Here is a 143,687-nt window from a genome sequence, read left to right as displayed (position 1 = left end):
TAAGTTAGGCTAAGGCTAACTTAGGCTAACTTAATAGCTTACGGCTAACTTAGGCTAAGGCTAACTTAATAGCCTTAGCCTAATTTAATTAACTCTTTTGTTTAGTTCCTATATTTACACATCACAACTATTAAGTTAGGCTAAGGCTGTAAAACTACCTGGTAAGGGTTTGGAAAAGATCGTGGTTTGGGCAAAACATTAATATAATGTGTATTTATGTGAAAAATACTTGTTTGCTATGGATCAAGCCTTACAAAGCCTTACTCGGATCACTTTTGGATTGGATAAGATCAATTCAAATCTGGGAAATGTGTTGATTCCTGCATGCACAGCTGTGTTTTGAGCTAAATGCTAACATCACAGTATGCTTAGCTATTTAACAGTTAACTAGGCTGCAGCTGATCTGAAAATGGCACTAGATGTAATGTAAAATGATAATCAAAGCTGTAAGATTATGCATTATCGACTCTTTGGGAATAATTAGATTCTAGTTTGCCCTCCAGATGTTTGTGAAATTGGCTCTCTCTGTTAAAAGAACATGTTAAGTGGATAATTTTCAGCTACAAACCTAATCAGAGAAACACTTTGTTTGATACTGTATTAGCTGCCTCCTGCCCTGAAGAGAATTGTCTATAATCTTCTTACGCTTTGACATTTGCAAGCACTCGCGCACAAGCTGGCTATCATTTGTGAATGAGCGCATTTACCTGTCACCCTTCAGATGAGATGCTTACTGCTGCAATCTGCTACATCATCTCTTACCACCCTGATCATTTATGGATCAAGCAAATCCTTTCCACTGAGACTTAATGTTTATCATGCAACTTAATACAAATATCAGAGAAGCAACTCACATATGAGCAACAATTTTCACGTCATAATTTCCTTTTTCTTTTTTGAAAACGGTGGGTTCTTTTCTGGGAAACTGTGAGAAAGAAGTCTGAAAAACTGTAGCGTGGAGGAGAAATAACACATCGAAACAAACCACTAAGTTGCCGTCCAACTGAAAGCATAAACATGACTTGAACTGACTTGACTTGAAGATACACTCCAGTGGAATCCTGCACAGTCAGAGGTTGTGGAAGGGAGCTTTCCATCCATCGTGGCCTTCACACACAGGAATCTAAACAACTGAAGCTTTTCCTACAGGAATAAGCCCAGCCAGAAGCTTGAAATATGGACTTGTTTTAGGTTTCAGTCATAAAAGTCTCCACTTTTTTTCCATCATGGCTTTTAAAAAGTGGGAGAGACACCCAGTTCTGGTTGTTGTCCAGCGATTTAATATAAGCTGAGCTTTAAACAGTGGTGCTTGAAAGTATTTAAGCTCTGGAGTCTTTTTGTATTTCTTTGGAAATATGACCTGAAGCATCACTAGACTTTCACAAAACTCCTGAAAGTAGACTCATCTATTCTAATTAGTATCAGGCGTGTTCCCTATGTGTAGCAATCACTGCAAATAAATGTTCCTGGAAACTGTTGACCAACCCTTCCCATTAGCTTAGAGGAATATTAGCCCATTCTGCCAGCCTGAGCTCTGAAAAGTTAGTTGGTTTCCTGAAATTAATTCCACACTTCAGGTTCTTCCGTAACATTTCTGTTGGATTAATCTCTGTTATTGTAATGCATTCACTTTATTTTTCTTAAACATTCTTTGGTTGAACAACTTAAGTGCATAGAATTCTTGTCTCGCTTCATGACCCACTTGACAATGTTTAATTTCACGGAGACAAATGCTGACTCTTTCCTTTAGATTTTGCTCACATAATGCAGAATGAATGTGGCCAAGACAAGCCCCCAAAGCATGACACTACCACCACCATGTCTCGCAGATAGGATAATGTGCGAATGTTGCAGACATTTGCGTTCTCACACGACACTGCTCTGGAGCATTTCAGGAACGCACTGTGTGTGAAAGCAGTACAGGTTACAGCAGACACACCACAACGTTCCGCTTGTTAAGCACTGCCTTTCTTCTCTCGGCCGTGGCGCGCAGCTCCATTGTTTTTCAGTGTTCTACTGAAAAAAGTGGACGATAACATTGCTCATTGTGTGAGAAGCCTTGAGTCACTTGGAAGTTGTCCTGGGTTCCTTTATGTCGTCGTGGAATATTACAAGCTTTTGCTCGAGGAGTGATCTTTGTTGGTCCGTCACTCCTGGGGATTGGTAACAATGATCTAGTTGTTTTTTTCCATCATTTGTGCACAGTCAGCCTTGCCTCCTGTGAGTTGGTGGAGTACAAACTCTTTCAAAAGTTATGCAACATATTCCAGCTTGATGCGCATCAACAACTCTTTTTCTGAGGCCCTTTATTCTTACCACAATACACTTTTTGAAAACATGTGGTCTTAGATTCCCACTTTGATAGATTTCATGTTATTAAAATAAGACAGGTTCACATCTGGATGTCATCCGACTGACTGTAAACAACCTGATTGATTTCATCTTCAAATCAACTGCTCATCCCAGAGGTGCACAATCTTTTGCTGTCCACAGCTATGTCATATTGGATCATTTTCCTCAGTGAAAATATTATTTTTATAGGGTTTCATTCGTAAAATCTACCTTCATGTTGGCTTGATGTCAGATTTCTTGTTTTTTTTTTGGTCTTACTATAATTCATCACTGACAACGAGAATATTCTTTAAGCTGTGTAACCTCGATTTGGGGAAGCAGGGGAAGTGTAAAGCAGAGCTACACAACGATCACCAACAATAGTCATTATGCTAGAACAATAAACACTTCAGACACACTCTGAAGGCAATACTGTCTCAGTGTTCCCAGCTCATATCACGACTTTCTTGTTTTGTTTGCAGCACAATAACTCAGCATTAATAATAGGACCTCTCGATATGTACGGAGATAAACAAGGGCGGGTCTCAGCATCGCTCAACACCTCTTTTCTTTGGGCACTGTGGAGCTCAAGATGGATTCTCCAAAGCCTTGAGCCAAAGATTACGGCGAGATTCAACTTGTCTCGAGAGAATAAAGCAAAATGTGCACGATATATAAATGAACAACCTTAAATAAGAGAAAGAGCAAATTATATAACCAGCAAAATTCTTTTCAGTTGAGTAATTGCAGTGACAATAAAGCAACATCAGCATTCCTTTAGAGTCATTCTTCAGGCCACGGGATGAAAGTGAGCTAACTGCCCTCCAGCTGTTCAGTGCAGCCCATGCACTGGGGGTTTTCCCTGAAAATGACCTGCGTGGCTGGAAACGGGGGTGGATGAGGGTGATAAGACTTGAGATAAACAATGAAACCGCAGGCTGCAAAACCAAAGCAGTTGGCTTAAAGATCCCATGTTAGGCTTCAAACAAAGCAGATAGTAAAAACAGCCTCCTGATGCTTGAACTCTGAGAGGCTCCATCCAGCAAATTTGGTTGCTCTCCGAAAAATCCAACAAACGGCAATTTAACAGATTAACTGCTGTTAGCATGATACAGCTATGACTGCAACTGAGCTGCATGTGGTGACAATGCACTGTGGCTAATCTATATTTCTGTTCTTCCCAGGGGCGATTATAGGATCTGGTCTTTAGGGGGGCCCAGCCCCCAGTGCTCACAGAGGCACATTATTTCTCACTAATTGAGGCGAACTAGTACATTTATAAATTTTGGAGCCGTATTAGTTTTGCTTTGAGTAGTGTTTTCCCCTACAACATTAAATTTTGACCTCTTCGTTTCAAAAGACTGTGGCTTGACAGGGATAACAGAGAGCCTGAGACAAATATTGAAGATAACTCAACATTTATTTTGGGAGTAAAGAGTTAAAACAAAAACAAATGCTAGAAAATAAATAAAATGGTCACTAAAATAAGGGCTGGTGTGGTGGTTAGCACTATCGCCTCACAGCAAAAAGGTTCCAGGTTCAACTCCTGGCTGGGGTCTTTCTGTGTGGAGTTTGCATGTTCTCCCTGGTATGCGTGGGTTCTCTCCAGGTACTCCGGCTTCCTCCCACTGTCCAAAAACATGCATGTTATGTTAATTGGTGTCTCTAAACTTGTCCTTAGGAGTGGTTGTTTGTCTCTGTGTGGCCCTGTGATGGACTGGCAGCCTGTCCAGGGTGTACCCTGCCTCTCGCCCATTGACCGCTGGGATAGGCTCCAGCCCCCCCGCGACCCGACCGACGGATTCAGCGGTACAGAAAATGGATGGATGGACTAAAATAATGCATCCTTGAGCAAAAAAAAAAGTGTTTTTGCATAATATAGTATTTTAAAAATGTGCTGAGCCAGGGGGTGCCGAGCTATCTCACAGTGGTGCCTTGGCACCACTAAAAATACCCTAGCCTCGCCCCTGGTTCTTCCCATGCATGCTTGGGTTCTCTCCAGGTACTCTGGCCTCCTCCCATAGTCCAAAAACATGCATGTCAGGTTGATTGGTGATTCCAAAAGATTGTGACATGTCAGGGGTGTACTATGCCTTCCCCCTGATGGCAGCGAGGAGAAGCTCCAGGCCCCCTGCTACCCTGAGCGGGATGAAGGGGGATATGAAAAGCAAATGAATGAAAGAAGGGTACGAGGCAAGATTTTGGAACTTGAAGTTTCTGTTTGTCCTCGGAACAGTTTGAACAATCAAATCCGTGCATGCTCTGACAGCATTACATAAACATTAAGAGGGGATATTAACAACCTGTTGACTGTTAGTTTGGACACTTATTAGGATCATGGCTTTTCTGAGGTAATTTGTTGACATGACATTTTTTTGTTAGTGTGAGTCTGACCACAGTGTGAGAGGCGAGCTAGCAATAGAAAGATGTGACCACCGAAGCCAAAAAATGACTATTTGTAGATCGACTGTGTTTATTGCAAAGCCCTGACTTCTGCCATGATAATATTCAGTCTCACTCTTGAATTTACAATGTGTCTGGATGCTGTCTTTTTTCCTTTTGTGGTCAAGTTGCAGCCCCCACTCAGTTAATCCACAAGGACAGCTGTGAAGCTTCACTGAAGTCTGTGTCTCCTGCACATAAAAACTGTCATGAAGTGAAAGGCAAATATCCGCAGGCTGCTATAGTCTGAATCAGCCCTAACGTCACATATTTCCTGTTCTTCCTTTTTTGGAGTGTCATCATAACATAACAGTCTGGGCGAGATTTGGATCAGCGTAACGACAAGCCCTGAAAGACCTCAAAATACCCAACTGCAGCTCTGCAAATAGTGTGTGTGACCTGTCAGTCCGTGGCTGAATGATCCCCAACCTTTACTCCACATAGTGTGTGTATACATGAACACCACACTGCATGCAACTTTTAGAGGGAGCTTTGGAAAAATAAACATGGTGATGAGGGGCTGTCAACTGAACTAACAATGTGTTCACTGGCATAATAGCAGCCTCACCAGCATCAGCTCTACCTCTAAGATTCTGTCACGGCTCAGACAGACGACCAGAAGACCACAATTGTGTCACACAAGAAGGTTTATTAAACTTCAGGGGAAAGGGAAGTTGGGCAGATGAAAAGGCAGAAGTGCAGTTCAAGGAGAATCCAAAATCGTAGTGCAAAGGCAGAAGGCTGGTCAGAATTACCGGGGCAGAAGAGTAGTCAGCAGTTGTCAAGGCAGAAGGCAGGTCTGGTTTTCCAGGGCAGAAGAGTTGTCAGGAATCAGGCGGGTCCGAGATGACAGAACAGGAGCCAACGAGAGTCACAAGCAAACTGGTTCCGGGTGTGAGCTTTGCAGACGATCTGACAACATGTGGCTGAAAAACAGGGCTTTAAATACAGAGCATGATGAGCTGGAGATGACGTGCAGCTGGCAGGTTAATGAGTGGAGCAGAGCAGAGACAGGTGGAGGTAATCAACAGAGCAGGGAGCAGAGTGACAGATAATTGAAACCAATCAGTGGTTGTTACCAGGCAGATAGAGAGAGCCCATGACGTGACAGATTCAGGAATATCCCAAGACATTATTGAATAGATTGCTATATAATCAATGTTTGACATTCACAGGAAGAATTCCACTGACTCTGGGAATTGACTTTGTGCCATTATGATTTGACCACATTAAACACACACACATGCTCAGTCGCACGCTGGCTGCAAACGCTCAGAAATATTTTCTCACCCACAGAACTGGAGATCTTATCAAGTGCCTGGGTGAAAAATCATGCAGAAGACTGTCGTGAATGTTACGGACATTTGCTTTTTTCACACGCCACTGGTCTTGAACATCTCTGGAACATTTCAGCCTCCTGAACATTTGTGCCATTGGCAACATAAAGACAGGACTAAACTCTTGTTGTCTATTGAGAATAAACAACTATGTTGAGAATAAGCGTGTGAACGTTGCCCGGTTACTCAACATAACAGTGTGTAGACACCCGCTTATTCTCCGTAAAATGTCCAAACATTACACCATCAGTTGCCAATAAGAGCTACGGTCCCGTCCACTTTACTCTTACTGTTCTATCTGCAGTCTCTGTCTGCCTGTGTGGTCTGAGAGCTGCATAGAGTGGCGCTGGAGTCCAAAATATATTCATCTGGGTGAAACACATAATGCTGCATTCCCAATATTCCCTCTGTGTCCTTGTCAGGGCTCCAAACTCATCCATTTTATATGCCAGTGATTTTACGTTCCCTTTATCATCAAGGGAAGAAATGTTTGAAATTTCCTCCTTGTTCCTTTATGTCCTGCTCCTGTCCTACATCTTCTAGATTTCTTTGAGATTTCCAGTTTTGGGGTCTGATTCCAGGCATTAGTTGGGTTTTGGCTTTGGGTCTAGGCAACTTTCCCGCTGCCTGGTTACCCAACATAAGAGGTGTTAAAAAGTGCAAAAAAGCACCAGTAGAAATCAGCAGCAAAACAAGCAGAGGGTGTTTTGAAAAAGTTCTTATTAAAAAAAAGGGGGAAAGAAAATTGAATATCGAATATTGATATTGTTTGAATATCTGAGGAAGACTCAAAGAAAATGTAAATGTACGACCAGAGCTACTGCTCATATTAGCACTTGGCTCAAAGCGACATTTTGCAGCACAGTCTCACAAAGACATAACATAGATATAGACTTCCAGTAGTACTTACTTCTGAAACTCAGATTTATCAGACTAAATTTATCAATGAAATACACATGGCTTCTAAATGAAAAAAGCCGCTACTGCATTTTTTTTGTGTTTTTTCGCAGTAGAGATATAACTGGCAACCGGTGTCGTTCATGAACATTTTAACATGAGTGTGTACATGAGTGGAATTCATATTTTTCCATGAATTTTGAACTGAACAAGTTCAGTTTTTAACTGAGTGACTGTGAAATGAGCTCATAACTCACTTCTCACAACTTTTCATGATGCATTGTGTCTGAATGCACTCTGCAGGCGCATGTTTCAGCAGGAGCCACATACCTTGCAATGATTTCTGCACCTTTCGCAGGCATAATACTGTATATAGGGGAGGATTGGGTAAGGATGAGCCAGAGGACAAAATGACCCACCCTTCGTATCTTGGCAAACATGCACTTTTGCTATCACGTGACCATTCATTTTGGAAGCACCCACTGTTTCTGCTAGACTTTAAAAAGAGGAAGCATGTGGGAGTGATAAGCAGCCATTTTCTTTATAAATTGCTTTTGTCTCGTCAAAGTAAAATATTGACATATCAGATGTAATGGCTGCTACAAGAAAGCCAGTTTAGGCCAGGTCTGACAAAATTTATGTAGTAAGTTGGTGATTTGTCCATGTAAAAAGAAAAAGAATGCAAATCATTCAGCTAATAATTTTCCAAAATTGCTGAGTTGTTAGTTTTTTTTTTTTTAAATACTTTCTTTGGGATAAAGGGAGATAAATACTGTGGGGTAAACTGAGCCAGGACTGAGGTTGAAGGAGCTGCAAGGGGGAAGCAACAATTCATATCCTCCTGCCGTCTTGGAGGAGGAGAATGATGAACAGCCATTTGCCTTCATTTATTCATCCTACTTCCTATTAACTTTTTTGTTTTAATTTTAAATTTTTCAAACAAATATTTTCACGTCATTTGGTTGGCTTTACGGGTTTTGGTTTGCCTTATAACTGAATTAGGGGGAAATTACATTTAAAATCTCACTTTTAATTCAGATTTAATCAGCTGTTCGGTTTCAGATTTAATCAGACGTTCAGTTTACTCGCAGATGGTGCAACATACCCAGTGATTTGATGATAGTAAACATCCTGAAATTTGGTTGGATTCTGTATTATTTTCTCCCATATTGGGGACCACATAAGTATAAAAAAAAAGTGAAAAAAGAATGTGGCTTTGAAGCTGAATCTGAGGAATGTCACCGTCAACTCTGGACAGCAGAAAGCCAGAGGAAAGGACCTGTAAGTTAAATTTTTATTTTGTCTTTGATGCAAACAACTTTGCTTTCATCAACTTTCTCTCAGTCTGTTTCTGTTACAAAGCATGATCTTATCTGCTGTCTTGTTCCCACACTATATTTTGTCCCACAGGGTCAGATCTGTTCACTTAGTTTCTTTTCGTATTTCAGCGCGTCGTTGCTGGTTGTTTTTGAAAATGATCCAAAAAGTAGCAATGTAAACTAAAACCAGGGTCCTTCCTTTTATCACAGTTTGATTTGGAATACTCTGATAGTTAGTATTGACACTGATAACTGCAGAGATGTGCATATATACCCATGTTTCAGTACTTCATAGCACTTCACAGTATTGTGTCCCCGACCAGGAGGATAGCTCAGAGGTCATGAAAAGTGAGAAATGTATGTGAAACTCTTTATTTTGAACTACGAACTAAACTTTATGTGGACTGTGAACAAGCACAGCACTGCTGGCAACACAGTTGACTTGATATTTATTTGAGGTTTCAAAGTGTCTTTCTCATTGACGAGTTTAATGAATGATTTATGGTATGGCCCAAAAAGCAAATTCTGCTGTCAGCATGTGAATAATTGTTTTAGGATCAAATTAAATTTGTTGTTGTTGTATATGTATATATTACAGTAAGCACACATTTGACCGACCTTTCAGCAATACTTCCCGGTATATAGCAAAGTCAAAGAACAGGAAATGGCTATGAAAGAGCTCTGTGGTATTTTGCCATTTAAAAAAAAAAAAACTAAATGTAAACAACCCCAAAATATACTTCGACATCTGTAGCATCTCTTCTGACACAGCTGTTGTTCTTATTCTTTTCCTTCCTCTGGGTTTAGAATCGAACAGCCCCGTTCAAAGTCACATTCGCGATGCACACTGCGTCTCTCACTGAGACGTCGAAAAACATCCATTCCGGGGTCATTAGTTTACATAATCTGTTATTCCCGGCAGTTCACACAATCTTGCCTCTGTTCAGCCCTTCTGCTCTGGGAGGAGACACCCCAGGTCGGCAGCGGCAAGAGGACTAAACACTGTGCATGCTTAAAAAAAAGTTTAATTAAAAAAAAACAAGCATTTTGCTCTACCTTCTGCCATACTGCTTTTGAAAACAGACAAAGTATTTTTAAATCTCTTTTCATCTCAAGACATCCTGTCTCCAAAATCTATGTCAGAGCTACCCAAATTAAAATCAAACATCCTTTTGCTTAAGGAAGCGCTGGTTTGATCCTCCCTTCCTGCCTACAGGTTAGTGAGGTCAATATGTGGCAACAAAAAAAAAACGAGCTCCTAAAGAGGCTGAACTGTCAGTTTTTGGAGGCCGAGGGGAGCCACGGTACGGGAAGGGGAGTTAAGAGTGTCGGGGAGCATGACTCACCACTCTCACTGACAAAACACACAAACATTTGGAAGCTGGAATCCCATCTAAATAAGGTTAGATCAAACAGTATTAAATCAGGCAGACATGATGTCAACATCCCGATAAGATCTTGATGAAGATGATGAAGATGAAAAGTGTTTTTTTTACGCCTGGATGTCTTTGGGAAAGTTGGCTCGAAAAGAACACGATCACACACACACCAACAGAAGTAATTCCAACACAATGAGTAAACAGTCAGTCACACTCAATAATGACCTGCATCAAGGCTTTTAATGAACCCAATCATGTGGTGCCGAGACGGACGTGATTACATCATTAGAAAATTAAACAGGCACTTCTGGCAGTGTCAGAGAAGCAGGATCCATTAATTCCGTCTGTGTACAGTTCTTGTCTCGATCCATGTTTAAAAAAGCTGGATGTCGTGCCAGCATCCAGAAACGCTCCGACAGTCTCCAGCACCTGCGCTTTCACGAAGAGCAGAACATTCTGAATAATTGTGCCAATTGACCACATGTATTCCCCCTATAAAAACAAATATTGGCCACAGATGACCTGAAAACCCTTAAGCCATAAAGAATTCTGCTTGTAATAAATGTGCATCATAAGAAATGGAGCCCATGAGTGAATAGAGAAGTATGTGGAAGGGAAAACTATTACATACCCTATTTACAGAAGAAGATCGGAAGTTTTTCGAAAACGCAATCTGAATCTGTAATTTCATTGGAACCTTTTTTTCACAGAGACAAGCATGAGTAAATGTTTTCAGTGTCCTAACGAACCAAAATTGTATTTAGAAAATGTAATCAAATCTAGAACTTGATGCCAGTGGCACACTAAAAAAAAGTGAATAAAAAAGGCAAAGAAATAAAGAAAAACTGAATAACTTCTGTAGGAAACCGTCACCAGTTAATCAACTAACCGCAGGTTAATTGGTGGCAGGTGAGGGTGTCAGGATTGGGTATAAAAGGAGCATCCACCACAGGGTGAATCACTCAAAGCGAGGATGAGTCGTGGCTCACTGCTTTCTGCTTACAAACTGCATTAGAGGATTGTTCATCAATTGAAAAGGAATTATTTGTCAATGCAACATTGCACAGAACTTGGATATTTTAACATCAACATTATATGATGCTATGAAAAGATTCAGAGAGTCTGACGAATCTCAGTGCATAAAGGCCCAGACTGGAAATCACATTGGATACGTGGGACCTTAAAGCCCTCAGGGAGCATTGCATGCGAAACCATCTCGACACCATGATTGATATAACCACATGGGCTCTGGAGTTCCTTTCAAAACCATTATCGCGCAATCTACCGCTGCATCCAGAAACTTAAACTTCACCGAACAAGTAGGAGACCATTTATCAATGCTGTGCAGAAATGCAGCCGAGTTGTCGACACAAGCTTGTCCCAGATGGACAGGAAGACGATGGACTTTCTATTTGCGGAAGATGAGAAAGACCATCTGGGCCGTTCTGAGAAAAAAGGTGCAAAAGTCAGTATCTGTGATGACATGGCACTGCTTCAGTGATCATGAAACAGCTCACTTGTATATGAGTGAACTGAACTTACAATGATACATATATACATGTTAGTTTAACCAAAATTGTAACCCACATATGTTTTGGTTTCCTTTTTCACACAGCTAAAGAAATCATAACTTATTACCAAATTAAATTAAGACTAAATATTAACTTGCGGTGGCTTAAAGCATTTCCAGACTGTTGCTCTGCTCTAATAAAATCTATTTTATACCCCAGCCGAGGTTTGCGCAGTGAATTGGGCTACACTTACACCAGCCGCGGCTATTCAGAGACAACACGGGAAGCCGGACAGCCTCTCCCATTCTCTGGCGAAATTGCTACATCTTCAATGTTAAATTGACGATAAAACAGTTATTCACAAAACACAAGATATGCCCAATACTGCATTTACTTTCATAACTACAACATGTTGTCCTGTAGCTTAATGAAGTGATTTGTTATGAAATCGCCGCCGTTCACTGAGGAAATCATGTTATGAAGCCGCCACTAACAGCCAGGCTTCCGAGCCGAGGGCTGCCCGGCTTCGAGGAGGGGGCGGGAGAGTCAAGTTTTTTTCTACAATTCTAGGTCATCATTGGCTAAATCGACAAAAACTCATCACTTCCGAGGCTGCCCGGCGTCTCTGGGGGTAGATTAGACGTGGGCGTGTCAAAATGAGGGGCTGTGTCGTGATGATTGTGTTTGTCCATCATGAGAGAGAAAAAATGCTCCAAAGATTCTGATCCAGCCACAGATCCAGCCATTTACAGGCCTTAGATTCGATCATACTTGATTTTGGCCTTGCTGTGTGAATTTTTAAAGTCTATACCTTCTTTCTGTGTATTTGCTGGGCATACTTGTCATACTAGACACAGCTATGTTATAACTAATTCTTTTTAACTTTGCTATCTTCTGCTTTGGGATGGCACGAGCCACTACAACCCTGAACGCGTAATATGGGCTTCCCCTGTTTTAAAAGTCAGCAGCCGCCACTGACTTACACATACCACAATCTCCCACAGAGCAAGTTAGAAGCAGCAGAAGGTCTTCTCACACAGTCCACACTATACAGATATAAAATCTGATTGTTATTAATTTCCATTCATAACCCTGTTTATCTACTTTAGTGTGGCTTAATTTTTTGCTGTCGTGTTGATATGTTGAGTAATCATGTTTATATGTAAATGACGCTATAATTGCATCAGTTCCTCAGTTATTAGAGGCCAATCCAAACATGGTTAGAGCAGCAGTAGCACGATTATTCACACAGTTTTTTTTTCAGCATAATATCTTTCATCATTCACTCTATTTATCGGAAAATCAATGACTCTTCCTTGCTACCTTCTGGTGGCTTTCATTGCATTTTGCTTTTCATCCCTGGAGTGGCTGTGTGAGCACTCATCATCCTTAATGCATCCCCAGACTTCAGAGAGCATCCAAACAGATCAATACTGGCTGGAAGGGATGAAAGCATATTTTTTTAGCCTCAGGCCTTTAAATAATACGGAAATATCTCCCACTCATTTCAACCAACCAATTTGAAAGGAGATGGTCTCTCATTTGTCACGGTAAAAATGGCCCAGCCTCAGGCTTATAAGATCTTGTGATGCTTTTGAGTATTTTGGTAGAAAACAACCCATCGGTTGGTTTGAAGAATAATGAGTTTCATCCTTCCAGAGAATGTCTCTAATTCCAGGAGCGAAGGATGAGCATCACCCATCACTGGATGACATTGGTATGGTGCCTTATTTTGGTCATCTCTTTGTATGGATATTACCAAACCCTTTTGTCAAAAGCACTTTATACAGTATATTATCAAGCCTGTGGGTCCCAGACAAAAAAAAATGAAGTATTAGACAGAAATAGACACACTCTGCTACCTCTGTCAGGCTGAGTTTGTGCAGCAGTAAAGGCTTTAAAAGCAAATACCTCCACTAATAGCGTCCATTAGTACAATCAACAGGGTTTTGGGTTTTTTTTATGCCGAAGAACTATCAAATGCACAATCCCAATGTATGCACCATATCAATCTTTTTTACTTCATTTTATTTTTATATTGACGTATCATATAGTAAATATCATGTTCACAAGTTCAATAGACTAAAACAATAGATGAGTATAAACAATTTAGGCTGTAGTTGTACAGTTAAACCTGAGCTTGTCAAAGAGGTTACAGAGGACGATATTGATCCTCAGAAAATTACCAGCCACATAAAACAGAGCTGTGATTCATGTCATGTAACCAGATGATGATCCCAGCCTCATTTCCATCTGAGCTGAAGACGTCATTACGAGAAAGTCCAGCATCCCTCTATCATCCGTCATCGAGGGAAGCAAAAGGGGCCATTAAAAACACTGATGAGATGCTAAAGTGTTTCCTCATAATCCTGCTCTGGGGATCACAGACTCTTTATAGGTCAATAAGCATTTACCTCTCCAGATGGCGGCTATTACGTCAGCAACCTGGTGCAGGCCTACTGATTGGAACTTAATGGCAACGATTTTTCCATTTAGAATAGAAATAGAAAATAGAAAAATACTTTATTCATCCCCCAATGGGGGAAATTCAAATTAGTCAGGGTAGCTCAAAAAAATTATTAATATTTACAACGATTGTATATTAGCAACAATAATAATACTAATTCTAATAAAAATACTACTACTACTACTACTAATGATAATAATAATAATAAATGACTAAATAAATAAATAAATTTAAAAAAAATCAATCAATCAATTTGAGAAGAACTCAGCAGTCACTGTTAAAAAGCCTTATGGCTGTGGGAAAAAAGAACCTTCTGGACCTCTCAGTCCTGCAGCGCAGAGAGATGAGCCTCTCCGTTTAGCTGCTCCTCTGTCCTGCCAGGATGCCGTGGGGAGGATGTTTATTGTTGTCAAAAACAGAATACAATTTCCTCCTCGTCCGTTGCTCGATCACAGCACTGAGAGGGTCCAGCCTTCTGCCTACAACAGAACTGACCTTTTTCACCAGTTTGTCCAGGCGCCTACAGTTTTTTATAGAACAGTGCACTCTCAATGATAGTGTGATAAAACATGCACATCATATCACTGCAGACAATGAAGGACCTGAGCCGTCTCAGGAAAAAGAGATGGCTCTGGCCCCTCCTGTACACTGCTTCTATGTCGGCAGACTGCTTCAGTTTATTATCCAGCACCACCCACAGGTATTTGCAGGTCTGAACAGTCTCTATCTCCCCTCCATCAATGCAGACTGACTGGTATGGAGTTTTAGATCTCCTGAAGTCCACCACCAGCTCTTTGGTCTTGGTGGTATTCAGGAGCAGACAGTTCTTTTTGGTCCGGTCAGTAAAGGCCTCCACAAGGTCCCTGTACTCCTTCTCCTGTCCACTGCGCACACATGCCACAACAGCCGTATCATCAGAATACTTCTGTATGTGGCAGGACTCTGAGTTGTACCTGAAGTCCGATGTGTACAGAGTGAAAAGAAAAGGAGCCAAAACAGTACCCTGTGGAGCCCCAGTACTGGATTCCAGTGTTCCAGAAACACATTTCCCCATCCTGACATACTGTGGTCTGGCAGACAAATAGTCTATAATCCATGATGTCAGGGAGGGGGCCACATCCACACCTAGAAGCTTGTCTTTCAGTATGGGAGGTCGTATGGTGTTGAAGGCATCTCACATATGAATCAGGCACATCCAGATAAGCATATGCCCGATGCAGCATGTACAGAATCGCGTCTTCCACTCCTATGTGTTTCTGGTAGGCAAACAGGAGGGGATCAAGAGCCTCAGCAACCTACAATCTCATGCGACGAACAAGGAGTCTCTCCAAGGTCTTCATGATATGAGATATCAAAGCCACCGGTCTGTAGTCATTCAGCTCAGAGGTTGTAGCGGAGGGATGGCAACAGGAGTGATGTTGCTATCAATCATAGAGATGGGAGTGGGGGTACAGCATGGCTAATCAAAACGGCTATAGGTGACAAGGTTGGCCACTACGTCTCAAATTTAGGTTGTATATCTATCTAAATCACATTTACAACTTACGTTAGTGTCACTGAAATCCGAGTCGGACAATTGCGAACCGGTGCAAATTGCCAACGTCTCTTCCAAGGTAAACATCCGCGGTCTTTTCGGAGCTGTCATTTTCTTGATCTTGATTTTCTTGAATTGAGTGGCTGAGGTAATCGAGTGATAATGAACGAAGCTGGTAGCTACAAAGTAATACTTGGCACACTGCGAACCAATATCAAACATAACTACAGTAGATAGCACAATTAGCCGACAAGTGAAGCTGCGCCCAAACGCAGAACCTCCGCTCTCATATCAGTCTCAACTGCGGCCAAGAGACATCCCTCAAAAACATGACAATATCTCGAAATAATTGAATACAAACATATATATTTTAATACAACAATCTGTTCATTAAGCTGTTGTGAACTAGTGAAGTGTGTAGTTACAGTTCAGCAACATCATTTTCCCGTAGTAAGACGAGTAGTTTCATGCCGGCTGGCGGCGGCCGCTATGGGGTCGAGAGGGTTAATAGATTAATGTAGCCTATGTGAACCCACTTTGATGATTTATCTATTTCTTTCAAACATGCAAAAAAAAGAAACAATAGAAACAGTCTTAGACAACAGAAAAAGATAAACAAAAGGAATCATTAAAAAAAACTGAAAACAATATTTCCAAATATCCGAAAAGGAGTGGGAGGAAGTACAAACTTGTTTAATCCCTACCCGTCTCCATAAATTATTTAAATTATTCACTTTCCATCAATATAGTTAAAATACACAACATTCAAAACAATACGAAAAAAATCTGTCATTATAAATATGTAACAACAAATACCTGGTGACAGTCAGACATCTTCATTCTCTGTACCTCTTTTTAAACTGGTTTATGTTTGAACATTCCTTAAGTTCCATAGTTTCACTCCACACATAGACACACAGTAACAGAAACTCAGAGTCTTGTAATTAAATGTTCTCCCATAAATTAAAACCCCTTTGGCTTTCAGTGATTCATTTTTGAAGATTTCTTGGCTTTGCTTTAAATATTACTTATGCTGCCTGTAATTTGACTAATTAAGTTGACCTGCAAATACCTGGGAGTGGTGCTGGATAATAAACTGGAGCAGTCTGCCAACATAGAAGCAGTGTACAGGAGGGGCCAGAGCCGTCTCTTCTTCCTGAGACGGCTCAGGTCCTTCAATGTCTGCAGTGATATGATGTGCATGTTTTATCTCACTATCATTGAGAGTGCACTGTTCTATGCTGTTGTCTGCTGGGGGAGTTGCACTACAGACACAAACTGTAGGCGCCTGGACAAACTGGTGAAAAAGGTCAGTTCTGTTGTAGGCAGAAGGCTGGACCCTCTCAGTGCTGTGGTGGAGCAACGGACGAGGAGGAAATTGTATTCTGTTTTTGACAACAATAAACATCCTCTCCACGGCATCCTGGCGGGACAGAGGAGCAGCTAAACTGAGAGGCTCATCTCTCTGCGCTGCAGGACTGAGAGGTTCAGAAGGTCCTTTGTTCCCACAGCCATAAGGCTTTTTAACAGTGACTGCTGAGTTCTTCTCAAATTGATTGATTGATTTTTTTTAATTAATTAATTAATTTAGTCATTTAGTATTATTATTATTATTATTATTAGTTAGTAGTAGTATTTTTTATTAGAATTGATATTAATATTGTTGTTGTTAATATACAATCATTGTAAATATTCATAATTTTTTTAGCTACTTGACTAATTTGAATTTCCCCCATTGGGGGATGAATAAAGTATTTTTCTATTCTATTCTATTCCACAAGATCTTTCAATTTGAATAGTTTTGATTGTAAGAATAATGGGTTTGTATGATCCATGTATCCTGCCCCATGAATGATCCGTATTGCTTTCTTTTGCAGAATAATTAATGGACATATAGGTTGTTTTCTGCAACCATGGCCTTTGTCAAGTCATTCAAACCTAAAGAGAAAAAAATCCAGAGTCCCCACAAACTGATGCCTGCCGTCAGTCTGTGGACCCAAACACTCGGGACGAGCCGACGCTGGAAGATAAAGCAGACTCTGACGCTGACCAGGAACCTGCCTCCTCTTTGGTTCCATCTGTGAGCGGCTGTTCCAGAAAGTAAATATAATAATCATCCCAGAATAAAACTGCTAACCTTGACAAGGCCACAGGGCTGATTTTCATGGGTTTAGATAAACTACTAATAGAGATAGATAGATAAATAACTGAAGAAGACAGATGCTTAAGGAAGTCTGCAGTCCGGCTCCAACAGAGTTGATGTGGGATTTCAAGCATCGCTGATGATAAGAGATCTCATCTGCAAGATTCATCCATCCATTTTCTATACCCGCTGAATCCGACGGTCGGGTCGCAGCCTATCCCAGTGGTCATTGGGCGAGAGGCAGGGTACACCCTGGACAGCCAGTCCATCACAGTGCCATACAGAGACGAACCAGACAAACAACCACACACACTCCTAGGGACAATTTTAGAGACACCAGTTGACCTAACATGCATGTTTTTGGACAGTGGAAGGAAGCCAGAGTACCTGGAGAGAACCCACACATACACAGTAAGAACATGCAAACTCCACACAGAAAGGCCCCAGCTGGGAATTGAACCTGGAACCTTCTTGCTGTGAGGTGACGGTGCTAACCACCACACCACCGTGCAGCCCCATCTGCAAGATCTATAATTTAATAAAACACCAAAAAGGTTAACACCGAGGTGGCAGCGACTGACGAACCAACTCAGAGCTGTTCACTTCAGTCACCAGGAGCTGGTTAGAAAATCAAAAAACATGAGCCAGCACCTGAGAAAGAACAACATTTTACGATGGATTCAGAAAAGAAGACTTTGGAAGAGAGAGCTTCTCCTGCACAACCCCGGCAAGAACAGAAGAATTAATCAAGACCATTTTTAAAAGTCTTTGCAAGCAATCGAGCTGTGCAGCAGACTCTGTGCTGCCTTTGATGAAGTTAGGAGAACCAGAAGTTGACAACATCCTTGTCTCCCAGGAGACAAGGATGTTTCCCTCGGGGGAAACATCCTTGAAAAACACACCCCCTGAAACCCCCCTGAAACCCCAACAAGAAACCTGGCATCACCAAAAGGTTGTTTTTTGTAAAGAACCAGAATCACCAGAAGAAACATTCAAACCAGCTGTGCAGCTGCTTACTGACAGAATAATTCTTCATATGTATGAATTGGACTAATTTGGAATTTAGTTAATTGGATTTGATTGGATTGTGATTGTACTAAAATGAACTGAAATTCGAATGATGGCGCCGGTGAGGTTGGCTGCCGTTGTACCTGCTCCCAACGTTTGTTTATATCTAGTCGTTTTTTATGTGATTCTTAATTTGTTCAGTGCTCCTGTTCTAGGTCGTAACACACACGACAGACAGACCCTACTTCATTTAGGAACACAGTACCCAAACTGTGCTCCTATCAACCTAAAACCGGACCCGACATGGCCCGGCGACATTCAACGGGTCGCCTACGACAACAACAACAACAACAATGGATACACAGACTCTAACTGGTGCCTATTAAAGTGCCTTGAGATGACATTTGTTGTAATTTGGTGCCACATGAATAAAATCTAATTGAATTGGAGGACTTTGTACCTGAGGAGCAGGAACAAAATTCAAAAGAAACACAACTCAGTTGTGCTGAATCATCATTATCAGCAAGTCCTTGAATGAACCAGCTTAATTTTTGGTCATAACAGTACAAATGACCTGTTTCTGGGAAGCTCTCGGTAAGCCCCTCATCCATTTGTTAATACGGGGTTTCACAGCTAAAATCAGTCTGAATCATAAGAAGTGTCCACTGGGGAGCTTCAGCTCTGTAAGACAGTAAGGCAGCAACATCTGCCAACTTCACTTACTTTGCTTATTTCCATAAAGGGTCTGCCGACCTTATTATTATTATTATCTACTGATTCAGTCTCTACCGCCTCACCGTCTTCATCACAAAACACCGGAGGCTTGTGGAGTTCAGTGATGAGATCAATGAAGACGATCTACCAGGACACACCCTGCTCCTCCTGGATTCCCAGCCGGTCACTTCTCTAAAGGTCAACAGTGAGTTCAGAGTTTGACCCTCATGGAGTTCCATGCTCCCCTGGGGGGTCCTCCTCTTCCTCGCGCCTGAGGGAATCTTTGATGAAGTTGTCTCTGGATACCTTTAGGAGTTATTGAGGAGCAGACATTGATCCAGGAACTTGAAATCAGGAGCAAATATGGAAGATTAGGGTCATCGGATTTTCTGCCCCAGTAGCCTTGGTGGGTGTGTTCATGAACACAGCTGTAAGTACAAACAAAGAGGCAGAGGTCAAATTCTTCAGCAATGCTGTCATAAATAGGGTTGTCAGAGAAAATAGACTCTGAGATACTTATCAATAAAGACCAATTAGATATCTGTTTCAACAATATCGATACCGTCAGAGCCGTCTTTGCCTCCTGCAGGAGACACGACTTAAAACAACTCCCCTGACGAGCTGTGTGTTTAAAACACTGAACTGGCTGCTGTCCCAGCACAGAACTGACATCATTTTTATTGTTCTGAAAGCTTCCGACCATTTCGTCCTTAGCATGACAGTATTGTAGATACAGGCACACCAGAGACACATTTTAATCATCATCACATATCTTATAAAACCCAGGAAGGGGCAGGAATCTACCTGCGTCTGCTCAGTACTGTCCAGTACTTTCACCGAGCTGTGGAGCATTCTTCTTTTTACCGTCAGCTCCGGAGCAGGCCCCGGCACAGAGTCAGCCTTCTTTAACAGTTTATCTGAGTCTCTGGCTCTGATGCTGCTGCCCCAACAGATGGCTGCACAGCAGACTGCACTCTCCACCTCAGACATGTAGAAAATATTCAACATCCTGGTGCAGATATCGAAAAACCCAAAGTTTCCAGAAGAAATACAGTCTGCTCTGTTCCATCTTGTAGACAGCCTCAGGGTTGCTTTTCCAGTCCAGTCTGTTTTCTAGGTGAACTCTCAGGTATCTGTATTCCCACACCTCCTCCATCTCTTCACCTTGAACAGACACAGTGTTTAGTTTACTCCTGGGGCAGTGGCGGCTCCTGACATTTTTTTAAGGTAATTTCCAGTCTGTGAAAGCTGCATCAGAGTGTGCTGTGCGAAGCTCAACCGATTGCACTGATGCAAACCTGTTATGTTCCCACGCAGGAAATAAAATGTCCAATCATCCAGAAACTCCTTGTCTTCTTTAAATAAACACAACGCAGAGTCGAGGGGTTATTTGGTCTGCCAAATAACCAAAGTGACTCTGCAATTTCCCCCTGTTATGTCCAAAAGTACCATAAAAGTCCATAAGACTGAGGCATATTTGTCTAGGTAGCATAATTTATTGTAATAATTTTGAATAATGTTTTGTTAGTTTTTGCATAATTTGCCAATCAGTTAATATTACACCTTAACCATTATTTATTTATTTTCCTCATGTTGTTCCAGGATTCTATGAAATAAGTAAACACATAAGCTCTTAATAATAAGATTCATTCAATTTTCCTTCTAAATAATGTAATTAAAATGACAGCATATAAATCCAAGTCAAGTGTTTATTGAAGTTTTGGAAAATATGACTTAGAAAATCATAACCAATTGTCAAACATGGTTAAGTGCAGCTTACTTATGTGAGATTTCTCTCTTTTTTAAATATAATACTGCACCATTAACAATGAATGTGTCATTATACATTCTGCTATTATTGTCAACATTATATAAAAGATTTAAATCATTACAAGTCAATGACTGAGCACAAAAGGGTAAGTTATTTAACTACATCAAGTACTACCTGGAAAAATAGCAGGGTTGGTGGAGCCCTGGGTTTCATCTTTGCCTCGCAAGGCTAGCTCGAAAATGCCGCAAAATTCTTCCAAACTTCCTTCTCCGCATTAGTACGACGACTAAATGGTACTTCTTTCAGAAACACTATCTTATTGTTGCACTCGACACTCGCCATCTTCTTCGTAGAATTTATTTTTTTTTCTTTATTGAAAACCACAATGTTACAACAACAACGTAGAACGTTCATGGTCCCGCGCAACAGACATATGACGAAAGCACGTTGTGCGTCGTTTGTGCGAGCACATAAACCCTAATAGAAAATGTATTGGGAGCAGGATTTTTGAAAAAAACTGACGTACCATTCATGTCAATGGGAGCTTCCTGGTGCAAATTCGACCCTGACGGAAGTCGCCCCAAATGGGCGTGGCACAGTAGATCAGTCCCGCCTTAGCAACTAGATTAAAAAAAAACAAAAAAACAAAAAACTCCGTGTTTGGTAGTGCGTCACACAAATCGCCCACAAAGCAGGTTCAACAAACTCTGAGTCTAATGGCGCTTTTCCACTACCTCTACACGGCTCTACACGGCTCGCAAAGGCTCGGTTTGGTTGTGTTTCCATTACACTTCGTGCCTCCTCGACGTGTGCGGGGTCGTCGTAACACGGCTGCGCGTGTTGCTGCTCACCCTGCGGCTTTTTGTCGCACAGAAGGCAAAAGAAGAGAGCCAGAGAAGTCTCCTGGCCGCCAATCAAAACAGTATAGAAAAGTACCGGAGAGTTTTTTTACGAGCTTCAAAAAGACGACGTTTGGAGGTAAGCTAACGGTTGCTAACGCTAGCTTTTATTATCCGCCTTATGACGCTTCCAGTGACGACACTAATCGCCCAATCAGTGGAAGGCAGTCAGCTGACGTCACGTTTTATAACGCTTCAGCCCATTTAAAACCAGGGTTGAGGTAATACGAAAAATCTTGCCGCTTGCAGGTATGGCGTGCTTGTGGAAACACGCAATAGCGCAGAGCCGAGCCGAAGCGAGCTGGTGGAAAAGCGCCATAATCCTGAACTCTGAGTTGATCTACTCTGAGATAGAAAACTCTGAGTTTCCGGTTCCAGAAACGCTGATTTGAGTTAATTTAGTCAACTCTGAGTAGTTTCACCTTGAGTTAAGCGCTTGCACCACAACTATAAAAAGCCAGCATCAAATGGAGCACCGATTCAACGAGTCACCATGGCAACGGGGAAGAGGAGTGGCTACGTTTTTCACCAACCTCGAATTGGAAATCTTAATGCGCTCATACGGCAAGTTTCAACACGTTTTTAGAAAGAAATGCAACACCGCTGCAGCTGCAAAAGAGAGGGAGACGGCGCGGGAGAACATTGCTGCTCGGGTCAATGCGCAAGTTTAAATGTAGTCTCTTGCAATCACAATAATATTACAGGGGAAAACTGCTTGAATTCTAGCTTATTCATTTATTTCATTTAGGTGCATTCCCACAGGGGAGAAGCGCACTTGGCATCAGTTTAAGATGAAATATAAAAACATTGGGCCTCATGCAACAACCGTTCGTACGCACAGATTTGTTCTTAAGTCTTGCATCGGTGCGCCGGCGCGTCTGGCAGCAAGTCTAGTAGCTCCGTGTCTATTGTCTGTTTTTTTTTGTCTTTTTCGTTTTTTTCTTAATTCTTTCTTCACCTTCTGAACACCTGCAAGGTGTCTACATTTATATCCTAAGGATATTAGGGGTGTGACGATACACTCATCTCACGAGACGATACGATACACGATATTGGGTTCACGAGATCGATACGATACGATATTTTAAGAAAACTAAAATGACAAATTATGACTGGATAACAGACTTTTATTTAACTGAGTTGCACATGCATTTATAACTCTTAACAACATGCATGATGTAAGCATGAACTTTGAAACTTCTTCCACTACAAATTGAAATAAAAATAAAAATGTATAAAAGTTAAAATAAAATAAATAAAATAAAATATTTCTCCTTTTTTCAAGTGCAAACAATATCATATGCAAAACAAAAAGTTATTCTCTGTCAATACAGAGTGCAAATAGTGCAAACAGAGCCTGACCAAGTATGTCACTGACTGACAATTTGCAGCAACTACACAGCCATGTTCTTTTTTAAGAATATTAGCATGTCCACATTCTCTGGCTGGATAACAGACTATTATTTAAATGAGTTGCACATGCATGTATAACTTAACAACATTTGTAGTGTAGGCCTAATCAAAGATTTTCTTAGTTTTCACCGTCTCTGGTGTAATGAAAATAAATAAATAAGTGATCAAGCAAAAAATAAAAAATAAAAAATCACGATACAGATTTTTGAAGCGACGAGAAATATCGCGGAGTTTAATATCGCGAGATCTCGTGCCACGAGATCTCGTCACACCCCTAATGGATATGGATAAGTTTGGAAGACGTCCCGACAACGGGAAACTTATTTACTCAAGGAATCAGCTGATCGCTCTATGAACATGGTTGAACAACAACATCCCTAGTGCCGAAGTGGATTTACCCGGATTCAGTACAGTAAGATTGAACCGTGATACAAAACTCGCCGGAAAGAAGAGGGGAGGAGGACTGTTGGTTTATGTCAACAACAGATGGTGTAACCCTGGACATGTGACGGTGAAGGAGACTTTTTGCAGTAAGGACTTGGAACTACTCGCGGTGAGTTTACGCCCATTCTACTTGCCAAGAGAATTCACTCACGCCATTGTTCTCTGTGTGTACATACCACCGCGAGCCCACCCAGACACTGCGTGTGACGTCATCCACACAACAGTGGCAAGGCTCCAGACACAACACACAGACGCCTTTTTTGCAATATCTGGCGATTTTAACCACGTTACACTCAACTCCACCTTGACATCTTTCTATCAGCCTGTGGACTGCAGTACAAGGAAAAACAGGACAATTGATCTACTCTACAACAATGTAAGAGATGCATACAATTCCACCCCCCTCCCACCACTGGGAAACTCTGATCACAACCTAATACACCTACAGCCTGTGTACAAGCCAAGAGTACAATGTCTCCCTGTCACAACACGCACTGTAAGGATGTGGACTCCAGAGGCAGAAGAGGCTCTGAGAGACTGTTTTGAGTCCACTGACTGGAGTGTACTACAGGAAAGCAAAAACCTGGAGGAGATCACTGATTGTACAGCTGACTACCTCAACTTCTGCATGGATGTCGCAGTTCCCACCAAGACCGTGCGCTGCTTCCCAAAACACAAACCCTGGGTGACTGGCAGTGTGAAACAACTCCTGAAAAGGAAGAAGGCGGCCTTTGGGAAGGGTAACATGGAGGAGCTGAGGAACGTGCAGAGGGAGCTGAAGAGTGCACTGAGGGCTGCTAAGGAGGCGTATGGAAGGAAAGTGGAGAAGAAAATGGAAAGCAACACAAGGGAGCTGTGGAAGGGCATCAAGACCGTGACAGGATTCTGTGTCAAGAGTGGAGGGGCTGAAGGCAACCAGGACAGAGCAGATGAACTTAGGCTACGGCTACACGAAAACGTTTTTCACTGTAAACGATACTTTTTCTTATCGTTTGGCTGTCGCGGCCACACGGAGCCGGCGTTCCCACCACCCCAAAACGATAGTTTTTGAGAACGGGTTCCAGAGTGGGAAGATCTGAGAACAGCCTCGAACATACGTCAGTGACCAGAACAAAAAGCAGCTTCCATTCAAAATCCGGAAGAAGAAGACAACACAGCAAGGACAGACAGCGATCATCATGGACCCCACAACATTGATAGCAGCACTGCTGCAGACACTGCTAACTAGAGTTGTTGAAGGAACAACGTGAGCTTCGCGCTGGTAGAAGTAGGGGCGTACACGCATGCGCATTGCTTCTTCTATTGTTCTGGTGTAACCGGTGGGGGTGGCTTACAGCGCACCTAGAGGTGTTTCGTGTGTACTGCATCGTTTTCATCGTTTTCATCGTTTCCATGAGGACACAGAAGCTTCCCCGTGTGGTCGCAATAATTTTCGTACCCGTTTTCAAAAAAAACCTTGTTTCGTTTTCGTGTAGCCATAGCCTTAATGTATTTTACAACTGGTGGGGAATTGAACGACCCATCTGCCTCTGATGACTGTGCTGCTGGCTCCACACCTCCTCCCTTAAGGCTGAGTTATACTTTTTTTAACTGCCCTTGCGCTTGGGTCTTGCTCTTGTGTTAATGAGACGTTTATGCTTCATTTAGCTTTGCTGGCGCTTGCGTGTGCTGCGTGGCGATTCACCGCCAGGACAGTAGGTGGAGTAGCGGGTTTTTTCAATGACAAACCTACTACAATGAAAAGAAATTCACTGCCAGGAGCTCTTTGGCAAGTCTCTCTTCGAGTGGATTCATCATAGACATAATATATCATATATATATTATGTCTATGGGATTCATGCTTCTTCTTCTTCGCTTTCTACCTTGGCGTTTGAAAACAGCGGTCTTTTATTAGGGGATGAAACCGGAAGATCAACACGCCGCCGGATGTGATGTAAATAGTGGCTTGGCACCTGAAATGCCCAATTCTTGCTCTTTGTATATTTATTTATTAGTCTGTCATTCTGTCTTGTCTGCATATGTACGTCTTGTGTGTTTTCTGTATGTGCTGTTTGTGCTATACTGTATGTTGCTTCCAAGTACAAGACAAATTCCCTTTGGGGCAATAAAGGTTTATCTTATCTTGTTTTTTTTTTTTTTAATTGAACGTTTATTACAAATATTTTCATAGAATGAATAACTGTATATCTGTACATGTGCAGATAGGGCTGGGAGATAAAACGATAACGATAGCTATCGATGAATAACTTTTCCTCGATAGAGATATGAAACATGGTCGATATACTTTTCCATAGATTCCATTCGTCCATCTTTTGACAGACAACACGAACAGCCAATGAGAACGAGAGTTGCACCGCGCTGAACCAATCACGTGGCTGGAATAGGGCCATGCTAGCAGCTAGCCGGCTGGACTAGATAGTGGCTTGTGCTCGCGTCCAGAGTGGCTACTCTATAGCTCTGCTCGGGTCTGGCGTCTTGCGTGAAGTTTAGAAAATTGAGGTGACACACGCAAGCACGCAAGGGGGGGCTTCCAACCGCGCAAGGGTTTGCGTTTTGTCTTGCGTTGTGTCTTGCGTTACCGACTATAAACCAAGCTTTACTGAGCCCCCCACCATCCACCGCTGAAGGCACCATGACAACCACACCACCCAAGGTATGTGCAGCTCACACTGCCCACCCTCCCTCCCCCCCTTACTGACAATCAACTGCCAGCACACACACTGGACTTCCCTCCCCCACCTACCTCCTCTGAAGTAACCCCCACTAGCTGCCCCCCACCACTTGAGGACTGTGCAGCACTCAGTAGCGAAGCCAGCAGTTTGCCAGACCTGGACAGCTTCTTCACGGCAAATTTCGATGTGTGCCCCAGGACGTCGCTTGGAAATATAAAACGTTGGGTTCAGTGCAGTTTTTATTGCGAGTAGATGTACGAAGTGCGTGTGTTGTCCTCAGCACCAGCAGCTCACACCACCGGGGCAGAGGAAGCAGAAAGACCTGCGGTCGGACAGGAATCCACCTGGCGGAGAGCGAACACACTCTCCGCCCGGTGGAGAGTGGAAATCAGCCGGCAGAGCGATCATGTCCACGTCGGGGCTCTTGATGATCGCTCTGCCAGCTGATTTCAGGGCAACCATCCCGCGGTGTGTCCGCTCTCCGCCAGGTGGATTCCCCCTGAGTGTCCGCACTGCAGGGAGCTGAACACGGCGGGATGGCTCCGGCTGATTTCACCAGAGAGGAGGCAGGCGGACAGGGAGGCACAGACACAAGTTCCGACCGCAGGTCTCTCTGCTTCCTCTGTCCCCGCAACATTTGAAACTTTTCAGGTGAGAAAGTAGTCGTTTAGATCCCCAACGTGTTGAAAACCTGACAAAATACCGGCTGTTTACCATTTTGTTCCGACGAATTCGGCGCTGCTAAAGCTAACCGCAGTGAGCAACGCACTTCCAGTTATTTTGACAAAATAAAATACCCGTTGCCTTTTATCATAGGGAAAGCCATTACGTGCTGTTGTTTTGAAAACAGGAAGTGAACCTACCCTCGTTGTAGCTAGCTTGAAACTGCGGTTTTGACAGGAAATGCCGGGTTGCCACCGTCCTGCAGTGCTTCTGTCTCGGCTTGTATGGTGTCGCGGGGCAACTGATTTGTCACTCACAAAACAAGTTGAATTGTTGCTAGATTCAGCCAGATTGAGCCCGAAAGTCGCTAGATTATTTTTTTTTGTCGCCAGAGATGGCCAAAAGTCGCTAAATCTAGCTAAATTGACAACACTGAGGCAGCCAGGAAAAACCATGGCACTTGTGACGTCACACGGAAGCCCCGCCCCCAGTCTGGAATTCCAGGAAGGTTTCCTAGCAGCAAATTCAAAATCGCAAATTTCATGCGTTTATGAAATGTTTTGGTGTAGAGTCCAATGATCATTATTGTTCCTCTGTGTATGTATTATCATTATGTATTGGGTGTAGTGTCAGCTTTCTGTAGGCCTTTAAGTACACTTTTAAGGTATCTGCACTTAAATTACTTATTTTTCTGCCTACTTCTGACTTCTACTCATTACATTTTCACACAAGTATCTGTACTTTCTATTCCTTACATTTTCAAAACAAACAGCCTCGTTACTCTTGGCTTCAGTTTTTTTTAGTTTTTTTTTTAACTCTTGGCTTCAGTTTAATGTTTATGTATTTCACGTTATGTGCGCCATCCAATACAGATCAGTGGCGCCATCCACACCTAGTGAGAACGAGTGTAATTGGATGAATCACAAACACTCATCGGTTAGGCTATTCGTCAAATTTGTGCTGACACACAAGGAAATCGTCATTCGTCAGAAGCAAGCAGGTGTTCTACATAATCTTAGTGTGTTTGCAAAATTGTTGCACTCTCCTACTCCGTGCCATTTTCAGACCGTTTTAGGTGCTCTGTATGTAGTGATAAAGAGCTAATTTTCATTTCAGTTTTTGTCTTGTCTTCAGCAATGACAAAGGGGGGAACGTGCGTGTGTATATCTTTTTTCTTTGAATTTTTCAGGCAGTAAGACCTTTTTTTTGTTTTTTTGATGGGACGGACATGAATACCTCACGTGTAATTGAATTCCAATAAAGTTTGAGAAAGAACATGCTCCTTGAGTGACTTTGTCTTTGACAGTAATGGTTTTATGATTGTTGTCTTGGGCCACATGTAGAACTAATCAGTTTTCAAATTAAGCTTTCAATTCATATAGTGGCATCTACCTTTTTGTGTGTGTTTTTTGTTTTTTTTTTAATTTTATTTAAAGGTTACTTTATACTTTTATACTTTAAGTAGGTTTTGGAGCACATACTTTTTCACTTTTACTTGAGTAAAGAGGTCAAGTTGATACTTCAACTTTTACCAGAGTGTTTTTTAACTGCAATATCTATACTTCTACTTAAGTAACAAATGTGTGTACTTTTGACACCACTGGTTGTTGATGTAAACCAACAGTCCTCCTCCCCTCTTCTTTCCGGCGAGTTTCGTATCACGGTCCAATCTTACTGTACTGAATCCGGGTAAATCCACTTCGGCACTAGGGATGTTGTTGTTCAACCATGTTCGTAGAGCGATCAGCTGATTCCTTGAGTAAATAAGTTTCCCGTTGTCGGGACGTCTTCCAAACTTATCCATATCTATAGGATATAAATGTAGACACCTTGCAGGTGTTCAGAAGGTGAAGAAAGAATTAAGAAAAAAACGAAAAAGACGAAAATAGGGGCGATTTGTGCGACGCACTACCAAAGACGGAGGTTTTTTTTTTGTTTGTTTGTTTTTAATCTAGTTGCTAAGGCGGGACTGATCTACTGTAGGCAAACTGGTTGTATATGTCAATAGCCGCTTTCGGACAGACCGTTCTAAGAAAGTAGTTATCAGAACTACCCTCCTCGAATTTCGTTCTGATAACTATCCTTCCCCAGCGGAACTGTTTCAGTCTGCATTCGCACATGAGTCGGGACCTGATAGGGACTGATGCGCCGCACGCAGCCGTCTGCTTCAGTGACGTGTTAGCCGTTAGCCGTTTAGCACTACATTCAAACACAAAACAAAACGGTAAAAGTAAGGAGAGTAGAAAAAACACCACCAAGAAGCTAATATGGAGAGCGGGGAGGCCACTGTGTTCATGGTCTGCATGATGGTGATATTAATCATGGACAATCACATCAGGCGTCTAATATCGAGGCTGGAAAAGCTCACAGAGAGAGTCAGGAGACGATACTTTTTTATTTCATGAAGGAAGAAAGGAGAGCAGAGCGCTGCAGACAAATGAGACCAGTGTAAGTTTAACTTATTAAACACCCGCCGGTTGTGTCTGTGTCTATGAGGAAACATTTCAGCCGTGATAGCATGACATGGGGCGTAGCTACCGACCACCACACACCTCCTTCAGATCGTTCTATAGAACGATAAAAAGACCCGACCTCGGAGAAGGAGCTAAATAGTTATAGGAACTAAGGGAGAAAGCCCCGAGTTCCTGTATGTCCGAACACGGGAGAAAACGGCCCCGCGGATTAAAAGGTTATTAGAACTACCAAAGGTTCCTACAGTCCGAAAGCGGCTATTGTCCAATCAGATTAAGGTCGCGTCTGGTGTTGCCACGCCCATTTGGGGCGATTTCTGTCAGGGTCGAATTTGCACCAGGAAGCTCCCATTGACATGAATGGTACGTCAGTTTTTTTCAAAAATCCTGCTCCCAATACATTTTCTATTAGGGTTTATGTGCTCGCACAAACGACGCACAACGTGCTTTCGTCATATGTCTGTTGCGCGGGACCATGAACGTTCTACGTTGTTGTTGTAACATTGTGGTTTTCAATAAAGAAAAAAAAAAAAATTCTACGAAGAAGATGGCGAGTGTCGAGTGCAACAATACGGTAGTGTTTCTGAAAGAAGTACCCTTTAGTCGTCGTACTAATGCGGAGAAGGAAGTTTGGAAGAATTTTGTGGGATTTTCGAGCTAGCCTTGCGAGGCAAAGATGAAACCCAGGGCTCCACCAACCCTGGTATTTTTCCAGGTAGTATTTGATGTAGCTAAATAACTTACCCTTTTGTGCTCAGTCATTGACTTGTAATGATTTAAATCTTTTATATAATGTTGACAATAATAGCAGAATGTATAATGACACATTCATTGTTAATGGTGCAGTATTATATTTAAAAAAGAGAGAAATCTCACATAAGTAAGCTGCACTTAACCATGTTTGACAATTGGTTATGATTTTCTAAGTCATATTTTCCAAAACTTCAATAAACACTTGACTTGGATTTATATGCTGTCATTTTAATTACATTCTTTAGAAGGAAAATTGAATGAATCTTATTATTAAGAGCTTATGTGTTTACTTATTTCATAGAATCCTGGAACAATATGAGGAAAATAAATAAATAATGGTTAAGGTGTAATATTAACTGATTGGCAAATTATGCAAAAAATAACAAAAAAATATTCAAAATTATTACAATAAATTATGCTACCTAGACAAATATACCTCAGTCTTATGGACTTTTATGGTACTTATGGACATAACGGGGGGAAATTGCAGAGTCACTTTGGTTATTTGGCAGACCAAATAACCCCTCGACTCTGCGTTGTGTTTATTTAAGGAAGACAAGGAGTTTCTGGACGATTGGACATTTTATTTCCTGCGTGGGAACACCTGGACAACAGACTGGACTGGAAAAGCAACCCTGAGGCTGTCTACAAGATGGGACAGAGCAGACTGTATTTCTTCTGGAAACTTTGGGTTTTTCGATATCTGCACCAGGATGTTGAATATTTTCTACATGTCTGAGGTGGAGAGTGCAGTCTGCTGTGCAGCCATCTGTTGGGGCAGCAGCATCAGAGCCAGAGACTCTGAGAAACTGTTAAAGAAGGCTGGCTCTGTGCCGGGGCCTGCTCCGGAGCTGACGGTAAAAAGAAGAATGCTCCACAGCTCGGTGAACGTACTGGACAGTACTGAGCAGACGCAGGTAGATTCCTGCCCCTTCCTGGGTTTTATAAGATATGTGATGATGATTAAAATGTGTCTCTGGTGTGCCTGTATCTACAATACTGTCATGCTAAGGACGAAATGGTCGGAAGCTTTCAGAACAATAAAAATGATGTCAGTTCTGTGCTGGGACAGCAGTCAGTTCAGTGTTTTAAACACACAGCTCGTCAGGGGAGTTGTTTTAAGTCGTGTCTCCTGCAGGAGGCAAAGACGGCTCTGACGGTATCGATATTGTTGAAACAGATATCTAATTGGTCTTTATTGATAAGTATCTCAGAGTCTATTTTCTCTGACAACCCTATTTATGACAGCATTGCTGAAGAATTTGACCTCTGCCTCTTTGTTTGTACTTACAGCTGTGTTCATGAACACACCCACCAAGGCTACTGGGGCAGAAAATCCGATGACCCTAATCTTCCATATTTGCTCCTGACTTCAAGTTCCTGGATCAATGTCTGCTCCTCAATAACTCCTAAAGGTATCCAGAGACAACTTCATCAAAGATTCCCTCAGGCGCGAGGAAGAGGAGGACCCCCCCAGGGGAGCATGGAACTCCATGAGGGTCAAACTCTGAACTCACTGTTGACCTTTGGAGAAGTGACCGGCTGGGAATCCAGGAGGAGCAGGGTGTGTCCTGGTAGATCGTCTTCATTGATCTCATCACTGAACTCCACAAGCCTCCGGTGTTTTGTGATGAAGACGGTGAGGCGGTAGAGACTGAATCAGTAGATAATAATAATAATAAGGTCGGCAGACCCTTTATGGAAATAATTAAAGTAAGTGAAGTTGGCAGATGTCACTGCCTTACTGTCTTACTGATTCAGCACAACTGAGTTGTGTTTCTTTTGAATTTTGTTCCTGTTCCTCAGGTACAAAGTCCTCCAATTCAATCAGATTTTATTCATGTGGCACCAAATCACAACAAATGTCATCTCAAGGCACTTTAATAGGCACCAGTTAGAATCCAGTTCATTGTAGTGCAATCACAATCCAATCAAATCCAATTAATTAAATTCCAAATTAGTCCAATTCATACATACAAAGTATTCTGGCCCTGAGTTCGTCGAGCTTGTTTTCCAGTGACTGAACATTGGCGAGGAGAATGCTGGGCAGAGGCGAATGGTGTGCTCTGCGTCTCAGTCTGTTCATAACGCCGGCTCGTTTCCCTCGGGGCCTCCTCCATGACCAGCGGTCTGTGTATCCATTGTTGTTGTTGTTGTTGTCGTGGGCGACCCGTTGAATGTCACCGGGCCATGTCGGGTCCGGTTTTAGGTTGATAGGAGCACAGTTTGGGTACTGTGTTCCTAAATGAAGTAGGGTCTGTCTGTCGTGTGTGTTACGACCTAGAACAGGAGCACTGAACAAATTAAGAATCACATAAAAAACGACTAGATATAAACAAACGTTGGGTACAACGGCAGCCAACCTCACCGGCGCCATCGTTCGAATTTCATTCGAATTTCAGTTCATTTTAGTACAATCACAATCCAATCAAATCCAATTAATTAAATTCCAAATTAGTCAAATTCAAACATATGAAGAATTATTCTGTCAATAAGTAGCTGCACAGCTGGTTTGAATGTTTCTTCTGGTGATTCTGGTTCTTTACAAAAAACAACCTTTTGGTGATGCCAGGTTTCTTGTTGGGGTTTCAGGAGGTGTTTTTTTTTTTTTTAAATGGGAGAAAAGGATGTTGTCAACTTCTGGTTCTCCTAACTTCATCAAAGGCAGCACAGAGTCTGCTGCACAGCTCGATTGCTTGCAAAGACTTTTAAAAATGGTCTTGATTAATTCTTCTGTTCTTGCCGGGGTTGTGCAGGAGAAGCTCTCTCTTCCAAAGTCTTCTTTTCTGAATCCATCGTAAAATGTTGTTCTTTCTCAGGTGCTGGCTCATGTTTTTTGATTTTCTAACCAGCTCCTGGTGACTGAAGTGAACAGCTCTGAGTTGGTTCATCAGTCGCTGCCACCTCGGTGTTATAACCTCCATGGTCCTTTCCAGAGGAGGAGGAACGCTGGATGTCTTGTTTATATTCAAGATGAGGTGATTGTTCCCACACCAGGCCACAAAGTAGTCGACCAGTTCCCTGTGCTCAGCCTCTTGTCCATCACTATTAAACTCAACAAGGTCTGAGGGGTACAAAGTGAAGACAAATGGTGAGAGTGCAGTGCCCTGTGGGGCTCCAGCGCTGCTGACAACCTTCTCAGACACACAACCCTTCAATCTCACAAACAAAAGTCTTTATGTTAGGCACCAAACTATTCAGGCGGTTGTGAAGGCATCCACATACATTTTCTGCAGCTTCATCCATAACAGCACAGATTAAACTGTATTAAAAGCACTGGGAAAATGTACAAAAGACCATGATCTTTACCACGATCCCTGCTTCTTTCAGATGAGTGGAGGCCTGCTTAAGTAGGTAGAGGATGGTCTTCAAAAGTGATCCCAGGATGAAAAGTAAACTGTAATGATTCCTGAAAGGTGTTCAACTTCCCAATCCAGGACTTTGAAAATGTGGGATGTTAGGTTAACTGGTCTGTAGTCACTGAGGGTTTGTTGATTTTGTAAATTGTCTGTTTTATGACTAAATCATTTATTTGGCAGTTATGCAGCCAACATGAAAACACAACATGAAGGTGTTGCATTAAAGTGGATTTAAATGGCATTTCTTCTTTTGACTATGAGTTTAAATGCTGCAAAAAAAACAAAAACTAAACCTCTTAATGTGTCATTTCCCCCTCCGTGGTATTGAAAACAGTATCAATATTTAACTCTACTATCATGTAAACCTTATTCTCAACATATCCAGAGAACACAGAAATGATAAATGTTGAATGTAAACAGATGAAGGATTGAAACATGGTCAAAATACCCAATATGAATGGCCAAAATTTTGTTTTTGGTCATCAATAACATAATAGCTACATATTGATCAGTAAAACAACACTGACAAGAAGTAGGCCTATGTTCTTATTGGGCTATTGTAACCTCCTGCTTTCTTTACTAAATCACACTTAAGGAAAAATATATATATATTAAAAAAAAACAGATTTGTGATAACTAATTAACTAACGGCTCATTTAATACCTTCTGTGTGGTCACACATTCACAAATTATAAGATTTACCTCTTTCTCAACCTAGTAACAGGCAACATTTGGAAAAAATAAATACATTACAGAATACAAATGTTTAAAAGGGCTCTTGCAGTATTTCAGCCGAAATAATAATCCATAAACTCACTAAACAAGCGGCCATTAGATACTCTGGCATTCCAGTTGTACTTTGAACGTAACCAAACGATTAGCAGCATATTTATATAAAATATAAATACAACTGTTTTTAATCCTTATTTATTACCCTCAACAGTTGCTGGCGCATTTTGTGGGCGTGGTTAAATTTCGCGCCCTTTTTTTTTGTGGTGACATAGACTAATAAATTCTGTTTTCCTTGGACACAAACATTCGAGTTCGTGAGAGACAGACGTTTATTTTTCCCAAAGCACAACTAGTAAAAGTTTATTAACCGTAACTACTTTCAACAATCACCATGAATAGAACAACCAGTTCACAGATAGAAATCGCCAACACAGTTCGATCATTGATTGAGTCACTTCTCAGCAAATTGACACACAACAGAATGGTATGTTTGTCAAGAGGCAATACTGACAAATACACCAGAGAGTTTCTGGCAGAAACTTTAAATACCATGATAGATCTTATTGTAGATTCTATTAGAAATAAATCACAAAATCAAAATTTTACTTCTGCAGATGTGGAGGCCACTGTTGGTGACACGGTGCCCAAAACCTTTGCAGAGGTTCTGGGTGTATCACAGGAAGTCTCCTGTGAAAGCTCAGAAAAATTTAACAATTTACTGATCAAAGAGCTGATGGAGAGATTAAATTTACAGATCATAGAGGTGGCCCTTTCCTCTGGAAAGGACCAAGGAGATCTTAAAAATTGTGGACATAGTAAATCTGGCTCCTGCAGAGATTTAGCATTGCAAGCATCACTAATGAAAGATCTCATCTGCAGGATTTATAATTTTAAAAACACCGAAAAGGTTAACACTGAAGTTTACTGCAAGTTTAGTACCAGCAGCACAGTCCCCACCCATCCCAGAGGTAAACAAACCTGTAATAATAACTCCAGTGGCTACCACTGGATCACAAGACAGTTGTAAAATCACCAAATCACCAGAGGAAACATTGAAACCAGCTTTACAACTACTTATCTATAGAATCATGGTAAAGATGGTTGGGCACCCAGAGATCAGCTGCTGGCCTCCAGAAGTTTTTGATGTCGCATGTGACCGGATGTTCGGTAAGCTTTGGGCTGAAGTTGAGGGAGATATTCTAAATATCGACAAAGTCCAAATTCCAAACCTGGACAGGGCCATTTTCAAGGACCTATGTGAAAAGTGCCACAGTACAGACACTGTGCCGATTATCATGAGTTTTGATGCACCCCTGTTTGACCAAATAATGGACCAAATACGTAAATGCTCTTATGAAGAAATCTTACATCACAGAGATGTTTGTCTTGTGCTTTGGAGCACCTCCATCGTGCCCTGGATGATGTAGATATTGTGATGAAATCCAACCTCCGGAGAGAAGAAGAAGCCAATTCTGGATTTCTTTCTTTCTCCAATTGGATGTTACTTGCATTGCTACCATCAATCACAACATTCCCATCCAACAAAGAAACAGTTTTATCTGTTACTATAAATTACAAATGAATGATACAACAACGTAAATACAAAACAACTTAAACATTTTTTTTAAAAATCAATAAAAATATAAAAAAATATATTCGATTTCTGCATTTTATTTTCTATCAGAATTTATGAAATTATCCAGCTAAGACTGAGTTTTTATTCACTGCTTTTCATTTGAGTTCAACTAAATTTTTACATCAAATAAATAAAAAAGATAAATTAACAATTAAAACATCTCTTGAAATATTTCATTTTAATCATCTTAAACAGTCAGAGACTAACTTGAGTTATTTCCTCATGTCCATATTAGAGTATACAGAAGTGAAGGTAATCATACTTAATCTGAATAATTATACTTTAAGATGTCTTTTAGATGATACAAGGAGACATTTTGGAGTGAAAAAGTATTCAGCAGGTATTAGGCTAAATATTTATTTGTTCAACTGGTTTGTTTTTGAACTTAAAAAGAGTTCAATTTGTAAAGGTGAACAAAACTCTGACTTCAGCCATTGTGATTTCTGTTGGAGCTGTGTGAGATCAGCTGTGCTTTTTACTCTTTACACTGATGATTATCGTACAGATACCCCAAGTCAATGTATTCGGAAGTATTTGGATGATAGGTCTTCGATAGCTTTAAGTTAAGAGTCTCCAGCAGCACCAACATGGTGGGAATTAAATATTTGAATAAATTTGATCTGGTTCACCACTGTGCACTTATGAAGTCCGTGTTGTTATTCATGATGACAAAATCAGGCATTTTCATGTAATTTGTTTGGGTTATCCTAGAGCAGGGATGTCCCTGCGGTCGTCGAGGGCTGCTGTCCTGCAGCCTTTCGATGTTTCTCTGCTTCAGATAAAATAGATCTTTTCAAAAGATTGTTAAGTTCTGCAGGACAGCAGCCTTCGATGACCGGATGTGGACATCGCTGTCCTGGAGAGATCATTTTAAAACTATCTGCAAGAAGACAAAACAATGAATTTTTTTACTATGCTGGTTTTTCGGGCACATCCAACTGGGAGGCAGACCCCGAACTTGCTGGAGCTATTACATCTGGCCTGGGAACGCCTCTGGATCCCCCAGGAGCAGCTGGAGAGAGTGATGTCTGGGCTTCCCTCCTGGACCTGTTGCCTCGGCAACCCGACCTCGCATAAGCGGAAGATAATGGATGGATGGAATATTCTATTATATGGAATAAATATTAAAGATATGCTGTTGTTATAGATACAAAACAAAACATAAAATAAAAATAAGCCGACAAACATGTAGACAGTGTAGCAGAGAGAAGTGTGGTAGAAATCTTCAGAGATCATCATAAATGCAGTTGGTATTTTGTTTTTGTAGCTTGGAAACAAGTTTGCTGGAGAGTACACGCCCAGCGTCGACAGGTAACACAGGTGAACTCTGTCAGGAGACAACATGGACAGAAACTCACGCTCAGTTTTTGAGGGGTGAGTTGTTATAGATGGCAAAAGAATTTGCTCATCCTGCTGCCCCATTCTGAATGGTTTTGTTGCTTTAGCCTGCCTCAGCGAACATTACGCTTCTCCACACTACAAGCAAATGACATTACCACGTATCCCTAGCATGTTTAGTGTTTAAAATATTAAATATGATGAAAGTACATCTTTGTTTTAAGACGTGTACAGATGTGGTACAGTCTTTAAAGCCTCTCCCTCTCTCTCTGCCTGTACTTCTTCAAAGCTTGTGATGTTTGAATGAGATTAAATTGATACTGAATGATGATTTAAAGGGATAGTTCGCCTCTTTTGACATGAAGCTGTATGACATCCCATTAGCAATATCATTTATGAACATTGACTTACCCCCCGCTGCGTCCTGTGAGCCGAGTTCCAGGCGAGTTTTGGCGTTGACGAAGGTAGTCCAGCTAGTTGGCTGGGGCTAAAAAAATAAAGCGTCTTGGTTCTCAAAACAATATGCGTTCAAAAGAGTAATACAATTGCATCACAAAATTGTTCTCCAGGAAAAAGTCAGACCTCACATCGCTTGGCGCTATTTTTGCCTCCCTTGATATCAATGCGTCCAGCCACCTAGCGATAGCCGCACCTGTTACAGTGTTTACTGCTCGGAAACAGAGGACTGCTCGGTCTGCACTTCGGTCTGCACAGTTTACATTGGACATTGGTCAAATCTACAGTCAGAGGGGAGGATCAGGTGGATGTGGGCTTATTTCTTATTTCAAAAATAAAAGATGATGGCAATCAGGATCCATCCATAAGACCTGTGTTGTTTAGCGTGGGTGCCAGCCGAACTTAGCCCCGCCCATAAAAGTTTTGGTCGGGAAGTTCGGTCTGGCTCTGCTCAGTTGGGAAATCATTATGCCCGACCAAGAATTGGCCGACCCAATCAGATTGCCAGGGCGGGCTTTATACGATGATGGACAGATGATCAACAGGGACATTATCGACTACGTCACTAAAGAGCGCTTGGTTTGACTTCGTTTGAAACAAACATGGCTGCCGCTGGAGACCTAGGGTGTGTAGATTCTGCCATCGAGTCTGTTCTACATGATCTCCACATTGCATTCGTTTTGAAAGACAAACAGAGGAACGCGATAAAGGCTTTTATCGACAGAAAAGATGTTTTTGCCGTCCTTCCTACAACAAGTGTGTGTTGCTTAATCTACGTCACATACTACGTTGCTCTGATTGGTTGTAGGTCTATCCAATTGAGCGAAGAGTCATTTTTTCTCCTGGTTCGGTTGAAACCAGTGTTGCCAATTTAGCGACTTTGTCGCTAGATTTAGCGACTTTTGGCCATCTCTGGCGACAAAAAAAATAATCTAGCGACTTAGCGACTTTCGGGCTCAATCTGGCTGAATCTAGCGACAATTTAACTTGTTTTGTGAGTGACAAATCAGTTGCCCCGCGACACCATACAAGCCGAGACAGAAGCACTGCAGGAAGGCGGCAACCCGGCATACCGTCATTTCCTGTCAAAACGGCAGTTTCAAGCTAGCTACAACGAGGGTAGGTTCACTTCCTGTTTTCAAAACAAAAGCACATTTTTATCGTAATGGCTTTCCCTATGATAAAAGGCAACGGGTATTTTATTTTGTCAAAATAACCGGAAGTGCGTTGCTCACTGCGGCTAGCTTTAGTGGCGCAGAATTCGTCGGAACAAAATTGTAAATAGCCGGTATTTTGGCAGGTTTTTAACACATTGGGGATCTAAACGACTACTTTCTGGCCTGAAAAGTTTCAAATGTTGCTAAAGTTTACAGAGTTTAGAGCTGAAATCAGCTTCAGGCCGGCTGATTTCGGCTCGGGTAGGAGCGAAAATATATAATATGGGCGTGGTTACGTCACTTATGACGTCATGACGCAATCTAGCGACTTCTAGCGACTTTTCAGAGAGCCAATAGCGACTTCTTGTGATTTTTTTTTGGCAACACTGGTTGAAACACGCCCCATACTCAAAACTCTATTGAGCGGTATCAGACTCACATCCTGACTAGAATTGTCAGTATGACGTAGTCAGGCTATGTGTTGTTACTATTTCACTATAAATCTGGTGTGTGCGTTTAACACTGTTCACTTATAGATTTAAAACTAATAATAATAATACGTTTTGGGTAGCCAAATGTATGAAATTGGTTTTATTTGCAGCACCGGGACGTCTGACACAGGTGAGCTGTCATTGATGTCTGTACTTTCAATTATTAATGTTACATATGATGCCAGCGTGCAAAAAACGCTCTGTGGAGCGCTCCGCTCCAGCTGGCTGCTGTGACAGGTCACTGACACTGTAGTTCTGCTTAATCTAACATGTTTCAGACTCGCTCGATTTACATTAATACCTGTATTTTGATATTTGAAATGTCAGGGGATTTTGATAATTTATTAGAGTTAGTTTGCGAGGTTGTGGAGTTCCTCTCGAAAAAAAGGCTTTAATCGGCTATTAAAGGAATAGGTCGCTTTCACGTGACGTCACATTGCTGCATCGCGAGAGCGGGAAATTCATATTGAGGGCAGGAAGTGAACTGAGGATCTGCCGTCTGAAAAAAATGCCTGTTTTGTGTGGTTTACGATTGGTCTAAGCGTTCTAAAGGAAAATTTGTTAGTATCGAAGATAGTCGTTCACAAAGGTGAGAAATGTAAAAAGCTCACAGAACAACCCTGTACAAAAAGTGGATTATAAACCTACATCTGCGGTTTGGAGGAGCAGAGACTGCTAATATATGCAGCGAACACAGGTATGTTAGCTCGCTAACTGAAACTGACTCGAAATCCGTACAATACGGACAGAGCTATAGAGTAAATACTCTTTTTACACCACTCTGAATAAGGACTCTCTGCAACGGTTTCCTCCATAGACGTATTCTCCATTTTTACTTCCTGCCCAACTCGCGCCGCCTTCGCGCATCATCACAATCACGTGACTGAAACCCGGCTATTGTCAGAATGGCTGGATGTTTATGAAAAATAAAACATAACGCAATTCCAACAATGGGAGGAAAAAAAGTGTCAGAATGGCGGGATGTTTGATACAAAACTAAGTGTCGCCATTCTGACAATTAGACGCCCATGTCGGAATGGCGGCATGTGACCATGTTAGCATTAGCAAACCTCGTTAGCGCCAAAGCTGCTAGCTTCAGGTTGCAATACACGATGGTCCATTGTAACTGATGTAGAGTACAGCTTCTGTACCATGGGATGATTTTGTTTTACACTTTAAAATATGTTAAACATTACAGTTTAAATTTCAAACAGCAAGACAACATTGCAGAAAAACTAACACAGTAACGTTTGTCTGAGAGAAAACTAGGCTAACGTTAGCAGTCACCTCTTAGCCAAGTAAGGTAGCCCACCATCAGTTTGGTTGACTATGTTGCTTTTAGATCTAATGTTAGTGTAATAGTTTGCTGTGTTATATTTATATACACTGGGGATTTGGAAATTTGCTTTGCCTGTCAGGCTATGCTTTGAAAAAACAAAACATATATAGCCTATATTCAAACGTGACAATGCCATGAATAAATGTTTCATTAAGCTATCCAGCTTTTAACAACAAGTCCTATAGGCAATTTCATATGATTAAGTCTGTATACATTTACATATTCTTATATAACCCTAAACAATATATCTCTTGCCAAAGACATCCCCAAACCATTCCTACATTTGGCCAAAAAGTTTGGCCATAAAAATTGCCAAAACTGTATTGCCAAATACTAGTTTCGTGACAAGATTGATAAAACAGAAATTGATAAAATATCTTGACCAAGACCATTTCATAAAGAGTAGTTCATTTTAGAGATATGGACTCAACCAAAGTACAATAACTGACAACTAAACTCATGAATTACTCCATAGTACACAATGACAAAGATAGTCAATAAATCCGTTAAATTAAGATTAATTCACAACATTGTCGATTCATTCTGAAACTCCGATCTTCAAATACATGTACAATTTTGAATGTATAATGTAAATAAAATGATAAACTTGAAGCTAACAGAAAATATTTACATTTATTTGGTAATACAGCAGTGCAATTATTCCTGGGGAATAAAAAAAATCTAGCTACTTCAGCTCCCCGAGGAAGGAAGCGGATGAATGGAGCTCAAAAGATTCATGCATTCATGCATTCATGCATTCGGTGGTGATTTTGTAGAGTGTTGATGTCCTGTGGGGGTACTGTTTTACAGATGCAGGATTTGAACCGGGGCCAACTGTAGTAAGGACTATAGCCTCTGTATATGGGGTGTCTGCTGTACCCACTACGCCACAGACCACCCCAGTTACTGTTTAAAAGATGAACATCCTTGTGGTTTCAGTCTTGTTTGACCCGGCAACACCTGTGGTTACTGGTGGCAACAACAAGTGACATGACACACATCAATAGAGCAGCTGGTGTATCTGTTTACCTGGCACAAAAACAACGGTGTCCTGACAAAACATTGCAGTAACTCTATACAGCTATGATGCAGGTGTGGGGGCAGATTGTATCAGAGGAGATTATTGGTTAACCTGAGTTTGTGTGTGTGTGCGTGTGTCTGTGTGTGTGTGTATGTACTTGTTTTTCTATCCTCATAAGATCCAAAAACAAGGAGCCCACTTTACTTGGTTCACTTGGGTCCTGTTTTGTCGGGACCAAATGGCGGGGGCCATGCATTTAAAGGGATTTTTCAGGTTCAAAGCTTGGTTAAATGGTTAGTTTCAGATGAGGTTATGGTTGGCTCAATGGTAAGGGTTAGGTTTAAACATTCAGCTGTGATGGTTATGGTTATGGTAAGGGACTAAGGAACACATTAAGCCAGTGGTGAATCACCACAAAGTAGAAAAATGAATTTGTGTGCATGTGTGTTATGACTGTCAGAATCCAACAACACTATTTAAAAACTATCAAGTCTTTTGCAAACAGGCCCACTTCTGGCTCCAAAAACACCACTGTGCGATGGCCAAATGCTGACCAAAACTCATCGCTTTGAAGTAGTAGTTAATAAACCAAGGCGAGATGTCATGGTGGTTACATCTTTGTTTTATGTACTTTCTTATATAGTCTACTGTAAAACTGTATTTATTGAGTTTAGAGATTCTTTTCAATTCTAAGCGGCTGTGGTAGCACTGAAGGTAGAGCAGCTGACTGCCAGACAGGAGGTCTTTGCTTTCACTGCCTTCACCAGCACACATACCAATGTGTTATTGGGTCTGTGGATTGCGGAACATGTAGGAGAAAGGATGAAGGAGTCTTGTACCGCAAAGCACTTTTAGAGCTCAACAAGACGGGAAAAGCACTGTCTGAATTGTTTGGGCAGATGTGATGGGCAGGATTCTTGATTAAAAAAAATAAAAATACCAAAAAGTGAAATTCTATCACACACATGCAATGTTTTAGACATTGTTCCTACAGTATCCACAGTAGAATATATTCCCACTTCAACACAATGCCCAAAAATGGGTAGAAGCTATCATTTATAATTACAGTCATGAAGGCTATTTCCTTCCAGCTGAGAGCTACACGCATGTTTACTCTGTTAATCCTCAGTAGTAGAATTAATCAGAAGTTCACATTAATATGGTTTGACACTATGTTGAGAAAAGTTCAAGTTTTTCCAAGGAAATCAATTTCCTCAATGTGTGTCCTGGGACTCAGTGACGAAACTGGACACCTGCATCCTCATTTCGAACTCTGCACTCCGCATTGCTTGAGGTTGCAGACAAAGCGACTTACAATAAGTGTGTTCAACATCGGTAGGCAAAAGAACTTCAGGTCACAAGAAATCATAAGTGCATTTCCTTCCAAAACGAAACAGCTAAGAGCATAATTAGTGCTAGAGTAGGTGCAATAAGTTAGGTACCTAGACAAAGAGGAAAAAAGACAATTTAGAAAACAAAGACAATTTAGGAAACACATCTGTATGATAGAAAGCTGTAGATGAGAATCAAAGAAGAGACTTAACTGGGATTGTTTTGTCTGGAGGCTGTGTATTGATTGGTTGCCAAAAGTGATAATCTTAGAGGAGTGAATGTAAGTCCATTGTAAGTGACAGAAAGCAGTTGTTTTCACCTGAGGGAGCAATCAGTCTGTATCCAGTAAGGCCACACAGATAGCTGTGGATTCCATACTGACGTGTGTTGGCCAACCCACCCACATAAGCACTAGTGATGAATGACATACTGGAGTCGTGACAAAGACAATGGCTCCCAGACTGCTCTGGCTTTTTCTGCTCAGTGTCTCTTTATCTTGCGAGGCCATAAAATTAAGAGCCGACAAGTCAAGGCGAAAAAAACGAAGACTAAAAATAGCTGTCCGCCCTATTCCCAAATAAAATTTCTTCTGCTTAGTAGCTTCTGTCAGTGTGACGCAAGTTGCATCAGCATCTTATGCAAAGATCAGTGCTGCTTCGCTCAGTGTGAAAGCCACACATTTGTAGCTTTGTAGCTATATTTGCAATGACATAGAGGTCGATTCCTGGTGAAGAAAGCATCCAATAATTCATCACTGTTACATGTTTATATATTTGTGTTTGTATATATATTGAATTGACAAATTATCCTATTTTAAAAGTCCATTTGTTTTGTCCCTTTTTTGGTGGTGACTGACAACCTTTTGACGCTTGTGTTTGAGTGACCAAAAATCCAGGAATCCAGGAAAGACAGACAAGATTTGAAGTTGATGTTTTGCTTTTAGTTTCTTAAAGTTGTTCAAAATTACAAATCAAATGAGGCTCCTTTAGCCATTGAAAATAAAAGAAAAATAAAGACAGACTGGAGATTAAATAAGTACAATGTTCAACAGCGCAGGTGAGTCACAGCAAGCCAAGGTCAAAGACTCTGCGCTCCCAGTCAGCCACACCTCCTCCAGGTAGCCTCCCAATTTATAAGCCTCTTTTGCCTGTAGGGGGCATAGTCTCACAAAAATACAACAATTGCAGGCATTAAGAAATTGCAAAATAAATAAACTGAGGGAATGGCTCCTACATATATATTTATACACACATTTTAGCAGAGCCATACCAACACCTTATTGTCTTTGTGCTTGGCAAACTAGCCCCTAAAAGTAATTCCATTTCCATTTTCTATTCCGCTGAATCCGGCGGTCGGGCCGCGGGGGGGCTGGAGCCTATCCCAGCGGTCAATGGGCGAGAGGCAGGGTACACCCTGGACAGGCCACCAGTCCATCACAGGGCCACACAGAGACAAACGAGACAAACAACCATACACACTCACACTCACTCCTAAGGACCCTAAAAGTAATTAATTTAAGATATTCATCCATCTAACTCTGTGGAAACTCTTCTATTAAAGAAAATCCAATTAAAGAGCACATTTATTTCAAAAGTTATACCGACTTTGGGTCAGATCAAACAGAATTTCTTGCAGAGGAAGTTTCCCAACTAAGTAAAATGACTCTTAGTTATGTAAGTTATGTAAGTGGCAGCCTTAATAAGAGCTATTATCATACTCAAGAAAAGGAGCCTTCGTGTTTCCTTTAGTAGTTTGTTTAGTTTAGGCAACGCTTGGTGGTTCTTCTGCAGCATCCAATAGTTGTTGAGATATTTCAGTCCATACCAAAGTGGTGTCAGACCAGGGCACGAGCATGGCCAGAACCCGTGTAAGTCAAACACCACACTCTCATTTATGTCTCACAAATCTAGTCAATGGAAGTCTTTGCGGGCAAAACCACAAACAGCACTGAGTCACGGGCAAAACAAGATTTGGAGCATGAATGATGGAACTTGACCCACGTCAGAGTACACGGTTTACCCAGCTCACAGGAGGTCCGGGGGGAGGGCTAAGCCGCTCTGAGACACCTCCTCCATCAGCCATCACTTTCATGTCAGGACAAGGCTTCAACTAACACATACAACTGAGGGATTTTCAACAGCTTGGACACATATTGTCAAACAAGTGCAGATTTGTGTCTTTGGTGTTTTCGCTGTGAGCTTATAGCTGCCATGTTTTTCTCTGTTGTAATTGGGATTCTTTGAGTACTATAATTGTCCTATTTACAGTACATTTACTTTGAAAGTTTTTGCCAAACTTTCCAAAATACCGGCGCTTCCTGCTTTTGTTCGACTTTGTGTGCCTTGTTTTGCCACCATGTAACGTTGCAGGATAATAATAGATCCAGTTTGTACATTCAAGTGGCACCTCATGGGTCTAAAGATTCAATGTCCTCATAGAGATAGGGACCTTTCCTGTTTTCTTCCTCAGCTCTCCTCATAGTTTGCCTCTCTGACCTTTCTAGGGGGCAGGCGTCGAGATGCAGGATGCCAAAGTTCATCTTTATCCAGAATAATTTATTGGAATAATTGGATGCATGAGTTTGGACGCTATATCCCATCAGTATGGGTTAGTGGGTGAATGCAAAACAGTTTAAAGGAAAGATAATCTCTCACTCTTGCACCAAAAAAATGAGCATGAAATAAAGAGAGAGGCCAGCTAACAGACGTTGAACTATTCTTTCCATTCTTAGCGTTTGACACTTGACGCAAGTTTCACCGCCTTCGGTCCAGTTTGACCTGAAGAATCGACTCCTCGTTCCAAGGGAAACATTCTCAGTTTTGACACCGTTTTGCACATGTTGCGATTTGAAGACTTTTAAATGACTTTGCAAATAGCAGGAATGTTACCAGCATGTGGGCGATATATCTCACTGAGGCCAGAATAACAAACATGTGAAATGAAAAAAGTGAACATTTTCCTCCACATCATGTGGGAGTCAAACACCGATGTATTATCAAGTTCACATCAACTGTCTCCTGCTTTCTTTTTTGGCTGGGTGAAGTGGGCTTATTACCTCCAGGTGTGTTAAGCGCTCCCTTGTAACAAGGCATCAACTGTACATTTTTCATGGCAAGCAAAGCAAAGATGTTACCACTTAAGCTAATGATTGCTCAGTATGATAGCAATTCCCAGGAAGACATGCTACTGTAGTTAGTCAATATTCACAATATCAAAACCATGTGGCGTGTGATTTACTGGTAAGCCGACCGTCAGCAGTGCTGTGTGTGTGATGGCTGTATCTAAGGATGAGGAAGCAGCTGGACGACTCAGTCTGTCACACGTTGATTAACATCATGATACGCAGGGAGCTAGACATAATCAAAAGATGAATTCCTGGTGGGCATCCGCTGATAAAACTTCAATAATATTCACGACTTTTGTCTCAACTTGTGCCCCAAATCTTTTCTTTTTCCCACGACAACGCGTAAACAACACCACAGCCATGAACTGATGAACCCTGCTGGATTACAGCTGCAGCAACTTCACTCCAGAAACAAACAAAAAAAAGAAAGTTTCTGCTTCCCTCAGCGACCAGTGCTGCCAACTATTTCCAGTAGAACATAGCTAAAGCCAGCTGGAAAAGTTAGTAGACTTTACTAGATGATGAAAGAGTGCAAATTGGCACATCTGTAACGTCCCTGCGTCGGAATTACTTTCTGCAATTTGCTAGCACTCCGTATATGTGTAGGTCTCTCCTAATCTCTGGGCTCTTATGTACAGAGATGGGGCCAAGTCACACATGTGCACGTCTCAAGTAAGTCTCAAGTCTTAGCTTTCAAGTCTCAAGTAAGTCCCAAGTATTTTTTTCTTGGGCAAGTCAAGTCAAAGTCAAGTCACCTTATTATTGCAATTTTACCTGCAGAATCTGATCTTAATAAAGTGAAAAGACAAGATATAAGTAACTGTCAGTAAACATCATTGGCCAATGTGTCCAACCTGTCCACCCCGTATCATATCAAGCTAACGTTATCTAACTACCGACTAGGCTAACAGGATAATATTAGCTAATTTGACTTACTGGTCAGAATGGATCTTCAAATGACAAACAAAGTTCGAAGTTATGCTAGATGCTTAACACTCAAGTCATTCAAGTCATCGTGTCTCAAGTCAAGTCAAGTGCCGAGTCTTTAACTTCCAAGTCCGAGTCGAGTCTCAAGTCTTTTATTTTATGTCAAGTCAAGTCACAAGTCATCAAAACAGCGACTCAAGTCGACTTGAGTCCAAGTCACAGTGACTCGAGTCCCGATCTCTGCTTATGTACTATACTGTACTAAAGCTGAATTCCCAACAAAGCTACTGACTCACATATCTTTCGGTTATCGTTGTGAGTTAGTGAACCAGTCTGAAATTGTGCCTAAATTTGGCCCATATGGACTATGTGATAACTCCCGCTCACTTAGATACTTCTGCACTCCTCTGATAAAATCCAGATTTTTTTTTTGTTGCCTGATAAAATTGAGCAAAAAAAAAAAAAAAAGTCTGTGACATCAGTGTTGTGACGTGTTAATCATGTGAAAGTTCGAAGCCGCAGAATGTCTAAAAGGAAGAAGAAAAGTTGCCAATTATGCGAACGTTTCATGGACAGAGTGGCTTACACACACCGTTGATGCCTTTTCTGAATGGTAAGAGCTTTGTCAAATGATAAAAGGCTAAAGAAAAGGTCTTTTTCTACGTTTTCTATTTGAAATCATAGCATCAATCCTTTGATTTGCCACCTCCATGTAATGAGATATAGATGCCAAACCCTGAAACACCAGAGCTGAATAAGACAAGTAAAGGCACAGGGAAGGCCTTTTGACTTTAATCAAAAATAGCCAGCGTGGTAGTGCTTTCAGGAAGTAGGTCTGAGCAGGTTTTCGAGGGATGAACCAAGTATTTTTAATCTTATATCTTAAAAAGAGCTTGTTTCACCTGCATTTCCTTTCAAAATACATTTAATATCTTCCTGGATCTTTTTATCCCTGTCAGATATTTGTGCAGCTTTCTTTACATTTGTGGCGATAATTCCTACAGATTTCCCAGAGGTCACAGGCTGAAAGTTGCCGATCAATACCTCGTTAACCCTCTTTGAGCTCCAGTCGGTATCGCAGAAATCGATTTTTGCACTGTTGCAGATGTTGTTGAGATGAAACATTAATTCCTCATTTGATACACTATGTTTTTGCACTTTTGTCTACTGTATCTGTAGGTCTTGTGGGTGGTTCTTCCCACTTCCTCGCATCACCGCGAGGAAAAAACAATGAGATCCACACAGTTGTTCGGAACATGACACAGTTTTTGTCTTTGCTCGTCCAAGTAAAACAATGTAGGAAAGCCCTGCTGGATATTTTTCAGTCGAAAAAAAAAAGATAAATCATCTGCCCACGGTGTTCAGCTAATACGAAACATGTTTAGTAATAAACATCAGTCACTATATGATGCACCAGATTAATGTGAAAGTTGAAAGACGAGGTACAAGAGTTTATTGCCGTTGCCTCAGAGCATACTTTGTGGTAAATCCAAGAGCTCATTAGCCCCATCATTAAACAGACACAGCAATAGAAAACATTAAAATAAAAAAGGTGCTTGTGAGTGCATTGTGAACTTTTTCTAAGATGAGCATCCAGCTTCGGCTGAAAACGATTGCTCCAAGAGCAGTGAGTGCCAACCAGAACCCTGGCCGGTCCCACAATCAAAAGGTGAGCCAGAAGACTCCCATAATGCTCCATAATGCTGCATAGAGCTTTGAGAGCTGCAAACCAAGTTGCTCAACAGTTAAACGTATCATTTACAATACAGAAAAGTGTGACAGTTACTTTCCCTGCAACATGCGGCAAATACAGTGAAATGGTGTGTGTGAAATCAATACGACCGTTTTCACAAAAAGATGCAAAAAGATGGAACATCAGAGCACGCACGGAGCACCGAAGCACATCCGAGTCGAGTATATGTGCAGGTGTGATGCCATCTCCCAACTGCATTATGTGAGCATGTCGGTCCAGCTCGAGAATTTACATTTTGTACGATTCCGGTCGGTGTTTTAACAACCATTTCACAAGTCTGGTTTTGGTCCAACCAACACAATCATTTTCATCTATTTTTTCTGCATCATTTAAACATCCTCAGTTGACTCAAAATGATGATAAATAGGGATAATAGTAGTACACAGTGAGTGCAAAGGAAACTCAGTGGTACAAGACAATATGTAAATGTCAAATCAAGTTCCCGAGCAGCCATTTTCCAAAGGCATCACCAAATGAAATTAGCAATGAAGCAAAAGCTTTTACCTCCCTCTAGTGGTTAAAATCAATTGCATCAAAAGGACACAGAAACTGGAATGAGGGCGTTTTTTTGTGCGTTTTAAATAAATATCTGGGTTTAGACTGTGCGGGAATATAACAAAGAAAGGCAACGAAACATTGTCTGAAATTGAAATCACATTTATTGTTTGTTCTGGAGTTGATTCACTTAAAACTTAACCCTTTGTTTACAGTACAGTTCGATCCTAAACTGCATCCTTTTCCTCTTGATGTCGTTATTGTCATCTGTCAACTGTACTTTTATACACTCATACATACACACACACACTCACACACACACACACACACACGCTCACATAATAGATCAGCCAGTTGCACCAGCTGAGGCTGAGGCTGAGGCTTAGTCAGGGACAGCCTACAGTTCACATCTCATGTCGATGCCGTCTCCAGTGCTATGTGAATGCAGAGAGGGAGGATCTTAGCTCACCTTCCAAAGTGGTCCCCCTAGGAGGGCTGCTTATTTCAGTCTTTTGTTTCAGAATGTGGCCGTCGCATTACAATATTTTCCTCTTGTTCAGTCGCACGCCAGAGCCACACCTGCAACACTCTCACCAGCACCAAAGTTTCAGCTCGGAAAAAAGTAACAGATCAAATAAAAAAAATATGAAAAAAAAAAAATACTAGATTCACCTTGCAGGACTGCAAATACAGAAATGCACAGAGCAATAAAAATACATAGCATCAAATGCCGAAAGCAAATCACAATAAAGTAATTAAGATCACTTATTTTTTTTATTTTTATTTTTTAAACTACCTCGCTAACAGAACTGCTGGAGCTCTATCAGCACCAGCAGTGTAATTATATGTAGTTATATAGTATGTATCTATACTCCATAAAAGGGTCGGGGTATTGTTTGCATTGAACAGTCATGTTTCAAGCATGGGCTTTTAAAAAGGTTGCCTACGTGGACCCTTTATTTTTAGTGCTTCACTTCTAGGTGGATATGAACACACTGACGGAACGAAAACAGAAAAAAGGGGCACAGACTTCATCCTCGGGAGCCCGAGGTCAGATGTGGGGGCTGACAGTTCTCAAGAGCCCTGCTTGAACTGAAGTTTGGTTTGTGTGTAATTGGAATAATCTAACCGTACAATAACAACGTCAGTCCCAAGAGGTCGCTCCAAGAGTCCAAGTCTTTGAAGTTGAGGGAACTCCATAATGGATTCATATCACCGCTGGGTTCACTTCATTGTTCCGCGGTAGCCTCACGGAGTCCCCGTCCCCCCCCACACCCCCAACATCAGGTCCAGTGTAAACAGCTTTTTACAGAGGCAAGACATGGGAGTAAACAGACTCTTTGGCACAACCAAACATGATGACGGATGCATTTGAGTCCTGATTGGACCCACAACAGACAGGCTTACACATGAGTTCATTTTGACCTGAAGAGGCGTCTCTTTATCAAGCAGGTTTAACTCAGACTTTCTCTTAAAAAGAGACAAAAAAAAATGGGAACAAATGCACATTCGCTATGTATGTAGAAAAACATACAAACTGACACACACACACACTCACACCTCTGACCTATTTTCGAACATTCCTAAGTTATACTTCTAAATGACCTAAATTGTCACATTCAGATGCAAAATAATAAATTATTTGGATTACATTGAGAAAAAAAAAAAAAAGGCAGGAAGAAAATGGCAATGCCACGAGTAGAAAAACCTAAATGTGTAACCATGAGCCCCATTTCTCCAATCTCAAAGCTTAAAAAGCAAATGTGCCTTTAACGCAACAAGCAGCTCCAACTGCTGAAACAGCAAAGCGACGTCATGAAATGTAAAACCATCAATGGCATCGTAGTACAGGACATACGTTTTGATTGTGTTGAAATGTGTGCATATAAGGAATGAGTAGGTGCTTCAAGCTACATTCAAGCTAAATGTATATTCCGGGGGACAGTATTACATTATAAACTTAACTCGGGTGACTTTTCCTTCTTGGGTGTGCTTCCACGTCTCGCTCCAATCGGAATTAGTCTGGGTTAATCCATATTAACCCTTTCAAATGGGCTTTTTTCTTCTTCTTCTTTTTTTTTTTTTAAGTGCTGAGTGACAACTTTAAAAGTGCCTTTTTTTTCTTTTAACACTAAGTGTTACTACACATTTTAAGTCTCAACAACAAGACTGGCGTGATTAGAAATGTCATTTTAATCTCAGTCGAGACCTTTTTAATTGAGAGGCTGCAGCCGACGCTACCAGCATGTTGGTAGAAATGGTCAAAGTCTCGCAGTTCTTAGTAATACGCTGTTCATAAGGGAAGAGGTGGGCGAGAGCTGTAGTAGACGGGGGGGGGGGGTTGTTAAGGTTTGATAAAGGGCCGCAATAACCCCCAAATCTCCCAGTGAACGGGAGAGGTACAGTAACGCCTGTACATTCAATATAAACAAGGCAAACACAAAACATTAGTTCATCTCTCCTCATAACCTTGGACAGTTCTCATATTCACCCATCTCCGATCCTAAGATGAGCTGGGAGAGCTTTGTTCCCATGGCAACAGGACTTAGTAACAGTCTAGAGCTGCTTTAAAGGTGCTTGGGGCTCAGAGGGCTCTTTAGAGGGAACGAGCTCCTCCTAAACAACGCTTTGTGAAGGCCAAAAGAAAAAAAACTGGAGGACGAATAGTAACTGCGGGGGAAGGTGGTGTTAGGAGAGTGGATAAGGAAAGTCAAACTTATACCGTCTGGGTGGGGAGAGGAATAGGAGTGGGAATAAGGGCGGGCTGCTCCTCTGAGACCTGTACTATCTCTGTGGCAGTTACGGCAGGAGCACACTCGGTGAGAGGCGTGGGGGAGCGGCTGTTGGGGGCCGTGGAGTGGGTCGGGGTCGAAGTGGTTCTGGAGGTAGAGGTGGAGGCTGGGGCAGAGACCTGGACCAGGGCCGGCTCGTCAGCCGGGGCGCGGGGGTCGGTGGTGGTGGCTGCTTTCGGAGCGGCGGGCTTGTTGTAGTTCATCTTGAGGATGTGCTGTTGGAGGTGTCGGATCCAGTCCTCCTGCACGGACAGCGGGCCGTGGAACTCCACCTCACAGAACCTGAAGAAAACACGAACGGATGCATTTCAGCTCAAAATAGTCCCCGGGAACAGTACTGCCGGCAGATAGCGTAATAACCTGGCAAAGTGTCACACAAAGACAAAAACATTCTGATGCTGTTGAGTCAGCGTCTCCCCCAGGAGAAGTTGAATCCATCAAACATTTGTACAGCAGTGACATCAGAACTTAAGCACTCCTTCGTATCACCGAAAAAACCCCCAAATGGTACAGTTGTCTCAATACAATGCATTAGCGAGTAAAAGTAGAGAATGGCCTCGCAGGCAGTGGAGGACGGGTTTTTATTTAGTTTTTTTATTATTCATTTGATTAGGACAATGCACATTAATCAACATATCAGCAAAGCAACAATGTAAATATGCCAGAGTTAGCACAGTTGCCAAATTTCATCCATTGGCCTAAGGCAGGTATCATAAAAAAAAAAACATACAGACAATACACCATGACAAATGGATATAACATGTAGAAATCTTACATAAAAAAATAAAAAAATCCTAATTCACATCAAAGTTAAGAGTCCATACACAAAATGGAAAAGACGGAGGGGTTACCCATGAGAGCAGGTTAGGGTTGTTTTTCAACCACTGTTTAAGGGTCTTTTTAAAGGTGGTGTAATTGTCACAGTTTCTAACATGAGTTGGCAGTGTGTTCCAAGACTGTGTTCCTCTGATGGACACTACCATTTGGACAAATTTAGTCCAGCGCCACTGTACATCACAGTCTCCTCTAGTCTGTGCTCTGGTGTTTACTCAAGAGGATTTTGTCTTTATGAAATCCTGGTTGTTTATAGAGGATCAGGAGACTATTTAAAACGTAGCCTGACTGTCCTATGATACAGTCTAGAAATTTCAAATGGAAAGAGCCTGGAAAATGGGCCCAAAGGAAAACCCCCGTCCCGCCCCGCCTCGCCCCGGTAACTTACCGGCACTTCAGGGTGTAGAACTTGCCCACCAGTTTGACTAGTGGGTAGGAGGGTGGTTTGGGCACCAGGGCAGGGACGGTGCCTGTGCGTGGGGGCTTTGGAGTGCCACTGTCCCTCTCTGTTCCCTCTGGGAAGGACGGGTGCTTCAAGGGCCGGCGTTCAAAACCTTAGAAGGCATAAAAAAAAAAAAAAAAAAAAAAAGGGCAACAACAGGTGTTGGTCCAAAGTAAAACTACAAAATACTTCTTTATGCTACAAGATCAGTCTGGAGTTGCCGAGTCCATTCAGTCAAATAAAAACTGCCACAGAAAGAGCTGCTAGCATGACACCGTGGCTCTCCTTCTAACATTTTGTTTATTTCCCCTGATAAAAAAAAAAACAAAACACTTCACTCTCAGCATTTCTGTGTCTTTTTTTTTTTTTTTTTTTAACACCACGGTCTCTTATTTGTCGTAAATCTAATGAATCCCGCTGTCGTGCTGCTGCAGTGCGTCACTGACTCGCTGCACCTCAAAAACCACTGAAGCCATTTTCTCATACATGCACTGCATCCCAGAAACACATCCTCGGGAGACTTCCGTTTTATTCCCCAGGTTAAGACATTCAATCGATAATTAAGTGAATTCAATATAAAAAGGGGGCATTACTTTACTGACAAGTTAAACACTTGCTACAAATCTGACAACATACATTTTAGAAGCAACCGACACCAACTTTGTACTTGTTTACATGTTTGCTGTCTTCATTTTGCTTGTTGGCATACACAAAATTGAACTGAGATTAATGGGAAAGCCATTTACCAGTTAAAAAAAAACAACAACAACTAAACAACCTTACCTAAACGAGAACAGAAATACTGAATTCGTATAAACACAGGTACTAATCGGGTCCATATACAGCATATGATGCATCCTGACGTACCTCTGGGCAGGCGGACATTCAGCTCGCTGCGAGCCACCTGTGCTTGAAGTGGGAGGCCGCCGCCAAGCCTCGAGAGGCTGGGGCTCCTTCGACCGGGCCTGATGGGAGCTGCCTGTAAGCTGGTACCAGCTTCATCCTCTGCAGTCTTGGAAGAGCTCTGGCTGACCTCGTGGCTCAGCGGTCGCACTAGGCTCACGGCCAAAGAAGACGACCATTGAGAGGAGGAGGAAGCTGAAGAGTGGGCCTTCTGCAATGAAATTGGAAGGATATGATCCACTGATTCAGAGAGAGAGAGAGAGAGAGAGAGAAAGAGAGAGAGGGACGCTCCTCTTCCAAAAGATGGACAGTGTGTGATCCTATCAGCAGCTTTTTAGACAAAGACTTAACATGTCCAGGTGTAAACACGCTGCCTGAGATTATGCTGCCAACACCAAACGGATTAAATCAAAATGTTGCGCTTTATTTACCCATGCAAAAAAATAAAAAATTAACAGGAAAAATTGTAATCATAATATTTATTGCTGTAGGGGGGGATTATATGTGTTAAACCATAACTGGAACAGGCTACTTGTTCGACTTGCTAATCCGCAGTTAGCCAGACAGCAGCTAGCGTTTTATTCCCACTGGCAGCAAAATGACTATTAAAAAAGGAAAAAATATCGGGGATATTGAAGGTAAATAGAGTGCAAAAGTCAACAGCTTGTTTAAAGTAGCAAGTGAACAGTTTAAACCATATCAATGCTGACCTTCCAAGCACACCTGTAAATTACCAAGTACTAATTAGAAGTCCTATTAAATATTGAGCTCTTAGCGACTAAAAAGACACTGATGTGCCACCTTGTATATTAATGAGCCAACAAAACTAACAGATAGGGCATAAGGGGCTCTTTATACCTTACTTTGGAGCTTTCCACTGCATTGCATGGTCATCATTAGACATTAGGTGGAACATTTATTTGCTAATCATGACCATGACAACTGAAGGCATCACAAAAGGTAAGTGAGTTCAGAAGACATTGAATTCAGAGAGAGATGGCAGGAAAAGCTAGCAGTTTGCCTGGATTTATGTCTCACTCGCCAAATCACATATTTTGAAATATTTTAAGCCAAAGTACAGACACCAGCTGTGAGCCGCTTCGAAACAGCTGCTTTGTGCTTATTGTGTGTTGGAAGTGTGTATTTGTGTTGCTCCTGCTGGCCAAAAAATACTCCCCATAATTGCAGCAAAGCTAAGCTAACTTACTGTTGGCTAAAGCCTTGTTGCAAGTATGTCTGGGCATCACTTTGATTGATTTTTTTTTCTTTTTGTATTAATAAATACAAAACTCACGTCGGTCTAACATAAAAAAATTTTTTTTCAAAAAACACCTCTTCAAATGTTAATTAACTTTTTCAGCTTGAAGCTAAATTATTGTTGTAGTTGGGAGTGCTTATGGGAAAACTGTTTTGGTCAAAAAAAAAAAAAAAAAAAAAAAAAGAAGAGGCCTGGCACACCCAAGCTACATAAAACTGAATGTCTGCTGGGCAAAAAGGCAAAGCAAACACTGCATACTACACTAAATAGCTGTAGATCTCAAGACAGGCACTTAAACACAGACGTTGGAAAGTGACTGGCTTCCACCACAGGATCTTGAGCCTTTGCAGACCTCAAAATCCACCATGATTTAGAAACACAATCTGAAGCTTTTATAGAGGCCTTCACAATCCTCTGGCCCAAATATCGCAGGAAAACCCAAGAATGTCTTAGAATGAAACGATGTGCAAGGAAGAGAAATCATTCAAAGACGGACTGACACTTTACTGGCTAGGAAAATACCATTTAAGTACTCACTTGGCATTGTGCGAAAACTCTTTCATAAACAGCACACATTGTTAAATTGTCTTCTAGTTTTTAAGTTAATGACATTAAAATCAACAATGCGAAAAATATGTTGGAAGGCATATTGGCAAATTTCTGTTTTCTCTAGGGTTTGCATTTACTTCATTTCACCACAGTAATCAAAACACAGGTTAAAGTAACTGCCAACCTTCAGCGTTTCAGCAACAAGTGTGTGTAATACCGGACCAGTTCCAATAATCGCAGTTTTAAGAGCTGCCACACAGCTACGAGATAATATTAAAGGCATGGTTGGTAATCCTGTTCAGAAACACATTTAGTAATACTGGGTGAAATGGTCCGTCTGTCCTGAGAGAAATCTATACAAGATGTATTTAGAAAAAGGGACGAAAATAATCAGACCTCTGTGGCAGCTGCAGGACTGAGAAAAAGCTGACCAATCCGAGATCAGCGTCCCGCTGATCTCGGATTGGAGCGCCTACAAAAACCAATCAGATGCCTCTGCTTTCTGCCTACGCCCCCCTCTGCCGGCTCCCTGCTCCGTGTGCGCATGCGGTTCTACCGGCTTTGGATGAAGCACTGACGGAATGGGGAGGGGGGGGTGGAGCTTAGAGGAGGGGACACTTTCGAATCTTGCTAGCTCTCTTGCTAGCTCTCTAGGATTACCTACCATAGCTTTAATGGTGACAGACTGGAATGTGTTGGTGTTTGTGTTTTACAGTTGTTGTCGTGTGGATGCTAATACTGTTTTTTTCCAAAATACATTATTAAGACTTGGTGGCACTATTACACTACACAATTCCTATTACATGGACATATTATTGTGTGAAAGAATAGTTTATCAGTGAAACATACATAGGTTGGGTTGAGTACTACTCAATAAAAATGAGTGCCTGGAACACACAATCAGCTAGTTGTAAGCTAGCTAACATAGCTAAACTAACGTTTAATTTTACATCAGTGGTCGCCACTCCTTATGAGTGACAAATCTACCCTCAAGAAGACGAGATCAGTCAAGGCAACAACATTCTACACATATTTACAAAAGTAACCAGGAGCTAAGAGGCAAAACTGAAAATGAAGAAAGAAAAGTCAATTTGAGGTTTTCGAATTTACTCCACATAGGAAGCTGAGGATCACTGGCTCTCCTGCTTACATGTGAATTTTATCATTCCTATTAATAGAGAGGCGACATCATACGCTTCCCGGCATAGTTCCAACCAACTTCACCCCGAGCAGATGTCTAATCCGGCTAGAACACAACCACTTGTGAGGCTGCACGGGCCTTTGAGGAATGTGGTTACGGTCAAAGAGCATCTACATGACCTGAAATGATCTTTCAAAATGCATCCCTGTTCCCTTATTTCTTATTTTGTGGCTTTTTTTTTCTGATATACATGCATGCCCACCTTAAACCTAAATATACTACACCTGACCGTAAACTTCTGATTGGGTTTGTCAATTAAATAAATGGTCTATTAAGGACAATCCAAAGGTCTAATAAGCATTTCAGTAATTGCTTAATCTGTCACATAATGTAGCCAGTAATAAATAACGACAGTCATTTTTTTGCTTCTGTCCATGTAGACTAATTGGGGTTCACAGCAAACAAGGATAATGAAGATAAACTCTTTTTGTTTTTACCTCAGTTTTTAAATCCCAAATGATTAAATTGAATTATTGTAAGTTAATTAGCTTCAGCCTTTCAGGACACTGGCTCCAGAGTTTTCCTGACCTAAGCGCAGGTATCCACAAAATGCTTTTTTCTGAGTAAGCTGCTAGTAGTGCACAGAGGCTCTCTGGGCTTAATCGTCTCTTTGATTGTTGAACCAAAGGAGTCCCACTTAATATTTTTCCCTCTTTTTCTCTTTCAGCTGCCGCCTGTAGGACTCGCCACGACTTGAAATGTTTCCTTAACAAACCGAAACTTAAAATAGGGCCCAAATCAGGCGATTTCTAAAAGTGGTTCCTACAAGCCAATGGCAATCACAATGATTTTCACTGGACTGATTTCTCTGACAGATTGCATCACATACTGACCTCTACCTTCAGCACAGCTGTCAGACTGAGTTGAGACAAGCGCATTCGGTTGTCTGTATGGGGGCAAGTGTCCTCCATTTGCCACTCATGATGAAATAATCAATGTTGAACAAAACGAATTTGGGCAAATACTTTCCTAATAGATATTAAAAATTTAAAAAATTGTTTTTTAAATGTTGCTACGTCAGACCGCTTTCTTGTTTGAAATGCCAGCAGCAAGCCCTTCCAAGTGCCCTGCCAGTGATTTTCTACCAGAGACGAGCGCTATGTATGCTATTCCTTTAGCACGGCTAGCCCTGAAGGAGCTAACTGTGCTATGGGAGCTAGCTTCCCTGCCTGGGTACATTTTGTGCAGGTGAAGAGATGGGCCTTTACTGTTGGGGGTGGGGGAGACTAGGCACTGGACATCTTATCATTTTTTTAATCAAGTAGTTAGTCTTTCATTTCTATATTGATTTATCCTCCAGCTCCAGCTATGACATTTTTGCATCAAACACAGCTTGTGTTGTTTTACAGTGTACAGTATAATAATACCCTTCCAACTAATCCTTTGGTATTAGTTTTTTTTTTTCCGTGTCCTGTTTATTATTTCAGGAATAAAACAGAGTTTTTGTTACACTCCATATATCTGATGGCAAGCTTTACCGTGCAGCTAAAGTATACATTTAGCAGCCGTTAGCTTAAATTGGCAACAGCAGCTCAGTTAGCTGGTTGTCATCACAGCACAAATTACTGTCTGTCTCGTGGCTGTAATTATTTCGGCTCTTTTTGCTTTCTTGGTCTAATTGATGCCTGTCAAGCTCGTAATTCCGTGGCTGTGGTCTGCCATCTCTCCAGCGTCAAAAGTCCTGTGTGAATCCAGATTTCTTATAATTAATCTCGACCTTGCTTCAGTGCTCTGCCTCACGCTACATCACTGCAGAGCAGTTTCTTTTAAGGTAGAGCAAACACCGATACCGAAACTGCCCTAAATTTCATTATAGTGCATATTGACAATTTTTTTCATTAATCTAGAATTTAGGGGTTATAAACCTGACAGTCGCACTTTAATGCAGAACAAACTGAGCTTACTGTCCCACAAGACAGGTACTTTCCACTGAGAAAATGGAACAAAGAGATGTTGAAAAATCTTGATTAATAATTCATCATAATAGTTAATTATCTAATGTAAGCCATTATCCACAGCTTAGGTGGGTTTACTTCCCCAGGATGAAGGAATCTTTGTAATACAAGGACGTTTAAAAGGTAATCTCCTCTGTATGTGTGTCACACCACAGCTCGGGGAAAAGGTGTGACAGTGACGCAAATGCGCCAGAAACTAATTCAGGAGGAGAAAAAAAAAGAAGGAAAAAAGAAAAAGGGGGGAAAAAAACAACATACATTTTCTGCCATCAACAGCTTGTCATAATTTATCTCGAGATGAAACAAAAGCTGCCAGGCACCCTGGTTACTATGGCAACTATCAAGTCAATAGCTTAGTTGCTCTGGCATCTGTCTTCACAGTGATTTTTTACTGAGTGCAAAGACACAGGAATATACAGTAAGGCACGAAGCTGCTAGACAACACGTCTGAAGCTTTCCAAGACACAAAATGTCTGTCATGCCACCAGCTGAGGCCTGTTAGATCTCAAAGCATGACGCCTATTCAAAGACATTGTGAAGAGAGCGAGTGTGTCAAACAGGTAGCACAGTGGGCTGTGATGGTTTTTCTGTTAAGTTGTTTAGCCTGTACTGGAGGCATAGGTTCTGTCGCTGATAGTTCCAATTTGTTTCTGTTTTGGGGAGGAAAAACAAACATTCACAGTTGTAAAAGAATTGTTAAAGAGTCAGTGACCGAAAAGCTTCACAAAGCTCCATAAGTTCATAAAAAAAAAAAAACACTCTCACTGACTTGAGTTATTACTGTGTAAGTGCATTTTTCCAGCTATTGACAGACTCTCCTCACCTTCTTGAAGGCGGAGCGGTTACCCTGCATGTAGCTACGGTGCATCTCCAGCACTTTCTGTGGCCTGCTGCGCATCCAAGCGCTAAGCGTCTCGATAGGCGATCCATTTACACACCACTCAGTCACACCAAACTGCCTCAGGTGGGCTCGCGCGTGGCTAGCTAAAGCCTTTCGATTCTCAAAGTAGAAGCCGCACAGCTCACAACTGGGGTCTGAAAAATACAGGGTAGAAGTAAAGGGAGGATCTTTTTTTTTTTTTTTAAAGATTAAAGATTAAGATGAGAGGGGATTCAGCAGGAAAAAAATAAATAAATCACTGCAACTCACCCTGGTGTCCGTGCTTGTCTGGGGAGGGTTTCCTTTTGAAGGAGAAGTCCTGCGGAAGGGGTGAGAAAGTCTTAAGCTGATGTGGTGATGAGTGGGCGGTCTCCACAGATGGGGCCTCCTCTGATAAAGGTCTTTTCCCCAACGGGGACATCCTGAAAAACCTCCCGGCGGGTGTGCTACCAGAGGAGCCCACAGATCCCAGGCCCTGTTTATGGTACCTCGATCCCGACTGCAGCAAACTAAGAGGAGATTTACGGAATTTGGAGGACTGGTAGCCCGAAACACCCAAACTCTCTGAACTGCTGGCACAGCTGGCACTTTCCCACGAGGGACTGTTGGCTCCTTGGCTGGCCTCCTTCTTCACTCCCGGGTCTGAGTGAGAGGAGCCACCTGTCCCTCTCTTGTGCATGACTTCCCTCAGGGTGTCAATGGGCGAGCCATTGACAGACCACTCCGTGATGCCCATTTGCCGCAGGTGGGAGCGAGCGTGGCTTGAAAGACCTTTACGATTCTCAAAATATTCCCCGCAGAACTCGCATCGAATATCCCTCGTGGGCTCCACCTCATGGGCCATGGCTAAGGAGAGACCAGGATATACAGACACTGCATTATGGCACACATTGGACAATTACTCAGATAATCAACTTTCCATGTTTTTTTGTTTTGTTTAATTTCACAGACATAATCTAACTTTAAATAAGAGTATTTGTTCGCCAATAACTGAAAGCAAAAGAATATTTCAGTTACCCAAGTTGAGGGGGAACACATTGTCAGAGCTGCTCCAGCCAGAATTAAGAGACTCCGCTGAAAAACCTCCAGATCGCCCCACGGCTGCAGGTGCGGTGACCTCCAGCTGAACCGGCTCGGGCTTCGGCTTGAGAGCCAAGCCGCTCGAAGACGTCTGAGGAGCCGCGCCGGACTTGGATGCCGCCGACTGAGGAGGACTGGAGGGGCGGGTGAAGGCGAAGGGTAGACGGCCGAGGAGCGTCGCCGAGGGAGACGAGGACGCCGACAGAGGCGAACGAGGGGGTCCTGGAGAGGATGGCGGTGGGGTTTTGAGAGGTTTTAGAGGAAGGGCGCAAGGCAGGCCCCGCCTCGTGATGATCTCCCGCAGCGTGTCGATGGGGGAACCGTTGACGGACCACTCGGTAATGCCCATTTGGCGCAGGTGAGAGCGGGCGTGGCTGGAGAGCCCCTTACGGTTTTCAAAGTACTCCCCGCAGTATTCACAGCCTATTTCTTTTAGAGGTTCACCTAAGGGAATCAAAGGATTGTGACTTTTCTTTTTTTTTTTTTTTTTTAGAAATTGCGCTCAACACAACATAAATACACTTAAATTATCCAATTCTCAGGAAATCTCACATCTAGTTTTATGCAAAGCATTCATCGTGCGTCACTCACTGTGCGGAAGGGCCATAAGCTCGCCACTACTGAGACGGAAGACCTGCATGGAAGAGGCCTTGAGACGTTTGGCAGGTGGGCCGGGTAAAGACGAGGCAGAGGAAGAGGTAGCTTTGGATGCCGAGCCCCCCCCAGCCGTGGTCACCTTGTACATGAGAGACGAGGAGGAAGAGGAAGAGGAGGAGAGCGTCAGCAGCGACTGCTTTGGGGAGGAGAGCGTGGCGGCGAGGCCCCGGGGTTCAGGGTGGCTGTCGAGCTGCAGCGTACTGGCTTTGTGCTTGAAGTCGTCAGTGTCGATGAGCTGGTTCAGGAGGTCGATGGGGGAGCCCTTGGACTCGGAGTACTCCACGCCAAAGTGCCGCAGGTGGGCCCGCGCATGGCTGGATAAGCCTTTGCGGGTCTCGAACCAGGCGCCACAAAGCTGGCAAACAATGTCCTTGTTGGGGTCCACCTCCAGTGCTGCAAATGGAGAGAGAGAAGACAGAAAAAAAGAGTTTCACTGACACTCAGTTAGCAGATATGACTCAACTCAGAGCTGCGACACTTACTGAGGTTGAGGGGAGCGTCGTTCTCCTGAGGTGCCCAGAGGGGTTTGGCTGCTGAGATGGTGGATGTGGCTGAAAGGCTGGAAGTCAAGCTTTTCATTCCCCCAGCCTTGTGCTCCGGGGAGCGCAAGGGGGAAGACACGGGCAGTAGAGAGGAAATGGGGGCTTTCTTCACTACTGAGGAAGGGGAGCCAGAGAGAGCTGGAGTGGGAGAGGCACCAGGAGAAGGTGTGGGCGTGGGTGAGGGGGAGGGCAGCGGCGGCCCTGCTTTGGCCAGGATGGAGAGAGGGATGGGCTTCTCGTCCACGTCCATGTCCTCTAACTCTTCATCTTTCAGGGGGGCAGACGGGGAGCGGCTCCTGGCCGCGAGGGGCTCCAGAAGAGACGGGCTTACTTTGCTGTCTGTGCTGCGCTCCTTGGCAATTTGGTAGAGGAGGTCGATGGGCGCCCCGCTGCTCTCGGAGACGGTGATGCCCAGCTGGCGCAGGTGAGAGCGGGCGTGGCTGGAGAGTCCACGCCTGCTCTCAAACTGGGAGTCGCACACCTCGCACTTCAAGTTGTGGACTGCAAAACAGGAAGAAAAAAAATAAATAAAAAATACTCTCAGAAAACTTGATAACAAGTCTCACCTTTCAAACGCCACGGACACATCTAACGGTTAAAGACACTCTTAAAGCATCCATCTGTCCCTGTGGAAGCAACAGCAGGTGGTGCAGGTTCTTTCCGAGGCCACAGATATCCCAGAAGTCCCCTAACTTCACCCTGTGGACCACATCCTCGCCAAGTCTGCAGTAACACTGACACAGTGCTGGAGGTGCTCTCATTAAACTCTGAACAAATTTGTCTACCTCTTTGGATTTCCCTCCGCACACTTTGGTGTAGCTGCACCACCTCTCTGCACTGACCCGAGGTCAGTTTCCCACTTTTCCCTCCGGGGTGTCAGCATTCCCATATTTCTCCCTCACCTTTGGTGTCTGCATCCTCCTCGGGAGACAGGCTGTCGGTGTTCCCGCTCGAGTTCAGAGCATCCGGGGCAGAGAGCTGCAGGTCGTCCTCATCCTCTTCCTCGGCTGCTTCCCTGTCATCACCTTAAATAGCAGGTTAAACACATAAATGCAGGAAACTCCGTGTTAGTTACAGATTAGCAATCAATCAACCCTAAAAAAAAGAAAGAAAGAAAGAAAGAAAAGAAGGATGCCCAATGAATGAGTTTAAAAGTCAGCCGTCTGAAGCATTCTTTCTCTCGAACAATAAACAAAGATGAAGGCGATGGGATGGAAAATCAACTCAGTCCCGTGAGCTCATTGCCTGTGTTTCCTCAGTGCTCGCAGCAGCCGTGCATAGGAACGTCTTCAGTTAGAAAAGCACACAAATAAATAAAAAAAGCCAAATCACGAAACGAACCCCTGCTCAAAAAGGAAAAGAAAAGAAAAGTCACGAGTGTGAAAACAGCGTGAAAGGAACACGGCAGTGTTGGCTCCCTGCGGTCGGGCATTCCCGGGACAAAAGTGCCATTTTCTGCGACAAATCGCTAAATCAAAAGAGAGTCGGAGACAGACAATGCTTTTTGTCTGGTGGGCGGCTCTGCGCTTGTCAGTTCATCTCCTGACTGTAAAAGAGCGGCGATGTGACACCTCGGAGCGCAGCGTTATAACACCGTTTATTATAAGCAAGACAATGCCAACTAATGAGCAGAGTCTGATCTGACAACAACAACAAGAAAAAGCTGAATAATATTTTTTTTTTAATAAAAAAAGGCAGAGTGCTTAAGTATCACCGCTAACTTGACTTTGTGTCCATTCAAGCGGAGAAGCAGCGAGCAAAAGTGATAGCCTACTTCGTTCACACTTCTCCGTTCATCCAGATTAGTTGGGAGCAGATTTCCCGACGGCTACCACTTTCTGTCCCCAAAGTTCCCGGTGCCTCCCGGGCGCCGTGTCGGTGGCTTTATTTTCAAACGCGAGTACATGCTTCTTCCACTTCAGAGCACAGCGTGTCCTCTATCAAAAATCAAAGCAAAGGAAAATGGCGAGGATTGGGCAACTGTAGGTGATTCCACAGCTCCTGCAGCGGTGGGAGCGCTGGACGCCACCAAAAGCTCACGCGCTGTAACAACTGTTTCACAACTGCAAAAATCACAACACTTTATCTCCCAGAAAGCCCCCCCGGCTCCCTCCCTCCCTCCCTCCCTCCCTCCTCTACTCTCCTCTCTCCCTCCCCACCCCCAAACAGTAACAATGACCCTCTATGAGCTCTTGACATGCATGTCATGGTGCTACCTGCACGCTCTCTGCGCCACATTCATTTTCCTTTACATGCCCCCGCGCGATAAAGACTTTTTTTCCCTCTCTCTCTTTCCTTCTTTCTTTTCCTTTTTTTTCCCTCTTTTCCTTTAATGGCAGTGGTCTGGCTCCAATGTGACAGAAGATGCGGCGCGAGGCGTGCAGTGCGACGCCGCCGCGCGACCCGATGGCACGCGGTGCACGGGAATCACGGCGCGCGGTACTCACCGGTCCGCAGTGCATCGGACTCCCGGCAGCTGAAGCCAGACAGTTTTTCCGCTATTGTTTGGGTCTGCGGGGAGGTGGAAGCAGCCATTTTGCCCCCATATGCGCCGCGAAGCTAAGGCGTGACCAATCGAGTGGCGGAGGCGGAGGTGGGGATAAATGCACCGAGTGCCACATCAACCGTGGGCATCAGGGACACTCTCCCCGACACACGCGCGCACGCAACCGTACACGCACACACACACACACACACACAAAAACCCGCTTTCACTTTTGCTCAGGCTCATTTTCTCAGCTGCCACCATCCTGATTCCAACACTTCACACACTGCACAACTGCCACTGAGGCCAGGCAACCCCTTTCTTGTTTTATGGGCACATAAAGCAAACCTTTTCTTTATGGTCTCCTGTACTTTTTTGGCATAATTACGCCAAAAAGTACAGGACCATAAAGAAATGCTGAAAAGAGTTCAAACTCCAAATACTGACAGGGTCACTGATTTCCTCTGAAATCCATCACCCAGCAAAACAGCCGATAAGAATGGAGCAATGCTCATCAAACTTACCCTCACAGTCTTCCACCCCTTCCTTCTTCTTCTTCTTCTTCCAGCGTTGACGGGACCCTGAAGCTGGTTCATCCGAAGCACAAGGATTCTCCTCACTCGTCTCCTCCTCAAGTTTTACCTCCAGAATCCCCTCCTCCGACGAGTCTCTCTCCTCGTCGTCCTCGTCCTCCTCTGGAGAGCTGCTGGAACTCCGAGGTGGAGCCGTGGGGATCACCAGGTCGGGCCTGCTGGAGAACAGCTCCCTCAGGATGTGAATCGGCGAGATGGTGACGTCCCAGTTCGTTATGCCGAAATCTCGGAGGTGGGCCCGGGCGTGGCTGGAGAGGCCGGCCCGGGTGTCGAAGCCGGCGCTGCAGAACTCACAGTGCATCACGCTGAATGTGTCCGGATCAAAGTTGGCAACTAAAGGGAGGAGAGGTAATACAAGTGGAAGTTAAGACGGGCGACTCGATGACGCTTTGTGTCAGTTTTGAAACCTTTTTTCTGAACTGCTGAAATTACAGCAGCAGAAAGTTGTGGGCTGTATTAACGCCACAGCTTGCGAACAGATCCTGAGTGTCTGTCCTGAGTGTCGGATTGATTGCCATAAAACATAAAGAGGATGACTCTATTGACCAGAGTAATCTCCTGAACTCCAAGAGGATTCTGACCAAAAAACAAAAGCCCTCATTAAAAACACTATCGGGAGCTGGTAAGAGAATGAAAATACAATTCAGGAGGTTTATCTGACACCCAAACGCTACACGCCCAACAGTAACTCTCATTGGCCCCATTCTCGTCTCATATTCAGTGCTCTAAACATGTTTACACCATTTCTGTCCATTTTCTTTTTTTTTTGTATCCGTTTGCAAAGACTTGCATTTGGCAGAAGAAAATAACAAGGCATCTGTAATTATCTCCAAGTCAAAGTCGGATTCATCTCCATCCTGTTGATAAGCCTCCTTCAGCCCAGCATGTAACCAAACACCGACTACACGCACGCTCACTTTAAAATGTTTATTTCTTATCACCGATTTTGCCCACAGCCTTGGACAACATGAAGAGTTTATCAGGAATACAAGGACTAAACCTGGAGCAAAACCAACAGGCAATCTGTAACCGTAGCCCAGGACACATCTGCTCAAAGAATGTGGACATATGCAGCCCCACATTACCTCCAAATGAGGTCCAAGTGATTGGAACTCCATGCATCCCGGGCCCTTTCACACCTTTACTTAGAGCCGTACATTTGCGAACCCAAGACACGTTTAATGACGGGATTTTTCAAGTCTGGAGTCATCACACTGTGCAACATCACGATCCGGGAAAAGTTGAAAAAGCCTGATTCAACTTCTTCACCCAATGACCTCACTGTTTCTGCTGGAACCCCCCCCGCACAACCTGAGCCGGACTTTTTTTTCCATGTGATATGAATGATTTACACAGCCCTAAAGATTCCCGACTCCCGGGTTGGCAACAGCTGCTTTTATTCAAAGAAACCACTTCGAAATACATGTCACCCTTTGCTTACAAGCAAATGATGCAAAAGATTGAAAAGAATCAGAATTAATTTATTTTATTCTATTTATTTAAGCTCCCCGTTGAGCTGCGTCTTATTTCTGACCTGGGCCTCTTCAAATCTAGGCTAAAAATCTACTTATTTAGGATTGCTTTTAATACCCAGTATTATATATCAAAAATGACACTTTTATCTTATTTTATATTATTCGAGTTTGTTGTATTTTATTGCTTTCACTGTTCTTTTATTGTTTTTACTTATTCTTCTCTTTATTTATTACCTGCTGTAAAGCACTTTGGTACACCGTAAGGATTGTCTGTAAAGGGCTGTATAAATAAAGTACTTTTTTTTTAATTTGCCATATAATGTCAGGTTTTTAAGAGAATTTTGATATAACTAATATAGGTCACAGTGTGACAGCTGTTCTTTTGATCAGAGCCTGATGTTACATGGCCTGCTGCACACCTGAATGGTTATTCGAGGCATGTTTTAACCCAAACACGATAAAAAGACATCAACACAGCCAAAAGACACACATGCAACAATCCGCTGACCTTTTTTTTTCTTCTTCTGATAGGAGAACTTCTTCTCAATGGCATTGACTTCCTCTGGGGATATGAAGTGACGCACATTATAGCTGACGCCCACTCGGTTCAGGTGGCCTCTCACGTGATTGGCAAGCCCGATTCCATTATGAAATCGATCGGGGCAGTAGGGGCATTTCCTCTCCACGCTCTTCAGCGCCTCGGCGTCCTCATCAATCTCGTCTCTGTCTTCATCTAAGATGCCCTCTGACAAGAAACATCGCACGCGTTCCTCATCAATGTCGTCGTCGTCGTCGTCATCGTCGCTGTCAGTTTGTGCAGGAGCAGCACTAACCCTGCTGCTCCTCCGCAAGAAGAAAACCTTTCTTTCTTCCCGTTCTTCCTGCTCGTCTTTGTCCTTTACACCCTTCTTAGCAGGTGGTGATAATGTAGCATTCTGCCGTCTAGAAGGCTCGTCTATCAGAAAAAGAGGAAGGCAAAAAAAAAAAAAAAAAACACTCCTGAAAGAGACGAATAACCATAAAGTCCAACTGTCTAAAACGGTCAGCATACCTCAGATTTCCACTTTCAGCGTTGATTCAACCCATAAAAACTAGTCTCTGTTCTTCAAAATGACACATTCATGCATCTTCTCATTAAACAATCTCTTTGTGCATTATAATTGTTTCCAAAGTGACTCAAAATGTTTACCTCAATTAGTATGTTTGGTGCATTCCTGCAAACACTGTGAAACTACCAGATGGGCAGGTTCGATACGGGGAATAAACGTGTTCCAAACAGAAAACCTTTTCTGGGACTTTTTTTTTGAGGAATACTAGCAACATCTCCCATCCTGTAAGTTAGCTGGATTGGTTCCTCAGGTTTGTAAATGTGGAAACTTCGATTGTTCACGTCTATATTTTTGAGAATGTTAGTGGTACGCAGCGGTTCTATGGAAGAAATGTTAAGTCGTATAATTGACTGCTTACTTGGCTCGTGATTTGCCTTTAACATTTAGAAAACGCCAAATGAGCATTAAAGGGATAGTTCGCCTCTTTTGACATGAAGCTGTATGACATCCCATACTAGCAATATCGTGCATGAACATTTTCTTACCCCCAACTGCGTCCTGTGAGCCGAGTTCCAGCCTTGTTTTGGTGTTGACGAAGGTAGTCCGGCTAGTTAGCTGGGGTTTAAAAAAATAAGTGCGTTTTGCTTCTCAAAACAATATGCGTTCAAAAGAGTAATACATTTACTAGACAAAATCGTTGTCCAGGAAAAAGTCAGACCTCACAATCGCTTGGCGCTATTTTCTCTCCCTTCGTATCACCACGTGCTGCCGCCTGCCAACAGCCGCGTCTGTTTCAAGGTGTAGACCGTGCAGACCGAAGTGCAGACCGAGCAGTCCCCTGCTTCCAAGCAGTAAACACAGTGAAACAGGCGCGGCTGTCGGCAGCACGCAGTGATACGAAAGGAGAGAAAATAGCGCCAAGCGATTGTGAGGTCTGACTTTTTCCTGGACAACGATTTTGTCTAGCAAATGTATTACTCTTTTGAACGTATATTGTTTTGAGAAGCAAAATGCTTTATTTTTTAAACCCCAGCCAACTAGCTGGAAGTTGACACCAAAACACCAAAACGAGGCTGGAACTCAGCTCACAGGACACATTAGGGGGTAAGTCAATGTTCATGCACGATATTGCTAGTATGGGATGTCATGCAGCTTCATGTCAAAAGAGGCGAACTATCCCTTTAAAACATTAAAAGCTTAATTTTGAACATGGGCGGTCTTTAAAGCTAGTGCGAAGCAAATCAAGACATTTGCATGGAAACGTGTCACATGTGCTAGTTGACAGTAGCTTAAAACATGCTAAAAGGTGGAGTACTGCGTTTGGCTGAATTGTGAAGTAACGCTGTGAAACTGTGATTTTCTGTTCTGGAATTTTAGGTCTCGTCTATAAAATCATGTTTCCATAACGCAAGCTGGAGTCAGTGCTCAAGACAAGCAAAAGTGACCTTCCCTCCAACAAAGCAATGTTAAAAATAGACCTATTACAATGCAATAGCCTTGGACTACCTGCCAGCTAGCTAACTGTTCTGCTTTCACCACAGAATTGGGTCGGTCTCCCTAAACTGCAGATTAACAATGAGAACATTTTGTGAGTTAAGCTGACATGCGGCACTACAGCAGACTTAGCAACACACAAGCTCAGCGAAGCAGAGTTGAACTGAAGGGGCCAAGTTGCCAATCTTGCTCAGCAGTTGCTAACGGAGTGTTTGTGCACAGGACTGTACTGGGGTTGCTACACACCACACTGTCGTTTCATTTTGTAAAAACTGGGCAGTGAAGCGCAGATGTCCGAGAGCTGCAAACAGCGAGTTAACCCCTCGGGGAATTGATTTTGTGGAGAGCCGCGGTGAGAATCCTCGTCAAACTCCACCACCGTGCACCACCTTTGCTGCAGCCAGACTGAGTGTCTCTCCTGCTGGCATGCTCATGCTGCAACAATGTATCTCTGATGAGTCCCTGGCAGGACATTTCCTCCATCAGAATGAGCGTTGCACAATTCGACAATGTTGCTAACTTTGTCCAAAGCTGGAAGGTGACCAAAGTATTTCACGTCGGACGTGTGCGTTTGTGATTTCACAACTAAGCTATTTTCTTTGGTTAAAACAAGCTCTGTTTGATCCATTAGTGTGGTTCATTTGGGCTGATCTGAAACCCGTCTATCATATCATACGTGTCGTGCAGACACGCCCCCACCGTCTCAGGGCAAAAACACTGCTTATCTTTATGATTTTAACACCTCATTTTATTGACCGTTTTAATCATTTATGTTTGACGTAGTGGTTGATAACACATTTGTCTGTGATGTGAAAAAATGTATCTCTGCTTTACTCCGTCTTTAAATACTTTACATTAAGCTAACATCAATGAAGAGAGAGTTTAAATACACAGACTAAAGTGTTTCATTTCAAAGCCTTCAAAGCTATAATGTCACCAGTTTGGTTTATAAACACCGTTGTAAACAGCAGACAGGTGTTTGTGGATGTTTTTTGTAACACCATTTGGGCGTTTTCAAGTCTTATAAACGCCAGCTGTTGATACTAAAACATCTGACAATGTTTCTAAGTAAAGTTTCAAATTCTGCTGAGAAATGCTGTTGAAAATGGTGATTGTGAATGCTGCTCGACGCAGCACATCGGGCAGCTTTTACAGAGTCTGACTGCTATATATATTATATATATTGTAACATTAAACCTGAGGAAAAATGAGAGGAACAATGAGCTTGTGTTCCTCCACTGCTGCTTCGCCTTTTTTTTTTGTTATAAATTGTTCTTTCTTGACTAGAAGCAGACTAGTTGATTCACTGGCCCTTGATTTTTTTTTTTTTACTTTTTAAACACAGTGGTCCCAGAGTTTTAGTTGGTCTGGTTGGTCTCCATAATCCATCTCTGACATGGTGGTTCTTTGCTCTGGACCAGTAAAAAAAATTAAAAAATTAAAAATAAAAAATTTGTGCTACTGTAGCACCGGTATTCTCGTCTGAAGTCTGAGCTTCTGTGATTGAAACAGAAATAAGCGAATCTAAGCTAGGCTCCGAACCACCACTGGAACCACTTTGGAGAAGAAAAAAAAAAAAGAAATTATTTGAGAAAATAATTCATAGTTTTACCTTAACCAAATCCCAGCACATGATAGAACACACTGTTCAGTTACGTTGAAGACTGTGTTGGTAGTGCATCATCTCCTTAAAGCTGCAGTCTGCAAGTTTTGTTGTTGTCATACGTAAAGTCCTACTTTTTGGCATTTTAAGAGTTTACATGATCTATCAGAACGCTTGAAGTTGAAAACGGTGACCTCCGTAGTCGCAAAATGCAAGAAATACTTATTTTTTAACCGAAAAATAAAAAGTTATTCAACTTCCTGTCCCGCCCCTTCAAAACACGAGAACTCGTGCACGTCTATGTGCACGCCAGATGCGCCTACACGACTCCTCATTCATCAACTCACCTGTCATTTGCGATCATGGAAGACACAGTAAGTAGACAAGCCGTGATGAAGTTCAATAGTCTAGATAAATAAGCGTGGGGACGAGCCTACCTTGTATCGCGCGTGCACAATCGGTGATTGACAGGCAGCAGAGCCCAGCTCGTAAACCTGATTGGTTACCTTTAACCGGTCCAGTCTGCAATTTTGTAAACAAACCTGCTGGCTTTGGAGGGACCTAGCGGGACATATAGGGGACCTAGAGAACTCATTTTTTTTTGTATTGGGGTATTTAATGTACTACTTTCAGAATCCCCGGACAGTTCCAGCCATTATGCTTGAAAAAGAGTTGCAGACTGCAGCTTTAAAATATTTTCAGTGCATAACACATCAACACCTAGTTACCCTTCCTACATCTAGTTTACACACCCACCAGACAAAAGACATTATAAACAGTCCTTTGGAGTGAAAATTTAGCCCACTGAACATCTGGAGGTGAAACTATTTTTGCTCGGTTTTCAGTCTGCACTACCTTCCAAAGAACATATCCGACTGTTTAGAGGCTCCACGCTTAATTGTGTTAACCAGCTGATAACTAACTAGTGTGACGTTTGGTGCTGGGCAGGCAGTTTACAGTGGGGTTGTAAGCTTTTTACAAATCCCCGTGCTGGGGCTTAAAGATTCTAAAACATTCTGTAAAACTGGAGCAACAGCATTGGCAACAACTTTTCCAACACTGTTTACATATAATGTAGTTTTCTGATCCAGTGTTTAACACTTTAGAATGTTTATATGCTTTTTTAACATTACATTCTAAAACAAAATGACTGTAAACTGTGGTGCTCACGATGACATTTTTTTTGGTGTGTGTGTTAATTTTTGTTATCATTTCTCTACCTGGACGCTAACAACTTCCATGTTAAACTAGCAAAAACTAGCTTTACAATGCCTTCTAGTCTCACCAGTGTTGGTTTGTGGCTTCCCTCTCACAGGTGAGTTTGCCTCTTGTGGGGACGGCTCAAAGTCGAGCTCCCTGCTCTGATCGTGGTCCTCCTCTTCCTCTCGACTTCCAGGCAGCCTGCAATCCTCCGCCCCCTCACTGAACTTGGTCAGATCAGTCCAAGTCTTCCCTCTTGTGTTGAATCTCTTGTTTCCTGCACATTTGATGACAACTTGGCTTGTGGGCTGAGGTGAAGCACTTCCTTGTGTTGTGCTGTCCTCAGAGGCAGTGGATCCTTGACGGGTTTTGCCCTGAGTTGCATCGGGCAGGGACTCAGAGAGGTGCTCTAAATATGGGGGGATCTTTGAAATTTGTGCATCCGCATTAGACTTTGAAGACTGGCTAGTCTCATCATCCTGCTCCTCATTGGTGGATACCTGTCCAGGGTGAACAAGGCTCTGGTGTTCCCTAAGGATGGTTTGACTTGAGGTCAAGAAGGCACAGTGACCACAGGCCAAGGAGGTTGATGCCAAGCTCGATGGTGAGCCAGGGGAGGGAGAGGCAGGTTGGAGAATGGGCTTTTTTCTGTTGTGGGTCTTGGAGTGATTAGCCAGTGCCTGCGATGTTCTTGTGCTAAAGTTGCACTTAGTGCAGACAAAGCGGCGTCGGTAGGCAGAGGCAGCTCGGGCCTGACAAGGGGTTCGAACTGGATTCGGAAGATTTGTGTCTGAACCGAGGACTGCCGAGTCCGTGTCTGGTGTTGAAACTGAAGAAGGGGACAGAGGAGGAGATTTGACTGTTTCTACGTCTGACATTTTGCCTGGATTCGAGACCGGGCCTGTATATTGTGTAACGTCTGGGTCAGCACGTGCATGCTTCACCGCTGTCCGACTCTCTTTTGCCTTTTCGTTTTCATTTAGTTTCTCAATCTCCTCCAGGATCTTCAGACGGGACTCTTGGTGCCTCCTGTGGTGGTCTGCCAGCGTGAGGCGGTTCGGCAGGTTCCATCCGCACTCAACGCACCGAAAGCGGCTGCCCTTGCCCGAACGCCTGCCCCCCCCCGCACCACCCTGACTGTGCTCGGTCATGTGCTCCTGCAGGTGGACTTGCTTTTTGAAGTAAATGCTACACTCCACACAAGTGAAAATTTCTTTGCCCGGCTCCATCTCACTTTCTTCTCCCTCTTGGTCTCTTTTCCCAGCTTTATCCCCGACCTTTATTGTCTCTACAGCTGCCTCTCCAGAGCCGACTTCCTCATAATCGTAAACCCCTGCCCCTCGATTCAGCTTTGCATCCTCAGCACTTTTAGACCTTTGAGGATTCGGGCTCGCCAACTTGCCGGTCTCGGGCAACGTGCGCCTCGAGGTGCCAAGTCCAGAGAAGGGCCTGAGCAGCACCCTCTTCTTCCTGCACCGCTGAATAAAAGTGCAGTGAGCCCAAGGAGCAGGAGGGGGACTCTCTGGGTCCGAGTCTCCAGGGAAGGTGTAAACATCTCTCTCAGGCTCCTTGGTCTCCTTTCCCTTGGGCCTTATTTCCCCTTCGCTGTTGGCCTCCTCCTCCTCCACTTGGCAACCTTCCTTTGGTTTTACTTTAGACAGAGATGGCTTGGCTCCCTCGGATGCATTCCAGACTTCGCCGTCCGCCACTGTGAAGAAAGCAGATGTATTCGGAATGAATGGAAAGATAAAAAGGACGACATGAAACGAGCAGGCAGATTTGGTTAGTTTCTTGCGGTATTTACATTCTGTTTGGCCGAGCTGAGATGGGTTTGGCTCCTCTGTCTTTGTGCTCTCGTTGTCGTCACCGTGCCCCTCCACAGGGGCAGATGTGTCAATCTCACTATGGAAGTTCAGTTTCTCAGGTTCTTGGTCATCTTCACTATCAAGCCTGTGGGAAGGGGAAAAAGTCGTGTGGCGACTGTAAAGATCGAAATGGCATCCTGGGAGTTTTGCCGTTTTTAAATTGAGAATAAAGTGGTTATAAATACACGCGTGGCGAGAATGTTTTGTGTCGATACACACATTTGTAGACATTTGTTCGGATTATCCACTCGTTCACCCACTACAGCCAGCTCCAGATTTTCAGACACTACTCGTGCTTGATAATCATAAGCCGAATATTCACAGTTGCTGGCAGCATACGTACATGCCATTTATAATACCGCATCCACCTACATAAGCACAGAAGGTGGGAGGAACATAATAATCTTCAAAACAATAATAAAGAATTTATAGAACTCGTGAAAAGCAATTCCGTATTTAAGAACAGAACAACAGTCGGTTCGAAAAAAAAGGGGAAGGTTTCTGAACCGAGGTGGCCCCACTGTTGTAGCTCACATGCAAATATTCAAACGTTAGCAGTAGCCGGCGCATGCTAGCTTTCCCACACTCCGGCGCAATGCATCACGGTCCGTGTTGAGCGACGTTTGGTACGCTGCTTTTGGCGTACCGTTTGACCAGTTTGTGGTGCATTGTACAGTAAATGAAGGTTGAAATTTCACAAACCGGCACAGAATGGCTAACGGTGAACGAGCGGACAATTCAAACACGGCCCTCATTTTTAAGTTTGACTACTATTAGGTCGATTATAGGTCAAAAGAATAAGCACAACAGTCTGTGTTTGCTTACTGTAATTTCACTCATAGCATCACAGAGGACTTTGGAACCACAGCTGTAATGCTACACACTTATTAAAGAGCACAAATCATGTACATCTATGGGCTCATCGCTTTAGTTTTTGCGGGTCACACTAGAATAGGTTTTCATGTGCTCATGTAAACCAAATAAAAACAAATATACATCATTTACATACATATTTTTTTTTCTCATAGAGCGCTTTGCTGCTGCACATCTTGTTCCTTCAGCCTGAAACGCTCCGTTTTAGCGCTTGTCTCTAAGACAGAGACAAAAAGGCCCGGTGAGATCCAAGATCCGTTAGCTGATGGTAAAAATGGCAGCTGCTTCTTTGTTTTGAGGCGAGGTAAACTAGCCAATTGACAGCTTTTATATATATATATATGTACACAGTATAGATTACTAACAAAAGAAAAGTCTGGACTACAAACGCAGCATTTCAGGCAGTTCGAGAGCAGAGTCGTCTGCAGGGGAGACAGTGTCTCTCTTCAACACCGCAGACCTTTTACGTGTACATTAACAAAACAAAACAAAAAAAACTATGCAACGCGCTGAGGGACAGGGAAATACGCCCAAGAAAAGTGTAATATTCCCTCTTTAAACTGACTTGGCGGTCAAACAACGACACCTTTCCTAATGCACCTTTTGCTCCTCACCTGAGTCCAGAAGAAGGAGTTCCTGGGCTGTGAGCAGCCAGGCCGTGAGGGTTAGAAAAGTTCAGTAGCTCCTCCTCTGACGCATCACAGCACACGAAACACACAACCACAGAAACATCACTTCCACAGTTAAAACAGTTATAACTGCTGTTCATACAGAAAGAGCGAGATGATAGACTTCTGACTAAAAGCAGACTGAGAAACATTTACATCAGCAAGGGGACAGCGATGCATACACCGATCCATTACCCGGCTTATCAGCGGAATAAAAGAATTACTTGAACTACTGAACTACTCCGGAGGCGTGTGCAACAGGTTTTTACAGTATACATTGATCCGTGCATTACCATCTAGTGTCTCTTTCTCAGAGTCTGAGTCCCAGCTTAGGGAGGAAGGAAACGCTGAGGACTTGAATCTCCTCTGTGCGCTCCTCCCGGGCTCTGCACTGTGCTGGGGGCCTTCACTCTGTTCGGAGCCCTCCTCTCCAGCTAGATCCCACGCACATTTTGCCGACATCAGACCGTCTCTCAGATTTGGAGAGCACGGGGACTGGTGGATATATAGTAAGGCACAAAAAAAAAAAGCAAACGGTTATGGATGGATGATGGAAAAGACAGCAGTCAACATGACAGTAAGGAATGTCCTACCTCTAAGGTGCGGTTGAGGAGGGTGGGACTGACAGGATTTTGTGCTGAGCTGAAGGGTGGGGGCCCATAGCTGGTCCCTGGGGTTAGGGGTTGCCCATCTGGCTCCATGATCCCCCAGAGAGCAGTATGGAGACCCGCAGAGGAGCAGCCTGCCTACATTGTGCAGCCTCCTCTTCCTCTGGAAACATTCACACATGCACAGACGTTGAAGTTTTTCACAGAGTAAAACTTTCACACTGCAACTTGCTGCAGTCATATGCATGCATCCCAAACAGCAGCCGGCTGGACGTAAGCATGCAAAACACCCCAGGTATTAATCTAATCTGCAGACTCTGTCAAGCTTTCGCTGTCGCTTTTAAAAAAATTTAAATTTTTATGCCACCTGCAGTTCTCGGACTGTCTGACCTATTTTCCCAACATGTCTGGTCTTTAAGAATGAAATGGGGCGCCCAGATGGTTACATAAAGAAGTGGCCTTTATATTCAGGCCCATGTCCTCTCCTGCTGCCCCTCTTAACAGCAGGAAAATGCCCGGGTGCACCAAGGTGTCCCACGGTTTGGCTTCCGTTGCCTCGGAGGACGTGGCCGACATCGAGCGGGTAGCTGTCAGGTGATTGGAACAGTATCGCATCCACGGACAGTGTCTCCAAAACCCCCTGAAACGCGTTCAAACTGCAGCTTTTTTTTTTCAAACAGAAACAATTACTCACTGAAATCGGCCTGGCTTGCGGATCGCAGTGGAAGGCAGGCTCGCTTAAGCACCGTCCGTCATAGTTTCAGGACGGACCTGAAGCCTCACGCCCCGCGTCGACGCTCGCGGGAGGCTCCGACTGCTGCCATGGAGAAACTCGCTCTTTCAGTCGCGGCTCGGGCTTTTTGCTGGGATCCCAGGGAGATGCCAGGCAGAGGACTCCATGTTATTTAGCTCGCAGGCACGCCACGGCGGCGTACGTAAAACGTCGACGGGGAGGGCGAAGGGAAGAGTTTCGAGTAACCCCACCAGGACGAGTTTAATAAGTTCAACTTTCTACGGCCGCTTTGTTTGTGTGATTTTGATTTGATTTCCCCCCCCCCTTTTAATGTGTGAATTCGTGTGAGAGACTTTTTTTTTGTTCCGAGGGTGCAAAGGGCGACGGTTCGTTTCTCCACGAAACTACACAGTGGGCGGTGGAAGCGTGCCAACGTGCTTCGCATTCTTTACCATCCAAATTATTTTACGTTGAGATATAAAAAAAGGCCAAAATCAGTCACGACCCTCCGAATTCAGCCTGGAATATTCTAACCTGAACGTTTCACTGTAGATGATTACTTGTTGACAGATTATAGCACAGGTTTGGCCCACTGTCACTTTGCGATAATGAAAGTTGTCGCTTTTGTTACTGTTTAACAAAATTCCGTAAATTCTGTTTAAATAGAAGCCTCGCTGGTTGTCAGACGGTCCTTTCGCGCCCCCTGTAGGTCGCCAATGGGATGTGCATGTATTTGAAGCCTTCACGCTTGTGTTTTAAGGTTTTTGAAAGATGGCTTGACTACAAAAAAAATCTGTACATACCTATTAAATAAAACTGTTGATTTCTGAGTAGATTATGTTGTGTCTTTATTTTTTGTTTCCATTTCTGCTGCACCATGAGTCCATTTTAAATGCTTTCTGTACTGCTGGGTAGGTCGTTATTCCCCATAGATCAATGAAAGTACAATCCTGTTCTGTATTTGACCAAATGTCTTGAAGTTAATTACATCTGACCTGAACTGAACACTATGTATTTCTTTATTCATTTAAAAATGGAAAATCCACATGAGTTAAAATGAGTGCCTCAGTCGTTTCATGTAAATGTCAGATTATACAAGTTGGGTTTTTTTTTCGTTGGCGGTCCCTGTACTGTATTAACCCTTAGAATAAATAATTTGCCATCATTATACAGAAGGTAATGTGAAAAATATTTTTTTATGCGCAAAGTGCTTACAGATAATAGTATACTATTTCAGAAATGAAAAGAAATTGACACATTGGGGTACTTTGTGTAGTTTAATGAATGCACTGTAGTAACACAACAGTCACACGGGCAAATTAAGTATATTTGACAAAGTTTTATACCATAAGATTACAATCAGGTGTCTTAAATTAAGTGCAGAAATGTGAAAGTCGTTGTCCCACTTCATAAGAAGCTCTGGTGTCCTGAGGAAAAGGGTGAAAAATGGATCCATCTGATTTTAGGCAAATGATTAAGAAAGATTTTCAAGTTTCCGTGTTTGAAATGATTCGTGTCATCGTAAAACAAAGCACATACAAATAGTCTATCCAGGTAATTTCAGTGATTGATGCAAAACGACGTGTCCAAGAAACAAATTTTCCCGAGAGGATCCTTTAAACGAAACTATGAAGCATGGTGGTGGAAATATTATGATCTGGGGGTGGCTTTGCTGCATCCGGGGACAGACAGCTTGAGGTCCATTCTTGATCGAACCACGGCACCAGCTGCACTAATCTGATGCATTCCCGTTGAACTTGGAGATGAGGAAGCTCGGTCCCTTCGTATTTGATGTGGAGCTGAATCTCAAAGCAGATTTTCCCTGTGCGTGGAATATTAATCCGTAAAGTGACCGCAGGAGTCGAATAAAAGTGCCGGAGAGTAAATAGCACAAACCCTACCAGAAATAAATTACACTTACACTGATGAAGTGGGCAAGTTCGGCGCTTTATGTTGTCGGAGATATACACTCAAGATTTCATACAACTCGGGTCATCACGTCAGAAGGAAACGAACATAGAAACACACAAAGGACAAATATCTATTGTGTGACGTTTTGGTTCTTCCACGACTCTTCCTGTTGCCGCGGTGATCCTTTTCAATTTCTGACCTCCTGTAAGAAAAGAGATCAAGCATGAAAGGAAATAAAGGGGGAAAAAAACATTTAAAGCGAGGGTACAAATACTATTTTCTTCTATAGAACAATGCAAAAATGCTGTTACAAAATGAAAGTCACGGCTCGACTCTTGCCTGGAATGCAAAGATTTGCCAATCTCATAAACTATTTTATTTTTCTATTCATAATAAACCATAGAGCACATGTTAAATACTCAAAGAGAGACTTTTTACTATTTCATTAAATATATTAACTCCTCTTAAATTTGATAGCAGCAGCCCGTCTCAAAAAAGTTGTGACTGGGACAGTAGGTGGTGCTGAAAGAGAGCGAGAGGTACGTGTTGCAACTAATTCAGGTAATCGGCAACAGGTCAGTAACGTGATTGGGTATTTCTCTGAGCACCTTAGAGAGGCAGAGCCTCTCAGAAGAAATGATGGGCAGGGGCTCGGTAATTTCAAATATTTGCATTTACAAGTCGTGGCAGAATTTTAGGATAATGTTAGAAGTGAAGACTTTAAATATTCCATCATCTGCGGTACATAAAATCATCAGAAGATTACGAGAATCTGAAGACATGTCCGTGCTGAAAGAGCACAGCTGAAAATCTGAAAATATTCTTCAGGCTTTCAGGAGACAAAACAGGCATGATTCTGTCGTGGAAATCACCGCACGGGCTCAGGAACGCTCCCAGAAATCGTTGTCATCCGCAAATGCAGGTCAAAGCTCAATCATGCGAAGAAGAAGCCACAGGTGAACACGAAACAGAATCACTGCCGTCTTCTCTGGGCCACTGCGCTCATTTGAAATGGGCCGAGACAAAGTGGGAAACTGTTCTGTGATCAGATTAATCAAAGTGTAAAAATTTGTTTTGGAAATCCCGTATGTGCTGCGTTCTCTGGACTTAAGAGGAAGGAGACCATCCAGCTTGCTATCATTTCAAAAGCCTGCGGGGCTGCATGGGTGCCTTTGGAAGTGGCAGCTTGCGTATCTGGAAAGGCTCCATCAACGCTGAAAGGTACATACAGATTTTAGGGCAACATATGCTCCCATGCAGATGACGTCTTTTTCAAAACCTAGCATCTTTCAGCAAGACATTGCTATCTTATGATAGATCATTCTTCTTTTGTGTCCACTTGTGTTTGTTTTGCTATTTCTCCTAAAACCAAAGTATTCCTCGTGAGATACAGAGATTTTTAACCGAATAAAGCCGTTATTTACAGAGTTGTCGGGTTTATCATGTAGGTTTCTCTTATTGTTGATTTATTTAATTAATCTCTTTGTCTGATAAGCATTTATATCCTCTCGTAACTTTTTCAGCTGCTTCCAAAGAAAGAAGCAGGTCCAAATACACAAGTTCTGATTCCTTGATCAGTTCATCCTTTTCTCCACGTTTGTTTCTAGATAACACCCCCCTGCACGCCAGCGTTCCTACACACCTTAAAGTGTTCCCAGCTTTTGATCTCCTCGTAGAGGGCGTCTCCGGGACAAGTGGTGCTCACCACCTGTCTGTGCCCGTGCAGCACGAAGGACGGCACCAGTCGCCCACCACCTACTGCGCAGGATGCCAACTGATCCCTCACCAGCCCCATGGAGTGCTCAGATGGCAGACGGGCGACATAGTCCCCTATGAAGGAGACGCCGTAGCCTTTGGCGTTTTGTCCCAGGGTGTGGGCTCCTTGCCAGTGCCACCCTCTGCCCTCATAGATGTTTCCGTCACCACCAGCGACAAAGCTTCGGGAGCACAGGGGATCTTGAGTATTCTGAACTGTGTATTTTTGGTACGTTCAAGAGACTTTACAGGCTGCTTTTTACCTGTATCCAATGTCATCCCAGCCTCTGTCTTCTTGGTGGAAGCGCTGCATGGAGCGCATGTCTGCAGAGCATTGCTGGAGGGTCAGACAGGGCTGGCTGGGTGTGTGCGTGTGGTGGATGAACATGAAGGACAGCGGTAGAGACAGGTTGGTGGGCGTCCCCCTGTACGGCTCTGCACCCCACACACACCGAGGGATGATAGGTGGACAATCTGAAACACATTAACAACGTTACCTTATAACACCAAGCTGTTCTTTTTCTGGTCTAATTTTGATGGACAGTGACTTTTTTTTTTTTTTTGGTATAGACTATTCTCAGACCACAAGTGCTTTGTGAATTCTTTCACTTCTCCTGTGGTTTGGCCTCATGCTCACCCATGTACACATGGACGAACTCTTTCATTTCCTCCTTCATCGCAGCCATCAGCTGCTTCTTCTTCTTCTTCTTCACCTCCATCTTTGAGCGTCCTGCCAGTCTCTGCTGCAGCTCCATCGACCTCACCACCTGCCTTGCCAGCACCGGGGGGGCGGCCATCCCTCTGAAGTTCTCCCTGCGACGTCGGCTGATGAGGCGCGGGGCATCATCCAGTCCTTTGCTCCCCAGCTGGTGGCAGTAATACTCCGTCAGCAGACTGCTGAGCTTAAGAGGACGCCTGGATTCGTCAGAAACCTCCATCCCCAGCACCACGCCATCCATGCCTCCATTGACCTGAGCCGTGGTGAGCGGGGATGGTCTGCCTGAGAGGGTGAAGACTTGAGGAGAGGTTAAGCTGTCCCAGCAGCCGTCGGGTCCGAGACGCTGTGTGTCCGGAGACCTCTGCCTTAAAGAAAGACTGAGATCTTTGGCCAGAGTGAGTTGGTAGAGGCCTCGAACACGCTCTTGACTCTTGGAGAGGAGACCGGCCTCGATGCCCAGGAGGAGCGGTCCGAGGGCAACAGTGGTACCATCAGGGGTCAGAACCACACCTCCTTCTATGGCATCTTCCAGCACTCTGTGATGCGCAGCCTTTCTAATGTAATCTGTAAGGTTAGCATCCAGTTCAGGACCACCGGAGTTGGCGTCTGCCAGGAAGTACTTAATGAATGCATCATTAAGGCCAGCTGCCCTGCGCAGCCTCTTCAACACAGCTACTGGCTCTGACCCAGGGTCCTCATCTTCCACCTGCTTTACCGCCTTAATGAAGTCCTCCATGTGGCAGGAAAACGAGGCTGGAGACAAAATAAGCAACAAAAAAAAAAACATGAATATTTTAGTCATTCAGTTGAAGACCCTTTTATAAGACTGAAGGGGAACAGTGGAGCTAAGAGAGCAGAGCTCTCAAAGAGACTGTTACTCAGGGAAACGTGTTTTTGCTAGCTGCGGCTCCAAATAGTTCAGTATTGTTATGTAACGTGGTCGCAGTCGTTTCTGAGGTATTCTTATGCTATTTCTGCAGTCAAGTCAGGTCAAAGGTTTTTTTTTTTTTCTATAGCACATTTAACACAACCACGGTTAACCTAAGTGCTGTACAAGCTGAACAAATATCAATATAATCAACAATCTTTAAGACAGCAAAAAAAATATGACTTAACAATAAAATATCAAATAGATGAGTAAGATAGAATTGAATAAAAACTAATAATTCTTATCGTCTACAGAACATTATAATGATCAAAAAAGAAGACAGTTGTGGAGCGGAAATCACTGCAGGAGCACAGAAACACTTCTGAAAAGCAGTCAGTGGGGACAAATGTCAAGTAAAATCTTTCAAAATAATAAGAAAAAAAAGATACAAACTGAGGCTTTTCGCCTAATTGATCAAAATTAGAACTTCTTGAAAACCATGGATGCAGTGTCCTCCGGGTTTATCCGTTTGCAGTTCAAAAGCCAGCATCCATGATGGTATGGGGGTGCATTAATGCACGCAGCATTGGTTAACGTACATGGTTAACATGGCCTCCGCCTATGCTGGCCCATATGAACAGGTTTTGAAGCAACATATGCTGACATCCAGACCAAAACACATTCTTTACCTATTACAACAGCGTGGCAATGTTGTATGAGTCTGGCTGCTAAACTGGCATGCCTAAAGTCCATATGTGTCACCCAGTGTTTTCATTGGGGCTAAAACGCATGGGCATGCACGATGAAACAAAAACAAAAATACAACAAATGAGGCGTGAAATACATTAGCCAAAGGGCACGCCGTAAACTTCTATTATTCTGAGTGTCGGTCAAGCAGAAAAAAGACTAAACGCGTGCCAAAGTCAATACGGTTCCCTGATCTGACTGCACATATTACTGTAACCCATGGGCATCTCGTGAAAATGACCAGAGGATAAACAAGCGTGATTACCTTCTGCACATGTGCTGACCAACAGCACCAGAATGACCAGGGTTGGTTTCCAGTGGCCTTTACCCATCCTGACTCACGGACACTTTCAACTCCCGGCGTCAGATGTGTGCGTCTTGTTGTCTCCTTCTCTTTTATAGAGGTTCATATACAAAGTAAGTGGGTGGTTGTGCAACAGTTGTGGACATACTGTACATAAGCCACGCCTGTGTTTAATCAGTCCGTGCGCCCCGGCCTGAGCGATTTGGGAAACAGGCAGCTGTAACGTGGCCACAGTGTTGTCCTTCCCGCTCAAGGTCTTCCTTTGTGACCAACTTGGACATTTTCGAGAAATTCAGAAGTTCTGTAATAAATCCCGCTCAGGTTGCTTGATTGTGAAAGACACCCTTTGGGAATAACCTCACCTTGGAGCAAACTGTTCACTGCTATACAAATTAGTGGCACTCCTCTCTGAGGCAATCTATTGCGCTTGTTAATTGTCATAAATGCAAAGCTAAGCTGCAAAACTGAGGAAGTCCCTAAACCATGAATAATATCTGTTCCTTTGGCAGTGACAGAAATATACATGCACACTGAGGCAATCCTCGTATTGATGAGGAACACATCACTGACAGATTTTTACAGAATGCTGTTCCCACATTCGGAGTCATGTGTACACAGTGTCCGAAAGTCAGCACATACGTGATGAGAAGAATAGGAAGTAAACGCAGCCCAGGGGACAGAAAATTCCACTCAGTAGGCCTGGGATGCAGACAGCAAAGATCAAATATGTGACAACTGTAATTTATCATAATGACCTTTTTATGAGGAAGAACCACAGAAAAAGGGATGTTTGTGAGAGTAAACACATGTCTCTTGAAATGTGAGGCAAAACTAAAATTGGCATGCTGGCCTCTTAGGAACAGGTATAACTCATGACATTGACAGGGTGGTTGCTGGATGGGTGGTAAGTTAAAGGGATATTTTGCCTCTTTTGACATGAAGCTGTATGACATCCCATATTAGCAATATAATTTATTAAATTTGACTTACGCCCACAAAAATAAAGCGTTTTGCTTCTCAAAACAATATGCGTTTTGCATCACACGATCTTTCAACAGAAAAAGTCAGACCTCACAATCGCTTGGCACTATTTTCTTTCCCTTCATGTCAATGCTTTAGCCACCTGCCGACAGCCCCTGTTACGGTGTTTACTGCTCGGAAGCAGGGGACTGCTCGGTCTGCACGGCAGCGCGCAGTGATACGAAGGGAGAGAAAATAGCGCCAAGCGATTGTGAGGTCTGACTTTTTCCTGAATAACGATTTTGTGATGCAAACGTATTACTCTTTTGAACGCATATTGTTTTGAGAAGCAAAACGCTTTATTTTTTTGACCCCAGCAAACTAGCTCACAGGACGCAGTAGGAGGTAAGTCAAATTTAATAAATGATATTGCTAAAATGGGATGTCATACAGCTTCATGTCAAAAGAGGCGAACTATCCCTTTAAGTTAAGGTGGAGATGAGTTTCAGCAGATTGAAATGACTGCTTTGGAAATGTCCGGTGTTGTGCCGAGAAGTGCATGCCTGCCGAGAAATGCATCCCCCATTCGCGGGAGCGCGCGTAAACAGTTTCAGGCGTGTGGATTATTACATTTTTCTAATAAAGTTACAGTGCTGATATTGAGCTGACAATGTTTTTTCATTCGTTCATCTTTTTTCTTCATGTAGATGAATAATACATGTACAGTACACTTATGATAATCCCACAATTGTACAGTTTAGAGCATCCCTTACACCTATTATTATATTATTGTACAAATATTACAAAGTAAGGGCCGTGACTAACACTTTTGCAGTAAGCCAGAAAGCCGGTTGGAGACATTTTCTATGAATATCAATCTTTACTCAGTGTAGCCCAGATAAAATAATCCAAAAATGAACCTAGAACTATGAAATTTGACTATTTTTAAATTTAATTTTAGAGACAATTTTGGACTTGTTGAAATTCACATCTGTTAATTTAATCGGGTAAACAAATTCTAATGTAGTTATTCCATTCCAGACTCTCTTTAAAGCAGGGGACCAGCAGAGGATGCATTTCTCAGCAGGCATACACTTTTCGGCATAACACCGGTCGGACCGATTCTTACATAAAGACGAATCCCAAATGAAGATGACATGGAAAAAAACAGCACAAAAAAACAGCTAAGTGTGCGGCACAGGCTCCGGTACACTAGGTGGCGGAATGCAATTTAAATGCTGTTAACGAAGAAGAAGAAGCAGGGGTAATAAAGGCTACACCGTCGCTGTTTTAGCCTCCAACAAGGTGCGTCTATGTAAAGATTCCACATTGAGAAAATTGATTAATGGACACAAAATGTTGTTTAGTCTCTATTGCATATGTTTCTACTCGCATACAGACATCTTTAACGGAAGCACCGAGCTAACATTTGTAGCTACATGCTAACAGCTATTTGCAATCAGCTGTTCGCTCGGTTTGAAACTGAACTTAGGTTAAAAAAACAAAAGGGGGCTCAGTCGGTCCAGTGTATTTCCTCAAACTTGCCGAAGATTAAACGTGTGTAAGCGTGAAACTACGCTAAATTTCAGTATTTTTTGACGCAGTTGGTGGCAGCGGAGTGGAGCCCGTTCATAACAATTAGCTACAAATTTGTTTCGATTATTTTTGTGTTGTGACTCGTTAATAACACGAATACTGCTTTATTAACAGTTTTGGGTACATTAGATCATCATCTCCAACTTCTACGTATGCTTTCTGTTTTTAATGTTATCTAATCGAGCAAATTGAGTTTTTTTTTTTTTTTTTTTTTAGTTGCCAAATAGATTTTATTTGTTGCACTCTCACGCCCATTATTTCTTGTCCCGGAAAACATTTCACATACAAATGGAAAGGGCCAAAAAAAGTGAAGCATATAGGCAGAAAAAACTTTATGTCAGAGTCTGTGACAAATGGCTGATCCTTTAAACTGCTTAAACCACTTACCCATGATTCACAGCTGACCGCTTTGACTTGGGAGTTTGAAGTCATTTGCACTCTCAAGTCTCAGCAACAGTAAACCAACAACGCCACTAAATTCTCTGTGACGCTCATTTATGTGCGCCCGATGTCGGCCCCCAACAGAAAATGGACACGCGGTTCACTCGAGGGAAATCCACCATCTTGGAGCGACCCCTGACCCGACCCAAGACCGAAGTGAGTCTGAGCGCCTTCGCCCTCCTCTTCTCGGAGATGGTGCAGTACTGCCAGAGCCGCGTGTACTCTGTGTCCGAGCTGCAGACGCGCCTGGCGGACATGGGTCAGAGCGTGGGAGCCAGCATGCTGGACGTGCTGGTGCTGAGGGAGAAGAACGGCAAGAGGGAGACCAAACTGCTCAACATGCTGCTCTTCATCAAGGTGCGCAAAGGGAAAGGAGGCGACTGGGATTGATTGACTTGGTGACAAAGCTAACGGCCGTCTCTTTCTTTCAGGTGAACGTGTGGAAGTCCCTGTTTGGTAAGGAGGCTGACAAGCTGGAGCAGGCCAACGACGACGACAAGACGTACTACATCATAGAGAAAGATCCGCTGATCAACGCGTACATCTCCGTCCCCAAGGAGAACAGCAGCTTGAACTGCGCCGCCTTCACCGCCGGCATCGTGGAGGCCGTCCTCACACACAGCGGCTTCCCCGCTAAGGTCACCGCTCACTGGCACAAAGGCACCACGCTGATGATAAAGTTTAACGAGTCGGTCATAGCCAGAGACAAGGCTTTGGATGGCCGGTAAGACCTGCCGAGGGTGAGTGGATACATGAATCGATGGGAGATGAGGAGAAATCGTCCAGGTTCGGGCTAGTGTTTGTTCCTCGTGTGCGGATGACTGTGACTGAATATCCTTCTGATAACTGACGGGACCGGACGGCTTTGCTGCACCGAGCCACGAGTAGAGCAGAAACGGTGCGGCCTGTGGATCGTCTCTGTCCCGTCGAACCTCCCGAAGTGGCCCGAAATCGTTTTAGTTTCCAACACTCACTAACATTTACTCACAGTTCCTAAAAGATAAATGTGTCCGATAAGAACACTACCTGGCCAAAACACGAGTCGCCCCCTCTAAATACTCTGCTGGACCACTTCTGATCTAATTTCAATAAACTGATGCAGTGTCACAAAGTGTGTTTCCGTCCGGAGTTGAATTAGTTTTGAGCACGTCTCTTCTCCAGCACATCGCAAAGATTCTGACGGCATTTCCTTCCTGGGTGATGATGTTTCACCCCCACCCCGGCCAGGTTTTGATAATCAGTTTGAGTGGTCTCCGTAATCTCCTCAGCTGCTAAGTTTGATGGATTCAGAGCTAATCATTTCTCTACCGGAGTAGCATTTTCTATACGGCCCCAGGATGTGTCCTCAGACGTGGTCGCTGAGTGACTGAGAAGCTCCTCACTGCATCAGTTGGAGTTGCCAGCTGAAACATAATCACTGCAGTCCTTTTGCAGTCAGCCTGCTTAAATCCAGGTGACTGCTTACTTCTTTGTTTGGCCAGGTAGTGTGATTTTTCTGACTTTCAACGGGTCACCGTGCTGTAAATAAATGCTGTAACTTTTTTGGCTATTTTGCACCCTTTTTCGATGCGTTATGAAATGAAACAATGAATCCAATGGCTTGATAGTGAAAATTAAATGAGCGCAGAGGCTCGGCTGATTAACAATCTCACACATTATGGCCCAGATGTTATTTTGCTTCATTCCAGTTCAACTTACTTTACAGGCCGCTCTCCCGCCTGTAAAGTAGACTGATGATGTGGGCTGTAGCTAACACTGAGATCATGGCATGCAGTATAAATACCTGATTACTGTGTGTCATTTATTGGGAGTGTATGCAAATGTGAGGCATTTGTTTTCGTGTGGGAGTATACAAATAAAGAAGAAAAAAAAGCTATGAAATGGTTGTTTTTTTTGGTTGTAGGTGAGACCTACTTTCGAGTGATGAAAATGATCTGCCAACAATGAAACCTGCCAACAACCTCCTCTGAAACGCAGTGAATAACACTGCTGAAGGACACCCACAGGAAATACTAACATGGTTTAGTTAAAGAAAGATAATCACCTGTTCATACTATAATTAGGCTATTATTTCTTATGCGTTCATGTGAAAGCTGAATTTTTTTTTTTTTATTGATCTGGGGCTGATTTTGAACGTAAAGTGATTATTTTCCCTAAGGACTAATTAGCTGATTTATTTTCAATTCATTTTTTTATTTATATAGCGCCAAATACAACAAATGTCATCTCAAGCCACTTAGATAGTAAGTCCAATTCAAGCCAATTGGAATTCAATTAATTAATAATAATCATAATTCATAAAATAATCCAATTCGTTCATATAGAGCCAATTCAAAAACAATTTCCTAGCTAAGAAAACCAACAGATTGCACTGAAAACTTTTTGTTTTTCGGTCCAATCTCCCGGCCTGAGGCGACTGTGGAGAGAAACGACTCCCTTTTAACAGGAAGAAACCTCTGGCAGAACCAGACTCAGGAAGGGTGGCCATCCGCCTCGACCAGCTGGGGTTTGAGAAGACAGAAAGGGGGGGGGGGGGGCGGCGGCACTGTAACACCATTCAAAGGATATCTGTTGGAACAGGGAAACACGAGTTAATGACCACAATAATGTCACATATACATAAAGAGAGTAAAGTGAGGAAAGGTGTGACAGATGAGGCCCCCAGCAGTCTAGGCCTATAGCAGCTTAACTATGGGATGTTTCAGGATTACCTGAGCCATCCCTATTCAAGGTAAACACAAGAAACTTGTGCTAACGAAAATAAATAAAGGACCAGACTCAGTGAGTAATTCCCTATACTCCCTATATAGATCCATATATAGAACCATCTTTTACAGCCACAAGCTACCTCAGCCTCTCACCAAATGCACAGCAGTCACAGCGGGGTGGGGATGCAAACCCTGGTTCGGGTAGGGGGAGAAATAAAAGAGGTAAGATAAGCGGGAATGGGATTCAAACCCTGGTTCGGGTAGGGGGTAATGAAAGTATAGAGGGTGCCAGAGGTGGAGGCAGGACAAGACACACTAGCAGATTCAGCAGACAAACTCACCTAAACAGTCCTATAATCACTAAAAATACCAGCAAAAACAAAGCCATACAACTCACTCTCACCAACTGCACACCAGTCACAGCGGGGTGGGGATGCAAACCCTGGTTCGGGTAGAGGGAGAAATAAAAGAGGTAAGATAGGCAGGAATGGGATTCAAACCCTGGTTCGGGTAGGGGGTAATGAAAGTATAGAGGGTGTATATCTCCCATCAATTATTTGTTTGGTTTTTAAAAATTCTAAAATTGGTGAATAATATTGTCGAAAGTGCTACAATACTATATAAATGCTTGCTGTTATCTGTCGATTGGACTTTATGATAAACGGACCAATCAGTTCGGCCAAACTGTTTGGTTTCTTAACTCTTAAAAAGGTTTCGGTTTTCTAAATTCTTTAGATGTTTCTAGGGCAAATGTATTAGTGAAGTAATTAGCGACTACAGGCCACCAGACAAATGGAATGACTTCCAATTTATTGTATTTCCGTTTCCGATACGATGGATTTGAAGAAGCGGACATAAGGACTCACTCATTTGTGCTTTAGTACAATTAAAAGTCCTTAATTATCTTCCATCACAGTCAAAGTGAGAAAGTGGCCTATTGTGTTTAAATCCAGGACAAAAGAGAGTCTTGAGTTCATAGCCAGGTGAAGCTTTGCTCTGCTGCACTCGTCAGCTAAATGAAGTCTCACATTCTTTATTCTTCCATCTGTCATTGTCAGATAAATGGAGTGATTTCCCAACGCTTGCTTTAATCTTTCTGACATAAATCAGTGGCCTCGGCTGCACTGGCAACCCAACATAGATCAACCCAGTAAATGCTACAGAATGACCACTACTGTCTGTGAGAATGAACCAAAATAATCAGACGTTAATCATTCTCTGAAGTTAAATTGAACTCTTGGTGATGTTTTAATTTTGTTACAAATTGGTGCGTTTTAAGGCAGGTGTGCCCTTTTTGTCCCCAAGGTGTCACAATCTCCTGAGGTCTCAGTGAAGTGGCTGCGGCACGCTTGAGTCTAAATACGACGGACACGTTACAACACTTCGGTTTTATACCATGAGTTCACAGCACTTTTCGTGGCAACTGGTTTTATGGCGTGGGCTGATCAGCTCAACACACTCTTTCATGGGTGTCTTTATTGAAACGTGCCCTCAAGCGTCGGGGTACCCTGAAAATTTCTATTTGGAACCGAAGTAAATATACGATAAAAAGCCCAATGATGTGATCAGACCAAATGAAAAATGAGTTTGCGTCAGCTCGAGTAAAATAAAGCTTACAACTTGAGCGAACAATTTCCTAGAGAGAACCAGCAATGGATATGACGGACTACCAGGTAAGTCACAGAAGTATAAATTTGTTACTTGGTTTCAGTTGTTGCTGCAAGCTGCAAAAATACTCCCAAACTTGTGCAAGTAACACAAAGCGTGCATGCCTTTTATGTTTGGCCTGAATACACCATGAGAGCTCACACCAGCGCACCCTGCAAACAGGAGCTCAGACTACCACACACCAAACGGATAGAAAAAACATTGACAGGCAGCTTTACCCTGAAAAACTTTCCTTTCCCTGACCAAGAACAGCTGCTATGACGTGTCTTTTAGGAGCAATCTTGTCGTGAGTCCTGTTGAACTGTTCCGGGTTGTTAAAACCAAACACCACTCGTACAAAGGCTGAAGTCCTGTGCAGACTGGCAGCTTTATTCAGCAGTTACATTCAGGTCATAATTCAGCCGCTCCCGCTCATATGTGAAACATTCATCCAAAGTTTGTTTGGTTGCTGCTGATGGTGCACTCAGTTAAAAACTGGAAATTGTCATTTCCAACTTTCTGACAAGGGTGGAGGGGGTTGAAGAACGCCTGTTAAAAGTCAGATCTGTCAGTACTCCGTAAAACAGTATTACCAGTTTCTATGTCTTCAGTTATGAGAGGTACGTAACTGCTGTTGAGAATTGGATCTTCATAAAAAAAGCAAAAAGCTAGAGCAAAGGAGTTTGTGCCATAAGATATATATTATAAATGTTTGCTCTCAACCACAGGAAAATGATAGATTCAATTTATTCTATCAAATATGTCCCCCTCTAACATCTAAATGGATATCTTTTAATGATGCATTGTAAGAAAAAAATGCGTAATTAATGTCAATAATGCATAATTACAACACATTTCACTTGCTAAGTAATCTATTTACGGGAGATTTAAACTATTTGAATAACCCCATGTATCAAAGTGTCGACCGAGAGGTCCACGAGCTCAGCGGATCTAAAATCTTGGCAGCAGCCCTGCTGATAATGTGCTTATCTTCTAATCCTCAGCACCGTGTGTTCATCTGTCTTCATCATAAATGATAGAAACGCTCTCTGGAGCGCTCTTCCCGGCAGGGCTCTCGTTTTTCCCGGCAGCAGCGCGCATCCCGTCTGTCACGTGGTGGCGTCGTCACGTGGCCATCAGGAAACTGCGATGTGTTTACCTATGTGTCATCCATCCACTGCGACACCGAGCGTCCCGCATCTGCGAGGAGAGCCGACGCGCTGTCATCAGATGAATCCGGTGTCTTCGTGCTGCTGAGGCCAACCCCACCCGCCCCTCTCCATCACCCCCAGCATGGCGTCCTCCAGTCACACCTGCATCCAAGACAACGCCACAGGTTCGTCAGTGCATCGTCTTCTTGACGGCGTTGACGAGCCGGTGTGTGTTTGTTTCTCTGCGCCAGAAACATTTGGCGTGATTCTCCATGCGCTTCGGGATTTTACGCAAAATCCCCCAGAGAACGTTGCCGGCCTCTTATTTTTTTCTTTCTCTGCATCGCTGCTCATTGTCCGGTTTGCGTGTGCAGGTGTTTTTTATTTTTTATTTTTTATCTTACTGCTGTATTCTGTAATCTGACAATGTGGGCTCGATGCGCGTGGAATCTACAACCTCCTGATCCATGGCGTAAAAACGCAAGCGGCTAGAAATTGAATTAAGATTGTTTTGTTGTGAAAACACTGCCTCTTGCATGATGGGAAGTGCAGGATTGAGAGCTTTTAGAGTGGTGCGCGCAGACTCAGCTGCTTTGATTGCGATCATGTGATGTCCTTTCTGAAAGTGCCCGAGTGCCCCCTATCGCCAACACTCCCCCACCCCCACCCAAAACAAATCACTGAATTTCTTTGTATTTCTTAGAGAAGGACAAGCTGCTCTCCTCCGTTTCCAGTTATGGGTCCCAGGATGTGCTGGGAGGTGGGAGCCCCCGTCCCCCTTGCCTGGTGGGCTCTGAGCTCCCCCTGCACCTTGAAGAAGAAGAGGAGGCCCTGCGAAGGAAACTGAAGTACTTCTTCATGAGCCCTTGTGATAAGTATCACGCTAAGGGACGCAAGCCGTTCAAACTGGGCCTGCAGCTGCTTAAAATCATCATCGTGACTGTTCAGGTGAGTGTGGCAACCTATACGACTCACATGTTCGTTTGTGTCCCAGCTAATCGTACTTCATTTGGCTTGTTTTGTGTGTGCCTCTGCCTCTCAGTTGGTGCTTTTTGGACTCAGCAACCAGATGGTTGTGACATTCAAAGAGGAAAACACAGCAGCATTCAAGCACCTCTTCCTCAAGGGTTACCAGGACAACGCTGCTCAGGCTGTCCACACGCAGGCGGAGCTGTACAGCCGAATTCACTTTGCAATACAGCAGGTAGCCTTTGGATTATTAAAAAGAGAGCGAAGTATGTTTCATTTGAAGAATTTAAAGCAATTTAACACAATTTTGTGTGAAAGTCACCCCTGATGTCTTTATATTTTGCCTCCAAGCAGCCAGGCTTTTTGTTTTTAATCTTTCAAAGTGGTCGTCAGCAACAGCTCTCCAGGCTTTTTGAAGGTCTTTCGAAGTTTTTCTGTGGACATTGGCCGCTTTTTCACACGTTTTCAGTCCAGTCCTTGCACCTGATCGTTTTCAGAGGAATCAGTTTGTTTTTACTAGTTAAACCACCAGGTCCCGCACTCAAGGGGTTGCAAAAAACTATGATAAATAGTATCTTCAGGCACTTTGTTACAGGCAGCCTCTCGGAAAATTTGAGTAATTTATTCCTATATATTCAGCTGCATCTGCAAAAAAAAGGGCCAAAGATAACACAGTTTTCCAGATGGAAAATAGTCATTTGGCACCAACGAGGTGATTCCCAAAGAGCCATTAGCTGAAAACCTGGCCTATCTCAGCAGGGTGCGCAGTGTGTCTTTGAAGTGTCAGATTGAGAAAAAAACTATCTGAAGCATGATGAACAGTATCTGAAGGCAATGTCCTTAAGAAAGAGGGAAAAAAACAGCGTAGACCTGACACAGGACCTGAGAGATGCAGCTGGACCTTCAGCTGATCCATCTGCTGTTATCTGAGCCCTCATCAGAAATGGGCTCCATGGAAGGGTGGCTGTCAAGAAGCCGTTCTTAAAGGGATAGTTCGCCTCTTTTGACATGAAGCTGTATGACATCCCATACTAGCAATATTATTTATGAACATTTTCTTACCTCCTGCTGTGTACTATGAGTTCCAGCCTTGTTTTGGCGTTGATGAAGGTTGTCCGGCTAGTTGGCTGGGGCCACAAAAATAAAGCGTTTTGCTTCTCAAAACAATATGCGTTCAAAAGAGTAATACATTTGCAATCAGAAAATAGGGCCAAGCGATTGTGAGGTCTGACTCTTTCCTGCACAACGATTTTGTGATGTAAATAATTTTGTGACGCATATTGTTTTGAGAAGCAAAACGCTTAATTTTGTGGCCCCAGCCAACTAGCCGGACTACCTTCGTCAACACCAAAACTCGGCTGGAACTCGGCTCACAGTACGCAGCGGGGGGTAAGTCAACGTTCAGAAATAATATTGCTCGTATGGGATGTCATACAGCTTCATGTCAAAAGAGGCAAACTATCCCTTTAAGGAAGGGAAACGGGGAGAAAAGGCTGAGGGATGCCAAATGACACAACATTAAAACCTCAACATTACTAAAGCAGTGTAGGATGAACTTGACAGAGAACAGAACAAAAATGCAGTCGACATCCAAAGAAGAGCTTTGGGATGTCCTTCATGAAGCCTGGAGAACTATTCCTGAAGACTACTTAAAGAAATGACAAGAAAGCTTGTCTAAGAGTTGCTGCCAAGAGTTAAGTTCAGGCTGTGTTGAAGAATAAAGGTGCTCATATTTCCCATTTTCCTGGCAAAATATACAGAAATGAGGGTTGGTTTCAGACTTTTGGGCAATGCTTTTAAGAACTTTTCCTTTTTGCTGCGCTGCTCTTTTTCTCTGCAGTATTTGTCTCTGCCTGAGATCGCGCTTGGCCGATACGCGTACGTGATGGGCGTTGGTGTCGATGGAAGTGCACTCTCCCTCTGCCAGAGGTACTTCAGGAACGGCACCATCGACCCCGTCAATGACACGTTTGACATCGACCCCCGTGTGGTCACAGGTGGGAACGGCTTTCTTTTCTTTGATTCAAAGCCCGGCGTTATTCCCATCCTACCGGGGTTTTCTGAGGCTGTTTCCATGCTCCCGGTGTCGAGAGCTGCTCTGAAACCGCGTCCTATACTTTGAACCACTTTGAATATGTGCTGTCAGTGGAAACACAGTTTACCCCCTTTTTTTTTTTTTTTTTCCTCTAACGGCAACAAACTGGATGTTTTCTTGGGAAAGGACTTGTTTGCGTACATCTGCTGATTTGCCAGAGGCTGTTATTAGTGCACGATAAGTGGTTAAAATAAGAGAAAGCTGATAAAAGCCTTAATGCTCAGCTCCATGAGGCCGGTTCTGCATTTAGATGCTATGAGGAAGTGTGGGAACGTGATGTGGAAAATTACTCGTATGGGCTTTGAAACATCACTTCCTTGTGTGGTACATTTCGGTTCCTTCACGGCTATTTTCTGATTTCATTTTCCAGTTTGCGTCGGGCTGAATCCTCCCTCGTACACTTCTGCTCCAGGAAACAGTGACTACAAGAATTTCACTCTGGAGTTTTATAGGTTAGATGTTTTGTCTTATTGTCGCTTTAATTGCCCTCTCCAGGTTTGGCTGTGTACGCTGAAATCTCAGCGAATCTATTTGTTGTGTACTTTGTCTCCAGGCTGATCAATGTAACGATTGACTTCCAGCTGAAGGCTATCAACATCCAGACCATAATAAACAATGAAATCCCGGACTGCTACACCTTTGCCATCACGGTGAGCTTGCTCTTCATGATTGCATCCCAGTGCAGTGCAAAGCAGATTGTGTTCTTATTTGTCTGCACACACAATCCCACGACTGTGTCGTTTCCTTATAGAGCAGCTCACCTACCTAGTTCATGTCTGGGGTTGCCTTGAACAGTTCACCTGAAAACGTATATTCATTCAATCCTTCAAAATAATAAAGCACTGCGCCAAATAGTTTTTTTTATTTATATATTCACAACAAATGTCATCTTAGATTAAAAAATTGAATGACAACTCCAAATAAATACGGTCCAATCCATTTCTGATCCAATATTGTCATTGTCGTTATTTGAATCCATTAAAGCTAATGGATTATAATACTGTTCAGTCCAATTCATTCCAATCTAGTTCAGTTTAAATTCATCATAATCTGATTCAAACCAATTCATTCTGAATAAAAGATCTAAACAAATTGACCAAAAACGAACTTAAACAATTCATTGCAATTCAATTGAGTCCAATTTATTATAAGCCAATTGAATCCAACACATTATAATCAAGTTCAAACCAGTTAGTTCAGTTCCAATCAGATCCAGTTCATCATAATCCAATTCATTACTATCCTATATGGATATTATTATTGTACTAAGTTTAAACCAGTTCATTATAATCAAGTTTAAACATATTCAGTGTAATCCAGAATGGTCCAATTCATTACAGTCCAATTCACCATTGTCCAGTTCAATCTGATTCATTATGATCAAGGTCAAACCAGTTCATTACAGTCCACATGATCCATTTCATTATAATCCAATTCTGTACGGTTCATTATTTTCCCATTTAAGTAACATCAATAATCAAGTTCAAACCAATTTCATTATAATTTAATTTGATTCATTTTTAAACTAATTAATCACAATTACAATAGAAACCATAATTCCTTTTTGGGAGTGTTGATAATCAAAATACCTTTGAAAATTAGATTTTATCTGGTCAAACTTTGAGTTCTTAAATAAAGATTTAAAAAGGCTGCGACTTAATAGAAGTAAGTTGAAAAGGTAATTAAGACATTAACATTTAGCAAAGATAATATTTGTATTCAAGACAATGCCGTTGACTTAACATTTTCATACCCGGTTGTTGATCTGTTTTTGTATGTGCTCTCAGATCGTCATGGACAACAGGGCGCACAGCGGCAAAGTCCGGATCAGTCTGCTGAACCAGGCCTCCATAAAAGAGTGCAAAGACCCCAACGTGTCCGGACATGGTGAGTGACTGGTGGAGGAGTGGGTGACTCGTTCATTAGTCCTCACTTGATTGCCTTAATCGTCTGTGATCCCTCCTGTTTCTGTCCTCATCTGTCAGCGGAGAACTACGCGCGAGAGCTTTTTGATGTGTTGGTGGCGATCGTCTGCCTGTTGTCTCTGTTGCTCTGCGGCCGCTCCATCCTCCGAGGAATCCTCCTGCAGCACGTAAGGACGACAGAACACTTCCACTCGATGTCAGATTGTTGTTTTGTCCATGTGAATGCATGGGAACCAAAGCTCCTCTGTTGGCATTTTAGTTTAAACGGAAATGCCACCGTTACATGAGTGGATATTATGTGAAACATTTGGCTGTAATGTGTGTATTATGTTATCTGCGTGTTTGTGCTCAAGGGCCTGGTTCCGCTGCTAGTGGTCGAAATCTCCACAGTGTAACGTTTATCTGGAAAGTTGTGAATGGATTTTAAAGCAACACTGGATGCCTTTTTTTTTTTTTACCCTTAACACTATGCGCTTCTTACTCATTTCGAAGTAATTCGAGGTCTCCCAGGTGGTAGCATCATGCTACATTGTCTCTTGAAAGCTTTGGTGGTCTCTGGAGGTGTCTTTGTCAGTCTCCTCAGCACGACAAAACAAATTCATGTGTGTAGCTGTGCATAAGGAGGGCTCAGATTACATCGCACAGCTGTAGGGGGATCCCCTGGTGATGATTTCATCAGAATGTCAGCTGATCGTGTTTCCCCCCCACCCCTTCCCCAGGAGTACGTGCAGTTTTTTAAACACAAACTTGGCCGCAGTGTGAGCTGGGGAGACAGAATGGAGTTCATCAACGGCTGGTACATCCTTCTCGTTGTCAGCGACATGTTCACCATCATCGGCAGCTTCATCAAAATTGGGATCGAGTCCAAGGTGAGCATGGCGCGCTGTCTGTAAGGTTCCTTGCGACTCCTGACACCGTGTTAGAACTTGGAGCAGCAGAATACTCTGTTTATTGCCTGATTATTGCCGTCTCTCCGGTGATGTAGAACCTGTCATCCTATGACGTGTGTGGTATCCTGCTGGGAACGTCCACTCTGCTGGTGTGGGTGGGAGTCATCCGCTACCTCAGCTTCTTTCAGAAATACAATGTGCGTGAGGCCCTCTCGCCAAAATACCTTTTTATTTCATCCCACGTGCGTGACTATAATCTGCTTTTTGCTGACTTGGCCTCCTCTTTTACCCGCAGATCTTGATTGTGACTCTAAGAGCTGCTTTTCCGAATGTTATCCGCTTCTGTTGCTGTGCGGCTGCTATTTATTTGGGATACTGCTTCTGTGGATGGATTGTCCTGGGGCCCTATCACACCAAGGTAGCGCACACACTCTGCATTGCCTGTAACCGGGTGTGAGTCATTCAGACTAAAAGTACAGTTCTATGAAGAAGAAAAAAACACAGTCAAATATAAACTACAGAATCAAGAGGGTTACTTAGTTGGTGTACAATGTCTGTGCATTTTGGCTCAGTTTTTTTGTCAAAGAACTGATGCCACAGTGTAATAAGTGTAATATGTTATGTGCTGTTGTTTCATCTGAGGTTGTATTTACCTCATTTTTCTTGTCGTTTTGTTGCTGTGTAACTATTGAGAGAAGAAAACCGATTAGGTATGAATCGCGACGACGCTCTGTTTACAGTTTTTTTTGCCCTTTCCAACCTAAATTCCCCTCGCCTTCACAGTTTCGCTCCCTGTCCACGGTGTCAGAGTGCCTGTTTTCTCTGATCAACGGGGACGACATGTTCGTAACATTCTCCGAGATGGAACAGAGCGGCACGCTCGTGTGGATCTTCAGCCAGGTCTATCTTTACACCTTCATCTCGCTCTTCATCTACATGGTGCTGTCCCTCTTCATCGCACTCATCACCGGAGCCTACGACACCATCATGGTAAAGTGACTGCTTTTGGGTTGATTTTGTTCAGCACTCGTTTGTGTGATTTTTTTTTTTTTTTTTTCGCCACGCTAGTGGCTTGAAGGGTGGTGGTGTCGGCCCGTTTGTCAGTCCGATCACCACTTTACTCCCGACTGAAGTATCTCAACAACGTCCCATCAGTCTTAGTTGTACTGTGTGTTTTCAGCTGGTTTATGTAATGTTTTACATTTTGAGACAATTAAAGACCGTCTGGTCCCTCGCGGGTCTTAACTTTAGGTAAATACAACTTAAGTATGAACATTACCCGACAATTACACACAAAAACAAAATACAGAAGCAGTGAGGGAAAAACTCCATTGTTCAGGAGATGAAGTATCAAGTTAAGTTGCAATAACCTGAAGTCATTTAAGTACAAAGTAATAGTACAGGTCCCCTCCTCTTTACGTTGCTGAACGTTGCTTCAGTTCCTTCAGCTCATTGAGGTTTGCACCTTGATTCTTTTCTTTTTCAGACATTCTGTTGTAGGTTTGCTGCTGTGTTTTGGATCATTGTTCTGTTGGTGACGCAGTTTCAGCCTAAGCTTTAGCTGTCAGACAGATGGCCTCACATTTGACTCTAGAATGCTTTGGTATACAGAGGACTTCACGATGGACCGATGTGCTGCGTTCGGTGTTCTCCAAACGTGCTGCTGTGCATTATCACCAAACAGCTCCACTTTGGGCTCGTTTGTCCAAAGGACATCGTTCCAGAAGTCTTCAGATGTAACTTTACAAACCGAAGCTGTGCCGCCATGTTCTTTTTAGAGAGAAGAGGCTTTCCAAACCAGCCATACTTGTTCAGTCTTTTTTCTTACTCTACTGTCATGAACTTTAACATTCAACATGCTAACTGAGGCCTGTAGAGTCTGAGATGTAGCTCTCGGGTTTTTGGCAGTTCCTCTGAGCGTTGCACAGTCTGACCTTGCTGGGACGTTCACTCATGGAAAGACTTTTGAATAATCTTACCCATTGTAGAATAATGACCTTATAACCTTTCCCAGATTGATGGGCAGCAACAATTGCTTCTCTAAGATAATTGCTGATGTCTTTCCTCCTTGGCATTGCATTAACACACACCTGAATGCTCCAGACTGCAAATGTCTGCTTTTATGGAGGCGCTCACACTTACTGATGATCAGTTAATCAAGTGCGTTTGATTAGCTGCACCTGGCTGCTACTTGGCATCTTAATTCTTAACCAGTAAGGATGTACGTAGTTATTTTTCCACACTGCTTCTTCATTATGACTCTGTGTTGTTGAAATGAATAACGACGTCACAGTGTTATGTATTGTTGTTCATCTGATTTTGTTTTGTTCCAATCTATTGTGTCACACTGCTATACGGAAAATCTTTAGCTCTCTTTTCTTCCCACAGGCTCAAACACAGGACCAGGTTCGCATCACTGATTTGCACGCATTCATCGCACAGTGCACAGACACGCCCAGTTCTGGCAAGTTCCGTGGCCCTGAGGGGTCTTCCTGCTCCTTCCTGTGCTGCTGTGAGTGGTGAGGAGGAGGAGGAGGACGGGATGAATGCACAGGAGCAGCAACCAGCATGTGTGTGAAAGAGCAAGAGACTCTTGAATTTTATTTTGTGTGTGTGTTTTTCGCCCTCTATCTTTAAAGCACCACATTTCCACTCCAATGACAGCTGATAGCAATTGCACTCCTTTCTCCAGACGCTCAGCAGGGATGATTAACGCCTGGAGAGTGAACTGACTGACCTTGGACCACTGTGTCCGCTGGAGCCCGTGTTTGAATTTTGCATTTGAATTTGTGCCGGATTGGTAGATTGTACTGCACAGTCACAAGCCCAATAACCTGCCTCGGCTTTTGTACTGTATGAATAATTTATTGCCTCTTTTTCGAAATGTCAGATTATTAGAGCTAAGATGACTAGCCACATAATGCCAGTAAACACTCATTCATCGCTGTGGACTGGACCCAGGGTCCACCAAGTAGCATGAAGGCAACTTTTCACTTGAATGATCCACTTTGTCCAGGGTTTATATCAACATTTAATTGTCTACATTGTTACTTAAGCGACTTTTTTGTGCCTCTTGATTTTGTAAATATAAGCCCGCAACTTGTGGGTCTTGGCTGCGGTCGAACTTGCACAAGAGTCAATCAAGCAAGATGAATAAGAGACCAGCCATTATCTTGACGTTTGAATGCATTAGCTTGTGCAGCGTTTTTTTTTTTCTTTCAAGGCTTTTCCTGCACTCCAGTTTAATTTGCTTGCTCCCCATCCCCTTTGTTCTCATCCTCCTGCGGCTGAAAGGAGATGATGGCTGCATGGTGAAGGACAAGCCCCGGAGCCAACCAGTTAACCATCAATATGTATGAACTGTTTCTGCTATCAGGACCCAAGCGACTGTGGGCTCTTAACGCCCTGTGAGACAGAGCATTTTAATGATATTCCTATTGGAAAATTAGGATTGAAACCAATCTCGAGATGTGTTTTCAGGAAGGTGTGCTGCAGAGGAACGTTTCGGGAGAAGCACATTGTGTTAGGCTGAAATACTTTAAAAAAGCAGAGGAGTTGCTGCTGGAGAGGACGTTTATGTTGATCTATTGATTTTTACAACTGTTACACTTAAATCTAAGAATCCACTTTGATTCTGCTCTAACAGGCACCACATCTTCAAGCTAAATGCATACTTGATTCTTCTTTAGCTTTCTTATCCGTTTTAATCAATCCGTCTGTTTTATTCATCTCAAACCAACCTAAATATATGATTTGAAGGTAACCACAGGAAATCACATCAACTCCACCAGACTGCTACTTTGCTAAGTTAGGCTAAGCTAAGCTAGTTTTCCTTTGGGCTGTTCATCGGTTGTTAGGTTTTTCTACACTGTGATTTAATGCCGACTGTCTTATTTGTGCTTTATGACAAGCTCAGCCACTAAGATGTTGAATATCAAAAAGGACTTTTGTGTTCCAACAGCAGAAAATGCTACCATAGCATTTTAGTAAAAAGCTAATTTATAATCTTACCACCTAGCATTATCTAGCTTACTTTAGTTAGTTAATTTTTTTTGTCTCTGTTTTGTTTTATTTCTTTTTTTAGCTAAATTTTTTGGAATTGTTTATCATGGCATTTAACCTTCGTTATTACGGAGGGCGAGCCCCTTTATGCCTTGAAAAATGCTAATAAACCTCTATAATTACAGCACTTTTCAAGATATGATATTCATGATGGAGAGAGATGTCCAAAAATCTGCTTCATCTAACTCAGTTTTCGGCCAAATCTTTTTTTTTCTTCGTAGGGTTGTGTTGTACGTACTGTAGGCGTTTGTTAGAGTTGTGTCAGTATTTTATATTACATTGTGATGCTATGCGTGAAATGATAATGGCTGGGTAAAGGTACCTCTACAAACCGGCACTCCTCCATTCTTTTAGAAAAGGCTCATTTATGTTAAGTGTACTGTTGTTTTCTCTCTCTTCCTTTGGTTGAGAATGCTTCTTTTTTTTTTTTTACTTAAATGCATTGTTTACCATCCATACCAAGGTAGACAATGGTTTTTTATGTTAATGTATAATTATTTATTCTCAATTAGTACTGTTGTACAGGTTAAACTGATTTGACTGCTGCATGGGAGTCATACTGTACATCGCAGTAGAGAAAAGCACTATAAACGAATGCATCTGCTAATGTTTTTGCCTCACTTATGGGAAGGCTCATTGTTGTTGTAACTGTTATGTAGTTACAGTTAATTCTTCCTCTGTTTGTGCGCTTGCAGTTAATTTTTTTTAAATCATTCTTACCTCACTTTGTGAAGAAACGGGTTATAGTCATATACTCACTGTATGTCAAAACAGTCGTGAAGAAATGTGGTGACATCCAGGTATGGGACTTTTTAGAGAACAGCTCTCCTATGTAAAGAGCCCTAAATTGTTCCTGGATGCATTGTGAAGGGCAATATTGAATATTTACATCAATAAAATCTTTTTTTTCAAATAAACGGTCCTAACTTAAAAGCAAGAATAAACAGGAAGTTGCGCTAACGACGTCCTCAAAAACTCAGATTCAGACGGTCAGGTTTTCACACATTACAAACCTGGAGAACCAATCCCATCAGTCTGTCAGAGTTTCTTGTTCATTGCATTATACAGCTAAAAGCCATATGACACCCCTTACTCTTCAATTTGGTTCAATTGTACCTGTGCCTGGTACTTTTTTGGTGCCACTGGACACCACTAGAGGGGGAAAGTGTGCTCTCTCTGCTGCCACCAGCTGCCCTATCACATAAAATCAATACAAGAGAAAGCAGTGCAGAAATTATAGGAAGGAAAAAAAAACGCAGGCAATTTAACGATGTGGAGTAAAACATTACCTGCATTAAAGACAAATAACGCTGAGCAAGGCACTTGACCTTCAAGTCTAGGAGGAGGCCGGATCAGCTGAAGAAACTCATTGTGCATGTCGTAACAAAGAGAAGCACAGGAGCACACAAAGTTCAAAGTAGACATGTGAAGAGGCACTCGCTACTACACTGGAGTGGTTTTGCTGTGTACCTGCATACATTATTCACTGAAGGACGCCAACAAGGCTGACAGGGCAGCACTTAAAGGGAGAGGAACCAGCCAGCCAGCCTCTGGATCTCATCGGGTTTGGGGCTAAAGGTGATTAAACAGTCCCATACAGAAGGCCCACTGTGGTGCAAGGCATTGCAGTTTGCTTGCACTTTGTGAAGTCCCTCCCCAACAGTTATTAATCCCCCAAAACTCATCTGTGCTCCTCATAATTGTACAATTCAATGTTTTTGACATTAGAAAAAAAAAACTCATCGGTTTAGCAAATACTTTGGGTATGACTTTATTTTTTTCTCATTTAGAGAATGGAGGAATCTAAAATTTGGCCACGCCCACATCCCCACCTGCCAGCATCGGCTAGTGGTTAGTAACCTGGTGGCTATCATCTATTCCCTTAGCCAAGCTCAGTCCCTGCAGGTAGTAACTAAAACCTGTTTGCTTGGCTAATGCGAGTCTAGCCAGCTAGCTAGTTAGTGCCTGCTGACTGAGCTGGTCCGACTACTGACGGCTTTGTGGCTAGCACTCACTGGGCCAAGCAGCTACAAGAGTACAAGCTACAAGAGGAGTGCTTCTCACTTTATTGGTTCCCCACAGTGTACGCAAAATAGGTGTACGAAGCGACTCTTTAAATAGGGAAGATTGACTCCTCCAATTTTCTACGTGGAACAGAGGGGCTGTCTGACCTCGCCTTTCTGAGGCTGTAGGCGGTGCTCTGCAGATGCAAAGCTCCGCCATTGCACTGATTGCTGCTTTTGCTCATGATGTGTGGCCCTATGAATCTGTTGACATGGTTGAAAACTTTTACGATTCAAACCCATCTTTGATTTTGTCAACAGAAGAAAAGCCGAAGGGAATCAGAACCTTGGGAGGCCGATCGATTTCTCATTTTCATTTACATTGAAATAATTACAATATTTTGTGAAGAACAGTTTTCACCCACATACAGCAAAAGAACATGCCCTGATGTACGAATTTGGCCCATTCAAGACGTTCTTGTTGCCTTCCTCGTGCACAAGTTGCTTGTCAAAGAACGAAGAAGCATCCTGCATGTTATTGGCATTCTGTGCTGGCACGCTGTGTTCTTTTGGGAGTCCATGTTGTGCACAGAGAGCACCAGCTGCACCGGCGTGTGCTAACCTGCATCTGCCTGGTATTCATTCACTCACACACCCTGTTTCTGACATTATCATATTCGAGTTATTAGAGTGAAGTGTTACGCATGATGATGATACCTCTTTTGCATTTGGAAGCCACTTGTGATAATCTGCAACAGTGTCTGGTGAGATGGGTGTGTCCCACAGTGCCGGCTCCCAGATATTCAGACCCGTGTGCAATCTGACTCTTCAGGCTGGAATAAATTAAAGGAGAGCAAGCCTGTGTCTGCTGCTGTTTTCGAAGGACTAATGTGTTGTGTAAGAGTTTACGAAAGGTAGCAGACTCCTGACTGCAGGCCAGGTTTTTTGGAGGTTGACCGAGCTCCGGCCCTTTTGTGCTCTGACCCCCCCAGCTGGACTGCGAGCTATGCGGAAAAAAACAATGAGATAAATAACACGGGAACTGTGTGCCGGGGTACACGGCCCTGCCCCTTCCTGTCTCCGCTGCTGCTCGCCTCCGCCTGTGTGAAAAAAAACACCTTCCTCCCTTTGTTGCGCCCGTTTGACCGTGCCAATACGTCCATCAGCCTCAAGTCAGCAGGCACCGAAGGGCCCAGTACACACCCTCACCCTCGTCTCCTTTCATGCCTTTTGTACAGTTGCACACACACCTGCATGCATACTCTTCACACGATTATTCAGACTCAACTACAGTATGTTGGTGTCTCATTTTGACCGCCGTACAGTCTGACCAGCTATATGAAACACTGGATTATTTCAGCAGATATTTCTATAAACCAACCAACATCCTGGTATGATTCAGCTAAACGCATCAAATTGTTTAAAAGCAGATGCCACCTTTCAACAAGAAGAAGATGCTAATTTATTTGCGATGCATCCTTTGCGAGCAACGGGCCGAGTGGTCTGAGGTCAGTCTGCTTCAGACGAACACAAACAAAGATTCCTCTTGGAAATCTGACGAGACATGAAGCGAGACCGAGGGATCAGATGTTGTCTCGATTTTCTGGGATCAGGTGCGCGCCTTGTGTTTGTTTTCAGCTTCGAGCAATACCTTTCGACCATGAGCTCAGACTAAAAGAAAAAACCAAACAAAACCACAAAATCAAATCTCAGCGGTGCAGCATTTGGAAAGAGACGAGTGCGCCACAGGCTCAACATGAAAAGAACACCATCCAAAACAGAGAAGCACACAAAAGCCTGGCTCTTGTAGACAGGGGCGGGCGGCTGCTGGGAGCTGAGCATGCAGCGCAGCAGACAGGCAGACAAGCACACAGCCGGCATGCCCACCCAGACTGTCTCTGATGAAAAGCTCTGTTCTGGAGACGAGCACCGCACAGAGAAACAAAAGCTTTTAGAGCGATGAAACAACGCCCTTCACTATCTTATATCTAATTTCGACTGAGAGAAATACGCAGCTTAAACAAAAGCCATACATACTCTACGGGATGCTCACTGCTGTCTTTATGTCTTGCTGGTGAGCTCCCTTCAATCAGTGAGTATCTGTTCCCTCCGTGGCAGACTGAAGCGGTGGACAGGTGCATATGTTTAATCTGTCGGCCAAAAAATGTGACTTTGAAGAGAATAGATGCAAAAGAATGCAAGAGAAAGCATTTTAATTTGAATATAAGTTCAGTGAACTTGTTATGGCCGAATCAAGCCAATCAACAGGTCTGAAATGGATTGAGGATTTCTGAAGTCTTGATGCAACAGTAACATAGAAGGCGGACAATGTGGGCAACTTGATGCATGTGGTGCACCGTGTGTGTGTGTGTGTGTGTGTGTGCAGTGGAGCATGGAGAATGGAAGAAAAGAGTTTGAACAGTGGGGAGAAAGGGACATAGGGGCCTGGGGGGAGGGCAACAGACAACTGGGAGAAACTTGGACAAGAGAGTAGGGTGACTTGCAAGAGGTGACATCATCTTTAATTTGAATAATCCCCCAGCCTGGAAGGCGATTGGCTGTCCTCACAGAAAGAAGAGTTCCTCTCGCTATTCGTTATTCACCCCTTTCAATTTTGGCATGGCGGGCTGTCTGGTGAACGCTCCGTTCAAGGACTTTTACCAAGCTCAAATTTTTGAGGAAGAAAAGAAACCTGTTGGAGATTTTCCTGTGCCACTGCCCACACGTACATTCAGAGAAAAACGTGTGGTTCGACATGTTCATCGTGTTACAAACGTTTTCTTCCTTTATTTTCCCCTCAGAACATGTAAGTGTGAGGATGTGCTAGATTACGTGTGACTGCACGATAAGGCACAGAGAGCAAATAGGACAATACCTCAGTTACGATTATGCCACATAAAGCAATACTACTGAACAAGATCTAGGTGTACTCCCACCTATGGGTGCAACCTGTCATGGAGTTCCGATGAACCTGTCCAGACAGGATAACACTTCACTGGATATTGTGCTTTGCTATGCATCCAACTGTCCAAAACAAATTTGTAATAAAATAATTATTCCACAGTTTCCCCCCCACAAGATTTCTTATAATGATTAGGGTTTCACTTGGTAAATTCAGCTCTGATGCAGTCATGTGGGTTATTCTAATATCTTTGCCCCTGCTGTTTCAGTATTGATTCTTTTCATCACCTTCTAGTTTGTTTCTTTTCTGGACTCACCCGGTAACTGTTTCAAATGTGTTGATAAAAATCTATCCATACATCTTCTATACCCATTTCATGTAATTCAGGGTCATGAGGGAGATGGACCATATCAGGTATCATTAGACAAGAGGCAGGGCACACCCTTGACACGCCACCTGTCCACCACAGGGCCAATATTTGGATTTTGTTATTTGGATTGTAAAAGTACTTGCTAAATGCTATGTCCAATGTTTTCGTTGCAAACTTTGCTTTAATTTCTTATAGTTGTTTTAAAAAAATGGTAAGTATCATCTGGGGTGACAAGCAGGGGTGGTCCTAGAGGCGGGCCGACCGGGCAGGCGCCCGGGGCGGCATCACGGGGGAAAAAAAAAAAAAAAAAAAAACTATCCAAAAAAAAAACGTAGCACCTGATTGTATTTTAACTGCCTTAACCCCTTAGCATTCCTGGTGATTTGCCTGAAGGAACACCTGAAAACTGCACTTTTTCTTAAACGATCACTGTAGATTTTTCTTCCGTTGCCTATATTAAAAAAAAAAAAAGTACCATGAAACAGGCTTGTAATAGCTAAAAGGCCTTAAAGATGGACTCAAACAGTGCCAACAGGTCCTAGAAATTTTTTATTGCATATTTAATATCTGTATATCAAAATATGAGATTATACACCCTTTTCTGTATGGATATGTCTAGGCGACTTTGTACAGGGCCATTTGGAAAATGATAAAAATAATATTAAAAGTAATAAAAAAAATAATTAAGGGGGGGTTGGGGGCGCCAGCACCGGGTTTCGCCCGGGGCGTAAATCAGTGTCGGACCGCCACTGGTGACAAGTTCCCTGTTAGATGATAGAAAGTATATAAAAGACTGATACTGTCAAGTCACACGGCCTCACCTAAACACATTTAAATGTCAAAATATCTAACAGGAAAAACACAACACTAATACATTTGTATTTTTTTTTTTTGGCTAACTTGGCTTAAACGTGTGACCACATCTAAATACTATGGCGCAGCAAAGTAGGATGAAATATCTATAAAACTGAAGTTCCAGTTGTTTTTATGGTTTATAGAATAAGAATATTCAGAAGAATCCGGTGTTATGTGAGCTCCGTTTAATCACGGGTTTCACGTTGAGCTGTCCTAATTCCGACATCTCCAACAGCACGTGAAGGCAGCGGCAGCTCTCTCCTCCGCCTGTCCATCCATCCGCTCACCGGTCTGCTATCGTGTGTGTCTGTGTGTGGAGTGAAGCTAAGCGTCATTCTCCTCCTTTCTTCCTTCCAGGGTGCGCGCATCACTTGTGAAAAACGGCGCTCGAGATCCAGAAGTTTATCTGTCCTCTCGGCTCGAATCACTCCGAGATTCTCCTCTCTTCTGCCCGGTTTCGTTTTCACCTTCCTCCTCACTTTCTTCTTGTCCTGGGCTCGAGGAACCAGCCGCGGTGGACTGGCTAACACTGGGCGTAGCTGGAGAGGATTTTGCTAGCTCGCCGCTGCGCCAACGGGTAAGGTCGAGATTGTTTTAGCTTTAGCTAGCATGCTAACGTCAGTTAAAACCTCTGCCCGGCTAATTGACGTTAATAAAAAAAAAAAACGGTCTCCTTCGGAATTAATGTCACGTCTGTCGACCGTTACGGCCGCGACAGTCTCTGGTAGCGCTTAAACCGCTACTACTCGTGTTTTCACATTTTAGCACCTAACAACGCTTAGAAAACCCGATTTCTCTCTTGTGTGAATGAAAATTTGCGTTAAACACGTAGTAGGAAATGTATATAAGGTTATGTTCCAGTGTCATTTAATCATTTTGTTGGTGAGCTGCTTGGTTTCAGTGAACGTGATTCCTGTGAAAAGGCGTTGATGGGGCGGTGGCAGGCTGCGTGGTCGCTCCGGTGCTCAACAGACCGGGTAGCTTAAACTAAGACAAACAATTAATTTATCTCAACGTGCGCTCGTTTTTAACTCGGGAGGACGTGTTCCCCCTCGGTGTGGCCATTTTGTCTGCCTTTTTACCCTTAACTTTCTCTTCTTGTTCTTGTCTCCCCTCCTCCATCCTCCACCGCGTATTCCCATTGTTCTGTGATGGGCAAAGTAGTGGGAGAGCTGAGAAATGTTTCAGTCGCCTCGGGAGGAGATTTTTATTTTTTTTTTTTTTGGCGGGGGGGGGGGGGGGTTAAATATGAATATGTTCATTCGGTTTTCATTTCATCTCAGCGAAATGTAACTTTAGGGCATTTGTAGCATGAGAGAGCGACCATAGCCTCAGATGCTGAGGGGGGAAGAGTTTTTAAAAGCTGAGAGTTGTGCACAGCTGGCACAAAATCAGAGCTGATTAATGTCAGCCCCCCCTCGCCCCCCGAAAAAAAAAAAAAAAAGTGATCAACTATTGTGGTTTAAGTCTAAAGAGGTTCCCTTTCTAACTCAATTTGGGGAGTGAATACATGAGGCATTACATTTCTGACAGTAGAACAATGGGAGGAGGGGAGCACAGTTTCCAAAGCCTTACAAAAAAAAAAAGGATACACATTAAACTGCAAACATGCCAGTTCTGAAAGTCTTTATCCTTAAATCACAAGTCTATCCTCTTCCCCCTGAGGTGGCACAGACGGCAACTAAATTGTCTGAAGCCTTGTGGCCCCGGTGGGGAAAGCGTTGGCCAATAACATGCGGTAATCCACCCTGATGTTGATGTCATTCTCGGTAAATGGCATCCCAGGGCAACTAATATGAGCACTTTTAAGGGCCGGCCACGCCGGGGCTTGGAGGCTCTCCAACACTTCTAAGTCAGAAGTGGGCTAAGCCTGCAGCGAGCCCCCCCTTCTCCCAATCCCTCCTGGCGCACGGATGATGAACGAATGGCTGACTCACAGTGTTGGTGGATGAGGCAGGGAAATGACAGACAGGCGGCCTAATGCAATCATGTGAAATCGAATTTAGCTGCCAGTAAAAAGCACACTCTGTTTTAATGAAGTTATTTTAGACGGACTGCGAAAGATTATTCGTCGGAGGATGTGGATTATCAAGCGGAGGCGTCCTGTGACTGGGCAGGAATTGTCAGAAAATAAACCCCGAATAAGCAGCTGATCATTGTCATTTGAAACTCGAAACTAAAATGTGCATACGATTGTATGTGTTTTTATTGTGGCATTTGGAATAACCACAAAAATCCGATGCTCTAATCTCCTTCTCATTCGAATTGGGTCTTTCCTTCATTGTTTCATATGGATGTTTTGTCTTTGTCTTCCGTCTGTGTCAGAAGAGCCTAAATCGAAGGGCGAAGTATTCAGCTACTCGGTGTGCCGAGTATGAGAACGAAGTGCCGGCATCTGACATGGGTTTTTCAATCCGCGGTGGTGCGTACGTTTGGAAATAAAGTTCCCACTTTTGAAGCATTTAAATCAACAAGTTTTCTCACATCGGTTCATTGGTAAACTGGTTAAATTGCTATTAAATCAATAACCAACATTAAAACTCAAGAAAAACATTTGCGTATGAGCTCAAAGATGCCTTTCATTTCTTCATTTTAGCAATTTTAAAGTGACGCTTTGGTCACGTCAGGACACAAATTTAAACTCTGTGGGTGATAAATGAACTCGATTTGATTGGGAGCCTTTGCTCTTTTAATAACTGGCACCTGTTTTGAACCGGCTCATTAAATGTACATTTTAATGACCCATTTTGCCCCAGACTGGCCTCTCGAACCGTGCTTGAGCCCTGAAAAGGAAAAGGAGATTATTGTTGCATTAATAGACCTGTGTGTCAGCTTGCTCTGAACCTAAGGACCGGTGTTGGTGGTTGTGTGACTCAGAATGAAACCCACCCCCCTCCCCATTCTCTCAGCTTCTCAGTGGTGACAAGGGCGAGCCTGTGCCTCTGGTCATCGAGCTTTTTTCGGCCTGCACCCGCGGCCCTCGGCGTCATCAGAAATTACCACCATCCTCTGTAGCTCTCTTTGAATCCGTGGAAAAAACTGCACAATAGTTTCTTGTTTTGAGATTATCAACCAGCAGCAGGAGCGGTGTGTTTGGCTGAATTTCCCCTCTGTCGTCCGGGTGATTGAGGCTTAAGGAAACGGCCACGGGCACCACAGCGAGTTTGCACAAAGAAGATAAAGTGGAGATAAACTCCGCTCTCGTCTGCGCCCTCAGCCTCGATAGCCGCCTCGGTTGGTGGTGTCACAGTTGTCAGCACATGCAGTTGGCAACTGGTGGCGCAGTTTTGAGGCTGCGTTTGCCAGCAGCTGCAGCAATTTGCTGTGTTTAGACAATCTGAATTCCTCTGAGAGGAGGATGGATAATGGATGTGGTTCAGAGCCCTGTTAGTAGGCTTAAAGAACAATTCAAAATAAAAATAAAATATATATATATATATATATATATATTTTTTTTTAAGCATTCTTTTAATGGAGTGTGTCTGCTGGTGGTGCCCAGTTATTGGGTATAGTGCATTGGGTCCCATATTATGGTTTTGGAGCCTTCTTTACATTGATATTGTCTTTGTTTACCCATCAGTAGATGTGGCCAAAATGATGTCAGAGGCCGCCCAGCCTGCCTTTACCACATAGCCGCATGTGGAATGATGGGAATTTGAGCCAGACACCAGTGGTTGGCACAGTTTAATGGATTTGTTTGCTGCTGTCTGATCTGATAAATCTTTTTTTGTTGGTCATTGAAAAAGTGGTAAAAGGGGAGTTTTTAAAGATGTTTATGCAGATGTTTCGTTGTTCTATGGCCAGATGTGTGGTTTTGTGTTGCTTCTTAGAAAGCTGTATTTAATGGGCACTGATCTGGCCACCCATCCGACCTGTCTGCCGTCCTGCGAGAGATCAGATTCCATGTGGAACGTGCCTTGTTCCACTTCAAGGAGCACATAATCCTCTTATGGACTCAGTCGTTGCACTTGTACTCCGTGTGCAAGCGTCCGTAGCCCCCCGAGCACAATCTCGAAAGGGCGCCGTGAACCAGTGGGGTGCGTGTCTGCCGTCCTGTCCAGATGCTTTGGTTGGCCCGCCTCCCCCGTCTCTGTATCTGCTCTATCTGGTGTCATTGATCCAAGCCACCAGCTGGTCCTGGGCCGGCCTGATCTTATTTACCCCCAGAGAGAAGCGTGTTTGTGGGCAGACAGCCCATTATGGAGATGATCCAGCAGCTCTTCAAGTTACAAATTAGCCTTAGATTCTCTGCTGGCTCGTCTGTCATGCTTCCTGTCTATTTTTTTTTTCTGTATTTTATTTAATTTTTTTTCCCTTGCTCTCCTTGTCCTGTTCTTTCTCCATACACCCACCTTTCTTTTGTCCTCTCCTAAAACCTTGTCATTAGCGTCTCCCTTATCCCCCCAGGGGAGAGAGGTAACAGCATCAGAGGGAGCTGACATGCTAATGCACTTCCTCTGTCCGTCTCTTTCTGCCTCGGCCATCTGTAGAGCCGCCTCCTGGCTCGCCACTTTCTCCAGTGCGATCAATATCCAGAGTTGAGCTTTGTGCTGCCCTGCTGGTCGCCGCTGCGGGCGGTGGAGCTCAGCCAGGCTGTAGTAGAGCCATCGCAGTTGCATTGTTTGTGGTTGGGTTCTGTCTCTACCTTTTATTGTTTTGGGGCTGATGGACTCTCAATCCCTGCCTCCCCACAGTATTGTCTAGTTTCTGGGACATGCCGAGGCCTCTGCTACTGCCACATACACCTCCCTTGTTCCCCGTTGTCTTTCTGCCGCATCTCTCTGCCTGTGTGTCTCTGTCCTGTTTGAGGACAGTCGAGGCCGACTGTACAAGATTAGCATCTCTCTTTGTCCAGGGTTAACGAGCTCTGTCATGTGTTAATCTGCGTGTCCCCAGTGGGCCGAGTTTCCTCGAGCCTGGGCACACCGTGGCGTGGTTGTATGTTTGTTGTGCGGATCAGCTTTGACATTTGTCTGAGGAGAGAGGGTTTGAAGCCGTTTTGAGACGGTCATGATAGCCTGTTTGGCCGATGAGTGTTTTTATAAAATAATCCTGGAATTTCTTTATTTCGCATAAGTTACCACTTGAGGATGTTGTAAAGGCTCCAAACCGTCCCTGGGATTAGTGCCAGTCTGTCTGATCACATGTTTCAGTGATCCAGGTGACTGTCCCACAATCTGCTGCTGTCTCTCTCTTAAATGCCAGCAGCCAAGTAAATAAGGAGACAGATAAAGACTTGTTCCTTCCTCTCAGCGGGGACTTTGTTCTGCCGTGCTTTGTCTTTTCCGAGCATCGCAGCAGTCGTCGGCGAGACTGGAAATCAATGGGTAGGAATGACTGTGCTGCGCACCATTAAGGGAGTTCAACTGACAACAAGCCAGAAAGGAGGCAGGTGTTGATGTTTGCAGTGGCCTCGCTCTTTGTTGAGGTAGGTCCGGCCACACTGGTGCATTTTTATCTTTTAGTCGTCTTTCATAAATACGTTTCCACCCCCCTAGTTTTTTGTTGTAATTGTGGATTTTCCACACAACTGATTTGAAATGGGTTTTAAATGGCAAATATTGATTATTTAGACAGCAGGGAGGCTAATGGCTAATGTGATGTCATGTTGTTTTTGTCTTCCTGATGAAATCCAACAATTTAATTACAATTGTTTAACTTAAACATTAATTATATATATATATTGAAGATGCACAGCTGTAATATTTTGGGTCAATACTGATAGTATAAAATTAATTGGTCTAATAGCCAAAGCTGATTTGTCCCTGTTAATGTTATGGGAACGATGAGTTACACTTTATAGAAATAACTGAGCTTTTAGTCTTTGAATCTCACCGTTTTTGAACAAACACATTCATTCATACATATTTGGGGGAACTTTTTTTTTATATAACCTTTCACATTAAAAAAAGGAAAGGAGGAATAAAAAAAAGGAAACCGTCTCTGAAGACTTCTTATCCTGTTAGACCGCTACCGACTTGATGGCTTTGCAACGCTTCCGGGACCCAACAGAATGAAATGAATGTAAACCTCGTCGGTTTCAGGGCGAAATCGATGCAACATAACCAGGACACGCCAGATAACAATTGGCCACTTGCGTATTGGCTGACGTTATCTTATTTGCCCATTGGCCAGTCGCAGTCAGCAAGCTAAATACCAGCCAGTAACGACGTCAGACTGATTATATCTGCGAAATCCTTCAATAAATCCACTGTCTCTGAAGCGTACTTATTTCAAATGAACTGCATCTAAGCGGTTGATGTCTACAAGTGATCAAAAAATGAAATGTTGTCCGAAAAGGAAGGAAGAATGAAGTCTTAAGTGCACAAACAGCATTTATCAGCAGATAGCAGCATCCCCTTCTTTCTGAGACAGGAGAGACTTTTCTAATCAGATCAGCCCAATAAGTGATTAATATTTCCATCCTTAGAGCTGCTGGATATGAGCAAAATCCTAAAGGCTATTACATAATGACTGACATTGTAGAACCTGGCAAGGAGTGAGTTTGGGCCTTTAGGGAAGGCTGATGGTACAACCCCCCCAGAGAGTAGAAATTGAAATTTGCTAAACAGTTCCATCTTACTCTTGGCACAGATTCAACAGTGCCACAGAGTATAAATGCATCATTTGACTTGTTGGAGCAGCAAAAAGGTACCTTGATGTTACTGATGTGTCACAACAATCCGTCTATAAAGCGCCTGGTTGCGTTATTTGTCAGATCTCTGAACTTTCCTTCCAGTGTTGTGGTGGAACTTTGGCTTTTTCTTCTCTGTTCCTGGCTCGCTGCTCGCTCATCCCTCCCATGGTCTGCGGGGAATGCTGCGGAGAGCGAGCGGGCGGGCTTTGTTTTGCAGCTTGCTCGCGTGAAGGACTGAGGCGACTTCCTGACCTCAGCTCGGGGGTGTTTGGGAAATGCGAGAGCAGCGATTAGCATTTAATTGATGGAGGCAGCAGCTCCCAACCTCCAGCTGGATTGAGCTCGGTTGCCGCGTTCCTTCCAGCTCCCGAACGTCATTTCTGTTCCTGCACGGCTGTGCTCCTCTTCTCATCTCGTGGATGGGGGCTCTTGTGTTCTGGCGGGCTCAGCAGGCCAAACTGTCGTGTATTAAAGCTGAAGAGGAGCCGGTTAAATGTAGTGAACAGACATAACTTCCTGTTATAGACGGTCATAATGAGAAAGTATATGGGAACAATATATATCTAAAAATGTGGACATTTCTGTTCTCTGTCCTGTCTTGTTTCTTAATATCTCTGTGTTCATATAATTCTGACTGATGCCTGTAACTGTTGCAGGTGCTTTGCCAAGATTTGGCTGACTATATGAAGCATTCATCAATGGGGTCTCTCTGCTGTATATCTTTACTTTTATTGATAAGTGCCAGCCATCTTGTGCCTACTGTTCTGTGCTGCATGTTCCTGTTCTAGTCTACAACCCATCATCCGTATCACATCTACATTTACAAATATGCCTACCCAGTTAATTCCAAATTCCCAGCCAGCCACAGCCGGTCCCTCGTAAGGGACTCGTATAAATTCCGCAGCTGACATGGCGGTAAGATTTATATGCAAAGATGTGCGGCCTATCAGTGTTTTTTTGGGAGTGGGGATTCATAATTTCATTGTGTTTATGTTGAAACTGGGGCGACTATTTTTAAAAGAAAGTAACCAAAACCCAGATATGACACACATATTTTTATAGTTGTACATTTTGGCTTTGTAAAACCTACTTAAAACCATTTTTTATAGACCTTTTGCAATTATTTTTCAGATCAAGTAGTGGGAAATCACCCTGTGATTGGCATTTCTAAACGAATACCTGCACAAGTCTAAATATGTAAATGAGTCCAGAGTTAAGGGAGCGCTTGCAGAGCCCGTTAAACCCAGCTGACTGACAGGGATAAGGAAAGGATTCTAAAAGAGGGAATTCAGCTCAGAGTGTGGCAAAATATGTTGGTTGGTTGTGTTTCACATTTGAAGCAACTGGTCGACCGAGGAAGACATATGCCTGGAAATATCTTTTAAAAAAAAATCCCAGCAAACAACTGGGCAGAAACCAGCTGAAGGAAAGCCAAACGTAAACCATCACTAAACAGAAGAGAAGAAGGTTCCAGTGGGCTGAAGAGCATCTAAGAGGCGTTGGTACATGATATTTATGTAGATTACATAATGTTTAAAGATCTAAATGTCTGTGTACTCCATCGGCTGAATGTAAACTATGCTGCATCCCACTCAACCGGCAAGGGAAGTCACACGGCAGCCTTCACCAGCAGCCAGAGGAAGGAGGAGTGTTTATTAGCAGTGTTAAAGAGCAAACACCAAAGCTCTGTGTTTTATGTCTGCCCCCTTTTGTAGAGATAAAAAAGCAGCCGATCGCAGGGTCAGAGGCCGTCGCATGCTTGTTAAAAATGCCTTAAAAATCTGATCTGACTCCCCCACAACTTCCTGTCCCCCGCTTAAACCGGCAGGCCTCTCGCAGAGAGAATAATCGCGCCTTGAGAAATTCAGCCAACTTTGGGCCGATTCATGTCGGCGTAAACGGAGGGGTTGCCTTGTCCTCACAAGCTCGCTATCTTTTTCTCTTTGGCCGTCTCCACCACCCCGCCCCGCCCCGCCCCCTCTACCATCAGCACCGCTTCCTTCCCTCACAATCTCTCCCTTATTTAGAGCAGGCCCCGAGGATAGAGGAGGACTCACAGAGCGCGCGTGCACGCAGTTGTTGTGTCGTGAAGGCAGTTGTTTTTCCCCAACAGCAGCTCATACATGCTGTCGGACAGTCGGTTGGCTTGAGTAAGGGAATGAGAGGGGTGCTGTGATGTTTCATCGATGGCGGGACAGAGTTTGATGCGAACACGCATCGCGGCCCTCGAGCAGATTTGACATTAAGCTAACGTTCAGCCCAATTACCCGCACAGCGGATTAGTCATTTGAATTTGCATTATCAATCGCCGCTGCCCTGTATCATTTAGAAGAAAATCTGATTCAGAAATGTGACCGCTGGCCTCTAAGCAGCTCTGACAGTGTCACCTCAAGCTGTATTTTGCTGCCCCCTCCCTGCACACACAGTATCAAATCATACTCAGTACCCCATTCCTGTTTGAATATGCCGAAGACTTGATTATGTCGAGACAGTCGGAAAAGCTTTGAATCCCCAGAAGAGCTGGATGCCTTCCAGTTACTGACAGTGTTGGTCTAAACATTGTAGTATGGCTGAAACACAAGTGTGAGCATCGAGACGTTTATGTTCATGTCTTAGGAAGGGAGGATTCCACGGAGGGTGATCTCACCTTGCAGAGTTGGCTCGTCCATCGTTAACTCACTACTTGAGGCAGAAATCACAGCAGAGGTAAACAACACGGCATTTGCTCAAAAGCAACTGGGGTAGAGAAATTGTTGACAAAGCAGAAACATTCTAGATATAAATGGCGGTCGAGGAAATGGGAAGTATGTGCCGTGTTTATGGCTACACAAATATAGTCTCTGGAAAAGCGATGTCTGCAGCTTAATATGCAGGGTTGGTGGGCGGTGGACAGTTCTGCTTGTAGTGGAAGGGATGGTGTGTAGTCGTGCATCGGCAGCCTTTGCTTGCATGTGAATGGTGTCGTCAATAGACTACAGTCAGCGGGTTCCCAAACTGAGCACGAATGCAAATATATGAACTTTTAACATGTGAACCTACTTGTGAAATGGAGTCTCTGGTGTTTCCTGGCTCTTCTGATCCTCTGCTCTGACAAATGCTTTTTTTTTTCTTTGTGCAGATTAGTGTTTGTAAGGGTTTCCTTTGTTTTCAGTCAACGTGTAGCTCATCGTTGAGGCTTGCAGGGAATTTGGAGTGGGACGCTGCTTGGAAGCGGCATCACAATGACTTGGACAGATTGTGAAGGCCAACAAACACATTTTTGCAGTCGGCTGCATTTACACCACAGAGGGAGGAAATTCCATGTTTACATAGAAAGATCAGCCAGATCTAGATGGTTGAAACAAGCCACCTTTTCCCTACTTTTTTTTTTTCTTCCCCTGTAATGCTTTTGTGATCTTCAGGTTTAATGTTCAGCTGAATGCTCGGATAACACTGTGGACCCTTTCACCAGACTGTAGCTAAGTCCATGACTTCAGCACCTTAACCTGTGGTCGGTAGATGCCTCGGCTTCTGCAGCACTTGTGCGTGGCCGGTCCGAAATGCAACTTCTCTGTGATCTACTAACATTATGCACAGTTATGACCATGGCCAATTGATTTAAATAGTAATTATGACCATTGCGATCTACCAAGAGCTATCAGAAATCATTAGCCACGTCTTTAGTTTATTTAGTTGAAGCTGCTACTCTGGAATTGTTCTTTAGGACTTCTTTTTGACGTCTTGGGGAGCCTCATGCTCATTCGGGCATGCGACTTCTGCTCTCTTTCTACTCTTAAATCAGAGCCAGAGATGCTATTCAATTTCTGCGTAATTTTTTTGAACGGACTGGGGTGTAGCTGCTCACTAGCGAGTCAGGTTTCCCTTCCTTATTCCTTAGCCAAGCAAACCTGAGGCCATCTTTTAAGAAGCGTGAAACGGAGGATAAACTAGGCTGTGTTGGTGGCACCAGAGGTTGGTAGCGAATCAGTAGGAAGAGCAGCTGTCCTAACTGGAAACTCGAGCACTTTTGTTGAGAGGGAAAACCAGAAGATATCTGGATATCTGCAATGAGGAAAAATGGACAGAGCTCCTCTTCAGAAAGTTGCTTTAATTTCTGTGGGTGTTTTGGATCATATAGCATGTCTGGGGTCAGGATGCCAGAACCTTCAAAAAGCTAAAAAACAAAAACCAAATAAGTTTTACCATTTCCATTTCCCTTTTTTCTTAATTCACTTCCTGTCAATGCGAATCAAACCCAGCAGACCAGGCCGCTGTCACCCAGCATCACCGCACATGCTGAATGTGTTCCACACTTGAGTCCTGTTCCTTGTCCCGGTAGCTCGAGAGGTGCAGCGAACGTAATCATTCATGACGTCAGAGGAGTTTTAGATGGCTGACTGCTGTCATTAATATTTACCCGTTCCTTTGTTTTACAGCGGCACTTTTGTGTTCTTAACATTTGGCGCCGGGCCTCCGGTGAAATATGTTTTTAAATGGGACTAATGTGGCTGACGCATCCATCTGTCTCAAATCGCAGCGCGTTATGTCTCAGATCATTAAATACACTCTTGTGGGTTGAAATGCCAGCTCGCTTCTCCCCTCTAAGTCTCAGGCGGAATCTGGGTTTTCCTTTGAGGAGCACTCAAACATTACGACGGTGTGTTTGACTTTGAAGCATTTCTCTTAAGCTCTGAATAGGTGCGGAAGGCTGAACAAACCAAACGTGCTTTCTCTGTACGAGTTGTGCTCATTTTGCCCATTTAAACCGGCGTATTTGTGTTGGATGGGTCCCACTCTGTGAAGAATAAAGAGGGGGGGAAAAAAAGTGGATTGTTGTCCCGGTCTGCAGCCTGTTTTTGCTTACCGCTGATAGATTGTCCCGATGACGTGGGTCAGAGTGTATGAGCCACAGAGCTGGAGAAAAGTGCAATCTCACAGCTGTCTAGAAGCTTGCAGGAGGAAAAGAAATGTTCCTCTGGCTTTGGATACACAGTCAGGATTTATTACTCTCTTTAACACACATATTCCAGCAGTGTTAGGTACTTTGGAGAGGAGCAGACTAATGAATGGTCAGGTCAGACACTGTGGAAGATCAGGACCGAGACGCAGTCTTAAAGAGAGACCGGGGAATTGGGCTTGAGCAGTCTTATTTCCTGGTTCATTTTGTGGTTAAATTAGGTTTTAGTCAGCACATCAGCATGACAATAGAAAAAAAAGATATTGCTATAATGGTTAGGTATTAAGTATCTACACATTTAAACGTGCAAAGTCTTATGAACTCGAGCGTCTCATTCCTGGACAGCCGGATGGAATCGCTGCTGCATGTTTAAGCTCAACTCCACTGAAATGGGGCCTCCTTTCTCTTCCTTTTAATGAAACGAAGGAAAAAGTGTGTTAAGCCAATCTCTTTGCCACCCGTCCATCCACGGCCCTGCCCCCCTTTTCATTACAGCTGTGCCCAGTTTGTAACACGATTAAACCAACTGTCCATAGTTTGTGGGCCGTCCTGGCATTTAAAGCCCCCCTGTGAGCGACGGGTGCAGCCCGAGGCACTTTTAGCAGCTTCCCGTCAGGAAATTTTGGGTAGCAGCCTGTTGCACTAGCTGTGTGTATCTGCTCTTTTGTGGCATTCGGGATCCATGGATCCGTTTTTTTTCCCCCAGTCTCGTTCGTTCGTTCGTTCGTTCGTTCGTTCCCCCTCTGGCCCTGCTCAGCTGCTCCAGCCATCTGTGCAATGGCAAACAGAGAACAGAGGGATGGACGGAAAGCAAGAGCAAAGGGGGGGGAGGAAGGAAATCAGGGGAGGGGGGGTTGGGAGAAAGGGAGGATCGGTTGGGAATGAATGGAGGCCTTTGGAAGTATAAGATTTAGTCTGGAGGATGATTAGAGGATGGTCAAAGAGGGACATAACATGATGAAGTGTATGCAGGAATTGTTTCCACCAAGCCAGCAGCATAAAGATGACGTCTGTCCTCTTCTGCAAACAGGCTGAGGCTGAGCATAAGTTCAGGGCAGTGGAAACTGGGATGACTTGTGATGTCTGGATTTTAAAGTCGGACCGGTAAACAGCAGCCAACAGTGAGCTCATGTTACGTCTTGTTTTCCCCCGTCTCTGTGCTCCCCGTCTCTCCCAGCTTGCCTTTCTGTTCCCATGCTCCACAGGCCAAGCGTCTTCCTCTGGGCTGGCCTCTGCATTGCCTGGGTGTTTGTCTCACCACTTGGCCTTCTGCACAGCCAGCTCCTCACTCTGTTTGTAAACTCTTAACAGGCCAGTTTCCTGCTACCCACCCACTTCCCCTTATGCGCTATATTCAAGCTTCCATATTTAAGGCGCTGGGAAAACAAACTATGACGGATGTGGACAGCGTATGAAGCCTTTTATCGCAGATTTATGAGACTTGTATGTCACATGTCCTGTTTCTAAGCACTCTGACAAACCGTGTTCCTGTCTTTAGCGTTATTGCCTATATTTTACGCATCTTGACCTAGTAGGCAGATGCGTCCGAGTCATTTCCCCACCTCGTGCTGCTTTTCTGTTTATAAACCTGAAGTGGGCTTTATTGACTTTTCTCGGCCATTGAACAGTCGAGGGTGTTAACATTATTACAGATGGCATTTGCATGTGTGCTTGTGAAATCTTTTCTGCTATCCTAGAAAACCGATTCCATTTTGCATCAAGAAAATTCTCCTCAAAGCAGCCACTCAGGCCAAGTGTGTCACAGAAGGGGAGGGGGGGGGGTCTTGCAACTGCAGTGCAGTTGGCATCTATATTAATGTTGGCTATTTGTAGAAGAAGTTGTTTCTGTAGTAGACATGTTGCCCTTCTCCGGCCTCTGAGACCTCACTCAGTGCTCCCACGCTGATATTAAAATGCGTTTTTCTGTTTTTTTTATATAATCGATCCTAAGAATTCCCTCCAGGCATGACTCATAAAGCTGTGAAATAATCTGCTCAGCTGTCACACAGCTGTGTTGGTGTCACAGATCAGTCTTCCATCGGTTTCCAAAAGGGTCGGGAGGCCGTAACCGATGGAAAAGTCTCCACTGAAGAGCGGGACAGAGGTGTCGGATGCGGTGGAAATTGAGAGACGGCGTTGCTTTTTCTGAAACATTTCTGTTTGTTTTTCATGTCTCGTTTGACGTCAGGAATATTCTTTAAAAAAAAAAAAAAACACAGTGTGAACAGAGGCAGTTTACCACTGTGTTGCATCATCTCTTCATTTAGCAACACTCCACCAGTGTCTCGGAGCTGTGGAGACCAGTTGCGGTAGCACTGAAAATGAAATACTACCCCCATCCTTTCCCACCCTTGCATGATTACAGGACTCCGGTTGTCCGTCATAAATTAGCTCGAGCCCAGAGAAGGTGGCTGCAAATCTGAATATTTGGAACTTATTTTGAAACCCATTGCTTGCGTTATATTCATATAACATTTCTTTTAAAGCAATTTTATGTAACTTCTCAAAAAGCCCATTATGGAGCTCCCCCTACAGGCTTGGAGGTAATGTACGGTTACGACACTGTCGTAAATACAACACCCATACAACAGGAAAATAGTTTTCCTCAGTTATAACAAACTAGCGAGTCACTTTCCGAACACAGTGAAACATCAAGCAAGTACAACACAGCACAAAGCATGGCAGCAAATAAGCTACTTACTAATCCAGCAGAAAGGTGGCTAGCTCTGAATCGAACTTGTATCCAAATGTTTCTTTCAGCTCTCGCCAACGAGTAAAAGCTGTTCCGAGAGCAACTGTAGTCCGGTCTCTTGCTTTGTCGGCCTCTCTCTTTCTCTTCCTTGCTTCATCAGTCAACGCTTCTTCTGTTTCTTTGGTGCCTCTTCCATGATGATCGTACTGACAATGTTGCGCTAGCTTAGCCTTATACCTGGGAGCGTGAGAGGGGTCTATTTGTTTTTGCGGTAGGTGTGCCAGAAAGCAAGTCGAAGTACTTCCGCCTCAGCTCCTGGGCCCGTCCAGCAAAGTTACATAGCGCAGTTATTCCAACTCAGACCCCCGAAGGGCATAGGAGACAGGCCAATCGTAATATCAACACTCATTCTAGCCGCACAATTTTTTTCAAGCTGTTATTTTAAGGTAGAAATGTTACATAGTGTTGCTTTAAGCAGGATTGATTGAAAGAACATATTTTTTAATATTTCTGCACACATTCGGTTGATCTCCTAACTCTTTATGGCATGTAAGAAATATTTTTTTCTGGTAACATTGCAAGCAGATGGAAGTTGATCTTTTATCTGATTCCTAAGGCTACCAACATTCCTGGTAGGAGAGACTGAGAGCAGCTTTTCATGCCTGGTCTTGCTGCTGACTGACTGTATCTTTGTGTATTTTCTCTCTTTCCAGACTAACCCTTCGCTGTCTTCTGGAACGCGCTGGAGTTGTGACCATTCTGCGAGAAATCAGTCGGCCCTGCCCTGCAGAGACGGAACACGACCATTCAGGGGAGATGAAGCCGGATGGGGTTGCCACGGCAGCGCTGGAGCCAATGGAAACATTGGAATCCGATCCAGTAAATGAGGCGGCACCGCCCATAGAGCAGGAACCCAACCAGGCAAGCGTTCCAGTTGAGGAGGAGATGCTACAGCAACAGGCCGGTCAAGTGGAGCCACAGCCTAACCTGGCCAAGGAGACCCCAGCTGCCAAGCCCACCAGCAAGAGCTCAGGAGACTCCAAAGCCAAGCCTGCCAACAAGGGCACAGCCAAGACAAAGCTCACCACCACAAGCTCCCCCAAGACCCCACCTGGCCCGCGGTCAAACACATCTATGAGTCGCATCTCTAACGGCAAGCCTCAGACTAATGGCACAGCGAAGAAGACTACACCTGCTGCGGAAAAAAAGAGCGCCCCGACTTCAGCCCCCTCCAAAAAACCAACTGGGACAGCTGGGGCCCCAGCTTCCAAGAGCACCGCTAAAGTGGGTGAGAAGAAAGCGACGGGGACCGGCCCCGCCACCAACGGTGCAAGGCCAACAACCGGAGCACCGGCAGCCAAAAAGACACCATCAACAACCGCTAACGGTGTTAAATCCAACACCTCTGCAGCTGCCGCTAAAAAGCCTGCAGGTCGGTGACATTTTTTCATAGTATTCTCAACTTTTAGACCTTTTTTTGACGATGAGGGTAATTCATAAAGTCTCCTGTTTGAGAAATAGCACAAAGTTATTAGGAAGTAGGACATCTAAAATGAAATGTGTGCTTTGTTGTGACACGAAGATAGCTGCTCACTGAACGAGTTTAGCGTGTATATTAGTCACGCCCGAGTGGCTGCTGCTAAACTGTAAATGCATTTGCCCCAGATCTTTGCATCACTGTACAAAAGACACATCTGCCTGACCTATATAAGTGCAACATGCTACTATATGCTTCCCATTAAAACAATGTTCCCACTGTATTCTCTATTCATTCTCTAGCTTCCAAGCCTTCATCTGCAACTCCCACCAAACCAAGCTCCGTTGCCTCACCCAAACTTGATAAGCCTCCCATTTCCAAGGCAACAAGGTAGGAGTGACATTTCAGCACTACTGAAGCCTCAACATTGATGTGCAAACAACACGCGCATTTTTTTTGTTAATGTTGTAGTTGTTTAATTAGTCTTCTTCTCAGACATGGAAGAATTGTTCAAAGTGGGCGAAAAAAGGGGAAAAAAAACAACCTTTCCAATGACTTGTTGCAACTTAACGAAGTTTCTCCAGAACATTTGCAAATCCGAATAAATGACCAGATAGACGAGACGCCGAGCGATTGCGACATGAACCTGCTCGGTGCCGACTGAAAAGCAGTTGGTTCCAAAGGCTTCGCTTGGCTCGGGGTTCAAAGAGGACGCCGTTAAAAAAGAACACCCCGCAGGAGCGAGGGCACAATGATCCCCCACATAGAGGCTTGCCGAAGCCCGGCGTAAGTAGGCCGGCAACTAGCCAACATCGGAACAAGCCTTAGAGGAATGCCTCACAGGGTTTCATCAGTGCTAGCGTTATCCAGCTTTATTAATAAAACAAGCTTTGGGAGCGCTTTAGAGAGGAGCGGAGGTGCACGGAGAGCAAGAGAACACTCTCAGTGGTGTAGTTCCTTCAGAGCGAACACTTGTTTGCCTTTCTGTCTGTGTGTGTGTGTGTTTTTTTTTTTTTTTGTGTGTGTGTGTGAGATCAGATCAGCTTGTGTTCCTCACCTGAGTCACACTGTGTCCGTGACGTTGGGTCCTGCGGTGACTTGGCTGTACACCAGGAGAGTTGGCTGAAGGAGGCCTTTGTCTGAGACGCTGATGATCCTGATCTCGAAGCCTTTGGGAGTCTCTTGCTTGACTTTGTTTGTTTGTTTGTTTGGGAAAGCAACGGCCTTACTGATATGTCACCATTTTGGCAGGCCCGTGTGTGCACACAGTGTTCAACGGGAGCGTGATCGGATCATTCGCGAAAACAAACATGTGCTGACGTTTAAAGTTAGATTTAAATTTTTTTTGGGTGGTGAAATCTTGATACATTTGAATTCACCACTCAGAAGCTGTTTAGTTGATCCCAACAAGACTGAACATAGCAGGGAACAGTTAAGCTGCCCTCTAAGTTAAGTTAACAAAATGTGCCTACCAGTACCTCTAAAGCTCAATAATAACTTGTTATATCTTATATTATTATCCCTACTAAAAACAAAATGTGTAAAAACAACATCTTGCTTTTTTTCCCTTTTTTTCCCTTTTTTTTTTTTTTTTTTTTTTTTTAAAAGCTGTTTAAAGAAGTTTTTATGTCCTCCGTGAACACAGAAGCTTTGGACAGTTTCCCCACTTTCACCCTCCAGGCTGATCCAAATGACCCGACCTCCTTTCATTGCTTTGTACATAAAGAAAAAAAAAAGTACTATGAGTACTCTAGAGTACTATGACTGATATGTACCTCTAATGTTACACAACAAGTGGCTAATCACAATGAGAGATGTGTTTCAGTTCCCTTCCCCCTCCCTCCACTCTCCTTGTGCCCGGCGTAGCAGCTGGATTGTGGAGATTACACTCAGATTACAGCTTTATACAATGGTTGATGTGCAAACAGCTCATTAAAAAAGAATTATACAAGGTCACGTTGGTAATCGCTCGAGACGTGCCGAACACTCACTCCACAACCTTTATGTCCCGGTGATGTCATTTCCAACTACTGACAAAGTTCACTGTGTTTCCCCAAGTTGTTTCTCCTTCCATCTATCCCCCATTCTGTTGTTTTTTTTGCCTCATACTCGTATCAACAAATGTCTCACTCAATTTATCATCTTGGTACGCAAAGGTAAACAAGCATATATATTTTGCTGCAATAGACCGGATGACGAGGACGCTACGAGCAGCAGTGACGACAGGCCTTCTGACAGCACCGTGTAGCCTGGAAGGCACACTTTGTGTAGTGTGTGCACGTCAACATGTGGATCTGACATGTGCCGTAAATCTCAGCTTTAATTAGGTTTCACCCTTTTTTGCCTCCCTCACTTAGCCGTTAATTGAAGCCCGTTACCAGCCGACTGGGGGAGAGCTGTGTGTCTCTCTGTTTATCTTGTTCCGACGGTTCTTTTGATTCGATTCCATCCAAAGCCGGTTTCAGTTCTCCGACAACTGAAAGTGTCGAGCAAACGCGGGTCCACCGAGGTGGCATCAATCTGCTTTAAAGTGACACAAATGGTTCCCTTATTTTGCCAGAGGTTTTAGCGGAATCGAATTAGGTTTTTATAGTTGCGGCCGCAGGGGGACTCTTTATTAGAAGTCCTCTTTTGTCACGCTGAACCTTTTAACGTTGACAGTATGAAAGCTTCCCTTATATAAATGCAGCCTTTGAAACTGTCCCGATCTACTGATACGGTTCCAACCGGCTCACTTCGCGATCGCAGCACAGAGCAGCGTAGCCGCAAACGAGCTAAATGTGGCCGGCAGTCAGAAGGCTGTCCGGAAACGACGCAAACACAAGCACGTTATCTGTTTAACGTTGTGTGGGAGACCCTGCTTTTAGTATAATAAGGGCATAAAAATGAGCCGAGGTGATTGAATTATTAGCCATTTATCTGTATGACAAATAGTTGTCTACAAAACTTTCAGAATCATGACGGCCTTCAGGAGCAGACGACACACAACAGTGAGGAAGAGTCGTTAAATCATGACGTGTGGCTAAATCACATCATTGTGGTTATATATCACCGCTGGTGGCTGCCCCCCCCCCCCCAACAATCAGGATAATCTGTAAAGAGCTATTACTCCAGAAAATTAAGGCAGCGTGTACAACCCGCAAGTCCGCTGTTGTGCTTTTTTCCTTTTGATAACATTATATTTTCTTTGCACTCTGGCACAAAGCAGGGGAAATGTTGACTGGATTGGACGTTAGTGTATCCGTTCGAACAAAAGAACCCAACAAACCTAAACAAATTGAAGAAGTGTTTTGGCATCACGTGACTCCTTTTGGTTGAGAGATTCCAGGTCATTTCCTCCAGTCAGTCGAGATCAGTGCAACTTGGGAGTTGTTCGTATATAACGAAGGCGTTATATGACATTCTTAATGAATTTATATGAATGGAGTTTTTTTGTTTTTTTTAATTTTTTTTCCCCCTTCACACACCCTGGCTTCCTCAGCCCTGGGTCAGCTGTAGCTCGGAAGGAATCGCTGCCATCTGCCAATTTTCGGCGGTTTGAACGCCGGCTTCTCCAGTTTACGTGGACCTGAGCAAGAAGCTTAATCACACTTTGCCTCCAAAGTATGAGGTTGATGGAGGAAAAGGCATGTAAGATTGTATAGACTAATACGCACTGTGTGTGTGTGTGTGTGTGTGGCTCATAGAGCAAAGGTCCTCTGAGTTGTAAAGAAGAATAGAAAAGCACTTTATAGATTCTGTCCTTTTTGGCCCTGCAACAATCGTAGCTCAGTCCAGCACAAAAATTAAATTTAAAATTAATATTTTTTGGTGGTAACGGTCCAGTCGGCTGTAAATTACAAAAGCTCAGTAAATTCATCACGTCGGTGCGATTCAGTTAAATACCCCCTCCCCCCAGGTCTAATTTTGTGTTCTGAAAAGGAAGCTCCCATAAATACCAATGCAACAGCACCAGGCGCAAAGATTACCGTGTTAACCATCTCGGGTTCTGACTTACCACTGCGCCTAGTTGGCAAATATCGACAGTAGTAAGGGTTTAATCAATGCGTGTCCATGTGTGTATGTATGTATGTGTGGTGCTTCTGCTGTTGGAGGCTGATTGCACACAGCATGCAGCTTGTATCTTCTACACATGCAGCAGTGCTCACATCCAAGCATGAGTGTGAATATCTACCAGTTTTTGGCCTTCACTGGCAGCTGCAAAGAGAATCCCTGTTGCACACTGACAACAGTGATTGTACAGAGACTGTATAATGTGTACGTGTAGTGCTCACGGTTGCCTGCGCTGGAGGAACAGCAGCCAGTTAGAATGCAGAGCACGTGTTCATTTGCTGGTATGATACTCGGTACGATGTGGAGGTAAAGGGTGAGGGAAGCGCATATGCCGGCTCGCTGGACACGTGGTACGTGTGCACGTGAAACGATTCTGATCTCCCGGCCGCCTTTCTATCCGCGGATGCAGAAGAACGGTTGCAGCGGATTATGGAAGCTGCACAGCTGAATAAGTCATGTAGTCCCCGCTGAGCTCCCATCACGGAGGCATTCGGGTTGTTGGTGCAGAGAGGAGAGAAAGACGCAACGAGGTTGGGAAGGGAAGGCGGGTATCAGAGCGGAGGAGTCATTTCCCCGTTTCAGAGGATAGGGAGAGGGTTTCTGGTCGTTAATGGACAAATGTGTTCCCACATTAGTCATGCTGTTTTTCTCAGGGACGGTCCCTCAGGGATGATTTATTTTTATTGGAGTGGATTGAATGCGGCCCTCGTGATCTAACAAATTACAGCTAATGTAAGGGCCCAACGCTGGTGGGTGCACCGCTCAGCGGTCCGTCATGAAGCAGGCGACGTGTTGCACAAGGCCGTAAATCTTCCTTTCCTTTTATGGGTGCGGCAAGCGACTGTGCGATGCAGTCTTCCACTGGCATGATTACATTGGGGTGCAGCTGCAGAGCCAATTACTAAATGGATTTAATAGGAATGAGTTGGAGCGCGGGACAGAAGGCAGTACATCACTGACTGTCAGACAAAGACGTTTTTGGTCTTTTCAGTCATGCTGCAGACGTGGCAGATGGGATGAAATGGAATATTACAGAAAAAAAGCTTTCAGGCTAATAAGGCTTGTATCAGCCCTTCTACTTTCAAAAAGAAACTCAGCATAAAAAAAGTTTGTCCCTATATTAAACCCACATTTAGCTACAAAGTTATTTTTTCAGATTTCAGTGTGAACCGATCCGTTTGCGCAAAAAAAAACAACGACGTCACTAGATACAGGAAACCAAGCTCCTCGCTGGTCTTCCGCTGGCTAACATCTGCGCTCGTGTCCATCGTGTTTAGAAAAGACGGACCAAGACCCGCAGCGCAGAATTGTGACAAACGTTGACCGAGAGTGATGTAGAAGTGGCAGGAATTCCAATTTGACTATACAGACCGAGGTCGTAGTGCCAAAAATCCGACTCGTATTTGATTTGACCAGACGCTGAAGTGGCCCCGGGTCAGAATTGAGTCCAATGCGATTTGTGCCGTTCACACTGTCATGAAAAAAATCAGGTCCGAGTCCCATTTGAGCAAATAAATCAAAGTTGGACCACTTTTTTGGAAGCTTGCTACAACTGTGATGTGGAACATGGCAACAAACAATATCAACATTCAGCTTTGGTGACAGGAAATGTGATCAGGCTCATTTAACAGGCTCACAATCCCGCCTCCATATTTGTGCTGTTTAATTAAAACAGCATCATCTTTAATACGCTGCTCGTCTTTGGCGGAGGCAGCTTCTTTTTTTACCATAATTGGTCGGCTCTGCTGCAGGGAAGATGCCTCCCCTTCGTGCTTTGCTTTTCTCTTACTTCCTCCATTTACCCTTTCCGTGGGTCTCATTATTCAAATTGCAGCCTTTGTCTTGTTGCATCACAAGAAAAGGAGCAGCAGCAGGCAGCCATGTTTAAACTCAGCTATTCCTCCACAGCTCCGGTGACCGCGGACATGCACACCTGCCACAAAGCTCAAAACATCATCACTTTTGAGTATTTTGCCACACGCATCAACACTCCTGTATCTACCAGCTGTCGGAGTCGTCTGATTTTTCAGCTTCGGCGCTTCTCTGGGCGTTCTATTCACCATGGATGTTATCCCCCATTTTTCTCTCAGCAAGTCCTGTGGTGACATGTAAACAATGAACACAGCTTCTCTCCGTTAATAGCCCTTTGACTTAAATGTAGGCCCTGTCATTTAAACGCTGCAATAGATCTGACAGTCCTCTCAGTCATTCAGATGCAGTGAACTTAATTACAGAACGGTGCATTGTTGTCTTCAGGCCTCCACACCCTGGACCAGTTTAGTTGGACTGCTTCTAATCTCAGAGACACAAGGTGTCTTTCTGCTCCGGGCTGGGTCTTTATTGGTACCCAGGAATGGGGCAGATAATGAAGATGACGTGTGCAGTGAGATTATTATCTGCTCCCCTTTTGTCATTATTCAGTTCAGTTGGAAAAAAACGTTGGCATTAATAAACAATAGATTAGGCTAAATTGAGACCAAATGAAAAAGTTTTACAATATTCTTTTGAATGTAAATGTATTTTATTTATATAGCCCTTTACAGACAATCCTTACGATGTACCAAAGTGCTTTACAGCAGGTAATAAATAAAGAGAAGAATAAGTAAAAACAAATAAAAACAATAAAAGAACAGTGAAATCAATAAAATACAACAAAATCAAATAAGTTAAAATAAGATAAGTGTCATCATGAATACTGGTCAAAGCTTAATATACACAATGGAACAACTATTAATGCAGATCTAACGAACAGAATCTCTTTCTTTTCCAACACTCAGATATGGATCTTTCCCACTTGCTTTGTCTCCATCTCCCTCTTGCTTTTTTTTTTCTTTGTCAGTGACCTGATTAATTTCCAGCACTCGTTAAACTCCTCCTGCCCTCTTGGCTTATCCGTATTCCTTTTATCACGCAGATTACTTCAAAATGCTCTCTCCGAACATCCCATTAGCATACTTCATATCTGATGCCAGTCTTTATCGTTCAAATTCCTCTCATTCTCCCTTTTGCTGTAAGTCTCACTGTTTGGCCTTCGACGTAGATGGCCCTAATTCAGAACTCATTTTCACTTTTAGCTCAGAGGCTTCAGATCTCACTCGCTCAGGAAACAAAAAGAAGTATCCTTTCTTGTAAAAATTCCGTGTGTTCTTCTCCATATAAGGCGCTGCAGATCGGCGACAGGTCTGGTTTGCTTTTGTTAAAAAGCAAAACGCAGTTCTTGAGCAAAGTGAATTAAGTCGGTGCATCAGAGATTAGTTCATCAGCGGTTTTGCTTAGCCAGGTTTATTGTGCTAAAATGGCTCTGACTCCATCCCAACAGTCCTGATATCACTGTGTTAAAATGCACCAAAGCTTTTCCTGACTGATATGGATTAACTGTAAAACCTTTCTTAAACCTCTGAAATAACCACACCTCTGTTTTGTTGCTCTCTGACTTTAATCTGATTTCAGTTTATTAACTGTATCCTATTGCATTCGCCAGTTCAAAGAGTATGCTTTTAACACAGCCTTTGTTTCCAACTGAGGTGGGGGGGGGTTCAGTGAGGTTATTTTTGTTCTTGTCTCTGGATTAAAATTTAACATAGTCCCAGCCATCTTCTCTCCTCCTCTTAACTTCCTCCTCCCTGTTCCCTTTCTGCCAGTACTAACTCAATTCTTTATTTAGAAACAGGCAGTTAGTGCAGCGTGGACCCAGGAGACTGCACACCGCAACCTTGTCAGGACTACTAGATGTAGGTTACTTAGCTTAGATGTGACGTGGAATCCAGCTTCTAGGCCAAGACCACTGAAGCGGGCAGGCTGACGCATGCTGCGCCAAGCTGACAGAGAATAGGGGCAGGGTGGTCTCAGGGCGATGATGCAGCCCCTGGGGTCTTTGGTGACTCTGCCCCCGTGCTGCTTCACTTCATATCTCGGGGAGTGTGGCGCGGGGCTGAAGAAGTTAGCCGAGCAATTGGCCTGTTAAGTGTTTCAGATGCAGAGCGTAAGACGATAAGATGGGCACAAGAAAAAGGAACAGAAAATAAGCCAATAAAGTTACTGAATGTATATGGTCTCTAGTTTTATTCTTGCCATCGTGCTTGCTTGTGGTTTTCCAACTACTTCATAATCTCTGGTAATAGAAGTGACTGATGGTGACATGTTGAAGTCTTGCTAACAGTCACAGCCATTATGAGGCGCCTCCAGCAAGGCTTGTGAGGGTGAGATGGTCTGTCTTGGAAACTCAGAACACTTTAGTCATCTTGGATTAATCATCATGTTCTCTGTTACAAGAACAATGACCGTCCCATTAAATGATTGCAAAGTGGTCTTGGACTTGATTAGGTCACGGCTCTATGGAGGACTCTTTCTAACCACCTTCTTTGCTGTGTTTCTTCAGGACCACAACCGGCACTTCAGCATCGTCTCGGCCTACCACTGGCTCATCTCAGTCAGTCGGCGCAGCCAAGACCTCCACAGCTACATCCAAACCTGCCACTCCTAAAACTGCCTCCACCACTGCCAGGGCTGCTACTCCCAAATCAACCTCCACTACACCCTCTGGTGGCAAACCTCCAGTATCACTGACATCCAGAAACACAACTCCTGTGAAGAGAGGTAAACGGGGATCAGTTGAGCAAAGACGTATTTAAGACAGTAAAAGAAGTTGATAAAGCATAGTCTGTCTGAGTAAAATGATTTCAAAGAAATTTCCATTGCAATTTAATTTTGTTAATCATTTCATTGTTTAATGGCTCCTTGTGCTGTGTTTTTGTAGATGTGACCAAACCAGCCACTCCAGCAGCCAAAAAGCCTGTGGACTCCCCCCTAAGTCGCCCATCCTCTACAACAAAGTCAGCGAAGCCCGAGACTCCCAAGCCAGCTTCAAAATCAGACGTCACCGCCAAAAAGCCTTCTGCCAGTAAAGCGGCAGAAACAAAGACACCCAGCCGCTCCAAACCAGCCACACTTCCCAAGGATGCTGCCAAGACCCCTGGCACCAAAACAGCTGCAACCAAGACCCCCGTCCCCAAGAAAACGGTGGGAAGTAGCACCCCGACTCCTGTGAAGCGTGGCCCCAAAGCTGTGACGGCGGCGGAACCCGCAAAGGAAATAGCTGCAGCTGTAGCTGCTGCTGCTTCCATCGCTACTGCAGCAGCTGTGATGGCAGAACCGGAAGGGAGTCGGCCTCCTGCAGAAGCAGCCGTGGAGCAAAAAACACTCGATTCCATACCAGAACCAGTCCCCGAAGCAGCGTCGGAGCCCGTGAGGGAGCGGACACCGGAGCCCGTGAGGGAGCGGACACCGGAGCCCGTGAGGGAGCGGACGCCGGAGCCCGTGAGGGAGCGGACGCCGGAGCCCGTTAGGGAGCGGACACCGGAGCCCGTGAGGGAACGGACGCCGGAGCCCCTTCGTGAGCCAACACCGGAACTCATGAGGGAACAGACGCCGGAGCCCGTGTGGCAGCGGACACCAGAGCCCCTTCGTGAGCCAACACTGGAACTCATGAGGGAGCCAACACCGGAGCCTATGCGGGAGCGGACACCGGAGCCCGTGAGGGAGCGGACACCGGAGCCCGTGAGGGAGCCAACACCGGAGCCCATGCGGGAGCGGACACCGGAGCCCGTGAGGGAGCCAACACCGGAGCCCATGCGGGAGCGGACACCGGAGCCCATGTGGCAGCAGACACCGAAATCTATACAAGAACCTGTTCATGACCGAGTACAAGACGCATCTCCTAAACCCGAAGCAGAACTTTCTCAGTCGTCAGCAGATGCAGAGTTGGAAGCTGAACAATTCTCCAGTATAAAGATGTCAACCCAGATGGACCCTTTTAAATTTGAAGATCCTGCTGGAAACTCGGCTCCTTCCCTGGGAACCACCATCATGTCTCCCCCCTGCTCCCCACCAGGCCCCGCCTCTCCTGTCAGAGAACCACAGAACGCCTCCTCTCTGTTGGACATGGATGTCCAGTCTGATGCCTGGGACAGGAACCCCTCTCCTGTTGGTATTGCTTCCCAGAGCCCAGTTGATGCGATGAACTTTCAAACAGATCAGGAACGTCAAAATGACAAAGGGTTTGAAGACCAGCTGTCACAAGAGGAGGAGGAGGCGGATCATCAGGAGAAGCTGTTCATGCCCACCTCCAGAGCTCCAGGGGCCTTTTCTGCTGCTCCGCAGCCTCATCTTTTGGGTGCCTCGCCTCTGGATGATTTCACCGCCAGAGAGCTGATCTCCCCTCATGAAAAGGAGGAGGCAGTGGAAAAGGCTGACGAGGAGATCAATGAGGATATTGACGAGGAGGAGGAGGAGGATGAAGATGAAGAACAGAGGCGGCTCGGCCACCAGCTTTCATCCATGCTCACTGACATGAGCATGTCACAGCCCTCTGACGAGTTCCAAGTCCGGTCCTCGGCATTCAGCGGCTCGGCAGGGTGGCCCGGTGACGACGTGCTGTCTGGGATGGATTCTGAGGACGTGAGCAGCTGCACCAGCAGCCGACAGCAGGGAGTGTCCGACCTCAGCAGCACCCAGCACACCGCCATCTTAGAGGGCACCCAGAGCTCGGACGCCCTGATCGACTCCAGCCTCCGAGGTTCCGAGGGGGACGGGAATCTCATGGGCTCTCCCAACGTGGAAACCCTAGCCAATGAAGAGGAGGACGAGGATGAAGAGGATGAGCGGGTGGATGATATGGACATGAGCTCTGAGAAAGTAGAGGAACATCCCAAAATGTTCAAGGAGCAGCAGCAAGATGAGGAGGACGAAGATGTGGAGATGCACAGTGAAGGCGTGACTGAGAGCTGTGGGAATGTAGACGAAGATGACTTCAATGAGGAGGAGCGCTTAGACAACCTCAATCGATCTGGTCCTCCCCCTTGTGCCCCCCTTGCCCCTTCTTGGGGTCAGACCAACCCCTTCGCTGACACCTGGGCTCAACCAGCCTCACTGCTTTCCGTCTCCTCCCCGAGCCCTCTGTCTGACCACGGCGCCGCTGAGTCCGAGACGCCCACCCAGTCTCCCGCCCAGACCTATTTCCACAGCAACGCCCCTTCCTTCGCTCCCCAGTCAGAGCAAGAGCCCCAACACCATCAGTCCTCGCACGAGGAGCTGAAGGGCTCGGCCCCCGAAGAGGTTCACGACCTGCTCGCTGCCCCTGCGGTTGGCATGTCCCAGTCCAGCACTCTGAGCGGCACAGCTCTGGCGGCCCACAGCAGCAGCGAGACCAGCACGCCAGAGGAGCTCCGCGACTACGACAGCAGTTCTGGGGTGGAGTCCCGCTCTGACAAACAGCAGACCCCAGTGCCAGCAGCACTCCAGCCTGACATGGACCAAGACTTGGGGATTCACATGGAGAAAGGTGACGGGGAGGAAGAGGAGGCTGAGACGCTGCCTGCTGATGAGGTCCTCGGAACAGGGCCCCCCACTGCTCCAGCTTCCGCCCCTTCTTCCCCTTCCACCTCAGGTGATGAGGCCAGCGACACAGAGGGGGAGATGCAAATCAACGACCCAGAGGCACCTATGATGATAGACGAGAGGGTCGGATTAGAAAGCCCTCCTCCTAATTGCAGTTTGCCAGCTCTGGAGGAAGACGAGGAGGCAGGGGACAGAGCTGCTGGAGAGGGCGAGGAGGACGGAGGCGGCGCCACCCCTCAGTCGGCCAATTCCGTGGCGTCTTACGGCTTCGACTGCACCACATCCAACTCCAACGCTCACTCCATGGCCGAGAGCTGCGGAAAGAGCCCAGGGATCTTCTCTCTGGAGAATGAGGAGCAGCTTCCCGAGGAGGCCAAGGACCCCTCCCTCATCAAGGAGCTGACCCTTCCATCATCTGCTGCTGCCCGGGCCGAGGAGCTACTGGGCAGCCCCGTGGACCTGGTGCCTTTTGGCCACCCAGAAGACCGCTATCCCACTCTGGATGACCATCACTACATGTTCGGAGGAAAGATCGCAGCAGACCACCTGAAGGAGGTGGATCCACTGGAGCCCAGTCTCGGGGACCAGATGTCCGGGGATACCAGCGACAGCCAGCCGCCCTACTACTCTACCATATGTGATAAGACTGATAGTTTTCTGGAAGGTAACGTATAAGTCCCTCCTATTAACCCTGGAATGCACCTTTTCCCTGCAACCCACTCCCTCTCCCTGCTGTTTGTTTTCTCTCCAGTCGGGTTAGACGTCTTAGCAGAAGAAAAGGAGAGCAAAATTGTAGAAAAGGATATTAAAAAAAAAAAAAAGAAGGAAAAAAAGATGACTGTAGCAGTTTTTAAATGAAGCCTCCCTCTTTCTTACTGTTCTGGTCATGGTTATGAGTGTACGGCTAAAACTCTGTTATGTACAATAGCTACTACCGTTTTCTAGTTGAATGTTCTTTTTAAGTAACACTGCTTACTCTGTAGCCCCTGATGGGGTATTGACTGATTGGTCCCATGGGACTGAGCCTTTAAACGGAAAAGGAGAAAAAGAGGAAAAAAAACAAAAACGAACAAAAAAAACCCACTGATGGAATGAAATGGACTCATTGTGTATTTATCCTACTGTTTTTACCAAACGAATGTCTTTTTTTTCTTTTCCTTTTTTTGTTTTGTATTTGCTTACTTGTTGTTGTTTTTTTTGTTTTGTTTATTCCTGTTAAATCCTGGTCCTGCCTACCCTGTGTACACACTTTCCACGTTGGGCACCGTAGCGATAGTCGCATAATCGCATAATTTTTTTTTTTTTTTAAGTTTCTGTTCTTGTTGCGAGGCTTTTTTTTTAGCTATCAATAAAAGGCTAGATATTAACACAGCTGTTTTGCCTTTACAGGTTTATTGAGGTAGGCGCGGGAGGATTAGATACAGGGCTGACCCAAATGCACCAAAGGCTTCCATCCTTCGCACGGTGATTGGCATCCAAATTCGTATCTGAATGTCTGTTTTTTATCCGGTTTTTATCTTTTTATCGTTTTCACAAAACTCCCAAACAGCCGGTGAACTATTTATTCTCCACGATTGCTCGTAACTCTGACGTTCCGAGCATTGAACGGCGTTAGCGAAACGTCGAACGAGTTCCGTGTCTTTGTGAAGAAGTACGTCACAGAAGGAAGTCGTCATGAAAGCTTCCAAAAAAAAAAAAAAAAGAAGAAGAAGGTATTTGGGACAGCCCTTAATTAGATTACAGTCGGTGATGTTTGTAAACGTGTGCTTCAAGAGGTTCTACGCTTTTTGTCATAGGTTGTCGAGGGTATAAATCACGCCGTCACGTACAGTATGTGTTTCAGCTATTTGGGTCCGAGTGGCTAAGCTTCAGGCCTCCGTTAAGACGATCATTTGTGCTCCAGAAGAGAATGAATTATTTGACGACACCTTGCATTATCCTACATGGCTTATCACCGTTGAGCTTTCCACTCTGAAACTTTTTACATAGCAGGCTTTTTGGTTGACTATTCTCAACAGTATATTGCATGTTTTAACTAACAAAAAGACTGTGTACTACCTGACATTTGAAACAGTTATACAGTAGACATGTTCAGAATTGAATGGTTCACTCTAGGTTATCTTTCAAAATTCCATTAAAACATCATTGCAAGGCATTTTGTTCCTGTTTCTTACTTTCCCAGTGGATCGAGCATGCCTGAAATTGATTGTCCTCGTGTTCCACTTCCTGTTTGTGTGTGTTTGTGTCTGTATGTTTCTGCAACTGTATTTCCCCCTGTGGTTATGGGAATAATCGGAAAACAGGAAGTGATGCGACATTATACAATGGTGTTGTATCTAAAAATGGAATTTTGTTCAAGTCAAAGCGTGGTAAATCCCAGTGGTTTGTCATCTGCATGCATTCATGATATTCTCCAGATGAACATTGCGCTCAGGATAAGCGGGGCCCACTTCTCGTTGTTGCCACGTCTCCTTCTACTCTCCACCACTAATGGTGCTGTTGGCGTGGAGTCACAAACGGCTGGAACTTTTAACCATAGATCCGCACCTCAAAGTGTTCACCCATCAGACCACGAGTTGCCAGAAACTGCACAGGGTACCTTTAACAACAATTTGGTTGCGTTCCATTTGAATCGAAATTCCTAGAGTTCCCATTGGGTAAAAAAAAAAAAAAAAGTCAGCTGGAATGATAGTGCTTGAAATACTTCCCAAAGACATCACACATCAAGAGGAACCGTCCTCTCGCTCGCTCTCGACGGTCAGCATGCACACATGTACACGTTAAAGCTTAAGTCCACTGAGCACAGCACCGGTTCATCCCTTGAGTTTAGGTTCCTTTTCAAGCGTCAGCGTCGAGGGGTTTAACGAACAATAAAGAGAAAAAAGCAGCCGATGTTCGGCGAAAGACTTTGAAAAGGCTTTCGGACGGCCTCGGAAACTGTTGCTCCGGACCTCTTTTAAAAGGTCACACGTGAGTTTGGCTGCTTGGAAATAAAATTTAGAGGAATTGAGGGGTGGCTCAAAGCTTCTGCGTTGTACTCTACATGATACAACTGTGATCTTTGTCAGTTGAATCCCTCGTGTGTTTGTCTCAAAAACCCGTTGGTGTGTCTCTGTACCACTGCCCTCATGCATGTTAACCATCGCAATCCCAGAAAGTCGCTGTTAATTGAAAGAAGGGCACCTTTTAGAGAGGAAACCTCTCGCGAAGGCGCCGACGCGTCTCTTCGTGCTGGTTTGTAGATGCAGCTCACGGTGCTCTCGTGTCACTTTGTTTTGGAAACCCTTTTTCTTTTTGCATTACACCTCTCCCTTCTCGCCAAGTTTTCTCCTCCTCGGCCCTCTGTGTACCACCCGTTCTGTTTGATGCATGCATCTCTGATGGATGCTCCAAGTGATCTTCACTGTCTCACAGGAGACGAGAAGAGCGCCGAAGTGGACGAAGACCACAAGCGGCAAACGCGTTCACAGGAAGACAACTGGAACCAGAACCACACCGCTGCAGTTCCCATAGCGAATGCCCACTACTTGGCGTTGGTTCCCGGCAACAGGAGACCCATTGATCCGACTCTCGCGGAACACTTTGCCCAGATCGCTCCCCCTCCACCTTTGATCACGGCCTGCACTGACAGTTGGGTTAGTCGAGAACAGCTGAGGAGGCTGGCGCAGCATCAAGAAAAGCTGAGGGAGGCGCAGCATCGTCAAGAGCAGGAGAGGCAGAAGAGGCAGTGGCTGGAGGAAGAGCGGCTCCGGCTGGAGCAGCAGAAGCAGCTGGAGAAGCAGCGCAGGGAGCTCCTCCAGCTGCAGCTGCAGCAGCAGCAGCAGGACCACCGCCACCGCAGGCAGGTTCTGCAGTGGCAGCTGGAGTTGGAGCATCAGTACCGCATGCAGCAGAAACAGATCCAGCAGCAGCTGAGGAGGAGCCCCACCGGAGTGATGCTGTCCCCGTCCTCCGGGCTCTGCACCATCTACGAAGCCATGGAAACCAGCGACGAGGAAGACGAGGCGGGCTCGGAGCAGAATAGGAACACGCAGGCGGCGGGGAAGGGGACGCTATCCTCCCAAAACATCACGCAGGATTTCCAGAGGCAGAAGCGCCCCGTGCCTCCCCAGGACCTGGAATGGAATAAAAAAGTGGACATGGTCCAACAGCTCATCAACCAGGCTTTGATTCTGTCTGGTGATGGAGGCTGTCCTCCGCTCCTCCTCCTTCCTGTCGGGCCCGGGGGCACCCTCAGTCCCTTAGAGAGCAGCATGTGGCCCAGCCTGCCCCCACAGTTCAGCCCTCCTGCCGCTACCGTCACCTCGGTCAGCAGCTACTCTCCAGACAGCCGCGGCAGCTCTCCGTCTGGGGACTGGACTGTGGTGGAGGTGGAGACCCAACACTGAGGGCAAAAGGGACGGATGTCTTTCTAGCTATTTATCCATGCATTCCTAACTGATCTTTATTTCCAGCTGTGCGCCCCAAAGCTAATTAGTTCCCAAAATGTTCATCTATCCTTTTCATCATCAGAGAGTAACGCATCATAAGACTGAAATCTTCCATATCCACTGTATTTAAACATATCGCTTAATGTCATCACAGGTGAAACTAGACAGAAATATTTAGGATTAAACTCGTGCTAACTTCAGTTATCGCTCACTCGACTTCCAACTGAGTTTAGTCCCATGCAGTGAATACTGTAACCCAGCCTCTCTTTTATAATCGTGTCCTTGCATTGCTGCATGTTTCCTTTTCAGAAGCACTTCATATCACTCCTCTGCCGTCTTAGCTTTAGAAACACTGATGTCATGTGTTGTGTGAGATCATCTCTTTAGTAAGTATGAGAAAATAAATCGAGGCCAAACATTGGTCAGCCCTCACAAATGAGGGATTACGCTATGACAAATTGCACTAATTTCCTTTATTTATTGTGTGGGCTGAAGTGTCTCAGCAGGTAAGTGGCCGCACCGTTAATGGATTCTTTGGTTTGGGAACTTTTAATGTCTGCACTCCTCACGGTGGAATGTCGTGAGGGATCTTAGTAATCTGCCGTGTTTCTCCCACCCCGTCGTTACAGCCACCAGTCTGTGGTCAGAATGCCGTGCTGCTGTGACTTCACTTTTTATAGACTTAATAGAGCTGTCAGTCGTGCAGGAGGAAGGGGGGGGAGGAGGAGAAGGACCTCCTTGTTCTGGCGTGAGGAACGGCTTTGTGGGCAGCGGGGGGCTGCTGCAGCGGTCATCTTCCCTCGCACATTCCGGGATTGTAGCCTCATTTCCCCGTTCGGCCTGTATTCGGGGGAGTCTTCGAGGTTACCGATGATGTCACGCTGACAAAAAGTGGGACGTCGGGATGAGACGATGGAGCAGTCTGGGTGGGGAAGGCCTTTGGGATGTGAGGGGGTGGTATTCAAGTACCAGGACTCATACATTATTCTTATCATACGCACTATAAGGACTTACTGCATATATTTTTCCCTGTTGAGTGTTTCAGTGATTTTTGTGCAAAACTGTCTGAAACATATTTGACGTGTGCGGCGGGATGAATCGGGTAGTGCGAACTCGGCGGGATATCTCGTGTCTGTTTTTTAAATGTCATGAGCGGCGAGGGGTAAAAGCCCCCTGCGTGTTTCCCTTTGTGTCTGCAAAAGGTAGGTGATGTCAGTCCGAAGTCCCGTCAGCAAAGAGACACCACTGCCACCTGCTGGCTGCATGAGTGAAACGCCAAATCCCAAAGATCTTTTTATGATAAGTCATTGGATCTGTGTTCTGTACTCACAATCATAAGCTTCACTATTATGCACTGCTGTTATTGGTAAATGCACTTTTATACGAAGCCGAACGGTAGCAGGAATCTCAAATGATTATTGAATAAACCCTGACATTTGAGAGCAGTTTCATGTGTTACACCTGCAGCTCGACCATGCATGACCTATCGGATTGTCTTTGTGTAGATTAGAAGGTATGTAGCCCCTGCTGTTGTATGCTGCTATATTTGATATTAAGAGTTTTTACTGGTTTATCATGACTCACATGCTGCATGCAAATATAAGAGTAGACCTATATGTGCACCTATGTTGTTTAAATAAAGTCTCTAGTGCCTCGAGCTCCTTTACACTGATATATTTTGTGCACCTTTGCATTGAAATTTTATATAAAGCAAATTAGTATGCAGTGGACTGTTTATATGAAGATCCTATATTAATTATTTATTATGTATTAATTATTATATATTTATCCTGATTCTGTGAGGTGTTTGTCATGATCCTCTTTGGTATTGCAGAGTTCATGTGGATGTGGTGTCCGTGCTCATTTTGTTTCTGGTACGACATTGGAAAAAAAATAAGTATCTAGTATGAAATAAATTTGCTTGAAATCTATTACACATACTTGTCTTTTACTGCTTACTTTTAATGCAAACTTCCATGAATGGTAGAATGGCTGACCACTTGTATGAGACAGTCATTGGAGGGTTGAATTTTTTTTTTTTTTTTTATGAAAAGGAGACATTTGGTTTGCATCCATCGATCTATTCCTTCTAAATATCCGAGGTTGGGTTGTACAGGCAACAAGTCCAGAAGGGAAACCCAGACATTCCTCTCCCCAGCTCCTCGTGGGGGGTTTTGAGACGTTCAGGGGCCAGAAGGGATATATGATACTTCCAGCAAGTTCTGAGTCTACTCCAGGGTCTCCTCTCATGTGCCTCCAAGACCTCCAAAGGGGGGCAACCAGGAGGCATCTAATCAGATGGCCAAACCTTCTCAGCTGATTCCTTTCGATGCAGAGGGGTAGCTGCTCTAATCCAAGTTCCCTCCAGATGCGTGTGCTTTTAACTCTAATTCTAAGATTGTAACCCACAGAGAGACATTTCTATCAACTCGAAAAAGACGGTGAACACAACAGCAGAAACAAAAACGGTAAAAGAGAAAAAACCTCACCAAACTTATAAAAAGTGGATTCTACATCACTGCCAATGTGACTTTCTCTACAAAAGCGCAGTGTGTTTCATCCACTGTGGAGTGAATGAAAGTGGGAGAGTCGGTACAGTTCCTCTCAGATAGTTTGGTGATACAGTGGTCATATTGATTCTGCAGCTACCTTATGCATGCTCTCAGCTCAATAAGGCTTCCATTCATCCATCTGCTGATGTAAAATGCTGCGCAGGCTCGCAAGGATTCCTAAAGTTGAATGACTAATATTATTCAAAGAACGGCAACTTATATTAACTTTACATTTAACCTGAAAAAGACGGCATTTTAAAATGATAAAACATGCTGAAACCCATTTTGAATTTCCTGGGGACACATTTAAACTAAATTTGAAACAATCTCTGTACTAATTAGGTTAATTGGTAACAGGTCATCCAGGAGAGGATGAAGCTGCCTTCCACACCACAATATACTCAAACAGTTTCCTCTATCCCCTGCTTAGGGAAGGCAGCGAATAGAACCTCATCCACCCATCCATTTTCCATCCATTTGAATAAAGCTCCAAATCTGAAGCTTGAGTTTCAAAACTTAATCATATTTTAACTACTGATTTTATCTATTGTTCTTCTTTCTTTCTTTTTTTGTTTAAAATCTAAATCATGCTTTTTATTTCTACTGTTTTAATGTAAAGCACTTTGAATCACCTTGTTGTTGAATTGTGCTGTACAAATAAGGCGAGAGGCGGGTTAAATGCCAGTCATGTCAACCATGGATGCTAACAGAGGCGCAGCTTGTCAACAGGCAAGGCAGGCAACTGCTTGGAGCCCCGAGCCACTAGGGGGCCCCCGAGAGCTGAGGTGCCAAGGTCTCCGCGGATCCTTAAAAAGTATTAAAAAGTCTTAAATAAAAAATACGTTTTTTAAGGTCTTAAAATGTCTTAAATTTCGCCGATTTTCGAAGAGTGGCATTAAATTTCATCTGGGCGGAATGAAAGAAAGATATGTATGGAGAGACGTTCAAACTTTTGTGTGTGCGCCAGTACTTCCGGTGAAAACTTCCGGTGATTTGACAGCTAGCGCGTCAGGTTAGTAACCTGACTCAGGTCATCTGGCTGCGTTCACCAACTACACGCAGGGGCGTTCCCTTTCCTCAACAAAGGTTAACTTATAGCCGAGAAGAAAGATGATAATATAACGTAGCTAAAAAGACTAGCTTTCTTCAGTAGCCTAATGCTTACCGATTTAGCAAGCCTAGCAGCCTAATTGCTAATGCTAAACGCAGTAACGTTACCAACCATACCCGACGTCAAGGTGTTAGCTGAGCAGGAGCAAGATTATGGGGCTGGCAGAGTTAACTTCATAATGGGTGAGTGCAGGTTTCATTCACTTGTTTTCATTCTTTCACAGGATTGATTCACTTCGTTGGTTTATCCGATTGCTGGCCGCCGAGCCATTATGTGTCTGGGTTTGTGTAGGTTACTGATCATGGTTGTTAGCAGTTGATAGTCAGGTTGTGTGACGTGTGGGTGAGTGTGTATTTTTTCTATGGGTACGTGCCATTGACTGTATGAGCGGTCTGTGCTCGTTTTTTATTTAGATTGGAGATACTTTATTAATCCTGAAGGAAATTAAATTTTGTTGTGT

The 143,687-nt window shown here is 43.8% G+C and overlaps 5 protein-coding genes across 5 annotated transcripts; 3 read left to right on the top strand and 2 right to left on the bottom strand.

Annotated features, from left to right (window-relative positions):
- Positions 1-49,484: 49,484 nt before the first annotated feature.
- wizb (WIZ zinc finger b) lies at positions 49,485-77,264 on the bottom strand. The gene is made up of 17 exons (XM_075454948.1): positions 77,029-77,264; positions 76,320-76,497; positions 76,020-76,221; positions 75,673-75,748; positions 74,125-74,270; positions 72,406-74,028; positions 67,483-67,929; positions 65,431-65,832; positions 63,324-63,446; positions 62,362-62,922; positions 61,814-62,272; positions 61,160-61,666; positions 60,413-60,988; positions 60,086-60,297; positions 54,264-54,510; positions 53,343-53,508; positions 49,485-52,402 (listed from the first exon to the last, which is right to left on the bottom strand). Exons 2-17 carry the CDS (start codon positions 76,425-76,427, stop codon positions 52,045-52,047), a joined length of 6,213 nt encoding a protein of 2,070 aa, XP_075311063.1. The 5' UTR covers positions 76,428-76,497; positions 77,029-77,264; the 3' UTR covers positions 49,485-52,044.
- Positions 77,265-78,360: 1,096 nt separating this feature from the next.
- pglyrp6 (peptidoglycan recognition protein 6) lies at positions 78,361-83,419 on the bottom strand. The gene is made up of 5 exons (XM_075453709.1): positions 83,332-83,419; positions 81,371-82,204; positions 80,997-81,207; positions 80,621-80,915; positions 78,361-79,180 (listed from the first exon to the last, which is right to left on the bottom strand). The coding sequence occupies exons 1-5, from the start codon at positions 83,396-83,398 to the stop codon at positions 79,166-79,168; spliced, it is 1,422 nt and encodes a 473-aa protein (XP_075309824.1). The 5' UTR covers positions 83,399-83,419; the 3' UTR covers positions 78,361-79,165.
- A 2,107-nt stretch (positions 83,420-85,526) lies between these two features.
- On the top strand, positions 85,527-87,478 carry trappc5 (trafficking protein particle complex subunit 5). The gene is made up of 3 exons (XM_075453461.1): positions 85,527-85,635; positions 86,452-86,724; positions 86,799-87,478. The coding sequence occupies exons 2-3, from the start codon at positions 86,455-86,457 to the stop codon at positions 87,093-87,095; spliced, it is 567 nt and encodes a 188-aa protein (XP_075309576.1). The 5' UTR covers positions 85,527-85,635; positions 86,452-86,454; the 3' UTR covers positions 87,096-87,478.
- A 4,362-nt stretch (positions 87,479-91,840) lies between these two features.
- mcoln1b (mucolipin TRP cation channel 1b) lies at positions 91,841-102,421 on the top strand. Its single transcript, XM_075454452.1, has 13 exons — positions 91,841-92,058; positions 92,577-92,821; positions 92,916-93,077; positions 94,683-94,839; positions 95,308-95,389; positions 95,491-95,587; positions 96,725-96,824; positions 96,923-97,029; positions 97,582-97,731; positions 97,848-97,949; positions 98,048-98,170; positions 98,536-98,742; positions 100,141-102,421. Exons 1-13 carry the CDS (start codon positions 92,016-92,018, stop codon positions 100,273-100,275), a joined length of 1,710 nt encoding a protein of 569 aa, XP_075310567.1. The 5' UTR covers positions 91,841-92,015; the 3' UTR covers positions 100,276-102,421.
- A 5,800-nt stretch (positions 102,422-108,221) lies between these two features.
- Positions 108,222-137,289, top strand: prr36b (proline rich 36b). Its single transcript, XM_075453310.1, has 5 exons — positions 108,222-108,521; positions 122,923-123,641; positions 123,989-124,076; positions 132,118-132,335; positions 132,496-137,289. The coding sequence occupies exons 2-5, from the start codon at positions 123,026-123,028 to the stop codon at positions 135,807-135,809; spliced, it is 4,236 nt and encodes a 1,411-aa protein (XP_075309425.1). The 5' UTR covers positions 108,222-108,521; positions 122,923-123,025; the 3' UTR covers positions 135,810-137,289.
- The last annotated feature ends 6,398 nt before the right edge of the window (positions 137,290-143,687 follow it).

The sequence above is a fragment of the Odontesthes bonariensis genome, chromosome 21 (genome assembly GCF_027942865.1).
Source record: "Odontesthes bonariensis isolate fOdoBon6 chromosome 21, fOdoBon6.hap1, whole genome shotgun sequence".
Taxonomy (NCBI): domain Eukaryota; kingdom Metazoa; phylum Chordata; class Actinopteri; order Atheriniformes; family Atherinopsidae; genus Odontesthes; species Odontesthes bonariensis.
This window is presented reverse-complemented; position numbering and strand designations above follow the sequence as displayed.

What these genes read in the sequence shown, in the direction of transcription:
- wizb (XM_075454948.1), bottom strand. Translation starts at nt 76,427, where the DNA reads ATGGAGCCAGATGGGCAACCCCTAACCCCAGGGACCAGCTATGGGCCC. An exon ending in TCCTCAACCGCACCTTAGAG is followed by an intron (nt 76,222 to 76,319) that starts GTAGGACATTCC and finishes TATATCCACCAG; the next exon opens with TCCCCGTGCTCTCCAAATCT. An exon ending in TGTGTTCCCCCTCAACTTGG is followed by an intron (nt 60,989 to 61,159) that starts GTAACTGAAATA and finishes GTCTCTCCTTAG; the next exon opens with CCATGGCCCATGAGGTGGAG.
- pglyrp6 (XM_075453709.1), bottom strand. Translation starts at nt 83,398, where the DNA reads ATGGGTAAAGGCCACTGGAAACCAACCCTGGTCATTCTGGTGCTGTTG. An exon ending in GTTCGTCCATGTGTACATGG is followed by an intron (nt 81,208 to 81,370) that starts GTGAGCATGAGG and finishes AATGTGTTTCAG; the next exon opens with ATTGTCCACCTATCATCCCT. An exon ending in TGGGATGACATTGGATACAG is followed by an intron (nt 80,916 to 80,996) that starts GTAAAAAGCAGC and finishes GTGCTCCCGAAG; the next exon opens with CTTTGTCGCTGGTGGTGACG.
- trappc5 (XM_075453461.1), top strand. Translation starts at nt 86,455, where the DNA reads ATGGACACGCGGTTCACTCGAGGGAAATCCACCATCTTGGAGCGACCC. An exon ending in ACATGCTGCTCTTCATCAAG is followed by an intron (nt 86,725 to 86,798) that starts GTGCGCAAAGGG and finishes TCTTTCTTTCAG; the next exon opens with GTGAACGTGTGGAAGTCCCT.
- mcoln1b (XM_075454452.1), top strand. Translation starts at nt 92,016, where the DNA reads ATGGCGTCCTCCAGTCACACCTGCATCCAAGACAACGCCACAG. An exon ending in CATCCAAGACAACGCCACAG is followed by an intron (nt 92,059 to 92,576) that starts GTTCGTCAGTGC and finishes TGTATTTCTTAG; the next exon opens with AGAAGGACAAGCTGCTCTCC. An exon ending in GCTACACCTTTGCCATCACG is followed by an intron (nt 95,588 to 96,724) that starts GTGAGCTTGCTC and finishes ATGTGCTCTCAG; the next exon opens with ATCGTCATGGACAACAGGGC.
- prr36b (XM_075453310.1), top strand. Translation starts at nt 123,026, where the DNA reads ATGAAGCCGGATGGGGTTGCCACGGCAGCGCTGGAGCCAATGGAAACA. An exon ending in TGCCGCTAAAAAGCCTGCAG is followed by an intron (nt 123,642 to 123,988) that starts GTCGGTGACATT and finishes TTCATTCTCTAG; the next exon opens with CTTCCAAGCCTTCATCTGCA. An exon ending in CCCATTTCCAAGGCAACAAG is followed by an intron (nt 124,077 to 132,117) that starts GTAGGAGTGACA and finishes GTGTTTCTTCAG; the next exon opens with GACCACAACCGGCACTTCAG.